This window comes from Lampris incognitus, chromosome 7 (genome assembly GCF_029633865.1).
Source record: "Lampris incognitus isolate fLamInc1 chromosome 7, fLamInc1.hap2, whole genome shotgun sequence".
NCBI classification, from domain to species: domain Eukaryota; kingdom Metazoa; phylum Chordata; class Actinopteri; order Lampriformes; family Lampridae; genus Lampris; species Lampris incognitus.
The window spans coordinates 10,462,241-10,602,703 of NC_079217.1; the positions used below are offsets into that span (position 1 = coordinate 10,462,241).

At 45.7% G+C, this 140,463-nt stretch overlaps 6 protein-coding genes across 6 annotated transcripts; 3 read left to right on the forward strand and 3 right to left on the reverse strand.

Moving 5' to 3' along the window:
* Nucleotides 1-11,599: 11,599 nt before the first annotated feature.
* tbcb (tubulin folding cofactor B) lies at nucleotides 11,600-20,457 on the reverse strand. The gene is made up of 7 exons (XM_056282993.1): nucleotides 20,326-20,457; nucleotides 19,897-20,037; nucleotides 19,549-19,692; nucleotides 14,625-14,721; nucleotides 14,032-14,223; nucleotides 13,265-13,337; nucleotides 11,600-13,160 (listed from the first exon to the last, which is right to left on the reverse strand). The coding sequence occupies exons 2-7, from the start codon at nucleotides 20,014-20,016 to the stop codon at nucleotides 13,046-13,048; spliced, it is 741 nt and encodes a 246-aa protein (XP_056138968.1). The 5' UTR covers nucleotides 20,017-20,037; nucleotides 20,326-20,457; the 3' UTR covers nucleotides 11,600-13,045.
* A 5,482-nt stretch (nucleotides 20,458-25,939) lies between these two features.
* six5 (SIX homeobox 5) lies at nucleotides 25,940-33,898 on the forward strand. The gene is made up of 3 exons (XM_056282992.1): nucleotides 25,940-26,634; nucleotides 31,064-32,661; nucleotides 33,219-33,898. The coding sequence occupies exons 1-3, from the start codon at nucleotides 25,940-25,942 to the stop codon at nucleotides 33,896-33,898; spliced, it is 2,973 nt and encodes a 990-aa protein (XP_056138967.1).
* Nucleotides 33,899-38,139: 4,241 nt separating this feature from the next.
* Nucleotides 38,140-39,748, forward strand: six9 (SIX homeobox 9). The gene is given in 5 exon segments (XM_056283743.1): nucleotides 38,140-38,219; nucleotides 38,221-38,408; nucleotides 38,411-38,499; nucleotides 39,387-39,554; nucleotides 39,665-39,748. Coding segments are annotated over 5 exon segments (609 nt in total).
* qpctla (glutaminyl-peptide cyclotransferase-like a) lies at nucleotides 39,627-47,620 on the reverse strand. Its single transcript, XM_056283479.1, has 8 exons — nucleotides 47,371-47,620; nucleotides 46,232-46,533; nucleotides 45,562-45,708; nucleotides 45,130-45,426; nucleotides 44,392-44,553; nucleotides 43,508-43,607; nucleotides 43,120-43,236; nucleotides 39,627-41,270 (listed from the first exon to the last, which is right to left on the reverse strand). The coding sequence occupies exons 2-8, from the start codon at nucleotides 46,454-46,456 to the stop codon at nucleotides 41,125-41,127; spliced, it is 1,194 nt and encodes a 397-aa protein (XP_056139454.1). The 5' UTR covers nucleotides 46,457-46,533; nucleotides 47,371-47,620; the 3' UTR covers nucleotides 39,627-41,124.
* A 1,131-nt stretch (nucleotides 47,621-48,751) lies between these two features.
* On the forward strand, nucleotides 48,752-52,875 carry LOC130115598 (ribonucleoside-diphosphate reductase large subunit-like). The gene is made up of 4 exons (XM_056283317.1): nucleotides 48,752-48,990; nucleotides 49,978-51,959; nucleotides 52,041-52,229; nucleotides 52,348-52,875. The coding sequence occupies exons 1-4, from the start codon at nucleotides 48,972-48,974 to the stop codon at nucleotides 52,537-52,539; spliced, it is 2,382 nt and encodes a 793-aa protein (XP_056139292.1). The 5' UTR covers nucleotides 48,752-48,971; the 3' UTR covers nucleotides 52,540-52,875.
* Nucleotides 52,876-57,105: 4,230 nt separating this feature from the next.
* sipa1l3 (signal-induced proliferation-associated 1 like 3) lies at nucleotides 57,106-96,651 on the reverse strand. Its single transcript, XM_056283235.1, has 22 exons — nucleotides 96,154-96,651; nucleotides 95,032-96,031; nucleotides 87,918-88,048; nucleotides 85,090-85,278; nucleotides 84,221-84,395; nucleotides 83,803-83,906; nucleotides 79,523-79,680; nucleotides 78,822-79,404; nucleotides 76,151-76,249; nucleotides 75,844-76,019; nucleotides 71,753-72,007; nucleotides 69,453-69,635; nucleotides 68,850-68,974; nucleotides 68,461-68,573; nucleotides 67,859-68,304; nucleotides 62,607-62,837; nucleotides 61,323-61,485; nucleotides 61,019-61,199; nucleotides 60,553-60,702; nucleotides 59,188-59,314; nucleotides 57,847-57,928; nucleotides 57,106-57,687 (listed from the first exon to the last, which is right to left on the reverse strand). The coding sequence occupies exons 1-22, from the start codon at nucleotides 96,649-96,651 to the stop codon at nucleotides 57,541-57,543; spliced, it is 5,316 nt and encodes a 1,771-aa protein (XP_056139210.1). The 3' UTR covers nucleotides 57,106-57,540.
* Between the last annotated feature and the right edge of the window lie 43,812 nt (nucleotides 96,652-140,463).

Below are 140,463 nucleotides of genomic sequence, written 5' to 3' on the forward strand. Positions count from 1 at the left end.
GGGGGCTTCAACCCATGTTACTCACTGCCCCATCTGCCACGACTGGAGAGTTGAACACACCCTGCAGATATGGTTCCAGTACAAGACTCACCAACTCTACCGAACCATGGCAACAAACAAGAGGACATGAGGCCATCCTGCCCCAGTCCCCTCCCTGCCTTTCATGTTCCAACCCCTGGCCAAGCTCAAACACTCCCTCGGTGAAGCTGGGGCGCTACGACGGGAGTTCCAGCTGGGAGGGATTCCTTGCTCAGTTCAACCTGATTGCTAGGGTGATGAGACGGACAGAAAACCAGCCAGTAGTCAGCTAGCAGCAGCCTTGGAGGGAGAAGCAAGGCAGGCACTCCTCGACCTGGCGGCTGGAGAGATATTACTGGGGGTGCTAACCACTGCCCTGGGTCGCCAGTTTGGCAACACCCAATCACTTATCAGCCTCCGAGATCAATTCCATTCAAGACAGAGACATGGCCAGGAGAAGTTGGGTACCCTGGTGGCTGACATTCAACGCCTGGTGAACCACGCGTATCCTGATATGCCCCCATCCGCCATCCAATGCCCGGCCCTGGAGTTCTTCCCATGGGCTCTACAGCCACCTCAGGCAACAGGTGCGGCTTGCCAAGCCACTCACCATTGAAAGGCACTGCATAGGCCAGAGGAGGTGGAGGCCATCATGGCGGAAAAAGGAGCAGCCCCAACACTGCATATCTGTCCAGGTAGCACGAAGAGCAGAGCCATTTCTGTGCTGGGACTGCGGGAAACCAGGGCACCAAAGACGGGAGTGTCAGAAGACAAAAAGACGCTTCTACCAACGAGTACGGGGCCTGTCACCCAAATAACCGCCCCTTCTGACACCAATGTAGTGAATTCGGGGGGGGGGGGCAGCCTGGCCGGCCCATCACAGCTGGGCATGAACTCGGATTTCCCGCACCGCGGGCAACAATGTTAACCAGTCAACTAAAGGGTCTGACCCGTTAGCCAAGGGCTAACGTGTCTACTTATCCTTGCACGTTACAGTATCTTTGTGTATAAAGGATCTTGTAATGTTTTACAATTGCAAAAAAAAAAAAAAAAACTGGGCATGGCACTGCTAGCATTAGCTCATTTAGCTAACTTCTAAATCCGGTTACACAATACATAAAAATAACACCTCATAACGAATCAAACTACAGTCACTCTACACACATACCTGTTCGCCTTCCAGCTAGGTGCTAAATAAAAATGATAAACAATATTCTTCACGAACAGTCCTTGGCTTTCTCATGGCACGCGAACGTCAGCCATTTTAACTTTCCTTCTCGTTTCTGCCGTCAACTTGCGCACGCACAGTAACATACAGAGGATACCATATCAATGTATTTCACAATAAAAGGTATGTAAACAATAAAAGTGCAATTCACTATAAAATCAAATCTGGTACATGGCACTCTATAACAAATTCAATAGCATATAAGTCTAATAAACAAAGCACCATATAATAATCTCAATAACTCGTCTTAATAATATCAAATATAATATAAAGTAATATGGGTCATTTACACTCCCACCAAATCATTGGTGTTTCAAATATAGTAATAACAGTGCATTTAGAAAACACAAATGATTTCTCAACGCAAAATGACCATAGACCAGAAATGTGGCATTAAAGGAGTGCCAAACATTTCAAAACAAAATCAAAACACATCTTAAGAGATGCAAGGCGTGTGTTAGTTAGTAACTAATTAGTCACTATCTAGCAACAAGACCAGTTTCTGAACTGGGCGTTCAAGCACTGACTGCTTAGTAAGACGTTCAGCTTTCTTGCCTAGTTCTCTATCACCTAGACATATCTTTACTCTCCTAACCAGACCATCTCTATCCACCGTAGTTTCTGAAACTCTACCCAACCTCCATTCATTTCTAGGCAGATCATCATCTTTCATCATCACTATAGCCCCTATCTGCAGGTTTCTCTTTGGGGTGTGCCAGCGTTGCCTGATGGTGATGTTGGTTAGATACTCTTTCCGCCGACGGCTCCAGAACTGTTCCACTAAGTATTGTACATGGCGCCACATTTGCCACCTTGGCAATGAAGCAGCGCAGTCCATTTATGAAGGAATCCGTTGACATGTCCTCCAGCATTTCGATATGAATGGCTCTGGAGGAGAAGCAGGTGAAGAGAAGGCCATATCTTTTGCGCACACTCCGTCCTCGTTTGGTGTAGAAGCGTCCAAAGCAGTCCATTCCACAGTATGTAAAGGATGGAGACGGCTCCACATGCTCTGGAGGGAGATCGGCCATTCTTTGCTCTTCTGTGTGTCTCCTGAGCTTTCTGCAAGTAACACATTGGCGAAGATGAGATGCCACGGCCCGACCAATCCCTGATATCCAGCAGCCTTTTGATCTGATCTCGTTGATGGTCATTCCTTTACCTTGATGTTTAGCCTTTTCATGACAGTGTGGGATGATCATCTTTGTGATGTGATGTTCCTTCAGAATGATCACAGGGTGTTTGACTGCATGAGGGAGATTTGAGTCACAGAGTCTTCCTCCCACCTTGATCACACCATCGTTGTCCAGAAAGGCGTTAAGGCGATGCAACTTGTTATGGAGTGGCAGCCGAGAGCCTTTCTTCAGTAACTTCAGTTCCTCTGGATATGTTTGTCTCTGTACGTCTTTGATTATGAGGCGCTCCGCGTCCTCTCGTTCCATCACTGTGGAGAGACCATTTGATTTGTCTGGCTTCTTAGCATGGTAGACGCCATGATGAGGTATGTACCATTTTTCTCCTCCCTTCCCATCATCATGGACTTCCTCTGCATCACCCTTTTCTATCACTTCCTCCATGAACTTGATGTACTGTTCCTTGTACCTTTCATCCTTTAACAGCTTCCTCTTGAGATGGCTGAGACGTACGATGGCGAGCTGTTTGTTGTCAGGTAAGTTGGGTCTCTCCTTAAAGGGTAAGGGCATTTCATAGTGACCTTGACTGTTTTTCTTGATGTCGTTCTTGAGTTTGTCCAGGAACAGGATGTCTTCCTGGGACACAGTTTTTCCATCCTCCTTGGCATCCTTGAAGTCAGACTCCAGAATGCGAATGGCATCTGCAGGGGTGACTGGTGGGAGCTCCTTGACAGCAACCCGGAAACATTGTCTCGCCACACTTGGAGTGTCAAGGCGTGGCGAAGAGCACCCCACAATGCTCCATCCTAAGTCAGTTCGAACCGCGTAAGGCTCTTCATTTCCTCCTGATATTACTTCTCTTGGTGCCATTGCCCTTGCACAGTTGTATCCTATCAAAAGACCAACCTCACAATCCTTCAGTGATGGAATCTTGTCTACGACTGTGGAGAGGTGATTCCATTGTCTGGCCATTTCATTCATTGGAATGTGGGTGCGGTTCACCGGTGTACAATCCTTAGTGTAGGCAGGAGGAAGGTCGATGTGGAGGGAGGAGCTGTAACTTCACACACGAAGCCCCGAGACTCTTTGGCTTTTCACGATTGTGTCACGTCCGATCATAGTGGTTAACTTCAGTTTAACTGGACAGGAGTCTGCCTGTAAAATGTTGCTCACTTCCTGGTCGATGAATGTGGTGTCACTTTGTGTGTCCAGCAGGGCGTAGACTAGTTTTTCTGTTCCTGCATTGTTCTTTGACGACACCCATACGGGCACAATCATCGACGTGTTAGTAGATTGTCCTTCTCCAGCAGTAATGACTGACATTGAAGTCGCGGCAGCTTCTGTTTGAGCTGCATTGCTTTGGGAAGTGTTTTCCCGAGGTGGAGGCTTCTCCCTTTTTACGTAGTTGTCATCGTGAAGACAAGTGGGATGTTTGCCTTTGCAGGTGTTGCATGAATGTCGATGGCGGCAGTCCTTTGCCCTATGGCCAGGTTTGGTGCAGCCATAGCAGAGCTTATTTTCCTTCACAAATTCCCGTCGCTCCTCCAGAGTCTTGGCGATGAACTTGGGACATCCATGTAGCCTGTGTTGATTGTCTTGACAGAACGCACAAGGGGGCTTTGCATTTCCCTTGGCGGGCCTTTGCTTGTCACTGTCGGCTTCCATTTGAGTACTCAGAACACTCGCCTTGTTCCTCTTGGGGTCCCTGTTGTGGCGTTTTGCTGTGCTGGACTCGGAGTTGCGGAAAGCATAAGGTGAGGTGATCAGATTGCAAGCGATCTCTGCCTCCATCGCCATGAAGGTGGCGAAGTCCTTGAAGCTGGGGAATTCTTGACCCTTGTTCAAGGCTTCTGTAGCCTTTCTGTTCCATTGAGATGCTGCCCAGTCTGGCAGCTTTTGGACCAGCCTCCTGTTCTCTTCACAGTTGTTCAGTATTTCAAGACTCTTCACGTATGACATTGCATCTTGACAGGCGTTTAAGAAGTCTGAAAAGTCTCTTAGTCCTTCTGCATCCTTTGGTTGTATTTTTGGCCAATCTGCGAGCCTGTCTCTAAAGGCTCTCTGTATGACGAAGGCCTGGCCATATCTGTGGTCCAGCTTGTTCCACGCGTCCTTGTAAGCCTCGCCATCATTTCTATAGAAAGTTCCTTCCAGGGTCTTACGAGCTGGGCTGCCTACATACTTCCTCAAATAATAAAGCTTATCAGCTGAGGAGATGGCCTTTGTGTCAATGAGTGACATAAATGAGGTTTTTCACTCAATGAACTGGATAGGATCGCCATTAAATACAGATGGCTCTGGCACTGGAAGTCTATTGAGAGCTATACTATCTTGGAAGGCCCGGGCGAGGGTCGACACGTTTACCTCAGGTGACGATGCTGTGACATTTGGGGGTTGTTTGCTGGTAGCTGGGGAGCCATGATTACCTTTGGGACTATTAGAGGAATGGACACTGCCTTCCTGTGATGCTTCCTGGTTGTAGACCTGCAGCCTGGCCCGAGCAGCCTTTACATTTTTCTCTGCCCGTAGGCGTTCAAGAGCGCGCTTCTCAACTTCAAGCTGCTTCCTTTGTTGCTCCTCTAGCATCCTTTGTTGCTCCTCTAAATGTTGTATTTTCTCCTTTTGTTTCGTTTCTTCCAGCAACCCTTCGAACCCAGCTTCCTTTGCGGCTAGCTCTGCCGCAGCGTCCACACGTTTGACTGTTAAAGTGGCGCTTTCATGACTGTTGACACTTTGTCCTTCTTGAGACAGTGGATCCATAGATGGAGCGCGCATAGCTGCTTTTAAGTAGCTCTTTGAGACGACGTTGTGCTTGCTCTGCATCGAAATCTTCATCGATGTCTACAATCCTCTCGTAGGCGATTTTCTTAATCTCTGTTGTAGCTGCCTCACATGCATCGACACGGCTTCTCAATTCGGCTGACGGTGTGATGTGACTGCGTATTTCAAGATAGGTGCTCAACACAGCCTCTTTCTCTTTCTCCAGAGTATCGACCAGAGATGCCAGCTCACCTTCATTAAGGTCCAACTTGAGCTACTTTCTTGACTCACGGACTCGACTCTTCCATTTTTCATACACTGAGATGAGCTTTCTTTCCTTCTTCTTTGCTTCTTCTTGTTGCACTTCAAGCATTTTAGGAGTTGGGATCTTTGGTCGGGCTGAGCGTCTGAGGCTTTCCTCTCTGTGTTCCTGAAGTTGACCTTGGAGGCTATTTAGAATTTCTTCTTTGGTTTGAATTTCCTTCTCTATATGTTCTATCTCGGTAGTCTCGACCGTTTCTATGAGAGCCTCTTTAAGCTTCCTAATTTTAAGCTGCAGGCTATCTATCTGATTCTCTAGCTCTGATTGTGGAGGAGGGTTCTATGCTTCTTTCATATTCAATTCTGCCATAATAAATCTTATCTAATGAACTGTTTGTCCTTACTATAGCCTATAGACTACACCGAGGGAGCAGCAGATAACCATAACTATATAGACTGCTCAGAAAGGGCTAGAGCCTAACATATGATAGGCTGACTGTTATATTACTGACTGAATGTTATAATATCAACCTCTCCTACTAAATACAAAATTCAGTTACCATTTAGACTGCACATGGTTACCCTTTAAAACGAGCTTTTTTTCTTCTTTTTTTTACAGTCAACAGGAAGGATGATCATGTAGGCCTAATGAACAGTAGTAATAATAACAGTACATAAACAAAGATACTTCAATAATCACTTTGTGAGAACGGTACCTTGGTTAGAATTAAATATCAAATTCAGAAAATGTCCTTAGTTGTTGACGTCCGTTTCTTCTTAAACCGTTACAGATGAGCATCAATGTTCTTGGTGAATATGAATTGTTCCTCGTCAATTAATGAAAAGTTCCATACCTTTGTCTGACCGTCGCACCAAACCTTTAGCCAGCTGCCTGATGACCGTAAAGTCCCTTTGTCTAGAAGACCCATAGAATGGCGCCGAGTTGCTCGATGAAGTGTCCGTTGTCAGCAACACCAGACGTAGTAGCAACTTGGCCCCGTGATTCGTCGTCGTAGACCCTCTCGGTGCTGCGTGGCGGCAGGGTTGATGAAGGGGTAAGCTCTTACTGTAGCATTCCCAGCCGGGCGTTATTCAGACGATACACTCAATGATGATAACTGATGGGCTATGGTGCGGTATTTCTACCATTTATTTACACGAACCACCACAGACTCACCGTAAGAGCTGAAAGCAAAATAAAACATACAATCACACACTCATACATGCGACCACGTTTCCACCATAGCTAGCTACCGTAACAACGTGCATAGCACTGCTAGCATTAGCTCATTTAGCTAACTTCTAAATCCGGTTACACAATACATAAAAATAACACCTCATAACGAACTCAGATTACACAGTCACTCTACACACATACCTGTTCGCCTTCCAGCTAGGTGCTAAATAAAAAATGATAAACAATATTCTTCACGAACAGTCCTTGGCTTTCTCATGGTACGCGAACGTCAGCCATTTTAACTTTCCTTCTCGTTTCTGCCGTCAACTTGCGCACGCGCAGTAACATGCAGAGGAGACCGTATCAATGTTTTTCACAATAAAAGCTTTGTAAACAATAAAAGTGCAATTCACTATAAAATCAAATCTGGTACATGGCACTCTATAACAAATTCAATAGCATATACGTCTAATAAACAAAACACCATATAATAATCTCAATAACTCGTCTTAATAATAGCAAATATAATATAAAGTAATATAACCCAGCCACTGAGGATGCACAAGCCAGTGCATCCTTAGTGCCGGTCCCAAGCCCGGACAAATGGGGAGGGTTGCGTCAGGAAGGGCATCCGGCATAAAATCTTTGCCAAATCAAATATGCGGATCATAAATTACGGATGATCCGCTGTGGCGACCCCTAACGGGAGAAGCCGAAAGTAGTAGTAGATAATATAAAGTAATATGGGTCATTTACAATATCATCTTGCTCAGTTTCGTTTACGAATGTACCGGAAGTCAATTTTATTGTGTGAATCGTTACTTTTTTGGTGAAAGCACAAAATGCTTGAACCTCCTTGTAATTCTTCGGAATCCTTTTTTTTTTTTTTTTGCCCATCAAGGTATTTGGATCTCAGAAACTGTAGAAGTTGGCAGATAGGTTCAAAATCGTACCACCTCTTGGCGCAACGAGAGCTGCAGATTAGCCACACGATGGCGCTATAATAAGCAGTGTTACATTTTATGTCGTAGAAAGAAAGCTGTTTTATCCATTGATTCTTTTGAAACATGCAATGTTAATTTGTAAACAAATTCATTGATGCCTGTGTAAACTAGTAATAACACACGTTAGCCCCTAGCTAACGAGCCTGACCCTTTAGCCGAGCGGTTAGTGATGTCGCCTTGTGGCGCAGCACACCGCGTATCGAATCCCGCACCGGGCAAGAAAATAACCAGTTACACCTGTTTCTGTTGTAAAATTAATTGTGGATAACACAATGCTTAATTACTATTTCCGTGATATTTGTGGTCCTCCGTAACCGTAGCTATGACAAGTCACTTTCAACTCAGCTCCTCCATGCTGAACTTTTAGCCATTTCTTACCTTTTAAACAACAACAACAACTTAGTTTTGTATAGCGCCTTTCAAGAAACCCAGCGCTTTACACCAGATAAGAAAAAAAGAGATTAAAACAAAGATCAAAAGACTACAGACCATATAGGCCTTGGTAAAAAGGGTGGTTTTCAGTAGTCTTTTGAAATCGTCGAAAGAAGCTGCGGATCTCTGCTGGAATAGAGTTCCAAAGGGTGGGGGGGGGCTGCCACACCAAAGACTCTATCCCCAGAAGTCCGTGGGCTGGTGTGGTGGATGGAAAGCAGGCCCGTGTCTGCGGACCGCAGATTCCGGGACGGAATACAGGGGTTGAGGAGGTCCGATAGGCGCTGGGGGGGGGGGTATGGGCATGGAGGGATTTATAGTTGAGGAGGAAGATGATTTTATAAGAAATGCAGGATTTGACCGGGAGCCAGCGAAGGTGGACACGGGTGGGAGTGATGTGTTGCCAGGGCTTGGTGCGGGTGAACACCCCGGCAGCTGAATTCTGCACATACTGAAGCCTGCCCAGGGATTCGCTAGGTACCCCAGACAGGACTCCATTGCAATAATCCAGGCGGGACGTGATGAAGGCATGGATGAGGGTCTCTGCGAGTAGTGACCGGAGTCTGGAGATGTTTTTGATGTGAGAGAAAGCAGATCTGGTGACAGATTTGATGTGTGTGTTACAATATTGTAGCGAATTCGGGGGGCAACGCAACCACAGGCACTGCCGCGACCGGGAAGCGAACCCGTATCGCCCGCACCGCAGGAGACACCGCTAAGCGCTAGACTAAAGGGTCAGACCCGCCAGCCAGCGTGTCTTCTTATCCATGCACGTTATAGTATATTGACTAAGCCAAGGTTATGTGTACGTTCGCTTATACTAATGTCACCACTAGAGTGTGCTGTTGTATTGACCTGAGGTCTATAAAATAGCATGCGCAAAATAAAAAATAAAAACAAACCATTCCGGTTACAGCAACGCCAACGAAGTGCACGCGTGATTTTCCCCCGTGAAACGAGTCCAGCTGAGCCGGTATTGCTGCCCTCTAAGATGGCAACGTCCACAGGTTATGGGCCCAGAAGGGAAGGTGGAAGCCGATGGTCCAGACTATGCTTCGACGGAGATGAGAAAAATGACGAGTTCTGGGAAACCAAGTTTTTAGGCCGTCTGCGTTTGCTCGGTCTTAAAGAGACCATATTACTGTATATTAGGTTGCAGTATCACGAGGAGGCAAGATATAAATGTACTGGTTTAACAGAGAACGACTGGTACATGGGTACACTACTGCAACCGGTTATGTTCTTGCCCGGTGCGGGATTCGATACGGAGTGTACTGCACCACAAGGCGACATCATTAACCGCTCGGCTGAAGGGTCAGACCCGTTAGCTAGGGGCTAACGTGTCTTATTAGTAGTTTACACTACAATCAGATGCGCTGTCTCTACACTGAATGCCCTCTAGCGGCAACGTAGCATTTATAGGCCACTGTATTAATGCGAACAATAAAGTAGTCCCACAACACAATTACACGAGCCAGATGACGACGAGAATGAGGACGTGGTCGCCCGAAGATGCAAAGAAAAATGAAGATGCACTTGCTGAATTGATACAATTTTTGGACGACAAAAGTCTCTCCCTGATTATGAGAGAAGCCGCCGACGATGGAGGAAGAGCGTTGGAGACGCTGAGAGACCTACGACGCTGGCAAAGGGAAGCCACGTGTGATTAGCCTCTACACAACATCTGGAGAGATGTTAGCGCTCCAGATGTTAGCTCTCCAGATGTTAGCTCTCCAGATGGTAGCTCTCCAGATGGTAGCTCTCCAGATGTTAGCTCTCCAGATGTTAGCTCTGTGTAGAGGCTTCTCCGTGAAACGAGTCTAGCTGAGCCGCTATTCCTGCCCCCAGAGAGGACAACGTCAACAGTGTGACTGGAATGAGAGGGTGGAGTCCACGATGACCCCAAGGTCGCGGGCTTCTGGGGATGGGCAGATGGAGCAGCCATTCACGTCGACAAGAAGATCTCCAACCTTCCGGATCAGCGCCTTGGAAGCCACGACCATGAGCTAAACATAACTAAACATGACTTTTATCCAGCTCACACGAAACTTGTGCGCGGACGATCCCTGGGACAGTCCTCCATAACAACCCGCTGTCTTGGGAGAGATCCCTCCTCTGTTGCTCCCCCTAATGTTTCTTCCTGTTTTTTCTCCCTGTTAAAGGTTTTTTTAGGGAGCAGTTCCTTGTCCGATGCGAGGGTCTAAGAACAGAATAGTGTATTGCTGTGAAGCCCTCTGAGGCAAATTTGTGATAATGGGCTATACAAATACAATTCCCTTGAGTCTTTTATAGGCTAAACAGTTTAACTACTATCAGCCAGTGAAATTCTAACAGAACAAAAAAAAAAAGCCTAACACAAAATTGGCCACACCTCATTGACCAACGACCATCTCATTGAAACGAAGGTTTCAAACGCACGTTGAGGAGTCTTCACTGAGCATGCGCAGACAGCTCCATTGCCAGCCGCTACACGTTCCAACTTATGACCACATAGCTCTTTACGCATTTTCTTATAGGTCCATTTTTAAGTCTACTTAAGAAAATAATTAACGACTGATGAAAGTGAGCATAGTTCTCGTAATAAACAAATTTCAGCAGATTTTGAAATAAACACTTCAAAAAGGCATCCTATAAAAAAATGATTTTCAGGACACATTCACCGATATGTCAGAAATCTTTCCCACATTGCAGCCTGTAGTCACTTGGGAAGTAAATCACTGCTCGTTTCTCATTCAGTGCAAAATAAACGACAACCACGTTTAGGGGTAAAATACAACAAAAACGTTTGCCCACAGAATCTTTTGTTCCTTGGCATAAAAAGTGAAAGGTTTTTGAAAATTTCAAAAACTGAGCCCACAGAAATGTTGTTGGAGGGTAATGTTATGCAGCCTACACCTGCAACAAATGTCTTGTTGTGAATATTATCCTTTAATCACTCACAAAACTTCTGACAGAATTGATTTTTTTTAAAATGTAGCCTATCCCCAAAGTTGAAATTTTCTTATATTTTCAAACTTTACACATTAAACAGATGTGCACTAATTTCCATATTGTGCCACAATTTGAAAGAGGCCGGCCATACCAAGATTTGATCTCCAAAGGCTTCTCCAAATGTCATGCAAGGTAAAAAGAAATGGGAAGGGGAAAAAATGAAGATTAGCTCAACAGAATATCGCAGATGTGAGTTTGATGGACTGTGCCAATAAAAATCCCTGCCTCTACTGAAAGGCAAAACTTTGCATCCAAGTAAAATATCATGAAGACCATCATCCAGGTTAACTCAGATTAACGATTCGGGTTTTGACTAAATATATCAGCAGGTACAAATGAAGAGATTTACTTTTGACATAATCATTTCACTGCATGCTTTGTTCCAGAACATTCCATGAGAACAGTGGCAAAAGCTCACTAGTCTTTCATCTCCATCTCTGCAAGCTCATAACAGCATTCATACTGCGGTAAACTAATCACATCTCGGCGTTCCCTGTGTTTAAACGAGTATGCTTTGCTCAGACCTCTTTCTCAGCCGCGTGTGGCCACATTTCACATTCGCACTGACACATCTCTCCAGGACTGAGGGCTCGTAGAAACTGTTAGTAGCTTTAATGAGTTAATCAGTTGGAAATGGTTACAGATACAGCATGACACACAAATGAGACATGTAATCCATTGGGAAAAGTGCATTGTGAAAAGCTGTTACGTAACCAAGGCAGAGAGTTTATTGGGTGGCGAGTGGAACGTCTGAACAGTGCTGAGGAATTACAGCTTAACTGAGATCACAGGATTTAACTTTGTCCGCCATTGAAGTGATTTTTGTTATACATGTAAGACGGTCATTTCTACATATAGTTTGTGGTGGAAAGGACATCATGAGTGCATTCTGATAAAAGCGATGCTTCACGTCAGTCAGCTTTACTTCTGTTGCAATAAGGGAAGCAAACATAGATTTCAGGGATACAATTTCCCCTCTCAAAAATCAAGTTCCCAACTATCAAGCTCCAACCGATCACTCGAAAACCAACAAATGCTCACAGAAAGCAGTGAGATTCGTGGTTACACACACCAGTCTGTGGCAGGGGACCAAATCTCTGTCACGAGTTAAAAGGCAGAGTGAATTTCATCAGACGAGGCCACTAGCATCTTACTACTGAATACCTACCAAAAATAGATCTGCACAGGGTTGGTCATTCAACAAACACAACAAAATAAGAAACATTAATGTGAATGTTCTCACATTTTCAAGGCAGTTACTTTTATACTTGTTAAACAGTTGAGTTGTCACAGCCAAAACATACCTTCTAGCCACATTTTAAACACATTTACAGTATCTTTTATTACAAAAACTATACATGTCTAGCTAGCATTATATTTAATGATTATATACAATCGTCTTTGTACAGAGTGACAACAGCTCAGTCGAGTGAAAAGATAAAGCTGGTACCCAAAGTGTCAAAACTGATCGATTGATAAGATGCAAGAAGTAAATCCAAAATAGACAAGATGGCTTTAGTACGGCCATGTGAACTGAGCTTGGCGCACTACTGTAAGTATTTCAAAAGAAAGTGCCAGAAACTGAAAACGAGTGTTAAGAGTTGAATGATCGCTCCGAACCTTAATGATACTGAATTCGCATACAGCAAAGAAAAAATGAACTAACAACCCAAACCTTGGCTTTATCAAACTTTGCTGGTAGAAGCTGGCGTTTGCGATCCTTCTGCGTTCTACTTCTGCCCACACATCCAACACAACAAGTGATGCACCACCCAAACGCTTATTTGATCTTGTTGTGTTGGTATGCCCGAGTTTTATTTAAGGCTAAAATAATTTCTCAACCAGCTCTAGCTGTTGCATTTTGTCTAGCTGGAATCAAGCCCATACCTTTCTGACTAGGACAAACACAAACAATGAAATCGATTGCAATGACTGGCCACTCCCTCTCTGCGGTCAGTAGATGGAGAACAGTGGAGGTCATTGCTGAAATTTAAAGGCCGAAAAAATTCTCGCCCTTCTTGACTCGAGTGACAGCCAAATTTTACATCTCATCTAAGCCATAATCCTCCTCGGGGAAGTCTCCTACAGTCACACACAGGGGCTTCACAAATGCGCCGTAGTTGTTCTCGCATTCAAAGTACTTCTTCCCGTTAACACTGTAGAGAGAAAGAAAAGACAGCAGAGTTAAATTGCAAATCAGGTCTTACCCAGTACACTACCGCAAAATATCCTTAGCCAAAAGAGATGGCAGCTCCATTACCTTCCGTTATTTTTCCCCAGGGGCTCATCATATTTCACACCGACCCAATAGCCTGGTTTGAAATCTGTTGTTCCTGCAACCAAGATACAAAGTGCTCTATTGATCTATCCTCCGCTCATAAGCACACGAATACAATACAGTCCATGTACTCATAAAACGGTAAAATGTTCTATGAAGCTTGCATCTATAACGCCCATACTTTCCTATAATGTGTATTACAATGACTAACAACTATGGCTGAAGACTGAAATAGCACTGAAGTCTCATTATGCATTTCTGCAAAACTTCAGCAAAACAAGTTGGCTGTGATGCATTGACATTTGACAGATAAACAGGCTAATGATGACATATCTATAATGCATAAATGCGTTTTAAATTGACAATGTATCATAAAGGTGGCTATGAGGTGTTGTGAGGGGGTATACATGGCTATAATGAATCTTACAATGACTTATAGCTACACTTATAGGGCGTTATAGATGCTTATAGGGCGTTATAGATGCAAGCTTCATAGAAAGTGTTACCAAAGCGAGTTATGGGCTCAGTTATATAAGACACTGATGTGAAATTCTTTCTTCAAAACTGGTGGATATTTTTCTTTGTAGAAAAGATAACACTTTTCAGTTGGCTGTATCCAATGGCGCTCTTAATATAGAAAATAAAATATGGGCAGATTACAGCAAAGTCTGCTCTGTTAGGATGAAAATCCTCTCCAGCACTGCAGTAACCTGAAGAAGAGAACTCAGCTAAGCTTAAACTACACTTACCAGCATACATAACTGTGCCAACCTTGGTGGGTTGCCCAGAGACTTGAACTTGGCAACGGCTGCCGATAGCCATAGCATCAGCCGCGGCCTTGTCCTCAGCCTCGCGAGCGGCGAGCTCGGCTTCTTTTTTTGCTGTTTCCTCTTCATTGAACCGGCCAACACGCTGCTTCTTCAAAAATGACCTTACTGAGTCTGAGGATTGAGATGTCCATATATGTCAATTTTTGCTTACAGGCAAAGCAAGGTCCCCCCACTAGCTTGATATTTTCATTTAAGATGGTTACTTCAAATATTTAGATAACTTAAAGATGAAGCTAAAACAAATCTATTACATTCATTATAAGTCAAAGTGGAGCCAGTTAATGGCAAGGTGAGAATGTGATGGTTAATGTTATCAAGCCAGTTAGACCCTAATGTCTTTGCTGCTGCAGTGTCCCACCAACTCTTCCATCCTCCAACCTGTATTCCCCATGATACAGTTAAGTTCATCCCCTTTTATTCCTTTAAGTGTATCAAAAAAACAGAAAATAAGCGGGACCTTTACTGTGCTAGAGTGACAATTTGTGAGAAATAGCTAAACATGCCAGATGTACCTGTTCTCTTCTCATATGCATCGTCTGAGATTTCAAACTTCTCCACTTTCGACAGGTCGCTGAACTCCCCTTTCTGAGCTCCACTGCTGTCAATAACCTGCGCAAACAAAAATTCCCCATCATCATTGTTCTCATCAGCAACTGAGTGGAAGGTTGACTGTCACCAGGACATGACATCCATGAAACTGGCTCATCACTGTCAACTTGCCACTATTATTTGGGTATGAAAAGGAAACAATCCTGCCCCATGAGCTTTTTCACTTCAGGAATTACAGTAAATGAGTTTCACTTGCAAGGATGCCAGCATCTTGGAACATTACGTGCCGAGTCTCGACAAATTATAAGAGACGAGCACTTTTTTTTGGAGCAACAATGACTCAGTGTTTTTTTGTTTGTAAAATGTATTTATTTATTTATGATTTTTCCCTTTTTCTCCCAATTTAGTGGCCAATCGCTTCCCTATTTTAATTCAAACACCCACCCTCGTACTGCATGCGTTCGCCAACTGAGTCTCTCCGGCCGGCAGTCTTGAAGGAGACACCTCGCCACTTCCGTGACAAGGCGAATCCAGGCCGAACCACTGCTTTTTCCGACACCCACAGAGACACATTCATGTGACAAACACAAGCCGACTCCGACCCCCTCCCGAAGACAGCGCTGCCAATTATTGCTGCTTCATCGAGTCCGGCCGTAGAATGACTCAGTGTTTTGAGGGAAAAGATGCAAAGTGTTGCAAGTTTAGTATGATTGCCACTTTGTCTGCTTTTCTTTCTATTGCTTAAGGTTTGCCAAATAACATACGCTTGGCATAACACACTGTACAACAATTAATTCTCAAGAGAACTGTAAATAATTGTTGTGATCAGCATTTTTATTGTGGACATAATTATAAACCAGTCAAAGATGCTGAAACAGCAAGGAGAGTACAATTATCCTGAACCTGGGCGTGTCTTTGTATTGTGGCGCTGATGGTGGAAAGGACACACTATATGCCAACAGCAACTACAATGTCAATCAAACTGAGTTGGTTAAAAAAAGTTTAAAAAAAAAGAAAAAGCATGCCCTTGGGTTATACACTCATCTCAAGTTTATACGTCTTTAAACCACATCTTTAAGATGGCCTTTCAACCAAATATGAGGATATTTTTTTGTTGGCCAGGTCCGTCATGATGTCAGTTTAAGCACCTCATGCTGAAGAAACAGTAGAAGGCTCTTCGAAAGCACTTCAGATCCCAAACATAGCAAGGTCTCTCACAGCTTTCTTTGTCTCTCGACTGTTAATGCACTTACCCTTGTTGCTTAGGGAAGTACAGGGTATCACACATTTAATCTAACGGAGATTATCTTGCTGATTCCTGACATATCACTGTTATCAGAATCACAATTCTCAGAAGGTGGCCAATCCAAAACAAAACTGTTGCTAAATAAATAAATAAAGGCAGACTTAGACTGATGCACTGACAACAAAAAAAGATGGAATGGAACAAATTATTAATAGAAAAAATACCCTAAACAATTATGAGTAAATGTTGTTTGTGTATTGCTCATCGTGTGCCATATATCAAACACTGTTAACTACAGTTTCGATTCCCACTCATCACAGGGCTTGTTCAAGACTTGTGAAGATGGTGGGTGGTAGAAGTGATTACCGTACAAACATCTTATCTCTTGCTAATACATATACCCTTTAAACTAAATATTTATTTCCATCAGTTTTATTCAAAACCTCTAAGCATTCAGACAAGGGAGTTTGTCATCTCTGATTGATCAAGTTGAAGTTTTTGATGGTACTTTCATACAGATTCTTATTAATTCCATTCATTCAATTCATTTCTGTTACAAGCACATAGCAAAAGAATAATGCATATTGAAACAAACTGCATTTTCTTTTGCTTTCCCGTTAATGTTATTTGACTTCTCATTCTCTGCTATGTAAAGGAGTTACACGTGATAGTGTCACTTCTCCCCATAAATAAGTATTGTTTATTTTTTTGTGTGCATTTTGAAATTGCAAATCATAAAAAAAGCCGAATGGAAAGACAAATTAAACCAAAAATCCTCTTATCTGCCAAAGATATTTTAACTCACGAGGTGGAAAAGTTGGCACTTCAATAACCTTAAAATTGTGATAAAGTCTGGTTAATCTGACCTGAGCTGCTTGAGTCTACCTTCCCCTGCTGCTACTACCTTGGTTTATCCATCCCGTACTTAAGTAGTAAAATTAACAAATACAAGTTGAAGCGTTTCAAACTCATTAATACTTATTAAACATGTTTTCTTCACTCCTCCCCTTGCACCCTCTCCTTTATCATTACTCTAGCTTAGTTTACCTCTAGGAAGAAAAAGTATTACAATAATCGTATATCCTTCCTACAGAAAAAAAAAATCTTTTACAACACTGCTGTGTTTTGGCAAGTGACAAAAAGAATATAATTTAGGCCCACCTTTTTTGATTTGGATAAAGAACTCTCCCATTTCAATATTTTTATGGCAGACTTTTGTCTGCCATACTTACTGACAAAAGTCAGAATTTTTCCACACTATCTTACCTCACATAGTAGCACTAATGCCTTGTTTCTCAGTTGACATACTTCCCCATGCCTCCCTCTTTCAAGTTTGCCATGTTGGGTAATTAAATGTCTAAAAGAACCCTTAATCCAAAGGGGAGAAAGAGGGGGTGACAACTTTAGGAATGGAACACTTAGTTTTTTCTTTCAAGAGATGGTATCCCTTTGTAGCCATCCCAAATTAATCTTTGACCATATATGCAACTATGTGGTATGCGCTCCAACCATTTTGCTATGGAGGCACACCGATCAATTTCGCCATTTTTTTCTAACTTGGTGCCACCATGACCAATAGGGCTGGGCAATGATTCAATTTTAGGCTATTGTCTATCAACTTTCAATGGTATTATATTGCAATGAAATTCATATCGTGATACACAATTTTGTTGTCTTAAATAATGAGAACCATTCATTATTCTTCAGCCGCTTCTCCGGGGTTGGGTCATGGTGGCAGCAAGCTAAGTATGGCACTCCAGACGTCCCTCTCCCCAGCAACGTCCTCCAGCTCCTTGTGGGGGATCCCAAGGCGTTCCCAGGCCAGATTGGACATAAAGTCCCTCCAGTGAGTTCTGGGTCTACCCCGGGGTCTCCTCCCAGTTGGCCTTGCCCGGTAAACCTCCAAAGAAAGGCGACCATGAGGCATCCTAATCAGATGCCCGAACCACCTCAACTGGCTCCTTTCAACGCGAAGGAGCAGCGGCTCTACTCCGAGCTCCCTCCGGATGTCTGAGCTCCTCACCCTATTTCTAAGGCTGCGCCCAGACACCCTATGGAGGAAACTAATTTCAGCCACTTGTATCCACGATCTCACCCTTTCAGTCACTACCTAAAGCTCATGACCATAGGTGAGGGTTGGAACGAAGATTGACTGATAAATTGAGAGCTTTGCCTTCTGGCTCAGCTCCTTCTTCACCACAACGGTCTGGTACAACGTCCGCATTGCTGCTGATGCTGCACCAATCCACTTGTCAATGTCCCGTTCCATCCTACCCTCACTCGTGAACAACACCCCGAGATACTTGAACTCCTTCACTTGAGGCAACAACTCATCCCCAACCCGGAGGCAGCAATCCACCATTTTCCGGTAGAGAACCATGGTGTCACACTTGGGAGGGGCTGACTCTCATCCCAGCCATTTCACACTCAGCTGCAAACTGTCCCTGTGTGCGCTGGAGGTCGCTTTCTAATGAAGCCAACAAAACCACATCATCTGCACAGAGCACAGATGCAATTCTGAGGTTCCCAAAACGGACACACTCCTCACCTTGGCTGTGCCTTGAGATCCTGTCCATGAATATCACAAACAGAATCGGACACAAGGGACAACCTAGGCGGAGTCTGACACCCACCGAAAACGTGTTTGACTTTGTGTCGAGAATGTGGACACATCTCTCACTTTGGTTATACAAGGATCGGATGGCTTGTAACAACTGCCCTGGTACCCCATACTCCCACAGTACCCCCCACAGAGTGTCCCCGGGGTAAGCGATCGTAAGCCTTTATATTAAGCCATAAGCCTTTATAAGTAATGAGAATCTATTTAGTAAAATGTCTGACTAAATGCCTCAATGTGATGAAACTCAGTTGGTTCTTAAACATGGTATTTTATAAATGTTAACAGATAACATGATATATATCCATATTGGGTAACACTTTCTATGAAGCTTGCATCTATAATGCCCTATAAGCATCTGTAACGCCCTGTAAGTGTAGCTATAAGTCATTGTAAGATTCATTATAACCATGTATACGCCTTCACAACACCTCATAACCACCTTTATGATACATTATGTCTATTTAAAACGGATTTATGCATTATAAATATGTCCTCATTAGCCTGTTTATCTGTCAAATGTCATGATGCATCATAGCCAACCTGTTTTGTTGAAGTTTTGTAGAAATGCATAATGAGACTTCAGTGCTATTTCAGTCTTCAGCCATAGCCGTTAGTCATTGTAATACACATTATAGGAAAGTATGGGCATTATAGATGCAATTGATACTTACAGGAGGTTTATAGATGCTTATAGGGCATTATAGATGCAAGCTTCATAGAAAGTGTTACCCAATATTGAGTAAAATTCCATATGATTTTCGTTATATTTTTCATATCCCCCAGCAATAATGCCAAACTTTAAAAAGAAACAAAATGAAAGCCACTTGATTAGACATTGTATTCTTACAATGAATTTCTTCTCTGCATTTAACCCATCCTATTGTATAGGAGCAGTGGGCAGCTGCAGCGCCCGGGGACCACCTCCAGTTTTTTCCACTGCCTTGGGCAGGGGCACAGGCAGGAGTATTAACCCTAACATGCACGTCTCAAAAAAGTAATTAAGAAGTTGTGAGCTACATACGTGTATTCTGCAGTCATCATCCACGGGATAGGAACCCAGAAGGGCTTCATTGTCATCGAGTTTCTGCAGGAACTGATCGCCGATACTATACAGCTCAAGCTCCATGCAGGAAGCAGGAGTTCCCACAACCATCTCCAATTTACCCTAACATAGGAAGAATTGCAAAAATTGATAAAATGTAACACTCCTTTAACACTTGTTAGATTTCTGGTGCAATCCATTCAAAACGGGCAGATCGAATGTTTACATTATGTCGACAAGGTCTCCGAAAACCACACCTCAATCTCACATTGTACCTATTAAGCACGCTTAAACACACGCAGTCTGGACGAAACTTCAGCAACGCACCTTAAATTCTGCAATGCTGATACCTCTGTTAAACCTGCGGTTCACCTCGAACTCCTGGAGAGGACTCGTCAGTCGCACAGCCACCGTGGGGTTGGTAATGACTCTTACTCCACCGTCCATTTTTTTTTACCGTCTTCGGGACTACGCAGTGTTGAAACATTGGGAAAAAGCACAGTAATAAGCGTTTGCTAGCACGTTGGCCAGTGGAATAGTAAACAGCTAAAAGCCAAAGTGAACTACGTACGGCTGAATCGACACATAACACAGACATAATTAGGCGGGGGTACTTTAAATCTTATCCATCGGCTAGCTCACAGCGCAAAGCGCACAGCTAACGGATGGGGCGGCCGTTAGCTAGCCGCGCCACAGCAACGTTCGATAGTCAAAACACTCGGCTAGCTGGTTATTAAGGTTCCCCTTGTTACTCACGTATATCCTTCTTCTTTTAAACAGCTTTCTGGAAACACAAGCGGCCCTTAATCGTAGTGTCAGCGAACAGATTTCAAAGAAAAACCCAGCGCCGACTAGTCTAACCACCCGCCCCGTTGTGTCCAATGTAAAGTTACGACAACTGCTTTACGGCGCCTTGCCACGCCCAGTTCTGGAACCTTCTACCCACCCTCTTACTGAAATTCACCAATCGTGGCAGGAGAGAGGGACCGGAAACTGGGCCGTGACTGTCACGCTCGCTAACCAATTATCAGGAGGGCGGAAATAAAAGCGTGCGCTACCTCGTGAGGGCCAGCGAAGGGGCTCTAGTTTTGTTTTATTGGGTTTTTTATTATATTGTAAGCTGAATGAATAAGTAGACACGCGCCAGCGGCCCTGACCCTTTAGTCTAGCGGTTAGCGATACCTCCTGCGGTGCGGGCGATACGGGTTCGCGTCCCGGCCGCGGCAGTTCCTGTGGTTGCGGTGTCCCACGAATTCGCTATAATGTGTTTAATGGCATTTCGTTAGCCTCATAGGATAAATGCCTAAGTCATTTTTTACGATTTTCGGATAATAAGAAAAAACGCATTTTCCAGCAAGTTTGTCAGTTTTTAATGCATATTTTAAAAATAGGCTCCTGAAGGAGTATCAACAAGATTTTACAAAAAGATAAACGCGACAATGATTACCTAACAAAGAAAAGTGACTTAGGCAACTTTCAAGAAAATAATGTCGTGACTTAGGCATTTTTAATACATGTCATACAAACGCTAGGCCTACAGTAAATCAAAGAAATAGTAATTAGCTTACCAGATAAGGAAAGAGAGAAAGCCGAGCACCAGGAGCCTTTCTTGTATGCAACTTTTTTTCTTTATTTTTTTCAACGTAAAAATGCTCAAGTCACACGAGTGACTTAGGCAGATTGTCATTTTTGAATGTAAAAAGTGTTCTGATTGGCTTAGGACATAGGCACTAATCCAGGGTGATGCAGCAGCTTGAGGAGAACACGTGTAGGCAGAAATCTCAATTTGGCCAACAAAATGACTTAGGCATTTATCCTATGAGGCTAACGATTTACAATTTTAGTATGTACAAGTCACACACTGACTAATTTAACACAATAAACCCCTCACCTCCCCCCCACCCCCTTCCGACATTCCCAGATCCTAAAGGAGAAATACAGATTAAAGAAATAATGAAATTACACACACCTAAATCGAACACACACACAAAAAAAGTCCAAGAAAAACAAATAATCAGCATGGGTCACCCACACACACAAAGAATCTCTCGGTTTACAATCAATACAATACTAGCTGGGCCGTTCCTGACTTGGGTCAAGAGGCAGGCATCCCAGTCTGTTAAACTGGTTCAAGTGTCAAAGTAAGTCAGAAAAGGCATCCGGACTTTCTTCAACTTGTTTTAAGACCATAAAAGATATAATGATGGAAAGCCTACTTTGGCAACATACACATAGCCCACTATGCTAAAAACGATTGTTTATGATTATTGATTATTGCCATATTGTTTACATACTTGATAATTGTTATTGTAGCGTATCAGAATTTGGTAACCTAGCAACGACCCTAGGTTTTGAGCGGGAGCCGAGAGGAAGTTGGCGTCTTCGTGTGTTGGTCTGCGCGGGGAGCAGCTAGTGGGGGTCGTGGGTGTACTAAAGAAAGGACAGTAAAACTCACAGATTGACCTGAGATCGTGTCTCCGGGCCTCATTATTAATCATGTATCTCCATAGAAAGTATGTTTCCATTAGGTCTGTCAATTAAAATGCCAACACAAAATAATTAAATAAAATAATAAAATAAAATAAAAATGCAATCACAGCATTGTAAGATAGCGACAGATGTAGGTACTCTTGGGCCCCCCCCTCAGTTTGGTGATGGTTTTGGTGGGAAGATGGCAGCACAAACTCACGTTTACAGCGGCCTCACCCAGTACCGGTGTGGGAAGATGGTGGTGCAAATTCATATTTACAGCAGCCTCACCCAGTACCGGTGTGGGAAGATGGTGGTGCAAATTCACGTTTGCGGCGGCCTCACCCAGTACCGTCGATGCAGTGTCTTTGTCCACGTCTGCGTCCAAATATTTGTCTTCATTTGTTGGCTGGGAGAGCTGGCGCTGGATTGGCTGCGAGAGCTTGGCCTGCTGCGCTGTGGGCCCAGGAGCTTAGACACAGACGTGGACAAAGACACTGCATGGATGGTACTGGGTGAGGCCGCTGCAAACGTGAATTTGCACCACCATCTTCCCCACACTGGTACTGGGTGAGGCCGCTGTAAACGTGAGTTTGCGCCGCCATCTTCCCACCACTATGGGGTGCACTGTATTGTTTATAAGAAGGCACTGGGCCCGGATGGCGTGTTACCCTCCTGTCTTAGAAAGGACAATAAAACTGCTGACGAGTTGGCCCTCATTTTCACACTGATCTTCAACAGTTCACTGGAGCTGTGTGGAATCCCCTCCTGCTTCAAGAGCTCCACTATCAGTTGGTCCCCAAGAAACCCCATATCACAGGATTAAATGACTGCAGGGGCATTGCCCTAACGTCTGTGGTCATGAAATCCTTCGAGAGACTGGTGTTGGCCTACCTGAAGGAAATCAAAGGCCCCCTGCTCGACCCCCTGCAGCTTGCCTACTGAGCAAACAGGTCAGTGGATGATGCAGTCAGCATGGGATTGCACTACATCTTCCAACATCTCGACTCCCCAGGGACATACGCAAGAGTCCTGTTTGTGGACTTCAGCTCAGCGTTCAACACCATCATCCCAGATATCCACCCAGTTTGCTATTCCAGCCCCCATCTGCCAGTGGTTTAAAAACTTCCCGACAGTCAGGAGGCAGCTGGTGAGGCTGGGGAAAATCACATCCAGCACCCGGACAATCAGCAGTGTAACGTACAAGAAAGGTCGGACCCTTTAGTCGACTGGTTAAGGTTATCGCCCGCGGTGCGGGAGATACGGGTTCGCGCCCCGGCTGTGGCGACGGTTCCCGGGCTGCCCCCCAAATTCGCTGCAGTATAAAAACAGAGAGTGGTTAATTCTATGCAAAACCCGTAAGCGAGCCTTCTGTGAAATATGCAGATTTTCTGCAGTTAAAAAAAAGAACCCGCTTCCATCTTTATCGCGTTACAGAAGGCAGAAGGGGAGAGGAGACTGTAAATGAATCATGCTTGTTGGAATGTCGGATTAAAGGAAACTCGGTATTTGGCGCTTGTATTGAGAGAGCGCGGGTGAAGTGATACAGTGTTGCAGTTTTTGGAATTCCGCTCTGTATGAGATGGGTTATGCAAATAAACTTGCCTTGCCTTGAATGCAATTCTTGCAACACTTTTAGAAAATAATTTTAGAAAACTTTTTACTGGCACAATAAAAAAAAAAACAAGTGTAATGAATTTTGTGCAAGATCCACGTGTGTTCACGTGAAGGGGAATGGATTCAGGGCAGACAGTGAAATAGGTACAACGAGAAAAACAACGGCTCCCACCAAGTACGACTCGGTTCCCTTCGTTCGTACCAAAGAGCCGTTCAAAAGAACTGGATCGTTCGCGAGCGTCACATCACTAGTTTAGATGATATTTAACGAGCACTGATGAATAAACTCGCTAGCCCCCTTCTAATGAATTCGACTCTTTAGTCCACTGGTTAACGTTGTCGCCCGTGGTGCGGCCGAGCCGGGTTCGCGGCCCGGCCGCGGCGGTTCCCTGCCTGCCCCCAAATTCACTATATTACTTTCACAACAGTAGTTGTCATAATAATTTACCAGTAACTAAATCATTTTGGTGAGGAATGCGACGATGAAGCAGTAAACTAATTTTCTGATTTTTCGTTAAATATGGCTTTGGGATAGATGTGCGCTGCTGAACACATGGCAACGTCACCGTTGCTATTGATTATTGGTACTACAGGGTTACCGTCTTGTAAACTCGTAGTTTAGGCTAACTGAACAAAAAATGTTTGTATTTAATCCCACATGCACTAGCTGGCTTATGTTTGAATTATAGCGCTACCCCGTGGGCAGGCAGCAGAAAGAGTGGGATTTCAAAACTGAATACAATGTATCACTTAGGCGCGCAAGCTCAACGCAGAACGCGAGGTTGCTAACTGCAACAAAGTAAAAAGATGGGGCGGACACGTGTCTTCGATGACGTGCGTTATTGTATCAAAACCACAAATACGGGCATACGGAGCTGCGCTCCGGTGCGCTCTTATAGCACTATACAGTACACCCCGGCACGCGCATATATATCGTTGGCCCCCCAACTTCTGAAATGATTCCGACGCGCCTGGTCTGCATGGGAGGTTGATCAGCTGGCCCTCTGGTGCGGCCATAACAACCTGGAAATGAACGCGCTCAAAACAGTGGATCAAAAAGGCCCAGCAGAGGATGCACTTTCCCTGCCAGCTCAAGAAACTCAACCTGCCTCAGGAACTGCTGATTCAGTTCTACACTGCAATAATCCAGTCTGTCCTGTGCACATCCATCACTATCTGGTTTTGGTTCAGCCACCAAACAGGACAAGGGACAGACTACAATGGACAGTTAGGTCTGCAGAGAAAATCACTGGCGACAACCTGCCCTCCATTCAGGACTTATACACCCCCAGACTCAGGAAACGGGCAGGCAACATCACTGCAGACCCATCACACCCTGGTCACAACCTGTTCCAACTCCTCCCCTCTGGCAGGCGCTGCAGAGCACTGTACCCCAAAACAACCAGATATAAAGAGTTTCTTTCCACGGGCTGTCATTCAAATGAACGCTTAACACTGTCCATAAATCCAACCATACTGTACTGTACATTGTACGTATACTGGTACGCTGTCACGTCCGTCCACCTCACGCATGGATGTTAGTAACCTGCTAACATCTGTTTCAGCATCCCTGGTATATGACCACCTCTTATTTCGCCTGTATCCTTGTGTATATATCTGAAGGCTGTTGCGCTGTCTTGTTATTCTATGTTAAGTACACCGAGAGAGAGAGAGCCACGAAACCGGAGTCAAATTCCGTGTTTGTGCAAACATGGCCAATAAACATGATTCTGGTTCTGATAAGGGTGGGGGATACCTGCAGTCAGCTGAGACCGAATGGGTCACCTAGATGGGCGATGGCCCGGTTCTCTCGGTAAACATTGTATCCAGATGGGCTGATTCCACCTTCTTTGATCTTACCTTGACAGTGATGCAGCAGGTGGTGTTGCCAGGGTCTTTCTGCAGTGAATAGTGATCAGTGTCATGAGAAAGTGGAGGACGATTCGCTCTTATCCGTTCAAAACAAAGGTACCGATTAGGGCAGAATCCAGCGTGTCAGTGGTTTATGAAGGCGAGACCGCGCGTCGGCTCCTGTTTTCATTGGGAATCCGGCGACAGAAGTTTGAGCGACGGGGAAAGGGGCGTGACACTTGTGGTCGTCGCAAACGCTCGTCGCTTGGGTCGCCTGTCGGAGAACGGGAGAGAGAGCGAGAGAGAGAGAGAGAGAACGAGAGCGATAGGGAGAGAGACGGACAGGGAGAGACACAGAGAGAGCGAGAGAGCGAGAGAGCGAGAGGGAGGGGGAGGGGGAGGAACTGGAAGGGGAAAAAAAGTTAAAGAAAAAATGGCTTCCTTGTCTCTGGAGTCTGCAGAACAATCTGAGAATAGCCCGGGGAAGCCCTCTACGACGGAGGCCGCGGATCCAAAAGACGAGACCGATCCCGACGAAGTTTCGGAACAGCTACTGAAAACTTTCCAAAACTCGACTCTAAGCTTCTCCACTGACCAGGTAGCTTGCCTCTGCGAAGCCCTGATGCAGGCGGGCAATGTGGATCGCCTTTGGAGATTCCTATCCACCATACCTTCTTCGGCCGAGCTGCTACGTGGCAACGAGACCCTGCTGAAGGCCCAGGCGCTGGTGGCTTTCCACCGGGAGGAGTTCAAGGAGTTGTACGCCATCCTGGAGAGTCACGATTTCCACCCGACTAACCACGGGTTCCTGCAGGACCTCTACTTGAAAGCGCGCTACAAGGAAGCGGAGAGGTCCCGGGGTCGCAGCCTCGGCGCCGTTGACAAGTATCGGCTGAGGAAGAAGTTCCCCTTGCCGAAGACCATCTGGGACGGAGAGGAGACGGTGTACTGCTTCAAGGAGAAGTCTCGCAACGCGCTGAAAGAGTGCTACAAGAGCAACCGCTACCCCACCCCGGACGAGAAGAAGAACCTGGCCAAAGTGACCGGACTCTCCCTCACGCAAGTCAGCAACTGGTTCAAGAACCGACGGCAACGGGACCGCACTCCGTCCGGGACGCACAGCAAAAGGCAAGGCGCCGTCTCGAGCTCCGACATAACCGCCGCTTATTCCTGCTTTGTAGTAAACGGGGGGACACTTGGTTTTGGCCCGAACGTTGGTCGGGAAACGGAGCGTGTGTACATTTGTTTGTTTACCTCCCACGACACACGGCACTCAGACGCGGGTAAAACCCGTTTCTGAGCAGCGATCCCTTGAGATTTGAAGTGACAACTGTCTGCAGTGGCCAGTGGGACTGCCAGGCAGGCCTGGTTCCTACGTATGCCGAGCTGGCCTTGGCATACGAGGTGCAAAAAGGAGAGCGTGCACAACTCTCAACTTAGCAGTAAATAATTGGACGGGCGAGTGAAACTCCCGCTAAGTGACGAGGCCACACACGTCCCAGAAAGCAGGCCCCCGAGCCCAAGAGCATGTTGCTTTGTTATGAAATGTGAGATCCGGGCACCCGCTCCGGCTCAAGTTTCCTGAAATGAAAAACTGCATCGCGTTAACTTGGGCCCGGTGTTATTGCGCATGCGCGGGTTAAAGCGTCTCGTTACAATTGCCGTACGTTTGCGCTGCGGTTGGTAGGGCGTTTCGTCATAACGCCGACATAACCGGGATGACCGATTGACGTTGGAAAAGAAAATGCATATTCTTTAAAACAGTAGTGACACACATCACAAACTATGCAGGTGGTCGCGTGTTCGGCCGCGCAGAGAGGGGAGGGTGTGGGGGAGAATCGGTGGGAATGCAGACAGTCATGCAGCTTTATCTTATCAGGCGTTGCTGCTTGTGGTAGTCTGGCAGAGGGGGCCGATCTGTGCATTGGACAGGACTCACTACTCTGCACACACTTAACGGCAGTGCTACGGCAAGGACAGTCTTGCTAAGAGTCTGAGGGCTTGCATGACTTTCTATCTGCTCAAAGGTCTGAGTAATACATGTCTGGATGGATGCTCAATAATCCATGTAAGAAAATCAAAGAAGGGTGAATCAGTTCATCTGGATACAACGTTTATGTTGACGGATACGTTTCCTCACTCAACGAAGGGACGTCTTCGCTCTAAATCGACTGCAGGTACCCCCGCCCCTTATAAACAATACAGCTGCATAATGTGAAACCGCTCGTTGGTTTCGGTGTGACCATAAACTAGTTTCAGTGGCCATGTGTACTATTCACAGAGGATTTGGGAATGTTTGCAATCACAGTACAGTAAGATGGCGACGGAGGTACCCTTAACCCCCCCCCCTCGGTTCAGGGATGGTCGTTCCCTTTTAACATAGATGACCTCTTTGACCTCCCGTTAAAACCAGCATTCCTCCCTATCAAGGATGTGCACATGCTCATCCTTGAAAGAGTGGCCTCCTGGCCTGTAGCTGGTGTAGACTGCAGAGTCCTGGCCTGACGTGTCAGCTCTCCTGTGTTGTGCATCCTCTTGGCCAGCATGTGTTTAGTTTCCCCAATGTATAAGTCATGGCAGTCCCCCTGGCACCTAACCACGTACACTATATTGCTCTGTTTGTGCCGGGGGGCCCCGATCCTTGAGGCGGACCAACTTGTGGCGCAGCGTGTTTTGGGGTTTGAAAGCAACTGAGACGCGGTGTTTGGAAAATACACGTCTTATCTTTTCCGACACTCCCACCGCCACATACGGGATCACCACTGGTTTACTTACACTCAGGCAGCTGTTGTCCTTCTCCTCCCTTCGACCGGTTGGTGCACCGTTTGGGCGTCTTCCTGGCTTTGACAGGATAACCACACTTAACCAGGGCCTGATTAATGTGGCTTTCCTCCCCTTCCTCAGCCGCTGTGTTGGTGGGCAGTAGGGCTGCACAATATATCGAAATTTTACCTTCATCGCGATGTCAACATGCGCGATATCGGTATCGCAAAACACCGCTTGAACTGCGATAAATGGGATATGCAGTTTGTGTCGACTTTGGTGCCCCTTTCTGGGGGAAAGGCGGTAGTGTCACTTGGCTGATTCCGCCTCAGTAACAACAAAATATAAGATAAAAAATAAAACGTTAACGTCAGTTACTCACTCGGCAAAACTGGTAAGACATCAGTTTTGAATTGAGCCTGTTGCGTAATCATGTATAATATAAACTCCTAGTCGCTGCTGTATTTAAATAGGCCTAGATGTTCTGTTAAAGTGATGAAGAAACTGTATTGCCGTGCAACCAAGTTGGTGGTATTTGTTCATTCGTTCATTGTCAATATATCGGCTCTAGCCAGGTGCATTTTTCTCAGTAAAACCATGTTGCTGGAATGGAAATAAGGACTTTAACTTTTCTATTCCGTGTGCATAGGCTGTTCATTGTCTGGGGTCTGTGTTAGCAGCAAACCTAAAGCAGAAAAACATTAAAGCTGCATACTTCAATATTTGGTTATTTATCGCCAGTCATATCGTCATCGCAGTATTCAACGTTATCGCATATCGCATGTCTTCCTAATATCGTGCAGCCCTAGTGGGGACGTTGTCAGCCCGGTGGTACAGCGCCCTGGTGACTCCTAGTTTGTGCTCCAGGGGATGATGAGAGTCAAAGTACTGATCAGTATGTGTTGGTTTACATAAACATCAACAATCAAATGCCCCCATCACCAATTGCATTTTCAGTCTAAGAAGGCTAACCTGTCATTTTCCACATCCTCCCTGCTGAACTTGATGTGGTTGTCCACAGAGTTAATGTGGTGGGTGAAATGTGGTACCTCCCGAGATTTAATTTTAACCCAGGTGTCGTCCACAAATCTGAACCAATGGCTAGGTGGTGCCCCTGGATAGGACATCAGAGCCCACTTTTCCACTTCCTCCATATACAAGTTGGCCACTACAGGTGACATTGGGGAACCCATATAGCACACTGACCACATTAACTCTGGATAACCACATCAAGTTCACCAGGGAGGATGTGAAAAATGACAGGTTAGCCTTCGTAGACTGTGAAATTGCAATTGGTGATGGGGGACATTTGATTGTTGATGTTTACCGTAAACCAACACATACTGATCAGTACTTTAGGTTTGAATCACATCATCCACTGGAGCACAAACTAGGAGTTATCAGGATGCTGTACCACCGAGCTGACAATGTCCCCACCGCCACAGCGGCCGGGGAAGGAGAGAAATCCCACATTAAACGGACCCTGGTTAAGTGTGGTTATCCTAACTGGGTGTTTGTCAAAGCCAGGAAGACGCCCAAACAGTGCACCAGCCTATTGAAGAGAGGAGAAGGACGTCTTAAGTGTAAACCAGTGGTGATTCTGTATGTGGTGGAAGTGTCGCAAAAGCTGAGACGCATATCTTTCAAACACCGCATCCCGGTTGCTTTCAAAACCCAAAACGCACTGTGGCAGAAGTTGGTCCACCCCAAGGGTCGGGTCCCCCAGCACAAACAGAGCAATATAGTGTACGCTGTTAAGTGCCAGGGAGATTGCCGTGACTTACACATTGGGGAAACTAAAGAGATGCTGGCTAGGAGAATGGCACAACACAGGAGAGCTAATGTGTCAGGCCAGGACTCTGCAGTCTACACCCATCTACAGGCCAGGAGGCCACTCTTTCAAGGATGAGGATGTGGAGATCCTTGATAGGGAGGAGCACTGGTTTGAACGGGGAGTCAAAGAGGCCATCTATGTCAAGAGGGAATGACCATCCCTGAACTGGGGGGGGGGGGTGTACATCTGTCACCATCTTACAATGCTGTGATTGCAAACATTCCCAAATCCTCTATGAATAGTACACACGGCCTTTGACTCTCTAGTTAATGGTCACACTCATAGTTGCATATGAAACAGGTCGTTGTTTTCGGTCGTTATGCAGCTGTATTGTTTATAAGGGGTGGGGATACCTGCAGTCAGTTTAGACTGAAGAGGTCCCCTAGTTGAGTGATGAAACCTATCTGTCAATAAACATTGTATCCAGATGAACTGATTCAACCTTCTTTGATCTGAGTAGTATAGTTTCACTGTTAAGAGACAAAAGAATAACCTCATCAGTACTCCAACACTGCACTGGAAAATAATTCAATCAGCACATAGTTGGTAATGCTGGATGAATCAACTTCAACTTGTAATTTCGGTGTGTTTGACAATCTTGTAAGATTAACACAATAATTGTTGAGGGTGACGACACCTTTAGATGATGTCTTAAGCAAACAAAAGTGGTCAGATTATCTAGAATTGCAGTGCCCCTCTAATAGTTAGTCAGAATTCACTCTGTTAAGGTAATGATCATCGTTCAAAACCCCGGATGTTATTTCTTGACAATGCGTAATGAATGACCGTTTACATACTTTGCTGAAGCAGAGTTCATACCCTTGGTAAATCTCTCACCAGGATGCAGAAAAAGAACCGATGGTGGGCGGCTTTGGTGGTGAGAGGTGTGCTGTTAAAAGTTGCACAGAGAAAACTGTTGAGAATCACCTTTTGAGTAATTTTTCTTTTCTTCAACTTTAGTGAGTCTGATGGCAACCACAGCACAGAAGATGAGGCAAGCAACATGGAGGACACCTCTGACAAGCCGGAAGAAGTTTCTGGCTCTACAAATCCCATTATCTCTCTCTCTGGTGTACCCTGCAGCACAGGAGGCCAACTTATCCTCAATGGGTCTAGTGGTTTTCTCACTGCTTCTCAACCATTATTGCTTAATGGGAGTTCGTTGATCTCTGGTGCTGGTGCAGGTGTAATAATCAACGGACTAACTCTAAGTGAATGCCAGACTGTAACACTGAGCCCTGTTGCAGCCAACTCTCCCCTGATCCTCAATGGAGCCCAGGTTATAACCAAACCTAGTATTAGTGTGCAGCAACAGCCACAGCAAGGATTATCTGTGGCAGACCAGGGGGTCTCAGCCATGGAGGCCAAGCCAAGCAGTCTCCAAACTGTGGTTTTTAGCACTAAGAACACACCCATCTCTAACCCCACATCAGCCATCTCTCTTCCTCTGACAGTGGAAACAAAGACAGAGAGTGACAATGGCACAACCAGCGCTCTGGATTTCATCAATGTCCCCAATGGAATGGAAATCAAATTAGAGAACAGAGGTCAGGCAGCCTCTCCCCCTTCCTCATCTTTGTCCTCTTCTCCCTCGACTATGTCTTCTCCAACCTCTCTCCCTTCGCTAGTCTTAACACAGAATGGACCACTTCAGGAGCCCCTCACCCTACCAGCCTCCTTATCCTCTGCGGGCATGGTTATCTCCAGTCCTGTAGTTTCTCTTTCCAGCCAGCAAGGAGAATATGTTGTGTTTGCCACTACTGGCTCCCAGTTAACCTCTCCTAGCTCCATCTGCCAGGTGGTGTCCTCCTCCAACCAGTCCAGTCCTCAGGTATTCTCTCTGCCCCAGGTTGTGCCCTCCATCCAAGGTATACCAGTATCCCAGCTGGTCCAGCAATGCTCTGGTGCCCAGGTACCGCAGTGCCCCCAATTGGTCCCCGTATCCCCGCTCACTTCTCCACTGCCCCAAGCCACACTTCCTCAGTTTCAAAGCCCCCAATCTTTGAACATAGGTCAGAGACTGGCCCAATCTATTTCTCAACAGCAGCAACAGAATGTGTCTACAACTCTGAGTGAAGGAGCAGCCTCTATTGTCTCTGTCTCTCAGCTCACCAATGGCCAGCTCCCCCAGGGACTGACACTCCAGTTGGCAGACCAGACCACAGCCCCCACCTCCTCTCTCACACAAATCCAGTCTCCACCAGCCCCACAGGTTATCCCCATTTCTTCACCAACACAGGTTGTGCCAGTCCCCCAATCGAAAGACACACCTCCAGCACAGATGGTACCCCAGTTGGTCCCAGTTTCCTCCATCCCAGCCTCCTCCACCCTCTCTTTCCCCCAGGTCGTGCCTGCCCCTCCTTCGCTAACCACCCCCTCTCCTGGAGTACCCTTCCAGATCCTAACCTCTTCTCCTGGGGCAGCTGGTGGGGTTGCACCGGGTCACTTTAGGATAAACCAGCTGGGGCCCATTCAGAGTGTTGGACCCCCAAGCAGTGTGGCTTCTGGTATGCAGCTCCTCAACTCTGGGGTCATTCAACTCCCCTCTGCTTCTCCAGGTGAATAACTAACAAACTCACCAGTAAATGTGCTATAGTAATGCATAAATATTCAGATAATGATATCTAGAGAGCAAATAATAGGATTTCATAATAATGCCATAATATGGATTGGCAAGGGTTTAGACAAAGAACCAAACAGAAAATTGTAGCACTACCTTAATGCTGGGCAATGTGGAAAATCCTATCACAATAATTATATCGAGTTTTACACGATATCAATATCTATCATGATGTCGGCTTACATGCAAAAAAATACTATATGTAAGAATACAACAGATTCATCACATTGAACTGTTTGGTAATGTGAATTATAATATGTTGCCAAAACTAGTTTACAAATAATATTCTCCCAGATATTTCAGACTTCATTTTGTGAGAAATTTTAAGTAATAAATTCTTGTTGTCTTTAAGCTGGACAGCAAAATTGTGTATCACAATATGACAATACTCAAATTTCATCCTGTTACAATACCATTGAAGGACACATTATTACATTGGATTGCTGCCCAGACCTTCTATGTGTTCTAAATGACTATTATTTCTCTCTACCACAGGTAACCTCCTCCTAGGTGGGAGCCCTTACTTTAGTGTCCAGCAAGGCAAATTGATTCTGACCATCCCAGCAGGCATCCAGTTAACCAGCCTGCCACTCAAACCAGTCCCTGAGACGTCTCCCGTCTCCACCAATGGAGTGGGCCCCATTCTCATCCAGGCCACTCCTCCTACAGCCTCCCAGCCAACAACCACATCCAGCTCAGCCCCTGGCACCCTCTCATCATCTCCCCTCAGCTTCATCAACTCATCCCCTCTATACTGTGCTCCAGAGACTGGGGTTGCACCTATCCAAACCCCCACAGTTCCCTCTCCCCATACACTAGACCAAACAGTCAGCCCCACACCACCCAACACCTTAACCCCAGAAAGCATGCTCTCTCTTAGCCCCATGTGTAGTGGAGTGACTCCCAACACCCAGCTGTCTCAGTCTGCCTGGAGCCCTGTACCTCTGTCCACCTCAAATAGCCTAACTCTGTTTGATCGTGGGAAGGGGGATTTACCTGAAGACCCAACATTGTTAGGCCTACCTGGTGGAGAGTCCCTGCTTCTGGGAAGCCCCTCCCCAGAGCAGGATGTGGAGACGGGGTCACCATTGGGCCATCCAGAGGAGATGGATGGGAACTCTAAGATCCTCACACAGCTACAGTCAGTTCCCGTAGAGGATGACTTGGGCTTGTAATCACCAGCAACTCCTTCATTTTGAGAAGAAAAACAGCGAGGAACACCCCATTCTTTGTCTTCAGCATTTAGGGAGATTTTTCTCCCATTTGTTGATCCTCAGAAACCTAAACGTCTCTCTCAGCAAATAGCATGAAGATATGGACAGGTTTTGGCATGTGTGATAATGGTGCTATCTCAATATGGTCTGATACCATCATGGTCTTAGCTAACACTAAGTCAATACTTGTCAACCCAGTTTTATTTTATATGGTTGGCCAGGGTAAGACGAGCGATCCACTTGCTGATTAAACACCACATGGATTGACCTGGATAGTGTGGAAATGCACAGACTGGCCACTGAGGGTGCTTATTAGATGTGCTCACATCGTATATCATTAGCAACTGACATGGGCATCAGTGCAAAAGTTTTGCACGTTCACATTTTTTGTGCCCTTGACAGTCTTCATTATTTTCTGCCTTTCCAGTCATGTCACCAGAACCAGCCGGTAGAACAGTCACGTAGTTGTGAGCTTGGTTCAGCTCCAAGTGTGGAAAAACAAAACTATATTGTGCGAGGCGTGGTGACCTGGTCTGATCTCTCGCCTCTGCCTTTCAGTTTTGTGCGCTTCAGAGTTCAACCCCATAATGTGTTTCATTAGAGAATGAGAACCTTGGATGTTGAGTGGCAGTAACTTTAAAAGTGTGACTCTCGGTTAGGGATGGGTATCGCTAAGAGTTCAACGGTACTACAACTCTCACCGATAGTGCTTATCGATCCGGTGCTTTAACGGTACTTTTATCGGTTCTTTTTGTTTTTGTTTTTGTAAGAGGAAAAAAACAAAACAAATTAAGAACAGAATTCAAATTTGTTTTATTTTCTCGTGAGCGTTACGTTTAGTCATCAATCCGTGTTTATATAATTTAGTTAGTGAACTCTTGTGTGGGCTCTAGGCTGCTAGCGTACACGACGTACCTCAGGCGGACGGGGCAACGAGAGATGAACTACGAGCCAGGCCGTCGAAAACTGCATTTCTTTGCCTGTGTTTGATGCACTTCCGCTCGGTGTTTCGAAAGCTTGCTTGTGTTACTGCCCTTACATGCAAAAGACTTGTTGCACTTGTGGAAACGAGCATCGTCAGCATCCACTCTAGTGAAGCGTAACCAGACTTCTGACCGCTGAGTTCTTTCTCAGCCATTGTCATTACGAACAGGCTCTGTGGGTCTGTGTGTGTGTGTGTGTGTGTGTGTGTGTCTGTACGCGAATGTGTGTGTGTGTGCGTGCGTTTGCGAGAGCGAGGCAGAGAATTGGCCCCGTCCCTCAGCTCGCACATCCGACTGGCACCGAGAGCGAGAGAGAGAGATCTCTCTTCTGGATTGGGAATAGCCAAAATGCATCATAGACAAACGTCTTCATTTTATTGCAAATCAGAAACAGTTGGTGAGATAAAAGGCACAGTATAACGTTAATGAAGCCTGAATAAATAGGAAATGTATTTTCTTAAATTCTCCCAATACCGATAGCAGAACCGTTAACGTCGGAGCTTATCGATACCACGGTCTTTAATCAGCACTGGTGCCCGTTTAATACCGGGTTTTCGGTACCCATCCCTAAATTCCGTTTAGTTTAACTCGCTGGACTGACATTTTACTTCTCTTTCCCCTGTTTGCGGGCTTCATAGAGAACCTGCAATTGTACAAACACTCTGGGTATAGGATTTAAGGTGTATTCCTCTGCGTGAGCAACCGGGGGAGAAAGGTGCATGTTTGTAGATTTGTGTGAAGCCATTGAGATTAATCGTTTTCCTCAAGCATAAGTTGTATCACAGCTTCAAGGGCTATGCTGCAATATTTTACTGCATACAAGTGCATACAATACTAGCTCTGTCCCATCACGAGTGCAGGCTGAACTGTACAGCCTCGTCGGCAACGATCAGAACGAGGTTAGAAGTTACTTTGTGCACGACCCGAGATAGGATTGTTTTCACTGTGGGTGGAAACAAAGTAACATAGGAATTGAATTGGTTTGTACTCTATGCAATAAAGTTCCATACGGGACACACTACATGGCACAATGGCTGAGTGCAAAAGCCAATAAACTTGGGAGGTATAGGATTTTACACGACGAGCTTTTTAAACGATGCGTGATAGTGCATTACACTAAAACCTTTGCTGTGATCCCGCTGAGGGATATTTACTGTCAAGTGCACTCACAGTCTATGATGTTTTCATTATTCATTATGTTTTTTTTGTTTTTTTTTATAACAATTAAGTGCCTTAATTTTACACTTTGGAAGGGTTATTTTTCCTTTGAAAAATGTTAAGATTTTACAGTATCTCACGATTGCTACCCTCCACGATTGTCATGATAATCCCCATTTCCCCATCTGTAGGATCTTTAATGAAAGACAGCGTGACACTCGCGGTCACCGCTCCATCTCTTCATGTATATTTTGCACATTTCATCCCGCATCGTGTTTACACTGCGCTGCTGTGTTGTTGTGACGGCTGGGCTCCGATTCCGTTCAGAAGCCTCCGATTGTGGTTTTTAAACCCTGTAATCTGTCCCGGCAGAGCGGCGGAGGCGCCAAATCAGTGGACAGGAAGAGGTCTTCTGCGGTGGAATCTAGAAAGACTCGGTGCAGTGTGGCTCCCTCCATTTAAACCCGAAAATGCTCGCCGTCTTATGAGCCGTCCCCATGCCATAACACGGGAAGCAGTTGAAAAAAAGTTTGGCCCATTATGGTACACCAAAAAAAACTACACTTAAAGCATCACACATCTAGCTCCAGTAATGTCTTCTCTGTTTTATTAGTGTATTTGTTTGTCTCTTTTGTACATCTAGTATATTTAAAGCATGTATCCATCAGTTTCTACTTCTAACTGTATGACATAAGAGAGGGCCTTGTGGGAAGAGCTTGGAAGTGTAAGGCGTTGTTACTTGGAATATTGAATAGTTTTCCACAAAGCGGGGTTTTACCAGTGAGATAAAGTCGTTCTCACGTACAGTAAAGGGTCCCCCCCGTAGCGTTTATTGAATATGTTACTTCGATCACCGGTGGCTTTTGGGTATTTTGCAGAAGGGCTCGGACAGATCATCCATTTTAGTCCCGAGTGACGTCAGTAACACCTCACATTGGTGGATGCAAAGAGAATGTTTTTGCATAGCACGGTATCCTGTTTATACAGACCAACTTATTGCCAACATACGGTCGATAGCTTCGCCCGCGTGGAAGAGTTTCACAATGCTGTTACAGTGTTTGTGTGGATTTGCACAGTTACACCCAAAACATTTCTCAAGCCTGGGGTAAAACGCGTTGACTTCCTCCCACTTAATCAAGATTTTCCTCGGGATGTAACCAAAGACCTTGTCGTGTTTTGATTGAATTTTTTGATCGTTTTTGAAAGGGACTGTTGTTGTCTGTCATTCTTGTTTTCTTATTCTTTTTTTTTTTTTTTACTTAAAAGGCATTCTATTTTTTATATTACTGTTCATGATATTGTAATAAACTACATTTACAAACCTCCTGTGCAGTGCATGAATCCATCCATCCATCCATTATCCAAGCCGGTTATCCCAGCTGGGGTCACGGGATGCTGCAGCCTATTCCAGCAGTCATTGGGCGGTAGACGGGGAGACACCCTGGACAGGCCGCCAGGCCATCACAGGACCGACACATGAATTAATGTTTGGATAATGGATATATAGATAGACAGATAGATAATATATAAATCTTATATATATATATATATATAGTATATATAATGAATGCATGAATTAATGGATTGTGTAATTCACTTGTCGTACGTCACTAGTCAGTCCTGCAATTTATCACTCACCTGGTTGCTTTCACTTCTAATTTGTTAAGGAAATCATATTCAAATGCAGCTTTTTGTTTCTTTTGCACAACTATTCTCAATGGGAAACACGAGAGCAAAAATACAAATGTCTTTGAGTGTGTTTGCACATTAAAAGGCGGGAGTGTGTTTTTCCTAAACTCACCCTCTCGGGTCACCTGTAAGTTCAACAACGCCAGGGAAGGCAAAGGAGAACGGGGACCAGCTGAGTAATGATATACACGAGCAAACATTCACTTAGTCTTACTCACCGGCAAAGCAGACAACACGCTCCCGTTGCCCTTACAGCTCTTTCCTGCACTGACTCCTCAGGGCAGTAGGAGGGGTGGTCTGCAGATCCCTCACCCTTGACCTAGGCCTTAAATCTCAGGACTTGTGTGAGCCGATCAGATTGTCTCCACTGCGATGGCCTTCTCAGCAGAGCAGCTGGCCTGCGTGTGTGAGGTCCTTCTCCAGAGTGGGAACGCCTCGCCATTTTTCTGCGCACTCCTCCTCCTCCTGCCCCGGGGAGTTGGAGAGTGTGGTTAAGGCCCAGGCGGCAGTGGCCTTCCACCAGGGGCATTTTCTTGACCTCTACATGCTGCTGGAGGGATTCCCTTTCTCCCCGTGCAGCCACCCGCTCCTCCAGCAGCTGTGGCTCAGGGCCCATTACACAGAGGCTGAGAGACAAAGAGGGTGGCCGCTGTGGCCAAATACCGTGTGAGACAAAAGTTCCCGCTACCTCGAACCATCTGGGACGGAGAGGAGACCAGCTACTGCTATAAGGTGGGGAAAACTGTGCTTTTTAATCTCAGTGTGGGATTTTGCGGCGCGTGGCATCACAGACGGAGAGTTCAGGTTGTGAATTTCCTTTTAAAAGAGAATATGACTTTAGTGTGAACGGTACTGTACATGTTTTAGTGTTGCTCAGAACAGTTTGACACCAAACCTGACCAGGTTGACAAGATCGCCCACAAGTCCAACCACTTAAAACTTCCTGATTCTGCCTGACTAGTGTTACGTCAAGGTTGTCAACTATAGATGGGACAAATTAAAGGAAAAACCTGAATGCTTGACCCCTACAGTGAGGGGGTCCGGGGGCTCTGTTATGCTGTGGAGGGCAGTTTCCTGGCATGGTTTGGTTCCACTTGTCCCCTTAGAGAGAAGGGTCAGTGCAAATCAATACATAGTTATTCTGAGTGATCACCTTTATCCTACGATGAGACGTGTCTATCCTGATGGGAGTGGTCTCATCCAGGAGGACAATGCCCCCATCCACAGGGCACGAGGGGTCACTGAATGGTTTGATGAGGATGAAAATGATGTAAATCATGTGCTGTGGCCTTCACAGTCACCAGATCTCAACCCAGTTGAACACCTATGGGAGATGTTGGACGGACATGTTAGACAGCGCTCTCCACCACCATCACCAAAACACCAAATGAGGGAATATCTTTTGGAAGAATGGTGCTCCATCCCTCCAGTAGAGTTCAGAGACTTGCAGAATCTATGACAAGGAGCACTGAAGCTGTTCTGGAGCCTCGTGGTGGCCCAACGCCTTACTAAGACACTTTATGTTGGTTTTTCCTTTAACTTATCACCGTCTATATGTACTTTAGCTGCTTCCAATTCACCAACACATTACCTATTACTTGATTTGTGATTGACTCTAGGAGAAACCCCGCAACATACTCAGAGAGTGGTACCACTACAAACCTTATCCTTCAAACTGTGAGAAATGTGAGCTTGCAGCCGCCACAGGTCCGACGGTGACACAGGTCAGCAACTGGTTCAAGAACTGAAGGCAACGAGAGCGAGTGACCATCGCACCCAATACGTCGGTACCTGAGAATCATGTCATGTCAGACCTCAGCTGATGCTAAACACTCTCGAGTGCAATTCTTGGTTATCGTTTAAAGGCCTTATGTGTCTTTCGTTTTCGACAAACCAGGCAGAACAGGAAAACATGGGTTGGCCCTCTGGGAACAGCAACCTCTTGTTGCCGTTTGTGGGCGATTATCAGAGAAACACATGATCGAACTCCACCAAGGAGAGACATTTTCATGACAGAGACGATCCAAGGGTCAAAACTAAGACAATAGTTGTTCTAATTTATTATCATTCTCTCCCGCTCGCTCGCTCACACACACAGCCAGTTTTCTAGTGCAAGTAGATGCAACGAATGCAAAGCACAAGTCCATGCTTTTTAATTCCCCTCATTTTCTTCCCGTCTCCAGTTTCCAGACTTCTGGCTCTGGTGGAATCGTGAGAGAAACCGATCCCTCCGCTCACGTTGACCTTTCACCTCCAGGCAGCCCTAGTTCACTCCACGGCTGCCCTCCACTTCAATCTCTTTCACGCCCACCCCCTTTTTTTGAGCCTCATGCAGGAAGGCCTCTCCTGAGTTAGTTCAGTATGTAACATACACAGTGTGTGGTTGTTTCTTGTCAACTGATGTTATTCCTGTGTCAACACAAAATGCTTTGCAAAGAAAATGGTCATCCAACCGTGTAATGTGAATGATCTAATTTCACCCTTTACATGGAGTAAAGTATTAATTCCATTCTTTTTTTTTTTATCAAACAACAGTAGCAAAACAACAAAAAAAGCGCAGCATACAATACATACTGATGAATGACAGTAAGACGTAAAGCTAAAGAGAAGCTTAAGTCGAGGCGATTGTAATCTTACAGGACTCGCTCGAGTCTTTCTCTCGTTCCTCAAATCAGTGTCAACCTGGCTCAGAGCGCTGCTAAAATCCCGAAGGGACGCAGGGTTAAAAGTCACCACAGAATCCCAGTCCCGTTAATAAGGTTGAAGGCGGGGAGAAGGCGGCCATTTTTCACAAGAATAATGCAGCTTGGAAAAAAAAATGAAGACCCTCTTCATAAAAGGGTGTTTAAATTCACAGAGTAGTGTTCCCAGCTGCTTCTTCAGAGAAAAAAGGGTACCATAAAGCTAGCTAGCTGTCCTCGTCCTACCATAAAGCTAGCGTTAAGCTTTAACGTGAGGCTATTTGTGTGTACAGCAACGCGTAGAGGAACTTGGGATAACAGCCTCATGCACAATCCTCATACAAGTCCAGGAAGTCTTTGGTCAAGCTCATCTACATTACTGTGCTTGTATCACTTACGTGGATTTCACAGGGGCCATTTTGGAGGTCCTTCTCTAAAACACTGGGTCAAGTCCACTCCTTTCAATTGCATTAAAACCCGGAAGCTGACATATTGGTCGACTGACCGGCTTGCCAAGTAAAGATTTTCTCCGGATGCCTATTTCATCATCTGCATGATGACCATCAACCACACTCCTGCCGGAGAGTGCAGTCCCTCAGGTAGGTCTGCTGAACGGAGAAAGTCCACTAAGACATTTCAATGTTTGTGATTCGGTATCAACACACGCCATGTTGGTCTAGAAGCCTAAGTATTCTGCTAGAAAGACAGCCAGGATCTTGGTGAGGTTTTCCACTGTGGGTCGATGCATGTTTTCCTCCGTGTCATCCAATGTGTGCCAAAACTGGGGGAAGGGTGTAGCGATGACATGTAGCACAGGAACACCTGCGTTTGATAACAAAGGAAATGGGAGGAAATTATAATGGTGTGTGTTTATACAGGAATATATTATGTAAGACAAATACACCAGGGCATCAAACTGTGACCAAAATAATCAAGTATGTGAAAAGATTTTCCTTGGTTACACAGTGCAAATGGGGTGATGAATGCCAATGATTATTTTAAAATTAGCAGATTATTTCAAAAAAAGCAAAATAGGGGAAAAAATGAATGGCAAAGCAAAATAAAATGTAATTTATTCAAAATGTTTTTTTCCCTCCTCATCATATATATAAATAAATATAATATATATATATAATCCAGTTGAGCGTTTCATTTAACAAAGTTATATATATATATACACTACCGTTCAAAAGTTTGGGATCACCCAAACAATTTCGTGTTTTCCATGAAAAGTCACACTTATTCACCACCATATGTTGTGAAATGAATAGAAAATAGAGTCAAGACATTGACAAGGTTAGAAATAATGATTTGTATTTGAAATAAGATTTTTTTTACATCAAACTTTGCTTTCGTCAAAGAATCCTCCATTTGCAGCAATTACAGCATTGCAGACCTTTGGCATTCTAGCTGTTAATTTGTTGAGGTAATCTGGAGAAATTGCACCCCACGCTTCCAGAAGCAGCTCCCACAAGTTGGATTGGTTGGATGGGCACTTCTTTGAGCAGATTGAGTTTCTGGAGCATCACATTTGTGGGGTCAATTAAACGCTCAAAATGGCCAGAAAAAGAGAACTTTCATCTGAAACTCGACAGTCTATTCTTGTTCTTAGAAATGAAGGCTATTCCATGCGAGAAATTGCTAAGAAATTGAAGATTTCCTACACCGGTGTGTACTACTCCCTTCAGAGGACAGCACAAACAGGCTCTAACAGGTACTATTTAATGAAGATGCCAGTTGGGGACCTGTGAGGCGTCTGTTTCTCAAACTAGAGACTCTAATGTACTTATCTTCTTGCTCAGTTGTGCAACGCGGCCTCCCACTTCTTTTTCTACTCTGGTTAGAGCCTGTTTGTGCTGTCCTCTGAAGGGAGTAGTACACACCGGTGTAGGAAATCTTCAATTTCTTAGCAATTTCTCGCATGGAATAGCCTTCATTTCTAAGAACAAGAATAGACTGTCGAGTTTCAGATGAAAGTTCTCTTTTTCTGGCCATTTTGAGCGTTTAATTGACCCCACAAATGTGATGCTCCAGAAACTCAATCTGCTCAAAGAAGTGCCCATCCAACCAATCCAACTTGTGGGAGCTGCTTCTGGAAGCGTGGGGTGCAATTTCTCCAGATTACCTCAACAAATTAACAGCTAGAATGCCAAAGGTCTGCAATGCTGTAATTGCTGCAAATGGAGGATTCTTTGACGAAAGCAAAGTTTGATGTAAAAAAAATCTTATTTCAAATACAAATCATTATTTCTAACCTTGTCAATGTCTTGACTCTATTTTCTATTCATTTCACAACATATGGTGGTGAATAAGTGTGACTTTTCATGGAAAACACAAAATTGTTTGGGTGATCCCAAACTTTTGAACGGTAGTGTATATATATATATATATATATATATATATATATATATATATATATATATATATATATATATATATATATATATAGACATTTCTAGATATATAGCTATAGATATATATAGATAGATAGAGATAGATATATACAGATAAGACGCAGCTGGATCACATTCTAGTGCCACTGCCTCAGCAAGTAAGTAGCACCTGTTCTACCAGTGGAAAGTTAATTCTGAGCCGGGTACATCTATATATTATGCAGACAGCAGAAACCTAAAGTAGCGGCAAGTGTGCACACATGTCTTTGTCGCTCAACCTTTATGCAGGAAGGGGATGTGATCATCTTGTACAGGTCCGAGGTATACGTCCTTCCTGAAGTAGGTCTGCTCCGAGGGGTGAGAGGCCAGTAAACCCTGTCGATGAAGTCTCTTCTCTGAGAAAGGGCAAGAGTGGCAGAGATAAAGGCTTGAGAGACTACTGCTACTACTTTTGGCTGCTCCCGTTAGGGGTCGCCACAGTGGATCATCCGTTTCCATTTCTTCCTGTCCTCTGCATCTTCCTCAGTCACACCAGCCACCTGCATGTCCTCTCCCACCAGGAGGGAGGACATGCAAGTTAACAGAGTTAACAGACCAAGTTAACAGGCTTGTGAGAAAGAGTTGAAATTGCAAAGTGAAAAATACCACATTTTTGTTGGTGTTTACCTGCAGCAATCAGGCGGTCGAACCAGCGAGCTGTGTTGTCAAAGTGATTCACAATCAACGGGTCAGGACCACCAAGTAAGTCCAGTAGCACAAAGAGATCCTAGTGGAAAAGCCAAGTGAAACAGCTGAATACCCTGAGTATAAAATATCATTAATCCAGCACAACCTTATCGATAGTCAGCACCACAGCCATAACATATAAAGCACACACAAATTGCACAAACTCAGAACACCCACTGCACTGTCAGTTTACCCTCCTCTCCTCTGTCTGCAGTTACAGGACTCCTATGTGCAGGAGGGCTCGCCTCAGCAAGAATTTGGTACCCTCTGCCATAACAACACTCTCTTCTTGTTGTTATTCCTGCTTGAGCACAGCACTATCGCCTGTCTGTCTGTCTGTCTATCTATCTATCTATCTATCTATCTATCTATCTATCTATCTATCTATCTATCTATCTATCTATCTATCTATCTATCTATCTATCTATCTATCTATCTATCTATCTATCTATCTATCTATCTATCTATCTATCTATCTATCTATCTATCTATCTATCTATCTATCGCTAGCATAGACAGACATAACTGCATCGTTACAGACATGGAGTAAGAGATGAGTACATTCACATACAGGTATTACCAATTTGAAAATAACTAGGTTAAATTCAGTAATTCCCTAAAATATTGAATTTCCCAGTTATAGTATAAAGTTACAGACTAGAAATAAGCCCGGCCCCCCAAAAAAGGAAAACTCTTTTTGTTTTAGAATGGCCTCACCCTTGTTTAACTAAGAAAAGGCTTTTTATCATCAATAATTTATGTCATCGACTCTACATTACAATTCCAAAGCAACACCACGGGATGCACGAACGCAGCCGCCTCACCACAGCCTGCAGCATGGTGGTGTGTGTAGAGCCTGGCAGGTGGGGTGTTTTTGCCATGCGTTCAGCCAGGTGACGTGAACCATACAGGGAGTCTGTCGCTGTCCATTCTTCAAATGACTCCTCCCCGTCGAAAAACACCAGCTGAAGAGTCACCGGAGACTTCTGCAGAGAAATGAGAGAGCGAGAGAGAGAAAGGAAGAAAGCCATGTTGAGAAAGGAAATGCACAATTACCTAAAAAGGAGCATCTGAGGGCAGTTTCTCTGCAGTGCAATCTGTGTGTTGTTTGTGCGAGTGTTATTTTTCTAGCTGCCATAGATCACAGTCTCTGGAGAGACACTGCTAAAAACAGAACGCTGTCACACTCACAATGGAGGGCCGTGGTCAGCAATTTTTTACCCTACGCTGCAGCGAAAGGAAAAAAAGATCAAGAGGGGGCAGGTGGGAAGAAATGATAATGTAAGAAACAAAATTAAGAAAGATTAACTGGTTAATATCATTCCTCTTTGTAACTGTCATAGAAAGAAGGAAAGCAGAGGAAAAGAAGGAATGTGTGAGTGCATTTTCAACAGGAAACTGCAATGTGTCAGCGTTTTCTCCCACTAAACTCCTTATTTTTGTCTATCCGTCTTTTCCAAACCAAAACTCAAAACCTAACACAGAAACAATCTAAATTATATTGAGTATTAATAGGCAAGCTGAGGATGCCTGTTTAACTACACCGACAATCAGACACATACCTGCTGCTGTTTAAGTGATCTGAGCTGGACGTCCAGAGCAGTAGCCAATTCTAGGATCATGGCGCAGGGCACAGCTGAGTCACTAGCCCCTAGAAAAACCTTCTCAGGGGCACGGGGGTCTGGAGGCATGGCTTTGGAGTCATAATGGCAGGTCAGGAGCAGTTTACGAGGGGCTGAAGGATCAAGGGTGGCAATAATGTTGGTGAAGGTAACTTGGCCACGAGGAGTTTGAGAGAAGAAGGGGTCTTGGTCTACAGTCCAGCCGGCTGACAGGGAAGACAGTATGGAGGAGATATGCTGAGTTACAGAGGAGAGGGTGGATGAACCAGGGGAGAGAAAGAAAGTTAGACAATGTTACCAGAGTAAGAAAGCATCAGAATAGTATATGTTCAAATATATACATTCGCCATCATTCCACTGGTGCACCTTTACCTGTCGTACAGCCAGGCTGCCTTGTGTTCCGGGCAGCCTCTCTATAAGGATGGGTCTCAGGTGAGTCTCCCACAGACGTGTCCCGTCTACTTGGGAGGCCAAACGACGCATTTGAGCCGGAGAGCACTTGCTGGGTTTGTGGGACAGCTGGGGAGGAAGAAAAGAGCAGCTTGGAGTGACGATCCCTGGAAAAGCTATATCCATGTGATCAGTGCTCTAACTGCACACCAGAGCGGCGGTGACACCCACTGGGGACTGGGACCTTTACAGCACACTTTGCCCCGGGTCAACAGCATTGTTGGCTGAATGACTGAATTTCAATTCCCAGAGTAACCAGAGTGACCCAAATCTGTGCTCCTGATACAGTTAATACGCTAAAATGTGAGATGTATAAATGACATTCCTAATACACCAATTATCTCTGGACACAAGGTCCTCCAAACCTATGATGCAGCTTAAGATAATATAGCTAATGCCTCCTGCTAGAACTACTTAGTATTTCTATGTCAGTGACTACAGTTTGGTTCTCTGGCGCAAATCCACATCCTTGAAAATAAACATGATGACGAACCGTATAATTCTGGCAATGCTTAGACTAGTGCAAATCATCCTATGTAAAACCAATGTAGCCACGCCATTATTTAGCTGTGCATAAAACCATGCCCCTTACCCTGTCTTTGACTAGATCTACAGCAGGCATGCGGTTTATAAGGTCACTACTCGTGTCGATGGACAGGTACATCCCCAGCGTCACTGCCAGGATCAACACAGCGAATAAGCAGAACATCAGGACGCGGACACGGGGCATCCGGACCCGGTCACAGCCAGGGAGAGCAACGCTGCTGCTGCTGCTGACCGCCTGCACAGGCTTGTACCGCCGACTGGATCTAGACATGGCTGTCTGGGGGGGTCTCTCTCACTTCGACTGTTGATTTACAGCTGCCACACTTCACAGCTACCACGTGTCAAAACCTGAGGCACAAGAGAGGACAGAGGAGAGGGAGGTCCCGTACAAAGCCATGGTGAGTTGCGCAAACGACTGCGAAATGTCATGTCCAGCTTGCAATTCTGATGTATTTGTTATAACGTCATGCACTGTAGAACCTGATAATGTAATAAATCCCCGATAATGTAATAAAAAATATATATATCTGCTCTTGAGTCCACTGAAAATGTAATAAAACCTGATAATGTAATAACTTCCTGATAATGTAATAAAGTGCATTTTCATGTCCAACTTTGACCTGTTGGTGGCGCTAGAGCTCTGGAGCTAGAGTTGCCAGCACAGTATCGCCACTTGAACCCATTAATAGGTGGTCTGCTGTTAAATTATTACAATACTGGGGAATTATTACATTATCAGGACCTGCAAAAAGGAAGGCTAACCTGATCATGTAATAACCTCCTGTTAATGCAATACTTTATTACATTATCGGTAAAAAGTTATTGCATTATCAGGGAGTTATTACATTATCAGGTTTTATCGCATTTTCAATGGCATCAAGCGCGTTTTTATTACATTATCAGGGTTATTACATTATCAGGGTGATTACATTATCGGGGATTTATTACATTATCAGGTTCTACATGCACCTGTTTCGCAAACCCGCGGCGGCCGCCTGCTCTCTGAATGTAAAGGCTGCCCCATATGAGGTGACACGCGCTCGCTCGTGAGAGGAACGACTGTGACAGCCCAACTGCGCGGTACCGTTACCACATTTATGTCTGCCTTGATAAAGTAAATAGAAAAACCATCTTCAAGGCCATTATTCTCCCTGGACACAGAGGACTAGACCCATTAGTACTCACCCCGCCGCGTACATCTCAGAAGTCCTCGACCCACGCAAATAAGTGGCACTGAATAAATGGGAGCCGTTACAGGACCGGTACAACGGGGGACTATCGCGCGGACGGCCCGCGCGATACGCTCGCCAAACTTGACGTGACCGTCACGGCCATCGGTGACGCAGCGGTTGTTATAACGCGTTACTACGCTACCTTTTCACGTTCCGACGCGCACGCTATGTGGCATGCAGCGAGACCCCCTGCATATGTCAAATGGCGTGACTCCCCTCCCTCCCTCTCCCCCTCCCAGCAAATGACTTCCGGGTTTCGTTGGCAGCATGTGATGACGAAGCCTTTCGTCATTTAAAGGAGCGGGACCCGTAAAGAGGGGGCGTTTGAATCGCCGTGTTTTGGAAATAATTTAAAGAAAAGCAGACAGGGTGGCAGTTATTTTGCGCGCCCTGAGGTCTCTGCTATTTTTTCCTCTGTTGCTGTTAAAGGTTTTTTTTTTTTAGGGAGTTCATCAAAGAAAATGGAACCAGTTCATCTGGACACATACGAAAGATGAAACGTCTCTCAATACACGTTGTGTCCAGATGAACTGATTTAACTTTCTTTAATTTCCTTACTTGGATTATCGAGCATGCACGGATACATTTTTGGGGGGAGTTGTTTCTCATCCGATGCGAGGGTCTAAGGACAGGATGTTACATTGCTGTGAAACCCACGGGGGCAAATGTATAATGTCTGATAATGGGCTGCACACATATAACCGACTTGACTTGAAAACTGAAAAGAGCCATGCAAGCTGAGATGAGGGGAAGTGTCGATTCTAGTTGACATAAATACAATGGCCGTTACACGAGGGCATGAAAATAACCTGTTCTCACTTGTATGATGCGGACCTGAAATAGTTTTTTAAAAAAAACAGACTAGTAAACATCCAAAAAGACAGCATCAAAAAAGACACGCATGTCCTGAGCAAGGCTGGGAGAGAAGAACCGGAGTTGGTCCCCGGGCGCTGCAGCAGCTGCCCGCTGCTCCTGCACAATAGGGTGGGTTATATGCAGATAACAAGTTCACTGTAAGAACACAATTCGTTGTCACAATACAACGCCAGATAAAGTGGGTCCATTTCATTATACTGAGTGAACGCCTTTGTTCACCGCCGTCTTGTGACTGTATTTAAGTTTTAGTTACACGGCGGTGATTCGTACGCCAGTACAATTACACGGACTTGCGTCAGTCTTCGGAACAAAGTAACATTTTTTTTCCGCAACAAACAAGTTACATGACCTAGTTTCCCTGAAAACGTCCCGCCAGATTTTCAGTGGGTCGAATAAAGGAAGGACGATAACCGCTCTGTGCTTCGTTACGATTGGTCAACTCTCCTTAGCCCCACGCGCTGGCTCCCTCTGGATTGGTCTAAAAACACGTCCGTCAGAAATCGCTCGATGACGCCCGCGATACAAATACAATATTTTGCGGGGTTTCGCGTTATTCGCGCTCGCACATTTTCAGGGGATAAGGCTTGCGGAGCCACGACAACTGTCCTGCCATAAAGGTTTTGCCGGTGGACCTTTCACCACCCCCCCTCTAGTGAGGAGTCACACTACAGCATCAACATGCATGTGATCAAGCGAGGTAAGGTTCTTTATTTACACCACGTCCAACTGGATGTTCGTCAAGCTGCAGAAATCCCAAGTGTTTGCTTCCACAGCTAACTTAGTCAGTGGCGTTTGCAAGTGTGAAGTTGTTCCGATAGTCACTGTAATTGTACACGTTGTGCACGTTATTAGCCCAATGTTAGCCCAGCGCTACATGAAACTACAGCGAGCCTGCGTTTGCTAAGTTAGCCAGTCGAGCCATGCTAGCACAGCTCCACTTCTCTGGCTACCGAAGCCCGAAGAGAGAACTAGCTTGTTGTCAGTTGTTTGTGCAGTGGCATAGTTAGCAGCTGTTTCACTCTTTAGCTAGTCCTCTGTTAACGCGCCCTATAAAATGGTTTTTTTTTCTTAGAAATATCCTCTTAGGCCCCTTAAAGTGTCCATTTTGAGATGTGTACAAGATTGTGTTCTGCCCCTAGCCTTTGTCGTAGTTGGCGCCAGGAGGATAATAATAGCGTTGGTCATTCAACGCAAGCTTCATCTTGGTGCCACTAAGGCGCCATTGACAAGCTAGCTGATAGATTATGTATTACTGGTTATGGCCGGTCACTGAGAGGCAGTTATTCTGGTTAAAATGCATCACAAGTAACACTTTTATGGACGCGACAACTATTTCAGTCACTCGTTATGGGATTATGTTGACTGATAACTCACTTTTGTATTTAAGAAAAATAACATGAAATGACAGAGGGAAAAAAAACCCATAACTTAACTGTAGAGTTTTGTTATGGTTGAGGGTTTCATCTATGCACAACATACCTGCAGTGCATAGATGCTTGCCTTGAAGGTCCTGTTCCATTTATTTCGTTCGTTGTTTTTTCGGGGGGGGGGGGTTGTGTGTTTTTTTTTTGTGAGTTATGTCTGCAAGTGCTAGAAGCTGCAAACAGACTCAAATTCCTCATGTGCATAGGCATACTTGGGCAATAAAGTTGATTCTGATTCTGAAATTGTAATTTTATTTCAGATGGGCGCCAGGAGCGTGTCATGTTTGACAAAATCACCTCTCGTATCCAGAAGCTTTGTTATGGATTGAATTCTGATTTTGTGGACCCAACTCAGATTACGATGAAGGTGATCCAGGGTCTCTACAGTGGAGTCACCACTGTAGAATTGGATACACTGGCAGCAGAGATCACTGCCACCCTTACAACTAAGCATCCTGACTATGCTATTTTGGCTGCACGCATTGCTGTCTCTAACCTGCACAAAGAAACCAAGAAAGTGTTCAGTGATGTGATGGAGGACCTTTACAACTATGTCAACCCCTTAAATCAACGTCACTCCCCCATGATTGCCAAGGAGACCCTTGACATTATCCTCGAGAGCAAAGACCGCCTCAACTCAGCTATCATTTTTGACAGAGACTTCTCTTACAACTTCTTTGGCTTCAAGACCCTTGAGCGGTCTTACCTATTGAAGATCAATGGCAAGGTTGCCGAGAGACCTCAGCACATGCTTATGAGAGTGGCTGTTGGGATCCACAAAAGAGACATTGATGCAGCCATTGAAACTTACAACCTGCTTTCAGAGAAGTGGTTCACTCATGCGTCTCCTACATTGTTCAACGCTGGAACCAACAGGCCACAGTTGTCAAGTTGCTTCTTACTGGCCATGAAGGATGACAGCATTGAAGGCATTTATGACACACTGAAGCAGTGTGCTCTCATCTCTAAATCTGCTGGAGGAATTGGTGTGGCGGTTAGTTGCATTAGATCAACGGGGAGCTACATCGCTGGGACTAACGGCAATTCCAATGGCTTGGTCCCTATGCTTAGAGTATACAACAATACAGCGCGTTATGTTGACCAGGGTGGCAATAAGAGACCCGGGGCCTTTGCTATATACCTGGAGCCCTGGCATTCTGATGTGTTTGAATTCTTGGAGTTGAAGAAGAACACAGGGAAGGAGGAACAGAGGGCCAGAGACCTGTTCTATGCATTATGGATCCCTGACCTCTTCATGAAGAGAGTGGAGAGCAACCAAGACTGGTCTTTGATGTGTCCTAATGACTGCCCTGGGCTGAATGAGTGCTGGGGAGAGGAGTTTGAAGAGCTCTATACCAGATATGAGAGGGAGGGCAGAATCAAGCGTGTGGTGAAGGCTCAGCAGCTGTGGCATGCCATCATTGAATCTCAGACAGAAACAGGCACACCTTACATGCTCTATAAGGATGCCTGCAATAGGAAGAGCAACCAGCAGAACCTAGGCACCATCAAAAGCAGCAATCTATGCACAGAGATCATAGAGTACACTAGCCAAGATGAGGTAGCAGTATGTAACCTGGCTTCCATTGCTCTCAATATGTACGTGACCCCTGAGAGGACCTTTGACTTTAAAAAGCTGGCATACGTCACCAAGGTCATTGTCAAGAACCTTAACAAGATCATTGATATTAATTATTACCCAGTGCCTGAGGCTGAGAACTCCAACAAGCGACACAGGCCAATTGGAATCGGTGTCCAGGGTCTGGCCGATGCCTTCATCCTGATGCGTTTCCCCTTTGAAAGCGCCGAGGCCCAGCTGCTCAACACTCAGATCTTTGAAACCATCTACTACGCTGGTCTTGAATCAAGTTGTGAGCTGGCCGCTCAACAGGGCCATTACCAATCCTACCCTGGCTCTCCAGTCAGCAAGGGAGTCCTTCAGTATGACATGTGGGGAAAGACTCCCACAGACTTGTGGGACTGGAAACTGCTTAAGGAGAAAATTGCTAAGCATGGTGTGAGGAACAGCCTACTACTGGCCCCCATGCCTACAGCCTCCACTGCCCAGATCCTTGGAAACAACGAATCCATTGAGGCATACACCAGCAACATCTACACCCGCAGGGTTCTCTCAGGAGAGTTTCAGATTGTGAATCCTCACCTGCTCAAAGACTTGACAGAAAGAGGGCTCTGGAATGAGGAGATGAAGAATCAGCTGATTGCTCAAAATGGTTCTGTACAGGTAAATGGCCCCAACCCTCTATTTTTGTATCGCTATTGAATACGAAGTCGGTATTTTAACCTTGTCTCTTGATATTTACAGGAGATTGCTGAGATCCCAGATGACCTGAAACAGCTGTATAAAACTGTGTGGGAAATCTCCCAGAAGACTATCATCAAGATGGCTGCAGATCGTGGGGCCTTCATTGACCAGAGCCAGTCCCTAAACATCCACATTGCAGAGCCCAACTATGGAAAACTGACAAGCATGCACTTCTATGGCTGGAAGCAAGTAAGTCAGGGCTGCAAGGATAGTAAATTTAGAGGGGTAAAAGCAATAACTTTTGGGGAAATAATTTATGTGAACGTCCTTTAGATAAAATTTAAATGCCCTCTCCCTTCTTCTACAGGGCTTAAAGACTGGCATGTACTACTTGCGGACAAAGCCTGCAGCCAACCCCATTCAGTTTACCCTGAACAAGGAGAAGTTGAAGGAGGCGCAGCCAGCCATGACCTCAGAGGAGGAGATCAAACAGCTAAACACTGCTGCCATGGTGTGTTCCTTGGAGAACAGGGACGAGTGTCTGATGTGTGGTTCCTAAATATGCTCGCTCAAAACTTCCTTTCAGCCCATTCACTCACTCAGGCTGTTTGTTTTAGTTGGTCTGTGCACATTACTGATGAATAGAACACAAGGCTTATTGCCAATGAAATATTTTAATGTGCTTTTATCATATAGCAATTTTAAACACTTCGCACTGGCATACTCTTGGTGGAGCTACTTGTCTGTTTATTGTATAGAATTCTTTACTTATTAACATAAGGCTATTGTTACCTCATAATTGTGGAGTCAAACAAGTTTACTGAATTTGATACAACTGTGCATTTTATGTTGGGATAAAATTACAGTGTAATAAAGTAAAAGCTTTAATTTGCAATTATGAGTTGTTTTACTGGCAACAAATGTAACCCCATCAGGTAACCTTCTGAGGCTTGTCATCCAAGACAGTTTAGGGAAGCCAGAAGTTGTCTGGAATGAAGAAAATGCCGTTTTCCACTTACACCCATGTATTTTGGAAATGACAAAGGAGCGACTGTTCCTTTGGGCTGACAGTCAGCAAGCTGATCATAGACGAGTCACCTTACACAAAAAACTGAATTAACGAAGTGAGACCAAGCTCAGCCGTGTCGTTTTACTGACCTTATGGATTCAGACTAAAATTCACCTCCCACACATTTCCCTTCAGTAAGTCTTCTTGGGATCCCCCACAAAGTGCTATTCCAAACAATGAAGAATAATTCAGTATTTAGCACTTCCTGTTACGCTCAATGAGGAAATGGTAAGCAGCCAACCTTCAGAAAATTTTAATATATTTTTTTTATAAAATAATGAAAACATAATTTACACTTTTTAAATGTACACTCAATTGATACAACCCCAAGTAAATCAATGTTCAAACAAAAGTTTTCGTCCATGTACCCCTGCCACATGCAGAAAGCACAAACGCAGAGAAAATAGGAAGGGTTAAGCCAGATATAGAAAACGTCGCAGAATAATACAAATCAGCTTTGTACAGAAATCATACGGCATACACACAAACGTACCGCTTCACTATTTTGCCATCAGCTTGCAGAAGTGGCCGACGTGTTTAAAAATAAATTATAAACATTATTAAACATCTAAAAAAAAGAAAAAGAAAAACCTTTTAAGTCATAACATTACCATTTACCTTAATGCATTACTGTGTGATTTGTGCAAGTGCAACATAAATGCACTGAGCAACGCTCAACATATATCACCGTGTATGCCACGTTTAGCTTCAAATTAACTATAAAGAAAACAAACCGTGTCCCCCTCCACATGCGAACAAACTCGTATTAAGACATTGCATTTATTGCGATCACAGCACGTCACGTGAGCTCTGTGGTCCGCTGTTGGAATTTCCATTCAAGGAACAGCAGGAGTCTGAGACCTGTTGGGATATGAAAGTACTTCACAAAACTATTTAGAGCTCAACTTGGATCTAGAGAAAGAAAAAAAACAAAAACTGAGGTCAGCCAGCCCACATAACCCGTCTAACCCCAAGTGGTGGTGGGGGGGGGGGGGGTGTCACAGATATTTGTGGGCCCCAAAGAAGCCTGAAACCGGAATCTGCGAACAAATTTCCCAACATTTAAAAGGCTGTTCGAGTAAAGAAGTTTAGCCTGGCCCCGAAACGGAGATGACCGGATGCTGCTGGACTGAACCATGACCACCAAGCTCCGTCACCGGCATCAACGCAACTCAAGGATGAGGAGGACTGGCACACACACACACACGCTATGTGGAGATGAGCTGTGATTTATAAATATGGAAAATAAGACATACGGATAAGAGGAGCACTGGAGACCGGTGGCAGTTTTTTGTTGAAGTCTGCGGGGTCTTTGTCTAGCTTATAACTGACAAAGGGTTATGCGATTGTGCAGTCTCGTGTCAGTTAGAATCGCTGTATTTCATAGGGACATCCACAGTTTTGCAGGAACCTGAGTGAATAGGTGATGGAAAAAGAGTGAACGTTTTCCAGTTAGGTCAGAGGGAGGCGCCGTGTGGGAGACACACGGTGTTCCTCCACAGGGAAAATGAGTTTTTAATCAGAAATATCCCTATCACAACAACAACGGGGTTAACTGACCTTGTCACACGTGGGATCTGGTGCATCTCCACGGACGCACTACTGGAAGGAGAAGTTTGTTCTGATGATGACTGGCTTTCCAAAACCCCACAGACACACACTCGTGTGTGGAAAAATAGTAGACAACATCTTTCAGCACGCCAGCAGTACAAACAAGAGTCTTTTGTGTGTTCATTTAGGTCATTGTAGGAAAAGAACTCGTGAATCAAATATTTCAAGGACACACACACACACACACACACCTTCATACACACAGACATTTCAAACGCAACACACACTAACAGCAGATTGGTTCTGATATGATACAGGAACTACAGTGTTTTATAGTGAGTTTTGTGTACAGTAAGCGGATATTTTCCATACGCACAAGTTACTGGTGTGTACATAATTTTTTTTTTGTGAGCTTAATTTCAGTTGGAATGCAAACAACACAGTAACGAAACGTGATTTTCATCGTGACCGTTTCACAGACGAACAATCGAGACACTAATAAGATAAAATAATCATCCAGTAATTTTAGATGAGATGACACCACACTGCCAAGAAAAATGTAAATTAAGTCAGGAATGCACTGCATTTCAGACACGACGCCGTTCTCGCTGAGTTTCTTTTCCTCGACACCAACTGTAGGCTGACTCCATAAGCCAGCTGACGGCCTGTTTCACATCTAGCACGCAACGTTTATTCCTGTAAACTAAAAAAAAAAAAACTCTTTGCCCATCTGTTCCATATTAGAGTAAAAGAGTTTACTCGTAATGAAAATGTCCGGTACCACACCATCACATTCGCATTGCTTCTCTCACGCACAACACACACACACACACATGAACTTACGCACACCAAGCGGTAGTAAAATACATCTTGTCCCAAGCGTGCTGTCCGATGTACGAAAATGCAGTTGCCTCTGAGTAGTTGCTGTACCCCACACCTTGATGAGTCATACACATACGCACAAACACACACACACACACACACACACACACTTCTTTATAACAACAGTATAGCAACTGTATACCAGTTATACCAGTACCATACAGATAATGTTGATATGAGAGAAATGTACCACATAATTATATAACTACAGTACCATGTCTTTAAAACTGGAAAAGCCACAATTCCTAGTGTATTCTGGGAGATGCAGTCTTTCAGGAGTGTTTTTTTTTCTTTTTTTGGCTGATTTGCTTCAGGAACAGTATTAGGCCTCTCCAGGTGATGTATTGTTCTTTACAACAGTTATTAAAATATCCTCCTACTCCCAACAGCTTCTCTGGCATAGTAGCACGCACACACACACACACACACACACACACACACACACACACACACATATATATGAGCCAAAACATTATGACCATTTGCCTCATATGCCGTGTGCCGCCCCACTGAGGCATGGACTCTGCAAGACCACTGAAGGTGCCCTGTGGTATCTGGCACCAAAAAATTAGCAGCAGATCCCTCAAGTCCTGTAAGTTGCAAGGGGAAGCCGCCATGGATCAGACTTGTTGGTCCAGTACACCTCATAGATGCTCAATCGGATTGGGATCTGAGGAATTTGGAGGCCAGGGCAATGCCGTGAACACTTCATCATGTTCCTCAAACCGTTCCTGAAACATGTGTTGCAGTGTGGCAGCGTGCATTATCCTGCCATAGCCACGAAAGGGTGTACCTGGTCTGCAACGATGTTTAGGTAGGTGGCATGCGTGAAATTGACATCCATATGAATGGTCGGACCCAGTGTATCCCAGCAGAATATTGCCCAGAGCGTCACGTTCCCATCACCAGCTTGTCTTCTTCCCTCAGAGCATCCTGCTCCCATCACTTCCCCAGGTAAACGGCACACAAACACAGCCATCCACGTGATCCATAAGAAAATGGGTCTCATCGGACCAGGCGACCTTCTTCCACTGCTCCAAGGTCCGGTTCAAGCACTTGCGTGCCCATTGTAGGCGCTTTCAACAGTGGACAGGGGTCATCATGGGCACTCATACTGGTCTGCGGCTACACAGCCCCATACGCAGCAGGGTGCAATGGACTGTGTGTTGTGGCACATTCCTCCCGTAAACATCATTAAAATTTTCTGTGACTTGTGCCAAAGTAGACTTTCTGTTGGTTCAGAACAGACGGGACAGCCTTCGTTGCCCTCGTGCATCGATGAGCTTTGGGCGCCCAACGCCCTGTTGCCGGTTCGTGGTTTGTCCCTCCTCGGATCAGTGGGTAGGTACTCGCCACTGCTGACCGGGAGCACCCCACTAGCCTTGCCATTTCAGAGATACTCTGACCCAGTCGTCCAGCCAGAACAATCTGGCCCTTGCCAAAGTCGCTCAGGTCTTGACTCCTGCTTCCAACACACTGACTAAAAGAAGTGACTGTTCGCTTACCCAGGCTTTGACACGTACCCTTGTTTGGAGATGATAGTTATTCAGTTCACCTGTGAATTGGTCATAATGATTTGGCTCATCATGACACACACACACACACACACACACACACACACACACACACACACACACACACACACACATATATATGTGTGACTTTGAGACTTAAGTTTAGAAAAATAAAACGGCTAGGCTCAGAAAACATGATGGAGAGAGCAAAAAGAGCGAGGGACGAAGCTCTAGGCGGCACACAGGCTGAGTGAAGGGACCTGTGGAAGGCTCATCGTGACTGTTTCCGTAATAAATTGTTGTTTTGCAGCTCTCTCCATTTTAAGGCGGTCCCACCGATGGTTCTGGGGTGCTGAATGGCCCCGCGGACGAGGGGAACTGTATCGAGTGGGTAAGACTAAAAAGGGCTTGCTCCCCTCAGCTTGTTTAAACTTGACAATTTGCACCTCTCCTCCTCTGGCCTGTAGTCCAGCCCCTCCCGCTGGTGCCCACTGCGTTCTCACTGGTGCCACTTCTTCTATTAGTCGAAGAGCGATTGGCGAAGTCACTTCCTCTCCGGCTGAGTGTTGCTGAAAAGGATGTTGAACTTGCGGAGCTGCTCACTGGCCGAGTGACTTTCTTCTTGCAGGCGCTGGTTGTTCTCTCTCAGGTTAGCCATCTCTGCTAGCAAGACAACCTTGTCCTTTTTCTCCTGAGTAAAAGAAGTAACGGTTAAAGTGTATCTTAAGTATAGTATTACTTCACAGTAAGACAAAGAGGAAGTAGGGGGACAGTTTGCTGTGGCCGGTTACAGTGCAACTCAGCGACACACATTTTATATGGGATGTAGTATATAAGATGAGAGTCTCACTTTCTCCAAGTCAGTGTTCAGCTGTTTCAGCATCACCTCCAGGTGGTAGAGTCGCCCTGACAGATCGTTGGGGACCTCATCTCTGCAGGCACACACGAACACACATGCACATGCACATACATACACATACATTAGCTTACATAGAGAAAATGAGTGCAGAAATGTCATGGTAGTTGTAGGGCAGACAGGATTCAACAACTAAGTGGAAGTGTGTATGTTTGTGTGTACACGGTTGCCTGTGTGAGTGAGCGAGGTCTAGCAAAACTATTTCACATGCTCAACAAGCAGTTTCGGTAATACTGTGCTCCAGCTTTCCCTGGTAGAAAAAAAAAGAAAGATTAATCCTGTCTCGGGACTGTAGAAACTGACACAACTCAAACACTCCTGCTGTTAGCTCTAGCAAGAACCCACCAGCGAACGTCAAACCCAGTGGTTTGAACTGAAACCACAGTGGTACTGCGACTAACCACCAGGAGGCCAAGAGGCAACTTGAGAAACATCCATCCATCCATTATCCGAACCGCTTATCCTGCTCTCAGGGTTGCAGGGATGCCGGAGCCTATCCCAGCAGTCACTGGGCGGCAGGCGGGGAGACACCCTGGACAGGCTGCCAGGCCATCACACAGGGCCCACACACACATACCTAGGGACAATTTAGTACGGCCGATTCACCTGACCTCCATGTTTTTGGACTGTGGGAGGAAACTGGAGCCCCCGGAGGAAACCCACGCAGACATGGGGAAAACATGCAAACTCCACACACAGGACGACCCCCAAGGTTGGACTACCCCGAGGCTCGAACCCAGAACGTTCTTGCTGTGAGGCGACCGCGCTAACCACTGCACCACCATGCCGCCAACTTGAGAAACATAATGATGAGAAACATGATGACTGTAGAGATCAATTGATAAATCTGTCCAACCAAAATATAAATATATTCATATATATTCAATATAAAATATATTCCTGCACTACAGATCATATAATCAAGTAAAACTTCAATGTCTGAGTGAAAACATTCAAAATCCCAATTTGCAGTATCAAGTGAAGCGCTACACTAATGCTCTAATGCAGTAATACATGTTTTCAAGGGCCTGCTAATATTGAGTATTAATAAAAAAATAGATTAGTAAGAACTAATTAACTTTTCAGAAACAGATGAAAATGAGTAGATAGTGCAGTGGAACCAGTGTAAAATAAGAACAAAATAGCAAGGATATTAAACACGTGAGAAGTATAAAGATGTTCTGCAAGAATTTGTAGCAAGTTTTGCAGATGCAGTACATGTGCATTGTATATGTATACATATGCATGTTCAGGTGTGTGTGTGTAAAGACTCACCCGCTGAAGGTTGGGGTGGTGCGGGGTGTCTGAGGAGTGTGGAAGTGGACTGGACTGATGACCGGCCTGACGTCTCCACCTCCGACTGGTGGCTCCGCAAGCGAGAAGAGGGATACCGCCCTTTGCACTGTGAGCCAAACAGAGACAGACAAACGTAGAGGGACTTCACTTACGGAGTCTGCTTTACGCTGGTTCACACTGGGAACTTCTTTTTTTCTTTTTCTAGGTGATCCCAGAAGATGTGTGACACAGTAAAACCCAACACTGAGTTCCATGGGTTTTGAACGTGGGCTGTGATTAAGCGTTGGCCTGAGCGTGTGGTGTTTGGGCCAACTTTGAAGAGCTTTGTGATAATAAGGGACACTGGGGGGGGGGGATCCAGGAGAGGATTTTTGTCCACAGAAGTAACCCATATCCCTCTCCCTCTGCCATGAGTGTCATGTGACACAAATAGCTGGAATAAGTCAAAAACTGTTATTAACCCCAAATCCATCCACCCATCCATTATCTGAACTGCTTACCCTGCTCTCAGGGTCGCGGGGATGCTGGAGCCTATCCCAGCAGTCATTGGACGGCAGGCGGGGAGACACCCTGGACAGGCCGCAAGGCCATCACAGGGCCGACACATACGCATTCATACCTAGGGACAATTTAGTCAGGCCAATTCACCTGACCTACATGTCTTTGGACTGTGGGAGGAAACCGGAGCCCCCGGAGAAAACCCACGCAGACACAGGGAGAACGTGCAAACTCCATACAGAGGACAACCCGGGACGACCCACCAGGGTTGGACTACCCCGGGGCTCGAACCCAGGACGTTCTTGCTGTGAGGCGACCGCGCTAACCACTGCGCCACCTAACCCCAAATCCACAGCAAGCATATCAGATCCTCTGGGGTTTTCTGAGCTTACAGTTTTACACAGTAATATCAACAACAACAGCAATACCAACAACAACAAAATAATAATAACACTAATAATAATAATAATGATTGTGAGGCACTTTTTGATGGAAAGAAATGAAAAGCAACAGGGCAGCATCAGAACAAAGACATAGGCATATACAATAAGAATAAGAGTGAGAATGCCAACTCCTCTCAGAGTAAGAGCCAGGCTTGTATGTGTGCATGAACTGATGAATATTGGTGTGGCAGGATATGGACAGAATGTTACAACCACACACTGCGCAATGCAATGTAAAATTTAAGAGAAACTATATATATATATTAGACAGCAACTATACAAAAATCCCAAAATATGCTGGGAGGCAGATTATATTTCTGACAAAATCACATTTATAGCTTTTCTGAATATCAAGTGGAACAGTTTTTGAGAGTCATCGATCACTCACCCAGACCTCCCTCACCTTCGTAGGCTTTAGCAGCATTGACCAAGCTGGACCATTCCAGCCCACAGGCCGTGTCTGGGAGGGGCATCAGCCCGGGGTCCAGCCTCCTCAGGGGGGGAACCTTGTCCCTCACCTCTGTAAGGGACAGTTCAGATGCAGACAGCGGGACTGGGAGACGCAAACAGAAGAATGATAAAGTGAGGCCCCTGCTATTTCAGGTGGCAGTAGTTAGGGCTCTTAAAAAAAAAAACAACTTGCAGTCATATTTAGGTTAAGCTTATGTCAGCGCTACTTAAAAAGCCGACAAAACGTGCACGTGCTCCTTAATGCCTCACAGAATGACTTTTGGCCAAAAATATTCTCAATTCAATTTCCACCTGGGAATCCATCTGGGCTAGAAAATAATCAGGAACAGAATCGCTACACAGGCCTATTGCAGCACATCATGGCCTAACCAGCAGCATCAGCCCACCTTCCAACTCACCTTTCTTGTTCTGCATGTGGTTGGAATGGTTGGCAGAGGCGTGTCTGCGTGTCGGTAGCGTGCAGGTAAAAAGCAGGTCATTGGGCGCACTCTGATTCTCAACATTGGCGAAGCTGGCATCCCTGCGCCCACTGCACAGCGACTCATCTGAGAAGGTGCGCTGCAAGGTGCGCTTGGGAGACTGCGGTTTAAAAGGCAAGAGTTCAGATCTGAGTGTGTGCGTTTATGAACGAAAGACTGAGCCCTTAGTTCAACAGGACTTGTTTTGTGATCTTGTAAGTGTGTGTGTGTGTGTGCTCCTCACCGTATCCATTTGCGACGTTTCTCCGGGGTTATCCATGATGATAAGTTTCTTTAGGTCATCTTCGATGGTGCTCTTGTATGTTCGCCTTGGAGACCGCAGGTCCCTTAAAGATGCTCTGAGTCGGGGCTGTCCAAATACATTTTTAGAATTCATGTCCACCTGCCTGTGTGCGACAAGAAACAAGCATTAGACTCACAAAGACACATGATGTCGTCTGTCTCCCTACACTGAGTACAATCACTTCAGTCTATTGTATTATCAGGTTGTGTTTCTCTCAGTTACTCCCATTGCGACTAGTATGATTCAAAACAGCAACAATACTGAGAGTTTTCAGTTGATGACTGTGTGGCTCATCCACCACTAAAATACTACAACACTTGATAATCATATGCAATGACTTGTGCATTAGCCCTGTGATGGCCTGGCGGCCTGTCCAGGGTGTCTGCCCGCCTGCCGCCCAGTGACTGCTGGAATAGGTTCCAGCATCCCCGCAATCCTGAGAGCAGGATAAGCGGGTCAGATAATGGTTGGATGGATGGGCTTTTTTTTTTGTGGATTTTTCCTCCCTTTTTTCTCCCAATTGTATCCGGCCAATTACCCCACTCTTCCGAGCCGTCCCGGTCACTGCTCCACCTCCTCTGCCAAACCGGGGAGGGCTGCAGACTACCACATGCCTCCTCTGATACATGTGGAGTCGCCAGCCGCTTCTTTTCACCTGACAGTGAAGAGTTTCACCGGGAGGACGTAGCGGCGTGGGAGGATCACACTATTCCCCCCAGTCCCCCCTCCCCCCTGAACAGGTGCGACAATCGACCAAAGGAGACGCTAGTGCAGCGACCAGAACACATACCCACATCCGGCTTCCCACCCGCAGACACGGCCAACTGTGTCTGTAGGGACGCCCGACCAAACCGGAGGTAACACAGGGATTTGAAGCGGCGAGCCCCGTGTTGGTAGGCAACGGAATAGACTGACACGCCACCCGGATGCCCAATGACTTGTGCATTGTGACATCTCAGTGTGTTTGTGGATAAAGCTCTCACAAGGAGAGGGAAAAGCACTTCATAGGTAGAAATGACAAATGGGCCACATGGGCACTGATCACCACAAGTAAAAGGGGCCAGATCCTTTTATAAAAAGATAGATGGAAAAGATAAACATCTGAGCTTTGGTAAAAGAGACATATTATCACAGATCATCATTACAGTGAGGCCTGGACTAGTTAAAAAAAAAAGCAGTTTTACGTCAAAGTTGACGATTTAGAGCTCCTGTTCCTTCACTTACTTCTTGCTGCTGCTGTTAGTGCTGGATGTTGTGGTCGTGTTGGAGGGTGACGGACTCTTGTCTTCTGGTTGCCAAGCAGCCTGTCTGCCCTTTCCATAGAAGGCCTTTGGAGCAGAGCTGGAGAGAGGAGTGGAGTTGAGCTGAGCAGAAGTGGGCGTAGCGGTGGCAGCTCGGACAGGCCGGGCTTTCTCAGCCGTAGGAGTCTTGTAACCCTGGGGTGTGTAGCAGGCCCTGAGTGTAACACAACCAGACACGCGTGAGACTAACACAGCAAAGCAGAGACGGCAGAATGGCAATATGTTCAAGTCAAGTTAAGTCAAGTCAGTTTTATTTGTATAGCCCAATATCACAAATTACAGATTTGCCTCAAGGGCCTTTACAGCAACACATTATCCTGTCCTTAGACCCTCGCAGCGGATAAGGAACAACTCCATAAAAAACCCCCAAAAAAAAAAAACCTTTAACAGGGAGAAAAAATAAGGAGAAACCTCGGGGGGGAGCAATAGAGGAGGGATCTCTCTCCCAAGACGGGCAATGTGCAATGGATGTTGTGTTTACACAATTTACACAATACAAAAGTTCAAAAACCCTCTCAGCCAGAGTTTTCTGTCTAAAACGTGCTGGCGCTGATGGACTAAAACTACTGGGCCATAGATATAAGCAAGCCGTACAGCAGGCGCCACACTGCAGTCACCTGCTTCACCATGGCACGCCGAGCAGTTCTCGTGTGAAGCCGTTTAAACTTGGCTCGCCTCCCTCGGCCGAATGAAAACAGTGATCTTTATCTCTACAAATACTTCACCTGTAAGTAACACACTGCTCCACAAAAAAGTTGGGGTGACTAGGAGAGCTGTTGAAAAAATATTTTTTACACGTGTAGATCATCAGCTGTACTACACTATCCTTGGGTACAGGTGGACAGACTAAGCTCAAGTGCATTAGAAATGGCGATCTTCATTTTTATAAATACCTCATCTACAAGTGGAAAATTTCTTCACAACAATGTTTGTCAAAGGAAGAGACTAGCAGAAAATAAGGAAAAAAATGTCACATGCATAGATGATCAACGGGTTTTGTCAGTTATGACAAGCAAACTCATGCAGGTGCATGAAGCTGGTTTGGGGGGAGGAGCTGGGTGAAGGGATGAGGAAGAGCAGAGATGAGTGGATTTTTTTTTTGGTTGTTTTCTTTCAAAATCTAGCTCGCTCTTGCTCACTTCTTCAGAGTTACACATCGTAGTTAGGAGACTGTGCTTAACATGATGTACGGTGGCTGGTTTCAGAAGAGCCCGTGCTGCAGATGTATTTAATTTCCAACAAACCCTCAAAGTCAACAGAAGACGTGTCCTGTTCTGCCACTATCTGATCCATGTACTTTCACTGCACTGCCATGCTGCAAACAATACACTGCAGCACAGCTCAAATTTCTTTAGTCTGTTGACCCCAAAATCTCTGCCACTGCCAACAGCAAACTGCAGGGGGACCCGCCAGTCAACCCAGCAGTGCGTCCCATCTACTGGTCACCAGGGACATCAGCCAATTAATTAAAGAGAGACTGACATGCCCTTTCTAAACACATTTTTTTAAGATTGGGAGTTTGAATCATAACCGAAAATAGGTGTGGTTTTATGAATTCAAAGCTATTGGCTACTGTCTTCCTGGGTGGGCGGGGCTCGGTACCGCTCGTCACTTGTTATTTACAAAAAATGTTGGCTAGCAAGAGCGAGAGGGAGATCCTCTGCGAGGATTAAAGTTTCGAGGAGGATTCGGTGATACAAATAACTTAGATAGATAGATGATACAGATTTAGATAAATAGATAGATAGACAGATAGATAGCTAGAGACAGATAGATAGATACAGTGTATCCGGAAAGTATTCACACCCCTTCACTTTCCCCACATTTTGTTATACTACAGCCTTATTCCAAAATGGATTAAATTCCTTTTTTTCTCAACAATCTACATACAATACCCCATAATGACAAAGCAAAAAAGGTTTTGTAGAAATTTTTACAAATTTATTAAAAATAAAAAACTGAAATATTGCACGTACATAAGTATTCACACCCTTTACTCAGTACTTGGTTGAGACACCCTTGGCAGCGATTACAGCCTCAAGTCTTCTTGGGTATGAAGCTACAAGCTTGGCACACCTATATTTGGGGTATTTCTCCCATTCTTCTCTGCAGATCCTCTCGAGCTCTGTAAGGTTAGATGGGGAGCGTCGCTGCACAGCTATTTTCAAGTCTTTCCAGAGATGTTCAATTGGGTTCAAGTCTGGGCTCTAGCTGGGCCACTCAAGGACATTCACAGACTTGTCCCGAAGCCACTCCTTCGTTGTCTTGGCTGTGTGCTTAGGGTCGTTGTCGTGTGGAAAGGTAAACCTTCGCCCGTCTGAGGTCCTGAGCGCTCTGGAGCAGGTTTTCATCAAGGATCTCTCTGTACTTTGCTCCATTCATCTTTCCCTCGATCCTGACTAGTCTCCCAGTTCCTGCCGCTGAAGAACATCCCCACAGCATGATGCTGCCACCACCATGCTTCACTGTAGGGATGGTATTAGCAAGGTGATGAGAGGTGCCTGGTTTCTTCCAGATGTGACGTTTGGCATTCAGGCCAAAGAGTTCAATCTTAGTTTCATCAGACCAGAGAATCTTGTTTCTCATGGTCTGAGAGTCCTTTAGGTAATTTCTGGCAAACTCCAAGCGGGCTGTCATGTGCCTTTTACTGAGCAGAGGCTTCTTTCTGGCCACTCTACCATAAAGGCCTGATTGGTGGAGTGCTGCAGATGGTTGTCCTTCTGGAAGGTTCTCCCATCTCCACACAGGAACGCTGGAGCTCTGTCAGAGTGACCATCGGGTTCTTGGTCACCTCCCTGAGCAAGGCCCTTCTCCCCCGATTGCTCAGTTTGGCTGGGCGGCCAGCTCTAGGAAGAGTCCTGGTGGATCCAGACTTCTTCCATTTACGAATGATGGAGACCACTGTGCTCTTCGGGACCTTCAAAGCTGTAGACATTTTTTTGTACCCTTCCCCAGATCTGTGCCTCGATACAATCCTGTCTCGGAGGTCCACAGACAATTCCTTTGACTTCATGGCTTGGTTTCTGCTCTGACATGCACTGTCAACAGTGGGACCTTATATAGACAGGTGTGTGCCTTTCCAAATCATGTCCAATCAATTGAATTTACTACAGGTGGACTCCAATCAAGATGTAGAAACATCTCAAGGATGATCAGTGGAAACAGGATGAACCTGAGCTCAATTCTGAGTGTCATAGCAAAGGGTGTGAATACTTATATACATGCAAATTTCAGTTTTTTATTTTTAATAAATTTGCAAAAATTTCTACAAAACCTTTTTCACTTTGTCATTATGGGGTATTGTGTGTAGATTGATGAAAGAAAAAAAAAGGAACTTAATCCATTTTGGAATAAGGCTGTAACATAAAGTGTGGGGAAAGTGAAGGGGTGTGAATACTTTCCGGATGCACTGTAGACAGTTAGATATACGTCGTAGCAAGATCGATAATAAAGTCTCAGCAAAATAGCACAAACGTGAGCCAAGTAGCTAGCAGGAGGGGGCGAAAGAACGGCTTCTCTGTGGTTTTATATCATCTCGCTACGGACACACCCTATATGCAAATTGACTGGTGTCTACGTATCCACCGGCACAATTTGTCATTGGACACCATCTACAGTCAATCACAGATCTCTCTCGAGTGGCTGCAGACGCGCTGTTTTGGCCACTGAATTTCTCCGTGGTCACATTCCAACTTGGAACATAGCCTGTCAATAGGAATTTTCAGATTTTGATGTCAACATCACTTTAAAGTAACAAAACTAATCTAGTTCATTCATTCATTCATTCATTCATTCATTCATTCATTCATTCATTCATTCATCATCAGCTGCTTCTCCGGGGTCGGGTTGCGGTGGCAGCAAGCTAAGTAGGGCACTCCAGACGTCCCTCTCCCCCAGAAACGCCCTCCAGCTCCTCCTGGGGGATCCCAAGGCGTTCCCAGGCCAGACTGGACATTAGTCCCTCCAGCGAGTTCTGGGTCTACCCCAGGGTCTCCTCCCAGTTGGCCATGCCCGGTAAACCTCCAAAAGGAAGGTGGCCAGGAGGCATCTGATCAGATGCCCGAACCACCTCAACTGGCTCCTTTCGATGCAAAGGAGCAGTGGCTCTACTCCCGAGCTTCCTCCGGATGTCCGAGCTCCTCACCCTGTCTCTTAAGGATGAGCCCAGACACCCTACGGAGGAAACTCATTTCAGCCATTTCTCGGAGGAGAACTAATCTAGTTCCATCCATCCATCCATTATCCAAACGCTTGTCCTGCTCTCAGGGTCATGGGGATGCTGGAGCCTATCCCAGCAGTCATTGGGTGGCAGGCGGAGACTCCCTGGACAGGCCGCCAGGCCATCACAGCAGCCCGTGCTCTTAAATATAACGCATGAATAGATAAAGAGAGTCTACATTAGCAAAGCCTATAAATCAACAAATACGCCTACCGCAAAGCACGATCAAACCTAGTCAACAGACACATTTAGCATACGATGTGTCCAAATTATTAAACAGACCATGAGCTTATCCAACAAAAAAAAGAAAGAAAACATCACGACTACCTCACAGTAGGCGTAAAACATCTAGTAGGCTTGCACATGTGTCAAGTCAAATCAATTTTATTTGTGTAGCCCAATATCACAAATTCTTATTCTCTTTCTGTCCTGCTAGTTCCTATTTAACCCATTCACACATCTTTCAGAACTTTCTAACGGTACAGTACCTGTAAGGCAGCATCTGTGTCCTACAATATCCTTTTGTTTTCTGAGCCTATATTCTGTTATACAAAGACAGCCCGACCCCGGCACGCCACAGGCACAGACTGTAGCGCCAGAGATGATGGCGCTGCGAGTTTAAACACAGAAGCCTTTAATCCAACACAGAAAAGACCAGGGGCCAGCCCGTGTGTGTTTTAAAGAGTGACTATATGCATTTATAAAAAGTGTATGTGTGTGTGGGAGGAGATCAGTCCATGAACACAGCATCTGGTGCAACGGCTTGTATATTTAACAAGGATTTAGAAAGGATGACAAGGACCGCAATCCAACCACAAATCCAGCTTTACACCCTTCCTCATCTTTTTTTTCCTTTTTGTTTTCACGTCACTCATTTCATCTTTTGTTTATGGCGACCAGCTGGGCTGTTGCATGCTGCACGTATTTATACCAACGACAGGGGGTTTGACTGTTACCGGGGTTTGAACACGTCCGTTTTCTCAGTGCTGGAGCCAGGAGGCGGAAATGTCCTGGTCCGGTATCCTTTGTTCTGATTGGCTGAGGCCGGTATGACAGGCGACGACTCCCGTCTCCTGGCTTCCCCTCCGCCGCTCCTCCCTGTCGTCAACTCCTGGAGGCCGCTGTACGTTGCAGAGCAGTGCACGGGCTTGTGTGATTGACCCCCAGACGTGTTGCCATGTCGGCTGTGGTTGTAGTGGGCCGGGGCGTCAATACCGCTGTCATTGGAGCCCCCCTTATTGTGAAGGTCAGGGTCTGGGTCGGCAGGGTCACCGTGGCAACCGCCACCAACCCCTCGTTCCCCTCCGGGCCCGCCATCGAACCAACGCTCGTCGCTGTGGCTGCTGGAGGCGTTACTGGACAAAGTGTTGCTGCTGGAGTGACTGGAGTACTGCGTCTCACCCTGCAGAGAGGAGGTGAAAAGGAGTCAGGCTCAGCATGCGGCTAAGAGAGAGAGGCAATGAAAGTGAAGGAGAAACAAAGGGAAGGGCAGGTAAAGAGGTGGTGCAAAGTGATGTACATAATCAACGAGAATGTCCCTTGTGAAAAACAGTTTCACCTTTGAGTGTCTGTTTGGAGAGTCTTTCCCCGGCACATCCTGTCTGGCTGGTCTTCTCTGCCCCCCTACACCACCCAACCCTCGAGATGATGCCGGCACATGCCAAAGAGGCTCTGGACAGTATTAACATACACACACACAGAGGATTAAATAAAATTACACTGCATCTCTATGGCTTGCAAAGAGGATTAAATACTTACTGCACATTTCAGCCTTGACCTGTCATACACAAAATCATGTTCAACTACCTCTTCTGTATACGTCTAGAGCTAATAGAAAATTCATGGCCAACTCATGTAGTAAACGCAAAGCAATGCAGTGTGTAAATGACCTATCTATCGCACATCTGTTTGTGAAAACGAGCCTCATGGTCTTAAGAGTGTGTGTACCTGTTTTGCAGCGCTCCATAGTGCTGTCCTGGCTGGTGAAGCCAGATGAGGAATCACCGCTGGAGGTGATGTCCAGGCCGAGGTGGGGCTCATATGCCATCAGGGGGCGCTGTCCTGTACCATACCTTTTAGAGAAAGAGACAGACGGGGTGGAAAAGGAGAAGGTTAAACTATTATGGAACGCCCTCTCCAACGCACACGCACTACAAAATACCAAAATAATACGCAGCAGATAAGAGTCAGTACTGATGTCTTCATATATCTGAATTTCTCACAAATGAAAGTTGATTAAGACCTGTTCCTCAGGTTGGACAAGATGTGGTCTCGCTCTACATCCTCAAGGAGAGCCAGACACAAAAAAACAAAAACAAAAACACTTTGTGTGCTTGGATATGCCTAACTAAGAACCTCTGCAGGCTGTACCATTACACTAAGCTCACGAACCAATATAATCCTCCCCAGGGCTACAAAACAGTCATTATGTGCAACATGCTGGACATGTTTAATCACGCTTGAAAGAGGGGAATATCGACAGAGGAGGGTTCAGAGGGATACGAACACAACCCCACCCACATAAACACACAGAGACAGACCCACACATACCTGTCAGGCGAGGGTTTGTAGCGCATGAAGGGGCCGGGTGTGATTCCAGGCGGCCCAATGGTAGAGAGACCCACCAGGCCAGAGGAGGGAGAGGAGAAACTGGCTGATGGATTCCTATAGGGCACAACTCTATCACCCCCTGCAGGGGACAAGCTGTAGTGGTTCTCTGGGTAACTCACTGGCCTGGGGGGGATAGCAATGACGGTAGCGTAAATTCTCAAATCTGGACATGGCCCGATATTTACCTCAATTTGACGGGAGAGTCAGGCCTTTATTTAAGACAGGCTATTATTGGAGATGGGCAAATATTTCCAATTTGTTCTTTTTTTCAGTCATATACTCTATAACATTTTTGTGCTGTAATGTCTAATTTCTAATTTAAACATGTGACATGCAGCAGTTTTGCCCTTTCTTGACTTTTTCCACAGAAAAAAATACTGTGATTTTGTTATTTATTTATTTTCTTGTTATTTCAAAATTTACCGTTCTACAGTAATCTTGATTGTCCATCCGACAGGAGCATTACAACATACACCCATTTCACGCAGCAGCCATCTTGGATTAAAAAAAAACAACCAAGTGGTGGGAACTTAGTCACGCCCCCTTCTTACTCAACGGGAAATCAATGCAGCCGGGGCAGAGACCGAAGAGGACTGTGCAGACACAGGTCATGATGAGAGGAATTGAGTTGGAGCCCGTTGCAGCTATACAGTATGAGGAAGTAACTGGACACTCGGTCTCCACTTGCGGTTTCGCCATCAACCCCAACACCCCACATTTGGGTGCCTCCCCTGACCGAAAGGTGGTGGATGACTCCGGTCAGCTTCAGGGACTGCTGGAAATCAAGTGTCCTGATGTGGACAGCTTTGTGGAGTGCAAGTACCTTTCTCTAAGACCAGATGGATCTTTTGCTCTCAAACACAGCCATGGCTACTACAATCAGATGATGGGACAAATGGGAATCACAGGGATGATGTGGTGTGACTTTTCTGTGAACTGCCGAGATGACTACCACCTGGAGCGAATCTACTTTGATGCGGAGGAAGGGAGAATATGAAAACTAAGCTGGATCTTTTCTTTTTCGAGTACTTTCTGCCTCTCCTGTGCCAGTGAGGAGAGACACACACACAGGGCTGTATTCAAAGAAGCTGTTTAATCACAATAAAATAAAAAATAAGATACATTACATTTTATACTGTACATTCAATATTCATACATTAGATTGTCCCATCTACAATATTTTCATTCTTTGTCCTTTAACTTTAACAAAACTGTTAAAGTTTAAAGGGGGCGTGGCTAAGTTCCCACCGCTCGTTTAAAAAAAAAAAATCCAAGATGGCCGCGACGTGAAATGGGCATATTGGCAACACTTCTGCCGGCACTGCGTTTCAATCTTTTTTTCTTGTTGGAGTTGTTTCTACTGTGCACATATTTTCCTCTGCATTAGTGTTTGTACAACCCGATTGTAAAACTTCTGTGGTGGTATAATGAGACTAGAGAATGTCTTTAACCATGGTAAAGATGCCAGTTAGAATTATGTAACCTGACCCCATGATCCAAAGAGAAAAAGAAATGATTTAATAATGAAGAAAAATGTCAAAGATTTTAGCTATAAAAAGCGAAAGTAAGAGAAAGTGCATGGGGAGTACGGTGATTACAGTGTCACTATGACTGATGTAATTAACACTGTGAAATAGGCTGAATTGACCTCCTTACCAATTCTCTAATTACTATTATTTTTTTCAGTTTTCCCCCTTTTTCTCCCAACTGTATCTGGCCAATTACCCTGCTCTTTTGAGCCGTCCCGCTCACTGCTCCATCCCCTCTGCCGATCTGAGGGGCACCCCAACCAATCAGAGGAGGTGCTATTGCAGCGACCAGGACAAATACCCACATCCGACTTCCCACCCGCAGACGTGCCCAATTGTGTTTGTAGGGACACCCGACCAAGCCGGAGGTAACATGGGTGTATTTTTTTTTTAACTTGGCCTTTAACTGGTACCAGCCTTTACTTGCCCAAAAAAGGTACATCCCCGGCTAATATTTGAGACTCGGTTTTTATTTGAGAATTTGTTAGTTAACATTAAGAAACAGAAAAAAAGGACCACAGAGAGTTGGATATGAGTTAGGTTGTCATTCACTGGTCAGTCATATCACGATTTCTGACCCCAAAAAAACTTGGTAATTTTGCTGGGGGGGAAAAACCCTCAGGAGCATGTTAGCACACAGTGAATGAAACAACAGTCTAGTGTCTGTTATCTACTGTCACCACAATACAGCGTGGTTGCCCTACGTCTTACCTCTTGGTGTTGAGGTGCTGAGGCTCCCTGTAGGGAACTGGTACCAACGTCTTGTGTGAACGGGGCAGTGGGGGAGGTGGGGGGCCCATGGGGGTCCAGCGCTGTGCATTTGGGGCGCTGTGGAGGCCAGGGGGAATGGATGGGCTGTCCCACCGCCAGGCCAGGGGACGCGGAGAGGGCCTATAACCTGCTGCCAATGGCTCCGGATCTGGCTTCTGCTCCATGGTCTTCATCTCGTACTCCTCTGTGCAGCCCCTGCAGAGAGAAAGAGAGAGACAACGTTCTGTCAGTAGAAAAGATGGGGCACAGAAACCTCATTTGGCTGCATGCCGGAAGCAGAAAACTTCCGCTCGGCAAGCAAACCAGACTCAAATCATAATGTCTGACACCTTTACACACCTCCACATTTCTTTAAACTATTTCACACGTCCTCCATACTGTGCTTGCTACTTGTAAAAGTGTTGGTTAAACGCCTTAAAGAGAAGCAGCGGTGTCATCTCTGAAGAGACTGACTGTAGTGAGGCCCACTACAATATACTTGCCACCAAGTTCAACATAAGAAAACTGCCCAGCACGATTTCCCCAAGCCCGCGAAGTATTTACATCCTATGGAAAGGTCTTCGTACACTAGGAATTACAACTCAGCAGATACTTGGGCAAATACATTAATGAGCTCCCCTGACACCTTGGGAAGGAGAAACAAAGAACAGGAAACAGATTACTGGAACATCAGAACTCCAGCTCACCCACTGCGAGGTGAAGGTCACCGGTGTGTGCGCCTGCACATGTGCATGACTACTGGCCATGACCTAGTTATCATTAAGCACAGTACAGAGATAATCCTCTCATCTCATCAAGGAGATCCTCACCGAGTATGCTGAACTCAGTCAATTCACTAAAAATTCAATCAATTCAGGAAGCATTTTCTGTCCGATATTCAACAGTGTTAGCTCCTGCCAAAAAAGTTTGACATACTCGGTCCGCTACATGGACTGAGGGCTAAACTCAGGTTCAAGCCACCACATTGCTAAACAGCCACAAATCCAAGCATCTATGCAGGACACTTCGTTGTGCAAGACCCTGCATCCCTATCAGCTTTAGGCTAACTTTTCTTTAGCAAATGCTGCGCTCTGAGCTTCTCCTGGGGAGAAAGACATGGAAAGAGACTTTCAAGACAAGGATTATGTGTTAGGACATATTACTACTGCTAAATGATTTCACGTGAATGCAACATCCACATTTTGAAATTACTTAGTAGATGGCGAAGTGAATTCGACCTGCAGTGTCAATGAGTTTGTGTGTGCTACACTCCGTTATTGGCAAAGTGGCCTCATCATGGACCATTATAACCTGCACCGTGTCACTGAAAACTAGACAAAAACAAGGAAAAAGCCCACAATTTGAAGAAGTGACCTGCCATCTAAAAAATAGAAAGTCAAAACAGTGTTTTAATAGCTGAGAAAGTTTGCACCGAGGGACTTCAGTTTTGACTTTGGTGGGATACCCACATGAAACACATATAGAACCTAACATGGCATTATCGAGCAGGGCCTATACTATCTAACAGTAAGTAAGAACATCTATTCAAGCGCATCATCACATAACTACAGGAAGTACCAACACAGCATTTTTTTCAAAGGCTTTTCAAATTTTTCATTGACACTGGAATACATTGAACACAAAGCCCTGCAGAGCACACCAGCCAAATACCTCACCATCCTCAATAAGGCATGTCTCTGAACCATTTAGTCAATATAGGCTACCCTATACACATTACTATTTCATGCCGAAAGTCTATTACCACTGGTTATGAGGCATCAAATATGCATGATGTGTGTATCTGAGCGAAGGCAGTCTAGAAAAAAGGGCAACGACTGGGAGGTAGCGATATGAGCTTCGGTATAAGAGGAGGGACAGTGAGATGAAATTTAAAAAAAAGCCAATGAAGTGAGGTAAAGTAGAATATGGAGTAAAAGAGCAGACATGGGACACGACAACAACACTGCAAACAACGTTGTATACAGAAGGAGAGGCAGAGACAGAAATGAGTAGATTGTCCAGCCAGTGTGAGTGAGAGAGAGAGAGAGAGAGAGAGAGAGAGAGAGAGAGAGAGAGAGAGAGAGAGAGAGAGAGAGAGAGAGAGAGAGAGAGATTGGGATTTCTGGCTACACTAAGCCATGCACTCAGCCACGGGGGTGAGGACAGTGCTGCAGCTGACTGTAAAGAAAGGTGGTCAGAAAGAGCAGCAACAAAGCACATGTGCACGCCCACCCAGACATACAAATTCTGTAAAAATGATACATTGTTGCTGCGATCGCTCACAAAGCCCACAGTCACATCCAATATCAAGTAAGTCCTCAACATATGTGTACATACTATATACAGACACACACATTTGGGACACGACTCCGGAGGTCTACTGTAATCCCGCCATAAGCATGTGCTCCATACACACTCGTGCACAAACAAAAGGTACCGACCTTAAGAGAGAGCAGAGACCGTGTTCTCGCGGAGAAGCTCTTCCAGCATAACAGCTGAGGGGGCACAGCTGGAGTGCCCAAAAACACACCCACAACCCCCCCCCCACACACAAACACAGCTAACACGCTCACAACAGTCTCAATCCAGTCTCCATGGTATCCCTGCACTAGTCCACAGAGGAGAAAGAGAGCAGGAGAAAAGAAAGGGAAAGGACATCCAGCTCACTCTCTCTCTCTCTCTCTCCTTCGTCCACCCACTTATCCTTTCACTGTAGGTAGTGTTAAGACACGTCCCCCTCACCAGGCACGTCTGAGCCTTCCCAGCTGTTCATGCACGCACGCACGCACACACACACACACACAATCACACACACACACACACAATCACACAATCACACACACACACACACACACACAATCACACACACACACACACACACACAGACATTAACACCTCTCTTCCTTCTCACTCTCTTGCTCTCCCTCTATTCCTCTGGTTTGCACAGGGCTTCGCTTCCATTAATGTATTTTTCTGCAGATTTGAGGGCTTAATCTTGTGCAATCAGTTTTGGTGGCACACAACACCAATACAGACAGACAGAGAGGTGAGAGGGAAGGAGAGAGAGAGCGAGGGGGGTGGGGGTGGGAGGAGGATGGCTGAGAAGACTCTAATTACCAACTGTTTTAATGCCATAGTAGACTGTGTGTGTGGTGTGTGTGCATGTGTCTGTGTGTGCGTGTCAAAGGGATTTAACTCGGTGTAATTAAACTGCCTCCAACATAAAAAAAAAAAAAAAATCTAACCACTGTGTGATCACACAGCCAACATTTATTGTACTTAGCAACCCTGACGCACACACAGCTGCAGTATAGGCAACGTCTGGGGTTGTGCATTCATCTCTGCAACCCACGAGTAACGCCACACCACACCAGCGCCTCTCAAGGCCTCATTACTTTATTATAGTCCAAGCCTTTCTTGTAGATGAAAGAATGACAGCAGAAGCAGAAATGTAAGGGGGGGGGGGAGCAGAGAGGAGGATTAAAGAGGAATGGAACGCCAAGGGAGCCGACAGGACACGAGGAGAGAGGGACGCAGAATGAGAGATCTCGTGAATTACTGACGGAACAAATACTTCTTTCTCCCCCTCTCTCGTCCGCTCGTAGCTCTCATTTCCTCTCTGCGTGGTGGCCATGGAAATTGCAAATGATCGGACGGCGCATCTCTCCGCCTTTTCACACCCGTCTTCCTCTTTCACACGCTCCCACATAAAATCCTCTCGGGAACATCGGTGACGGGCCGCCGTCTCACCCCCGATTTCGTGCAGAGTGCAGAACGCCAAGAGCAATCTGTACTCGTTCTAGCCTCATTCTGTCTCTCCTGTACTTCACACGCCTCTGCCTTGTACTCCGTACCCCTCAGCACGCTACAGGTGGTGCTACGGAGCTTTGTCATCCACTACTGCACCTCAATCTACTCACCACAGCCTGAAACAGCAGAAACGACAGCTATTTACACAACGAATCACTCGTTCCCAGTGCCCTCTTGTTGTTGCTGGGGTTTTTTTCTTTAAACTAATCTGATTCCCACACGTGTCCATTTACCCAACATACCTGCGGGGCCCTCCCTCCTCATAGGGGGGGATGATGACCACTTTGACCGTGACCGACGTCCTCAGCAGGTCAATCATCTGCTCGTGGGTCAGCGTCACCGCGGCGACCTTGCAGATCTCTACCAGTCGGCTGCCCTGCCTCAGCCCCGCCTGCCAGGCAAAGCCATATTCCTCCACCTGCATTGAGGCACCCACAAAAAAAACAAAAAAACAACAACTTACCCACTGAGCCACAAATAAGCACATCAAATACACACATTTTTTGCAGCATTGTAGTGATGTAATACTGATGGCCAATTAAACGGTACCTCGGCCACGGTGCCATCCAGGCGCACATGGAAACCAAGTTGCCCCAGTCCGTTTCTTCTTAGGGTCATATCCACTGTCTCACAGCCCAACGTCAGTGACTAGACAGGGACAGAAAAATATGATTAACTGGGGCGGCACGGTGGCCTGGTGGTTAGCGCTGTTGCCTCACAGCAAGAAGGTCCTGGGTTCGAACCCCAGGCCGTCCCAGCTCCTTTCCTTGTGGAGTTTGCATGTTCTCCTTGTGTCTGAGTGGGTTTCTTCTGGGCACTCCGGTTTCCTCCCACCATCAAACAAGACATGCATGTTAGGGTTAATACTCTTGTCTGTGCCCCTGAGCAAGGCAATAGGAAGAAATAACTGGAGTTGGTCCCCGGGTACTGCATGGCGGCTGCCCACTGCTCCTAGTTACACAGCTAGGATGGGTTAAATGGAAGGAAACTTTATTTGTATGTATGTACAAGATGACTAATAAAGAGTATTCTATTCTGTTCTTCTTTATATACAAGATGTTAACACAGGGGTATAGTTCAGTGGGTCTCCTAGGTGGAGTTTGGTCTCTCCCTCAGGGGGTTTCAGTACGATTTCTGGAGGTTGTAAAATGGTTTGGGAATTATCATTTTAAAAGAAACTAATATTTTCCCATGTTTTAAATCTGATAAGTGAATTATTCTTTTAAAGTGAAGTGGTGAATAATTTCAGGCTTGGCTTCTCCAGTAATAAACTCCTAAAAAGGAAAATGAAAAACACATCACATGTTAAAGGCTTACCATCCTGTGTGAGAAAGAATAGGATTGAGGGTGGAATGGGGTGTTTTCCTTGGAGGTAATATGTCAATGGGGCTGAGAGCCTTTTGTTGAGGTCAGAAATTGACAACGGTCAGCTTATACAACTTGTTTGTACTGTGCCCGAGAATCTGTTACAGGTACCAGGGTTGATACCGAGGCAACAGATAATAGTTTTCCTGAAAACAGGATGAAAATGAGGCGGCAGGGAAACGTGACTGCCCTTCACAAAACCTTTCCGGATAAATCAAATCTGGCCTTGAGATCACATTCTCATCTCCACGTAAGTTTCTAGGTGATAACAACCAAACAAAGATGTCAACCACACGTGGGGAACGCCATGAACCTCCAATCATGTAATTTTTTATTTTATTTTTTTTGGGATTTCCCCCCCTTTTTCTCCCCCAATTGTATTTGGCCAATTGCCCCACTCCTCCGAGCTTCCCCGGTTGCTGCTCCACCTGCTCTGCCGATCCGGGGAGGGCTGCAGACTACCACATGCCTCCTCCGATACATGTGGAGTCACCAGCCGCTTCTTTTCACCTGACAGTGAGGAGTTTCACCAGGGGGATGAAGCATGTGGGAGGATCACGCTATTCCCCCCCCCCCGAACAGGTGCCCCAACCGACCAGAGGAGGTGCTACTGCCGCGACGATGACACACACCCACATCCGAATTCCCACCCACAGCCAATTGTGTTTGGGGATGCCCGACCAAGCCGAAGGTAACGTAGTAATTCAAACGGTGATCCCTGTGTTGGTAGGCAATGGAATAGACCGCCATGCCATCCGGATGCCCACCTATATAATATTTAAGATCGGTATAACTAACACATTGTTTCCACCTCTATCAATTTGTGCAATATGACCTGCAAGGTTATAGTAAACAAAATTATATTAACTGGCTGTCCTCTAACCCGGTGTTTCCCAACCCAGTCCTCAAGGACCCCCTATCCTGCAGATTTTCGTTACCCTGCATAGGTAGCCCTCATCTCATAGCACTTAATTATGCAAGGTGTGCAAAAATTTGACATAATTCATTGCTGATTGGTTGAATAACTACAAACAGGTACCTATTCAGGGTTGCAAAGAAAATCTGCAGGATAGGGGGTCCTTGAGGACTGGGTTGGGAAACACAGCTCTAACCACTCTCTCCTGAAGGTCTAGACCAGGGGTGGCTAACCATGTGCCATGGAGAGCCGTGTTTATGCAGGTTTTCATTCCAACCTGACTCCACACCAGGTGATCCATGGCACATGGTTAGCCACCCCTGGTCTAGAGAATAGCAGTAAGGATCAATGGAAGGACTAACGTCACATACAATTGACTCCTGATCAATCCGAAATTTGACAGCTGACGTCCAAACTGTTACACTGAAAAGACCAGTGGTAAACATCACTTAAACATAACTCCTACCATTCATGAGCTACACTGACCTTCACGTTACTTTTGCGGTTGTATAAACTTACTAGCTTTAACTGTATATCGTTGATAAACTCCAGAAGTATTTGCAAATGCTGTTTAATCCAGGACTGCAAAAGAAACATGTCCCCTAAAGGCTGGAGTCAGGGTATGAGGTATTTAAATCCCATTTCTGCATTGCCTTCAAGTCTTTCAGGTAGCACATGGACTGCAGGAGAGTCATTCGCTTTATTACGATATCAGTTGATGTGTGGGTTTCACTTTAGTGCAGACTCATACCAAAACCCTTTAGCCCTATGGCTAAAATACTATAGCCCCAAGCAGCATCCAAACTGCCCATCTCAAGTATGTTTCATAGGCAGTTTAAATCAAACTGCAGAAGCCTGATAAGAGAAAATGATGTCATTTTTTTGTCTCCTTGCAGTATTTCCACTCAACCCACCCCCTTACAAGCTCTGCTCTCTCACCTTTAGCCTCTGCACCACCTCCCTGACGTCCTGAGCACAGCCCTCCGGGACACGCACTGCGATGTGGTCTCCCCTCCCATAGAAGATCTTCAGTGACAGTCGCTCAGGCGTCCAGCCGATCACGTCAGCACAGAAACAGTTAAACACCACCTCTTTGGTAGAACAGTCGATTAAGAGGATATATTCGGCCGACACACCAAGTGCGCAGGGGATTTCCGTCCCACCTCCGCTGAAATCCTGGGCCAGCACCCTCCAAGCCACAGCTCCTGCGGCCCCAAGCTCCGCACCCTCCCTTGCCTTTGAGCGCTCCCGTTTCTTCGAGGCCAGCGAGATGAGGTTGTTGAGTTTCCCAGCCGAGTCGAGCGGTGTGCTGCTGACACAGTTCTCGGCCAGGTCGCGCAGATACTCCTGCCGCGTCCGGGTTGCCATGGTGTGGAACTTCTCTGACTTGTGCGCCGACGTCTCTGCATTGATAACCTTGGCCAACAGGAAGTTGCGAAAGGCCTCTGGGTCACGAAAGGTCATGCCGCTCGGGATCGGTGGTCCAAAAGGGGGCACATCCTTCATTCGCGTCACCGCGACACTGTGGATGAAAGTGACACGGGGAAAGGTTGATACAAGGATGGCGTGAGGGGTAGCAGTGATGGCAAACTGTGCTCGTGTGAATGTGTGTAGGGATCTATCATCCGTCACGCACTTACCTGTAGCACGTGTTGTCGGAGCAGGGGTTGTGCACGCGGACAATCACGAAGACGTGCTGGAAGTGTGAGCGTATATTCTGAGGGGTGAAAGGCAGTGCCCCGGGCTCCTGGAAGATTATGGTGACGATGTCGTTCCCTATGTGCCTCTTCCTCAAGAGCTAAGGAGAGGAGAGGAGAAGAGAGAAGAGGAGATGAGGGGAGAATGGTGTGTAGGTTTGTGTTTTTAAACAAGATATGAGGGATTGAGGAAAAAATAGTCATATCATGGACAGGAACAAAAGAAGAACAAGATTAAAAATAAGTGTGGGATGCAGAGCGATAAGAGGCAAAGAGGAACACAATATAAGGGAGGAAATCAGAGTGAGTCCCATGCAGCGAGAGAAACAGGCAAAATAAATGTGAAAAATGAGGCAAGGCGAAGCGCAGGAAAGGGGATGGAGGGAAAACAGGGCGAGGCAAAACAAGTACAAATTAACATGGTCAAATAAGAACTGGCAGCAACATTCTTGACTCATCTAGATAGAGAGTGGGTGAGAGAGAAACAGACAATTATAGACAGAGACACAAAAATGTTAGACAGCAAACTAAACATCGGCACTTTATCCATCCATCCATGATCTTAACCGCTTATCCTGCTCTCAGGGTCGCGGGGATGCTGGAGCCTATCCCAGCAGTCATTGGGCGGCAGGCGGGGAGACACCCTGGACAGGCCCCCCACACACATTTATTCCTAGGGACAATTTAGTACGGCCAATTCACCTGACCTACATGTCTTTGGACTGTGGGAGGAAACCGGGGCCCCCGGAGGAAACCCACAGAGAGGGAGAACATGCAAACTCCACACAGAGGATGACCTGGGATGACCCACCAAGGTTGGACTACCCCGGGGCTCGAAAACCAGGACCTTCTGGCTGTAAGGTGACCGCGCTAACCACTGTGCCACCGTATCAGCACTTTATGTAATTTCTTTTTTTAAGTATTATGTTGATAACTATACTGTGCGCAGCTTTTCGTGTCTATGTTGGTCTATCTGTTCATCTGTGTGTAGGAGATATGACGTGATAGAGATATAAATCCAGGCCCTGTATGTTCTAACTCTTGCCAGTCCTCTTTAACCGCAGGGGAAAGTCAGAATGTCATTTATATATAATCCAGCCCACTCCTTGAACAAACATACACACTGTCTCCTGGCTGTATCACTCAGGCCCTAAAATACAAAGACAAGCCCTGACTGAGCCCTGCCATCCACATGCATGCCAGGTCCTTTTCTTCTTTTTCTGTAACGCACAAAGACTGAGCTATATTCTCACTCTTTTTTTTGATTTTTCTCTCCCCAATTGTACCTGGCCAATTACCCCACTCTTCTGAGCCATCTAGGTCGCTGGTCCACCCCCTCCGCCGATCTGGGGAGGGCTGCAGACTACCATGTGACCACATGATCAAGAACCTCTTGTGGTAGTGGTGATTTACACTTCCGCATTTGCTCCTGTTACTTTCGCATTTTGCCGAGCGAAGCTGAACAGAAACGCCTGTCGCCGGACTCAAATCGTTCCCGTTTTTACAGCCTCGGTTCCTGTAGTATAGCCGGGGGGGGGGCTCGTTTTTAGCCCGGACAATAAAAACGCAACACCAGCAATAATCATCCGGTTCACAAACAGAAAGAAAAAGCAAGCGCTCCTCAAACAAGGAAGCAAGCTTTTTTTTTTTAATATATTTTTTTAAATAAATTTATTTCTAGTTTTCTCCCTTATCCCACCCAATTAACCCAATGGCATATGGCCGGAACTCTTGTCGAATAACTCCCCTGGCTCATGTTTCCACAGGAAGGAGACAGTTGTAACACCAGCTTCCTTCAAACTCGTGTCGGCTGCTCTCGCTATTTTACACGCTGAAGCCTCGCATGGATTGCATTACCTTCAGGCTGCGAAGGAGACGTAGGGAGAATGCTTTCAGTTGCTTGGCTGCAGGCGCCCGTATGGGCCAGAGGGGTCGCTGGAGCCACTCACATCTATGGCTCTGTTAGCGACGGGCGTTGGTAAACATCGGATCACAAAGAGCCACGCATATCAATAGCTCTGACAACGACTCCTAGAGGATGAATTCTGAGTCTCATCACCAGCCAGTCAGACTAGCTTGGTCTAGTCAGAAAGGCACGAACTGAGGAAGCCTCTTGGATGAGAGGCGAAACGTCTTCACGGATATATACCAGTCCAGTTGCACTTGATTCAACTCCTTTGGATAACCATGTCCTGGATGAATGAGAACATTCACAGACAGATTATCATCATGCGAAAGAAGATGTTTTTATTCATCTTCTTTATCTCGTATAAAGATCTTGAGGCGGCACGGTGGCGCAGTGGTTAGCGCGGTCGCGTCACAGCAAGAAGGTCCTGGGTTCAAGCCCTGGGGTAGTCCAACCTTGGTGGGTCATCTCGGGTCGTTCTCTGTGTTGCGTTTGCATGTTCTCCCTGTGTCTGTGTGGGTTTCCTCCGGGGGCTCCGGTTTCCTCCCACAGTCCAAAGACATGTAGGTCAGGTGAATTGGTGGTACTAAATTGTCCCTAGGAATGAATGGGTGTGTGTATGTGTGTGTGTGTGTGTGTGTGGGCCCTGTGATGGCCTGGCGGCCTGTCCAGGGTGTCTCTCCCCGCCTGCCGCCCAATGACTGCTGAAATAGGCTCCAGCATCCCCGCGACCCCGAGAGCAGGATAAGCGGTTAAGACAATGGATGGATGGATGGATGGATGGATAAAGATCTTGAGCATTTTCAACTATAGTAAGCAATCGAAAATTGAATGAAATCTTTCCACTACAACTGATTCCAAAACAGCGAGTTTTCCCCAAGGTGATGATGATGATGATTCCTCTGACCTGATATTTCGATATTCACAGATGATCATGTACAACTAACTGCAAAGCCTTAGCTTAGTATTGCCCCCTTTTTCGCTTATAGACATAAGAGTGCGTATTTATGATGAAGTTCATTTCCACTAAACGTTTTGATTGTTCTCATCAGCTGCAGGGACTGCTTTAAAAGGGCAGGTGCTGCCACCTTGAGGTAGGCTACGACTTCTGCTGCTGCTGTCAAAAGGCCTCTGGGTGGAGTTATTGTTCCGTTTATCAATGTAAACTCTGCTTATAAGAGCCGATGCTGATACTTTGCATTGAGATATGCTATGCTTTTCTGAAATACGCTATATTTTCTATCTCGCCCTTTGCTGTGTACTTCTTATCTGGCTGAAACACATCAGCAATAACTGGATTTCCGCAGGTGCAGTTCTGCAATTCCACTACTCTAGTCTACAGTGTTATCATGTGACATTCTGATTATCAAAAGGAAGGAACAAAAAAACTTCTCCCGCATAACTGGAACTTCTCTACATTGATGGTTGGCACGCTGCAAATACACAATAATGAGAAGCACACGCGAGGCCTGACGTAGCCCGTTTGTTTTCCCGTTCTGAATTTCCCCTCCGAACTACTGAAGACGCACACGCATGCAAAACATCACCTCACACACAGGTCACCCACCCACTCCAACACATGTGCTACTAACACACAATGGCACAGACAAATACATAAAGGGGAAACTTTACCTAAGGAAGAGAGCAAAAGAGCAAAGCGGGCACACCCGGTTTTTATCCAGTTATGAGAACGAGAGTGAGGTGAGCTGTGTGTGTGTGCAATAAAGACAACTGAAAAGCCCAGGCCCAGATAACAAAGGTTTTATAAACACACCAGAGGCAGGGTGAAAGAGGAAGTACATTCTGAAAAGAGAGAGGGCACTTTATGAATATTCGCTTTAGTATATGTCCCCAGGCTTCTACAAACTAACCGAAACCAACCACAACCAACACTCTGCGGCTTTCTTCAGAAGGCTTTGGATGACAGCAACGGGTTGTGAAGGATTGGTCGATGCTTTTCGCCAATAATATGCATTAAAAAAAGCTTGACGTAGGCGCCCGGGTAGCGCAGCGGTCTATTCCGTTGCCTACCAACACAGGGGTCGGCGGTTCGGATCCCCGTGTTACCTCCAGCCTGATTGGGCGTCTCTACAGACACAATTGGCCATGTCTGCAGGTGGGAAGCCGGATGTGAAGAGTAGGGTAATTGGCCAAGTACAATTGGGGAGGAAAGGGGGGGGGCTGACCTGTGTCAAACGCAGTTCTCTCAAGTACATGGCCATCGTGGTCATGAATCTGTGAATACCTGTAAAACGTAAGCGTGTTTGTGTGCAAGAGAGAGTAACCAGGTGTGGCTGTATCAAGTGTCGGCTCTTACCTGCTGTGGGTTGCTGGGCATATATGGCAGCATGGTGGAGACATGGAACATGATCTCATAGCCCTGGTAGGTGGTGTACAGAGAATGGGTGCCTGTAGAGTCCGCTGGAGTGGGGGGACACAAACAGAAAGGCAGCGAGAGAGAGAGAGAGAGAGAGAGAGAGAGATGGATGGACGGACAGACAGACAGACAGAGACAGATTAACAAACAGGACAGGGAAAGTGTAACTTCCATGTGAGAACTCTTTGGCTCATATACAGTAAATAGTGTGAAACACAACTGCGCACTAGTAGTGCTCTGAATGCTTCCTGCTGCAAGCGGCTAGATAGACCTATTTCTAGGGTCTCACGGGAAATCCTGCAGCTAATACCATGACCAGTCATACTTGGGGGCTCGGGCGTTACTCATCATGACTTACTCTTGGTGTCAAGCTGGGCAGCGTACTTAGTGAAGCCTTTGAGGAGCACCTGCTCTCCCAGCAGCTCCAGGAAGGCAGAGAAGGCTGGCGATGCCTCCTCGTTGTTGTACATCTCCTCCTCCGTGCTCTGGCCCGCGCGGCACAGCAGAACGCCCACCTTATGCTTCTGACTCAACTACGAGGCAGCAGAGAGAACATTTACGTTAATATGATCTGGGCACACAGATAAACACACACTCAAACACACACACATACACACACAATCTGATACAGCACGTATCTTGTACTTCTGACTCAACTTAAGGTCAGAATAAACATCGGTGATCGACTTGTAAGCCTCATGCGTATGTGCAAGCTCAGGCAGGCAGGCACACATGTACGTGCACACACACACACACACACACACACACACGCTCTTTAGACATTCAAAGATAAATGAGCATGACTACACGGCTTTATATGTACCTCCTACACAAAAACAAACAAGCTCACTGCTGGCACAGCATCTTCCCCACCTTGTACTTGTCATGCCATCAAAAGTGAGATGAGATAACTTGGCTAATCATTAAAGCGTTTAGGATTAAACACGCACGACTACATCACGCCCTGCTCATACAGCTTGTACTGCCCCTCGGTCCCATTTTGCGCAGGAGCCGACTAAGAACTGGAAACTCAAAATACATTCGTAAACACACCCGAGCGAAGGGGACCATGTGCTCCAATCTTTCTAGTTCTACTGACTAGCTTTGAAAAGGAAAAAAAAAATCTCCGTTTTATTACAGACAGTGCACGTAAATGCCAAACCCACACATACACACACACAGACACACAATCCCTAATATAACACACAAATAGAGCGGTCTGCTCACCCCCTGCTCTTCCAGCTTGAGGAGCTGCTCAGTGACCTTTGGCGTGTTGAGGGCTAGCCTCAAACAGGACACATTGAGCTCAGGTACCACCTGCTCCAGGACCTCCTTGAGAGGCAGGCCCCGTACTGTACCGTGTCTCGCCGTAGAGGCCACTGAATCTTCTAAAATGGAGCCTCGCAGGGTCACCAGCTGTAGGTGGGATGGGTGGGGGGTGGGGTGGGGGGGAAAGGACATGCATTGACAAACTGTACATGTATACATTCACATAAGAAACACTAAATAATGCAAATTCCATCCATCCGTTATCTGAACCGCTTATCTTGCTCTCAGGGTCACAGGGATGCTGGAGCCTATCCCAGCAGTCATTGGACGGCAGGTGGGGAGACACCCTGGACAGGCCACCAGGCCATCACAGGGCCGACACACATTCATACCTAGGGATAATTTAGTATGGCCAATTCACCTGACTTTGGACTGTGGGAGGAAACTGGAGCCGCCGCAGGAAACCCACGCAGACACGGGGAGAACATGCAAACTCCACACAGAGGACAACCAGGGATGACCCACCAAGGTTGGACTACCCCGGGGCCCGCACCCAGGACCTTCTTGCTGTGAGGCGACCGCGCTAACCACTATGCCACCATGCCGCCCTAAATAATGCAAATTAAACTACAAATATAAATGTGAGGGGAAGAGGAATCCATAATCTGCACAAGCAGCGGCCCAAGTGCAGGGAAGTGTACAGCACAGACTTATGTTTTATAACTAATCAGCAATATTAATAAGAAAATTCTTTTTTCATCCCAATTGGGGGAATTGTCTTTTCATTTTCAACCTTTGAGGGAAGATCATTTGCAAAGGGTCAACTACAGAGCAGCACCCCTGGAGCTGGCAGGGATTTTGGGACTGGCTCAAGGGGACAGCAGGGCGGACGACTGCCGTCACGACGCCCAAAAACCCTTGTCCACCAGTTGAAGGAATTTCTCATCACTTATTATGCCACCTTGCTACCTAGAAGTCATGTCTTCCTGTGTCAAATATTCAAACCCAGCACGGTGACTTCTCTCTATAAAAAGGATTCTGTGTCCACTTGTATTGAAAGTTAATACTTTCCACAGTGTTGTGCTTCGACCCAGTGTCACTCCCTGGAAAGGTGAGCCTGACCGGCTTCATCACAGCAGGGCTATGATAAGCTCAGGTACGGATGGAAGGACCGTGCGGGTTCATTAAAAATGCAGCAGTGAGGCTCTGGAAGCTGGACAGGCCCCAGAGATGGTTGAACCTCATAGTCTGGAGGCCGCCACAGTGAAATGAAACCCAAGTGACACCAGAGACGTTACAGAGTGATGGTTTTAACCAGTCAGCTCCTGTGTGACACTGGTGTGAGCGACTGCACAAAGATGTGCCTGAGTGCCAGTGGGGAATGTGAATTCATGTGTGATGAGAGAGAAAGAGAGAGAGAGAGAGAGAGAGAGAGAGAGAGAGAGAGAGAGAGAGAGAGAGAGAGAGAGAGAGAGAGAGAGAGAGAGAGAGAGAGAGAGAGAGAGCAAGAAACAGGGAGAGATAAAGACAGAGAGGGAAAGAAAGCGAAAAGAGAGAAAGAAAGGAGACAGCGATAAGGAGAGAGGAGAGCGATCGAGAATTAAGGAGAAAGAGAGGCATTGAAAGAGTGAGGGGAAATGCGAGGGTGTCTCTTTTCACCTCCCTGTGTCAGCACTACTTCGCAGAATTAAATGACAGACATAAAGTGGGATGGGTCTTTGAGAGTGGCTGCAGCGGGAGTGAAAGAAAATATAGTCTGGATATCTCACTCGCTCTCTCTCCCTCTCTCTGGGAACAGCAGGCCTGGGACGGCTGAATGTGTCTGTGAGCTGAGCTCTGTGTACTTAGATGGTGGAGCGGCTTCATTGTTGTGCCAAAGCTAAGGTGATGAGGCCAGGCAGCCATGTAATCCCGCTAAAAACAACAGCGCCCAGGCAGGGGAAGGAGCAGGCTTGCTTCAAATGGACCAAACAAACACACAAAACAGCCCGAAACTCCGACTTTGCTGTTTGCTTGTGTGTGATAAAACAGAAACTGCTGGACAGGTGCGGATAAACAGAGAAAAACATTATTCTTCAGGGGGTCGATTCCTCTCTAACAGCGACCGCCCTGCCACCGTCCAATTTCAGGCAAAAACCACGTCTGTACGTTCACAGAATAACTTCAAAATGGCTGCTGTAAAAATCTCACTTCTGAGACAAGTCTAACAACATTCTTCTATACAAGAGGGTCGGCGAGGCGCGCCGCCGCCTCCTGACACAATAGTTTGATTGGTGTGTATTGCCACTGATACCGAAGTGAAACATTAGATTAGAGAGTGTGAAAGTGGACCCGCTATGCGATATTCTACATGAACTTCCTAACAAGACGTGGGGCGCTGAATCAAGCGTACTGTGACCATTAAAAATAGCACACTGGAATGTAATCTAGATAAATGGATCTGTAAGCAGAATCTGTAATCGCATTTTTTTTCTTCACTTCACATGTATTTGCCCTTTCAAGGTGGACCAGAGGTCGGATGTGGCATATCAGAACAGCCTGAAGGTTTCAGTCTTGCTGGCCAGTGTTTGACTTGGCTTTGCTGCATGAAGGCCCGGGCAGGTGGAATTTTCCACTTGGAGGAAAGGTAGCGGTGCGGAGTGAGGCGGGGTCATTGATATCTGGCTCACTAAATCACTGCCCACTCACAGTGATTGATACCAACAGTCATACATACAGATCAGCTGGGCAAGCGAAAGGCACGCACATGCCTGAGATGCCTGACTGCAGAACGTGTGTGTGTGTACCTCGCTGGTTCTAATTATGAGGCGGTACTGGTACTGGTCCTTCAGGTCTTTGGTGTCATCCAGTTTCTCCCTGCGGATGCTCACGGCCACTGGACCCAGTTTGTCATCCGTCCCGAAGTAGTTGGAGTGCTCTGGCGAGATACATGGGCGAGGGGAGGGAGAGGGGGGAGAGAGAGACAGAGAGAGAAGACAAGGATGAGGTTCATTTGAGGGACGAATGGGGTGGAGGTGTGGTTTTACTCTCATGTCTGCACATGTTCTTGTGTTCTGGATGGATATGTCAACAAAGGAAAGAAGAGCGGGGGGGGGCGGGGGGAAGAGCATAACAGCAAAAAAGGAAGACACAGACTTGATTATAGGGGTTTGAAACACTAGAAGATGGCTTCTTTTTTAACTGATATCCGAGTGATGTTTGAGGAGGCAGGTAATGATAATCAGCATTAACTCCACAAATAAGTATTATTGTTTTTTGGGGGGTGGGGTGGATGGAAAATCAAAAGAAGGTAAATGTCGACAGGCAGCATTTCTCCCGAGGATTTTTTTCAGGCCTGGTGGTACGCACTGAAAAAACCCTAAACAGATGAGGTGCGGGATGGCATATTGGCACAGTCAGCTTCGGTCAGATGGCGCATCAGGCGGTCTGCAATTTATATTTGCGTTCAAATTTTTGTTTGCTCAGTAAATCTACTACCACTACTTTCGGCTGTTCCCGTCAGGGGTCGCCACAGCGGATCATCCGTTTCCATCTCTTCCTGTCCTCTGCATCTTCCTCTGTCACACCAGCCACCTGCATGTCCTCTTCTCACCACATCCATAAACCTCCTCTTTGGCATTCCTCTTTTCCTCTTCCCTGCCAGCTCCGTATTCAGTGTTTGTTTGCTCGGTATAAACAAGACTTAAAACTAAGTGATCCCAAGGACAGTTTAAGTCAGACCGGCACATCCAGGAACGTAGGCCTGCAACACGTCCCCGCCCCTTTTTGGGGGAAACCAAACGACACCCGGCATAGACTTTAATGTAAAATAGCAGTACAAACCAAAACCACCAGAATTAAACTAGTTTATAAGTGACCCAAAGACACAATGTCAAGTAAATATATGTCCACTCTGCTGGCCATAGAATTTCTAAGATACATCGAAGAGATGAATTTGATCCATCTTCAGCCATGTCCCTTCAGCCTCCCAGCATCAAGCTGGTGCAATAACCCCACTAAATGAATGGCTAGAGGTGTCCTACCTGGACACCCATTTTTACCTTATCTCCAGGTAAGCAAATTACCAGTGAAATATTTCACTTTTCAGTCCTGCTCTGCAAATTGCATGCTAGGTAGCAATAGCAAGCCGACCTAGCTACTTTATAGCCGCTAAAGTAGCTAGGTCGGCTTGTCCGGGCTAACATATAAGCTATAATATACGTTAGCCTGGTAAGTCTAGCCTGAGCCCCAACCAGTAACTGTTAGTAGCCTACAAAGAACCCAGGCTCTACTACAACCTATTCTTTACATAATGTAGGGTAGAGGAGGCTATGAATTTTTATACAATTAGTAGCTACCTTGATTCTGCAAAGTGGATGAGTGCACACAGGCTCGCCGCCACGAGCATCTGTGCTACTGATATTAGGCTACAGCTGTTAATATCAAATTCATGAACGTAAAAATGGTTTATCTTTGCGCCCCTAAAATAGGCGAAGCTAAGCTTACGGGGTCAAGTAACACAGGTGACTCGTTTCACACATACAGATGAGCAGCGCAGCAGCCAACGTAGTTCCTGGTCAGAAGACCTACTACCTACTTCTGCCTTCTTGTCAATAATTCCATCCCAACTGTGTCTAAAGCCATGAGAACGTCCCTTTTATTTTCATCAATGCTCGCTTTCGCGTTCGGATTTAAGGTTAGGGTTAAGAGTGTGAAGATGCAGGGTCCCATAGTTTCCTGTTGTCTCTCCTTCGAATAGCGCAGAGCCATAAAGCCCTTATCCGGATATTTTTTAGGACACAGCAGGGGAACAAATCGGAGGGCAGCATTTTTGGATTTATTGTCAGTGCAACAAACTACAGAGCAACTCTTTGACATAGCGTTATTAATTCAAACCAGTTTGTTTAAAGTGTTTACGCTGTTGCTGTCCACACAGGACTGTTTCCCCCGAAATAGAGGCATGGTGATGATGAGAGCCTACTCTGGATGAGGTATTGCTGGTCTGGTGTATGACTTAATAAGCTGCATTTATGGTGTAAAATGTGGTATATGGTATAAAAAGTTTGAAATAAATAAAAATAATGCAATAATACCGAAATAATACCTTTCAGGCTCTTCTAAGAAAGCTCATGTATGAATTTATTTGCCGGCTCAATGACTCTGATAATGTAATCATCAAGTTTAACTAATATTTCAGTGCCATATGCTACCAATCCTGGCAGTGGGACCACTGGTATAGCTGCCTTCTTATAAGACACTGATTTGTTCCATTTATGTTATTTATTGTGTTTACTCTATGTACTGTCTAGGGTTTGTCTTTTACCTATTTGTCTGTTTTGGACCCTGAGCCTGCAATAAAGTTTTGAATTGAATTGAATTGAATTGAATAATATAAAACTAACAATAAGTGAGCAGCTCCTCCACTCACTTAATAAAATAAAATCAATAAAAATATTGCATAAAAATAAGCTGTGTAACCTTTGCAAAACAATTAGCACATCATGAACACAGTGTGCATGACTCATTGCTGCACTTGAACTTTCTTGGCTTGAAGAACAATTTCACCATGGCATCATGATAGGGAATTTATCTGGAGAAATGTTTTGGAGAAAAACGTCCAATATATTTGGTTGTCCGTCCCCTGCATTAGAGCTTTTTCTCTTTCTAGGCAGCACCATGCTCACGTTAGCTAACCTGCATCACATACACTCGTGCTCTCGCTACACAGTCATTTAAAGGGACTTCTTATTGGCAGTTATAGGGGAAACACTGATAGGCGTTAAACTCAGTTGCAATATTTTGACTTCATGGATTTATAATTATATAACTGATTCTTCACGACAAACTTCTTACAAAAAAATTGCTGTGTGTGATATATAGAATTTGTTCAGAAATTACATTTGCATGACGAATAAGGGACGCTATGGTGAATGCTGTACAGATAAAAAAAGAATTGGGGGTAAAAGACGTGTCAAAAAACAAATAAAATATAGACCAAAGATATGTCATTGAAGAAAAGAAAACAGATCAAATCATCATGAAAATTAATTAAAATAAAAAGGCAATGAGATATAATACATTCATATCTTCTCTTGTTCTTTTTGTTCATGTTCTTAACACTTTTCGCAGATTTAAAAAAGCTGGTAAAGTCATTTAAAAATGAATTAGTAAAATTAGGTGGGATCCCTTTCCATTTGCAAACGTGAATATCATATTTACGCAATAAAATCACCAAGTTGATTGAATCAGAATTGCTTCCTGGCAGGCCGTCCATGTAAAGGATAATATCAGTGAGTTCAAAAGATGGTTTATCAGACATTTTACTTCAACAGAAACTAGTTACAGTGGCATCTAGTTACAGGGGTTTGGTTATGAGTAGATAACGCTGGTGACGCTGTGTTCTTCATGTGACATTTCCCTGGTTACTACTGACGATGTATATGAGTGGCATCCCCTTTCATAGTTGGTTTTAACCCTACGGTACCCTTCAGAGTAGCTTCCTTCTGAAGAGCCCAATCCCAATCGAGGGCACTCCGAAACAACGGCTAGGCTTAAACCTGTAGTGCGGAAGTTTTGTCTCCCCCCTCTGGCAGTGAGAGTATTTACTTCTCTTGGTTCAGCACTCTCCAACGAGGAAAAGCTACACCAATGGGTGTCAGTGTTTGTCCTTGCCGTTGATCACTTTCTTTTTATGACTTTAATCTTTCCTCTGAACGCTGAGTTTCTTTTTTCTTTGAAGCATCAGAAACTTTTCTTGGTCGGGGTATGCGTGTAGTGTGGCGGTCTATTCTGTTGGTTATCAACATGGGGATCATCGGTTCGAATCCCCGTGTTGCCTCTGGCTTGGTCGGGTGTCGCTACAGGAACAACTGGCTGTGTCTGCGGGTGGGAAGCCGGATGTGGGTATGTGTCCTGGTTGCTGCACTAGTGCCTCCTCTGGTCGGTCGGGGCGCTTGTCGGGGGGGGGGGGGGTGATAGCGTGATCCTCCCATGCGCTACGTCCCCCTGGTGTAACTCCTCACTGTCAGGTGAAAAAAAGCGGCTGGTGAATCCACATCTATCGGAGGAGACGTGGTAGTCTGCAACCCTCCCTGGATTGGCAGAGGGGGTGGAGCAGCGACCGGGACAGCTCGGAAGAGTGGGGTAATTGGCCAAGTACAATTTGGCAGGGGGAAAAAAAAAAGGGGGGGGACTTTTCTTGAATGCTTCATAGGTTTTTCTGCCATAGCTTCCTAGCCGGGAAGCTTTCTGGCAGAAATCCCTGAAGGCAAGCCAATCGGAGGCATGCGAACGCTCTGAAGTTCATTTCTGGCAAAGTAATCATCACCGGTTGATGTAAAACGCATCACTCTGCATCACTTCCGGTGCGCCAGCGTGGGAATGCAGCGCGGGAACGTCACCACAGACACCAGATCTAAAACTCCGGTATACTGCAAAATAAAGAGATTTATCTGGTGGCTTTATCCTCATTGTGTGAACTCAGTTGGCAAGGGCTTGAATGTCATGGACACTCACTTAAATGTACAAGTTCTGCATTCTAGCTTTAAAGGGGAAGTAATTGGACAAGGACTATGACATCAAAACAGTTTTAAAACAGTGATGTGTTAAAAACTGTCACCTACATTCCTCTGGTCACTCACACAATTTTCACCAGAGCTTTATTTTTCCATATATTTATAGTTCATCTACAGTTTATCTATTTTCCTGTTGTTATTTGATAGTTTCGATAGTTTGGTGGTGCTATGACATAACATTGCATCTTTTAACATAGCTGAGTGGGCAGAGAGGGACTTGGAACTGACTGTTTTACCAGTCTCTTACCAGAGGATGTTGAGGTGTATGTCAGAGTTAATCTTAGGACACAGTGATGAGGGAGAAGCGAGAGAAACCATACCAAAGGAAGGACAGGTAAGGTAATTTCATTGTTCAGGCACATTACACTATATAAGTGATCAATATTCATAAAAAAATACAATTTAATCAAAATAATGAAAACCTGAGGAAAAAGGCAGTTGCTCCAAAGCTAAGATACAACTGTGTGAGAGCAGGCCTTGCTCTGCACTGATTTCTATTCTTTGGCGTCAGACTTCAGATCAAACGGGGGAGAAGACTTATAGAAATAACCTCCACAGAGCTGTCAGATACATTAAATAACCTTTGAACTTGAAAGAGTAGAACGTGCTAGTCCTCGTGCATGTCTTTACCCTTTATTATTAAAAGAGCTGAAATTATAAAAGGAAATGCATGACAAACAATTTGCCCATACATTAAATAACAATATAGACAAAATCATCAGGGTACCAAATTGTCCCAGCAGCTTTTAGTCCATAAAAAAAAAAAAAAATCTAAACGCATCTTCATCTTCATTCTGACCATCACGATTCTAGTTAGAATGAAGTCTAAGTTCAAATTTGCCTCTGAAATGTAATTGGTGACATGAAAAAACAACTGTAGCCCTAATAGCATAGTCTACTTGACTGGGCCAATTCCTCACTATATAGACGCCACACCAAGAGGGCTTGACATCTTAAGAACTCTACATTTAAAACTTAAAAGGCTGAATTCAGATAAGGTAGAATCCAAACTAAGTCATTACAAGTTGGAAGATTATTAGTAGCATAAACACCCCATCCCTACATTAAGAAGCTGTGATAAATCACACACCCTGTGTACACTTTACAAGCATCTTCCACGTCCTCCTCTTAAGCTCCAGAGCTGAGCCAAGCTAATGCCATGGCCACGGGCTGTGTGGGAGTTCAAACCCAAATTAACAAGATGCTCGGAGAGGAATCTGACACGTATTCCTCCTATATCCCCTTCTCTAACCGGAATGAGCCACAATGCAGTATAATTGAGGAGGCTCAGGCCTTGTTTGGTTTCCCCATTGTGTCTCACAGTGTAGATTTCAGTTTTTTCGGCGAGTCTTTCTGAAGTGCGCACATTGCACATCACAATACACACATGTGCCACAACAGTGTTCGGGGTGGCTGGCCTGGCGAGGACTCAGCAGATGAACATATTTTTGGAACGATAACCTTTATCTGTGTGCCTGGAGGCAAGTCTCCCTCACACATAATGCCGACACACACCCATGCATGCTTCCCTGCGTATGCACACTCTTAACAGCATCTGTCACCAATTAGGGCGAAGGCATCTGATGCTCGCCGGTGGGGAAATTTCATACAGAGGCTCTGAAGGTGATGTAGATGAGAAATGCCAGTGTGCATGTGGAGATAGGCAAACGTGCATGTGTGCACGCAAACGCACTCTTTCAATCTCATCTGCGTACACGATCATGTACATAAACTCACACTCGCACACATGCTTGAGTCTTGAGGGATCAGCTGGATAAGAGATGAGGTGTTCCTATGTCCACTGAAAGCCGGATATAAACTAAAGCCGCACTGACAATGGAGCACACGTGCGAGGTGATAATTCTGAACCAGGAGAAAGACAGCCGGTGTTATCAGCTTGGAGTATGCCAACAGTAAAGTGGCAGGTACATATGTAATAGAGAATCTGGGAGAGTTGCCAGTCTCTTTCCAGAGGCCCAGATGTATGTGTATGGTCACAGGGTGGGAGGGGCAGACATTGATATTGGACTGATGTTGGTAGTAGAAACCAGATATGTGCTGTTATATGGACAGTCTCGCTAACAGTTGGAAGAGAGCGAGAAGAAATTTAGAAATACAAAAGCTGGACTACTCAAATATGTTATTTGAGAAAATGAATGGGGTGAAACAATGATAAATTCTGTGTTAGACAGGGATGAATAGCAGTTTTCAAGGCATCAGCTTGGTTTACGTCTCTGTTCCTATGAATATGTTAGGGCCTCTCTGATAAAGGAAATATGTTGCTGGTATATTTGATGTCCTTAGAGTAATAGGTGAGTTTGTGTGTGTGTATCTGAGTTTGTGTTACCTTTCCCATGGAAGTAGTCTCTGTAGTATCTGGCCCCAAGGTCCACATGTTCAATGCTGTGGAGTTTCAGTCTGTCCAGCCTGGTCACCTGTTGTTCAATAGGCACCTCCAGCACTGACACACTGGCATTACTCCTCCTCAGCCACCCCCTTGTTCCTTCTCCTCCTCCTGCTTCTCCTCCCCTCTCTGCTGAGGAGCTGAGGAAGCTGACATTGCGTTCCCCATGGCCCCCCGTTTCATTGAGGAAGTGGGGACAGCACAGCAGTAGGGGGCTGGAACTATGGCTTCCAGGAGGCCCGTCGAGGCCCGAGTCCATGCCTAGGGAGGCTGCTGTGGAGGTGGGGTCGAGGCTCAGGGTCAGGTCCTCAATGCTGGAGTAAGTTGGGTCAGTTCCACTTGGAGCGGAGGATCTGGAGACAGACAGGGACACGGAGGCAGCTGATGCCCCCGTAGCGGTGTTCCTCCTTTGGGCAACATAGCCGCGCTGAGCCGCCGCCTCGTGGAGGTCAAACAGAATGCTTTGAGCATCGTAGTGGACAAAGTTCTTGGGGCACAGCCATGGTTTAAAGGAAGCATCTGTTGAACCCCGCCCTCCTCCATCTTCACCGAACTCTCCCTTACCCCCATCCAGCTCTCCTCTGCTGGAGCTTCGGAGCTTCCTAAACAGAGACGATGTCCCCAGAGATGACTCCGTTCCTCCACTTTTCTTCCTTACTCTGTTCTCAGCTCCCTCCCTTCTGCCGGTCCCTTTCTCCTCCCCGCTCGGTGTGGGAACAGGGGAGGGGCTGGAAGGGAAGGGCGTGCTTGATGGTGAGTCTGGAGCGCGCAGCAACTCCCCCAGCCGTACGGGGGCCGAGCTGCGCTGGTCGGGCCTCTCCTGGTGGAACTGGCTAAGCATGTCGAAGAAGCTCTGCTCCGGGATGCCCTGGATGTCGATGGAGGAGGTGCTGCCATACTCTCTGAACAGGTTTCCGATCCCACTGCCACCACGACCCTCCACCTTGAAACACAAACCATAGAGGGACATTTAAGCTATTTTGTTAAACAAACAACCTCAGTACTGATGGTACATTACCCAAATAAATAAAGAGTAAATGGAGAAATGGTAAATGCGAGTCTCACCTCGTTCTCATCCTGTTCACTTAAGGTGACCTCGCTGTTGGAGCGTTGCCGTAGAGGGGGGAATGCACGCAGGTGCAACGGTGAACCTCTCTCACCTCCGAACCCTCCGCCACGGAACTCCACGTCTTTGGACCGTCGTCTTGGCAACCTGGCCAACCCTCCGCGCACAAGGCCGATGTCGGATGAGAAAATGGATGAAGAAACAGAAGTGGAGCCATCGTCTCCGAGGTGAATGCTACTGCCCTGCCCATTTTCCAGCAACGACTCCTTGGACTGCACACGACGAGGTGGCCACTCTGCAATACGTGCCCGGACACCCATTTTGGGCACCGAGACACGCGTTTGGGTAGCCGAGTCTGGGGGGGCGGGAGCGGAGTGGCCATTGGGTGTGTGACGGAATGGGGTATGCTGGGAGCCTGAGAGAACCAGCCCTCCTCCTCCCCCATCCAAGAGGTCTGAGGAGATGCAAGTGACCCCTCTGTCTCTGTAGCTGTTCATGGCACCCCCGGAGAGCTCAGGGCAGGGCAGAAGGAAGGCGGGCAAGGGGTTGGCATCACGCGTCAGGTGGGGTGCTAGGGGAGAGGGAGAGGAGGTGCCCCACACACGCTCTGCTGATCCTGCAATGGCCTCCAGCTCCTAAGAGCATTGCTTTTACTCTGTAGAGTCGAAAGGGCTCCGCTGGTCCAGCAGGGCCCAGTAAGTAGTCGAGAGCGGTTCTATTCTTCTTCTATCCACACTGCAACACAAAGAAGGGAACACAGAGAAAGAAAACAAAGATTAGAATAGACTTGAATCTCATTAAATTATGAACTAGTCCAACAGACACAAAAATAACATCCTAACATCCTAAATTATTCAAAAAAAAAAAACAAACCAACTCATATGTGACCCAAATTCACAGCACAGGCCCAAGGACTTAACCGACCGACCGCACCGAACATGAAAAGAGCAAGTCACCCAAGTGTAAAACAGTGTGTGCAGGACTGATAAAGAGAGCGAGATGGAGAGAGGGAGAGATGGAGGAAAGGAAGGGAGAGAGAGCGATAAAGAAAGAGGAAAAGAGGGGGAGAGAGAGAGCGAATAAGGTGAGGGGATATGACAGAGGATTTCTTCTGTTGAGGCTAATCTTCAGGAGGCTGACAAGGGATATTATTATCCCATCGCCACGCACGTGTGTGCATGTGTGTGCACATACAGACAACCCATATAATCACATGACGGTAATTCTCAGGCTGCTTTGCTGCGAATTAGATCCGCTTTGAACACCTAGCCAATACTGCAAATAATAGAGTCAAATATAGGAAATATATACCATGCCCCCCCCCCCACACACACACAGATGCTTTGGTGCTGTGTCATATTCCACCTGAGTAGACAGGCAGCAGCGATGAAGACAGTCATTCATCTCTCATCTGGGAGAGCTCCCTTGGCCATGTCTATTTGTAAGAGTATCTCTGCTGTGCACCTGGCTGAAGGCTGGCTTTTGGGAGCTTGCGGGTGAGTGTGTATACAAGTCAGCAAGAGGTTGTGTGTGGGGAAGTATCTGTGTCGTGTCGTGTGTGTGTGTGTGTGTGTGTGTGTGTGTGTGTGTGTGTGTGTGTGTGTGTGTGTATTATAATGAAACCAATGTCAAGTCCTATTTTTCTTGACCCTGTGACCCCCGAGAGCAGGATAAGCGATTTACATAATGGCTGGGTGGATGGTATAAAAATGTGTGTCAACAACCTAACTTCTGCAAAGATCCAGGGATGACACCGCACACTTGGGTGTTCTGCCCGCCAGGAAGCGCACACAGTTGGCTTCTTTTTAGATCTTTGTGCTGGCTCCTGATTGCTACCCGCATACAATACAAAACCCCGTTACTGGCTTTTTGGGCAGTTCAAGGAACTGCACTGACATTCCTTGCAAGCCCGTATTAACATGTACTCTCCTGCCCACTGCCATGCCCATTTAAAAAGATGGCTGAGCACTGGGTATAGGCTTTTTTCCCATCTAACCCCAAGATGATGGAATGAACTCCCGCCCTCCATTGAGGCTGCAGACTTATTTCAGTCAAGAAAAGCCAAAAAAAAAGAAAGAAAGAAAAAAAAAGGTTCTTTTTCCAGTTCTACCCTGATTAATAAAATGGACTCTCAGCATGACTGTGATTCAAATTTGCGGCATTATCCAACTCATTTGGAATCCCCTGTTACTTGCGTCAACACTGGTGATCTATCCATTGTACACTTACACTAATGGTACAAGCACTGACATGCACTCTTGGCTGATATAATTACTACTGAGTGCTCCAAGTTGCCTGTAGGTTGACAGATAAATACATCTGCTAATTACCGAGTCCTTTTAAGTCACTTTGAATGAAACTGTCTTGTAAAGGAGAAAATGTGTGTGAGAGACAGAGACAGACAGATAGGGGGGGGGGGGTGCAGTGATGTTTAAAGTTTAGCAGCCGAACAGACGTGTCTGGTCTCATGTGACCGACTATGAGGTCTGCATCTCAGTCAGTAGGTCAGTCAGCAAGAGACTTTATGTCAAGTGAGAGAACTTGAGAGACAATGAAAAGAAAAAAAAAAGACAAGAAAAAGACGAAATTAATGCAGCTCCACATTTTTCTATCGCCCCGCCCCCTTCCACTCACATAGCTGTGGAGAATGAAATACTACCGCTACCTCTTCGTTGATCGTCTTTAAAGAAAGGAAGCTGGAGAGAAACTTTGAGACAGAGGTTTGAAAAATACAAAATGACACAACAGCAGAATGCTTGGGGGGTGGGGGGGGAGATAAAGCAAAGAAGTTAAAGGCCAGATTAGAGAGAGAGAGAGAAAGAGAGAGAGAGACCATGCAGGGAAGCAGCAGATTGCTCAGTGAACCACAATGGCTTGCCTTAATATGGCAGTCGTGTAACATCAGCCATCAAACCCACTGGCCTTTCTTCATAAGGACACCCTGGTTTACTTATTTATCTCCACTGCGTTCAGACTCCGCTGCTCGCCTCTTTCTCTCCTACCAACCATGGCTGTTTCAGAGTTTCTGTCTTCCTAATCTCACTTCTCTACTTGATTTAGTCCCTTTTAGTCTCCATTCCTGGATTTAAGCTTCTCTCTAGCTCCGTAAGTCTCTGTCTTTGAACCACCAAAGCTTTTTCCCCCCCAGTATCTAAGCCAAATTCATTCAAAAAAGGAGAGCAAGTCATATTTCTACATCAGCCAAATACATGGTGTCCTCTTTTTATTCCCCTCTTGCCTTTTTAACTCTTCTCTCTTTGTATTCGTGCATCATGCCAAGTCTTTGAACAAGGCTCTCCCTAAATCCAAAAGTTTCTGAGTCCATTTAGCCTACACCATCAATCATCTCCTCATTGCTCATCCCCCCTGGCTGTGATCTATCAGTCCTTCCTCTCATCCCTTCTCTGAGCCCACGTGCCTGCAGCAGGGCTTATGATCCAGCCCATTCATATTGTTTCACTTACTGCTTAATGGAACTGTTTATATCATGTAATCACTGTTTTATAGACTTTATTATTCCTTGTTTATATGTCTGTCCAGAGCACTTAGTAAACCCACTTTTCAATATTGTACTTTAAGCCATGATTAAGTGAAAATATTCAAGCCAGAAATTTCTTCTTTTATTATTATTACCATCATCATTATTATAAGCGAAAAACAGTTTCTGGTTAGACCCAACCCACAAGTTAGTATAGTAAAAAAAAAAAAAACATCCATGATTTTTGGAAGATAACGCGAAGGAACGATTGACAACATTTATCAAATTCAAACATTGACGAATCGACATCGTAAATTGCCAGGCTCATGAAGTCAAACATCGGGGTTTCAAAATAGCTGGGAATGCAGTCACGGGCATCCCTATGCTTGTCTGACAAGAGAAGTCAATTTCCTGTCTCCATCCAGTGAGTCTGATAGCTAGCAGGGAGCCTACACAAGCAATTTTATTGTAAATAGAAACGCTTCACTTGTCTCTCTCCCCGCTGTTATGTGAGCAAGACTTCCATGATTGTGGATTCCTGAGGGGGACTATCTAGTTATGAAGTCCAATTTATATAATGCTGAGCCTTTCGGCATCTCAACGAAGCCCATTTTTGGCTCCAAGACCGCATTATTCATTTACACAGTGAAACATACACACATGGGCCCTAAACCAAACTCATTCACAGCAAGCTAAATCCCAACCGCGGCTTCTTTTGTTTGTCTTTTGACAGCAGCCGTTAAGACAAACAAATGTGTCACCTCTTTGTTTTTTTGATAAACTACAGGCACTTCCAGGCCAAAGCCCCCTGTCTCTGATCATGCTTTCTGACAGAGAGCCACCCCTCTCATGAAGAATCGGCCTGTGATACTTTTATCAGGCCGAATCCCAGATTATCTGGCCCCAGCTGCAAAAGCTGCAGAATGGGCTCATTATATGTATGAGGCGCCTTGTGTAATGGGGAATGCAGGGAGTGTGGTCTACTCTATGCCAGTGGTTTCTGTCATGTCTCCCAGTGTCTGCAGCACTTGGCTAGCCAAACATGGCTAAGTGCTAGAGCTAGCTAGATACATAAGACTGCTACAAAGACACAAACAGCTGGACTGTAAAGGAGAGGAGACAGGAAGGCGTAATCCACACCAGCCACAGCCCACCAAAAAGTGTGTTCTTGTGTGTGTGTGTGTTGGGGGTAACAGAGAAAGAAGGGCTTGAAACCATACTTTACAATAATCATGCCAACAAACAGCATGCTGAAGTAAATTACTTAAGGCAGAAATTTGACCATACAGGAAAAATATCCTTGATCAAACCTTAAAACTTTTCAGCTAAAAGAACAACATAACTTCCAATGTCCTGAGGTAGACATCCAGCTTTGGCCCAAACTTCAGAGGACAAAACCTTTAAGGCTTTTAATGCCTTTTAATTACTTACATACGTAATTAGTCAGCTCTCTGATGTACCTCTCCAGCTCTCCACACCCCTCCTCTCTCTCTCTCTGATTTTCTCTCATTGCCCTCTCCCATTCCCTCTCCGACTAGCTGTGCATGATGCAGCCTGGGCCCATGCACCGCAAACACACACTGAGGCGGGTAATTATACTGGTTAGATGATGCTAATGACAGAGTTAGTAGAGGAGTACAGCTACCAAAGGAATGAGTGTGCTCAAAAACGGAGGTGTTGCCGCCGCCGCTTACTAGTGTGTCGTAACAACAACAAAAGCCCCGAGATCAGCACGGGGCTACCCTGTGTAGTAGGATGGCGAGCTTGACAGAAAACTAATGCATCCGAGATGAGGCAGTGTAGGCCTGCAACATTTTCTCTCTCTCTCTCTCTCTCTCTCTCTCTCTCTCTCTCTCTCTCTCTCTCTCTCTCTCTCTCTCTCTCCTCTTTGAAACAGTTTCAGAGAGAGAGAGAGAAAATGTTGAGAGTTTCAGAGAGAGAGAATCTCTCTCTCTGAAACTCTCTCTCTCTGAGACTGATCCAAGCACCACTTAAAGAAAATGTTCCATCAAATTGTTTCTACTCACAGTTGTAAAACTTGAGTCGCCATCACAGCAACACAAAATCAACTACAAGAGTGCCCTCAGTAGAGTGCAGATCCCCACCAGGCCTATCTCCCCCTTCTCCGGTTCTCTGACTTGGTGATAAACCACCTGTTTTCTTGCCTACTGGGAGAAGGTAAAATACAGAGGCAGTGCCTACGTCCTGTGCTGTGCTCGGACTTGGGCAAAAAGCACACCGAGGAGTTAGCATTCAATTGCAGTGCGAACCAGGTTTTTCAAAGGTTTTGAATCACCACAACCACGAGAGGTCTTTGATCATACAGTCATAACTGTGCACAGCAATTATTAGGCTGATAGCTCCAACAGTATTTGAGATTAGCAGCGAACAGATATATGCACACACGGACAGAAAAACCAATGTTTTTACTGCCATTATAAGACTTCTGTGCCGTGCCCAAGTCGATTGAACAGGAATTGGGGGGGGGGGGTTCTGATATGCAGTGCTCAAGCTAAAAAATCTACCAAACAAAAACATTTTGCCTGTCAATCTGTTGATGTGCAGCCTCCTAAGCGGACCCTCGCATGAATGCGACGAAGTTTAATATGAACTTGTACTTTCCAAAAATAAAAGGTTTGCTATATAGCAATTTTGGTCTAACCTTAACCCTGTCTTTATTTTCATAATATAATAAAGCTGGGTAAACTGTTTATGCTCACGCATGCGTGACTCACATCTACGGTTGACTTAGATGGGGCAATGACGAGAATATGCAACACTTCCTATCTTGAATGCAACCTAGAGGAAGTTGCTCCTTTATAACTTATGCATTTTTGGGATTATCAAAAGTCTTTTACTAACTTTTGATCATGTCACTGCCTGAGCTGAGTCAACCGTGGATGTGAGCTGAACATGCGCACGATTGACTTTGATCAGGCAGCAACAGAGAGCAGCGTTGGTCGAGTGAGCTAGAGAGTGAATGAAGAGAGGGAGCGGCGGTAGCAAGAGCAAAATTTTTTCAAAGGTTTCAAATCACCACAACCATGAGAGGTTCTTGATCATATAGTCATAACTGTGCAAAAAGAATTTTAGGCTGATAGATCCAGTAGTATACGAGATTAGCCTTGGACAGATACGCACGCATGCATGCACATGCACACAAGCATGCATGCACACACGCATGCACACACGCATGCACACACACACACACACAAGATCAAACACAATATCCCCATTCAGGCTACCAAAAATGTGCTGGTTAACTGTTGAAGCTTGGTATTGAGGACCATCATATGTAAGGAAAAAAGCTGCATACAACATAAGGTAACAGCTATGGCTGTTAATTAAGTAGACAACAACAGTGAAGGGTAGATTAGGGGCCGAGTTAAAGAACAGGTGGTGGCAGGCACTTATGAGTGGCAGATGGCTGACGAGAGCATAGCAAGTTACAATAGCATGTCTCCACAAACTTGGCTGAGGGGGCGGGGAACAGTTTCTCAAGCGTTGACACCAACATGAAATGAAATGATGTTGGCATGAGAGAAAAGGGGAGGGGACTGCCTTGTCTGGGATTTATCAGACTCAAATTAATTGCCACCATGGGTGGTCTAGAGAGACTTGTCCTTCAACCGGAGAGCCTAGGTTTAAGTCCTCTGTGGTTTGCAAACAACTGCATCGTGCAAGTGTCTGTTCTGTAGACTAGTGGTTCTCAACCCGATCCTCGGGTACCAACAGTACTGCTGGGTTTCCATTCTGCCAGGTAGTTCACTGAATTCATCTGTTGTGCCTGGTCTACACCCGCCCCTGGTTAGATGACAGGAGTATCCGACACAATAAGCCAGGGGTTTCCGTAAGGAATTTTTGCTGCCGGCCAACGTGACTGGCAACGTTTTCATTTACCAGACATTTGGGAAATTTACTGGACATCTTTAAGCATCTATATGCACAGATTAAGAACAGATTAAGTCTATGTGGTCTTGCATTGCAGTGTTACAACGCAGAACTTACAAAGGCGCCTCTATACTTATAACTTATCAACTGGATTTGTAAAAAACAATGGGGCAATTTAACGGTTTAATAGAAATGGAGATTAGTGGAAAAGTAATAGATAAGCTAAATGTGTTAGGAGTGATCTGTGAAGGTGAGGTGACTAGGGCGTTACTTGCGGGTTCAGTAGCTGGGTGGCTGCCTTAAGATGCAGATAGCACAGATGTATTGTGTTCTTACTATGCCTTTTGTATCAGGATTGCCACCGTGTGTGCCTGTTCTACTGATGAGGCCCCAGAGGCAAACTGCGTTCCCTACACACAAAATATTAAAATAAACAAATCTCATCTCAGTGTCAGTGGCGGTGCAAAATGACCTACCGTGCATTACTCAGTCCTAAACTCAACAGAGGATCTACAGTCTTTGTCAATTACTTGTGTGTGTGTGTGTGTGTGGTGGGGGCTCAAAAATACACATAACTAAAAAATAAAAATATAAAAACCACTTGTTGCCAATCTTGCTCAAAAGGGGGAAAAAATCACAACTGAGAACAAACTGCAGTGTTTCTTATAGTCTCATATTAATATCTAAAATAATGATGAAATATCTGAATTGGGTCACTTCTTTGTGTGCAGCACTTTATGAAAATAATCTTCTAATTGCATGGACTTGGTTCTTAATGAAACTGCATCAAGCTCTAATGTCTATTTTTTTGTTTAGACGACGGAACAACATCAGAATATATGGGCCGTTGGCTGAAAGAAATACTCGTCAAAGCCTTCAGTAGTGATGAGAAAGACACAAAAGTCCACGATGGATGGACGCAGGTCATTATTCGAAAAATGTGTCAGGTCCATGTGTTTCCTTAACTGCAGACGAGCTCTGTCTTGGACGTTTGTCTTGAAGTCTACCTGAAGGCGCCAGCTACTCTCAAACTGGAGCTCTTATGCGCCGTTGCACTCCCTCCGTCTGTCTCTGTTCCTCTATCCCCTTCCTTCCTTCCTTCTCACTTGTTCTTATCTACACCACTGTTTCCCTTGACCCTGTTATCATTGTCTCTGCCGATTCCCCCTGACATTGTTTTGCTGGCCCTCGCCGACGTCACGACTGTCACTTCCATCCATCTTGTCTGTCAGTCAGACTGACTGCCGTCACACAGACACCGCCCATGGGGAGAAGACCCAGAGGTTGGCGAGCAATTGTGAGACGCATTAATTGGTTGGAGATTCAAAATCACACGCAAAAAAGACACGCCCCAGTGCACGCAACCATTCTAATTATTTGCAAACCATAGCCCAGTCACGAATCACAGCCCACCTTTTGCTTCGTCCAGCTCCTCATTGGCTTGTCTGTGGGAGATGAACAAGTGACCAGCGGTGGGAAAACAAAGAGCAGTTGAGGGGATGGGGGTGGAGAGGAGAAACAGAGTGAAGATAAATGTGTAGGTTGGTGATTATGTAAATGTTTGGATAGTGCCATGTTTGTGCGATGTCCTAGGCCGGCTCTAGACTAATGGAGGCCCGAGGCAAAATTCACAACGAAGACATCCAGTAAGAACTTAAAACACTAACTTCTTTATTTTTTCACAATAAAAGATAAATAAAAGGATGTGCGAGGCCCTTGGCAACTGCCCATTCAGCCTATAGAAAGCACCGGCTATGGACGATGTCTCACTCTCCTTTATGTCAAGGATCCCTTGAAATTAATACGATGCTTTTTGTTGATCCATGCATGGGTATTCTTTTCTGCCACCCCCCCCCGGGGTCAGAGCATTAGGTCAAAGCAGAGCATCCTCCCTAGACCCGGTGGGGAGTATTTGATCAAAAGCGTCTGTGCAGGGCAGAAGCTTGCCTGCATGAGAGCTCGAATCCGGATTTTCTGGTTTACACAGAAACTGCATTTAGAAAGTGACAGCACCAGAAAACATGAATCCATTCTCCTTGTGCGTGTGTTTCCACGTGTAGTGTCACCGTGAGGTGAACTTATCCACTCAGCATGTGTTTCTGATGTGAGGGGTTTGTCTGTGTGCATCGTCCAATATAGTGACAAGTATTTCCCCCTCTACACTTCATCAAGCTTTAATGAGGCTTAAAACCAATTTGGCAGTATGACCCCAGGCTGACATGTTATACAGAATTACCCTGAACCCCAATCACAAACTACTTTGCAAATAAAGAATTCATCATTTTCCTTAGACCACCGAACCCGCTGCTATTTATCAGTAATTTAATCCACCGTGTGCTACCGCAGTGTTACTAACAAAGTGGTGTGTGTGTGTGTATCTTTGAATAAGTAAGAGACTCAAACATTACCTCTATCAAGGCCTAGCAAAGACCTAGCAGACGGAAAAGGAGGGGGATGGTTAAGCTAACAATCAATACATTATCATGATAACACTGTTAAATTTGAAAGTCCTGCCCAGAAATAATCTATTGTGTGTGTGTGACTGGATCTGAAAGTGAGTCAGCTAACAACTACCTAATCCTCCAAGATATGCCACTGTTCAAGATTAAGGGCTTTTTTTTTTTAGTTAAATAAAGGTGGGACGTCTATACATACTTTTTACAATTTCACTCTTTTTTCAGCTTTAGAAGAAAGGAAAGGAAGCAAAGTAGGGAGGCTGTGACAGTGTTTAATCATCAGCCAAGCGGGCAAGTAAAGCAGCCATATTTGTAGACACCATTGTTTTGCTTGTTTCAAAATCCACCTTAGCCACAGATGTGACTGATCAATCCCTCGGTATCACCTTTCCCCACACCTCAATGCCAGACCCACAGCGGTTGATGTGTCTGGTAGATCTTGTTTTAGTTTGGCTCTCTTAGATGAATCCAGATGAATCACCAAGATCCTCACACACACGCTTCCATGAAGTACCTCAAATGGTTGCACACGCAAACACAAACAGGCATAACACACATGGCACCCATGCATAAACAAAAACAAATGCTATACGAGTATGTTTATTGGTATTGGCACTGGCAAATACAATAGCTCATAGACACCTTTTCTTGTTTGAATGGGGAATTCCACATTAATGGGAAAAACATACGAGTGGAAAAACAGATTAGACCAGTCCCGGTCCATGGAAAAACAACTGCATATCAAGCCATAAAATTTAAAGTAAGGGTTAGGGTCTAGGGTTGCAAAAAATAGCGTTTCATTGTTTTTATTTGAGATGACTGAGAGCAAAGGGTGGGGCTCAGAGCGGCAGAGAGAAAATGGCATAGAACCAGAGAGTCCACTGACCTCAGTGACTATCAGTGGCTCCTAGCGTCATTCTTCTCCAGCTTAAAAACAGCTAAGACCACTACTATCAGAACAAGATCTGTGGTGTTGCTGACGCTTGAAAAATGTTTTTTACTTTTAACTCACTCCTCAATCCACCTCCTCCTCTGACCTCCACTCTGCTCACTCCTGACATGTTCACCTTGTACACTGCTGATAAGGCTTCTGCCATCAGTAACCAGTTCTCTGAGCCTGACCAACTCTATCTGCCGCTGCCAGTGCCTCACTCACCTCATTCTCTCTCCTGACCGGGGAGGAAGTCTCCAAGCTTCTGCTGGACTCTCATCCCACTACATGTCCGTTGAATCCAACCTCCTACCAACTATTTCCCCTGCACTTAACCCTGCAGTCACACACATCATCAACTCCTCACTTACAATGGGTGTGTTCACCACCGCATTTAAGCAAGCTCAGGTCACCCCGCTGCTCAAAAAACCTACACTCAGCCCAGCCCAGGTCGAAAACTACATAGCGGTTTCACGCCTAACCTTTCTTTCAAAAATACTTGAGCGCATGGTCTTTAACCGAGTCTATGAATTCCTTTCTGAGAGCAATCTGTATGATCCGAATCAGTCTGGCTTTAAGCGGGGTCACTCTACCGAGACCGCACTCCTGTCGGTAATAGAATCACTGCGTTTGGCTAGAGCTGCTGGTCAGTCCTCAGCTTTATTGCTGCTAGATCTGTCAGCTGCATTTGACACAGTTAACCACCAAATCTTTCTCTCCACATTCACTGAACTTGGTATCTCAGGATCTGCCCTCCACTGGTTTAAGTCCTACCTCTCAGGGAGATCTTTTAGAGTATCTTGGAGGGGAGAAGGGTCCAAACCACACGGCTTATCCACAGCGGTACCTCAAGGGTCAGTGCTTGGTCCCCTCCTCTTCTCAATATACAGCTCCTCACTTGGTACAATCATCTGCTTCTATGGTTTCTCATACCATTGCTACGCTGACGATACCCAGCTCTTCCTGTCATTCCCGCCAGATGACCTCATAGTCTCGGCACGGCATGGATGAAAGAACGCCACCTCCAGCTTAACCTATCTAAAACTGAGCTCCTTGTCATCCCAGCCAGTCCATCCTTACAACAACAGCTCAATATCCAGCTCGGATCAACCCAACTCATGCCCACAAAGTCTGCCCGAAACCTGGGTGTCATGATTGATGACCAGCTAAGTTTTAAGGTTCACGTGGCCTCGATTGCTCGGTCATGCCGATTTGCCCTGTACAACATAAGGAAAATTAGACCCTAACTGTCTGAGCATGCAGCAGAACTGCTGGTACAGGCTCTTGTTATATCACGCATTGACTACCGCAACTCCTTACTGGCAGGTCTCCCTGCATGCACATTCAAACCTCTGCAAATGATCCAGAACGTCTGGTCTTCAACCAACCCAAAACAGCACGTCACTCCGCTGTTCATATCCCTCCACTGGCTCCCAGTTGCTGCCCGCATCAAATTCAAAACCTTAATGCTCGCTTATGAAACAGCAACTAAAACGGCTCCCGCCTACCTGAACTCCCTCATTCAGGTCTACATTCAGTCCCACTCACTACGCTCTGCCAATGAAAGACGCCTGGCACTTCTGCCACAACAGGGCCCTAAGTCACTAGCTAGACTCTTCTCTTCTGTAGTTCCGCGGTGGTGGAACGAGTTACCAAACTCCATTCAATCCACTGAGTCCCAATCCATGTTTAAGAAGAAGCTAAAGACCCAGCTCTTTCTCGAACACCTCCACACCTGATGGCATTTAAAAAAAAAAAATCGCTTCTCTGCATTGCCTTTGTGCACTGCCTGTTGACACCTATGTCCTATCGCACTTGAACTTAGTTTTTTTTTTTTGACACTTGCGTTGTTGCCTCCTGACTAGATCCTTGCTTGTGTTGTATTAACTCTCAGATGTACGTCTCTTTGGATAAAAGCATCTGCTAAATGAAATTGTAATGACTGTTAGCTAATCTATCAAGTTTGCATCAACAGGTAATAAATCATGAATTTTGATAAAACCCATTTACAAGCATCTCTTTCTTAATCACACTCATACATATGCATATAAAAACCCCACATAACCTCCTTCAGGGCTTACCTGAGCAGGTAAACCAGGTGTGGTGAGCGTTTAATGACACCAGGCAGTAGTCACAGTTCAGGGTATATAGCTCAGTTCTTCAATCTAATGGAGATAAAAAGAAAGATACTTAAATTAACTTACAATTGATTAGTATTCAATGTTAATGCAGCACAGTCCTGGATTTTCATAATAGTAAACCAAGCTTTACAGCAAGTCCTTGGTGAACAAAGTGATGATTAACTCCCATATTTCTATTGTTTCTACAGTTCCTACCGTTTAAATATCTGACCTATCATATTTCAAGTTAGTACAGTATGTGGTAGTTATAGGCCAGAGTGAGTCATTTTAGGGACGTGTGTGTGTTTCTGGGTGTGGACATGGGAGTGGGTGTCAGTTGGAGCAGCTGTGATCAGTTCCACGCTTGTTGGGTCAGCCATTCAGGCTAGCCCATTGTTTGTGTGAAGTTTGGGCAAACATGGCCAAAGGCAGTCTATTTCAATCATCTGCACTGTGCACGTTTGCATGAGCAGACATTCACCCGAGCATGTGCAAACACATGCACACATTCACTTCCAAACACATCATGTGGTCTACACTGCCATTTTGCTCTTCATAGAGAGGAAAGGACGTTTTTTTCACTTTCACCCCAAACATCTGACCAGAAATGATGCCCAACAAATGGCAGTATTGTCTCTTTCCTGTCCCCATCACCTGAATTCTGCTAAAAGATGCAGACACAAATTTTCTGGGCTTCGTTACCTCTTTCCTCTCCTTTCCTTCATCTTTTCTCCCCATCTGTGCCAGCCCCATCCTTGCAGCTGAACTTGCCATCTATCTTTTGGCTCTATTCCAGCAGTGAAATGATGGGAAAGCTAAAGGGGAAGGGTAAACTAAGTGAGGGAGAACGGTGGTCTTTGATTAGAGGTGGTAGTTTCGAGTGATGGGTGGGGGTGGTGATAGCAGAGTTGCATAAATATGAGTAGGATGTGGTGAGAGAGGGAAGTGGGGATCTGCTCGAAAGGAGCAGGGTTGGTGGAGGGACACTCGGCAGACACTATGTCCTGAGGGGGAGGCCCATTACCGTCGGGCAAATATAGCCCCAATCAATACTGATCAATCTAGGTCCACTTACCCTGCAACAGTAAGTATAATAACATTGCCTTTAGCACAGCGCTAGAGTGGGGGTGGACAAAGGTCAATGATTTTGTGCGTGTGTGTCCATGTGTGTGTTTGCGCATGCGTGCATAGCTTTTGCTACAGCAAAGAGGCAGTCCTGAACAAAGACAGCAGACTCAGCATGGTTTAAAGTACAGGTTTTTCTTCACTACTCTGAAAATGAAATGAAATAATAAGTGAATCGTCCCAATCGTGCCAGACCTTACCCTACAGAGAACATCCTTAGCCTGAAAATAATTGCATTATCCATGTCCACAGCCTCTCTACAAGGCAGCCCATATGCCAAGCAACACACCCACTTGAGGACACTTGTCCAGACAGTAAGGACTCTGCCGGGGACCATAGACATTATATGCATGTCACGATGTAGACAAATACGATCAATGCACAGATTTATCCAATGCGAATGTTGAAGTGCGTAGGTCTCCATGCTCACAACTTGTCCTAAATGCTGTGTATTTATTAAAGCTATCATTTTCTTGGATTCTAAAACTTGTCAGAGAGACTGACCATTTAACAACCAGAATAGTCAGCTCACTCCCCGAGTTTGTGCATGAGGGTGTATGCACATGCGTGCATGCTTTACTTGTAAGCCTGCAAATTTAGCATAAATAATTCATTTTGGCAATGTGAGCGTGGTTTGTTGTGTCTCTTCATATTGAGGCAAGGCATCACCCCCGAACAGGCTTACTACAAATCCCTCTGAACACAATGAGCATCATGTGACTGAGTGGAACCAAATTAGAATCCAGAGGCATCTCAGGAAAGACATGCAAATTATACTTTACATCTCATTAACAGCAACACTGCATTCACCACTGCTGCGCTAGACAGGGCAAGAGACGGTGAATGTTTGTGTATGTGTGTCTGCAGGCATCTCTGAGACTTCACCATCACTGACATTATCTGGTGATTTTAAAAAGGGTATTACTGTCTAAACTCAAATAAAATTAATAATTTAGAAACCTCCCTGTGTCAGTTTTTAACTCTGTGTCAAGAGTTAGACCTCCTTGGAAATTTTTCTTCCTAACCAAAATTGAAAAAAAAGCAAGCTAGTTATTTGGAAAGTATGTCAAAGTATCAGCACATTTCACAGCTGTTTTATACGTTTTACAACAATTCCCCCTGCTGTCAATGCGTTTCCACAGAACACACCAAAGATTAGATATTAATGTGCTCACCAAGTTCAAGTTCTTTTATTTGTCAAATGCACAACAAATAACTGGCATGGCTTGCATTGCTGGCTATGAAATGCTTAAGGATCAGTTCAACCAAAAAACATTTTAAAAAAATAAAAAAATAAAAAAGCTAAAGAATATGACATAACAAATTTAGCGTAAACTAAAAAAATCTAAAAATTAACTGAACAAAAAAAAAGATAAAATTACAGTTTACAGTCCAGCATGAGAAATTAAAAACAAACTAAAATAACTAAAAATAAACTAAAAATGCAGTGTTAACAGGTTGGAGAAAAATACATTTAAACAAAAATCACACACTAAAATCAAAAATTTGGTAATGTAACAGTATATATACAGACTAGCAGAGGTACCCGGCGTTGCCTGGGGAAAATGTTCTCACCAAAACAACCAACACAATCTCATGTTTACGATATAATCAATGATGAGATATGGGATAATTTATGACATGATACATGTGATAAACGAATGTCGAATAAACGAATCTTATTAAGAAAAATTATCAAATGTCATAATTTTCAATCCATTCATCAAGGTTTTTTGCCAATTTATTAATCGCTGCAAATCCATTGCCGCAAATCCATCACCGCAAATTGCCATAAAATACACTAAATTTCGCAAATAAATCAAAATTTTCAATTCGTTTTTGAAATATTTTTTGAACTGTGCAATCCTTGGAAAGTGCTGATTCTAAAGATACCTTTCCTTTTGTTCTACAATGAGTATTTCTCGAGTTTTAAGCGAACATACAAACATACACTCTTGCTTTATATGCATAGAAGTATGTAATTACAATATGTTAAATGTATCTGTAGATACAGAGAGTGGTATGGCAGAAAGTGAACTGTGCAGAACAAAGTGAGGCACGTGCATATCATTTAATAAGAATCAATTTCTGAATAATCTTAAATAGGATTAGATAGCCTACAGCCACGACACACTAATGAGCCAAAACATTAAAACCACTGACAGGTGAAGTTAACAACATTGATCATCTCATTACAACCCACAGAAAAGCTACTCTAGCTCAAATTGCTGAAAAAGTTCATGCTGGCTATGATAGACAGGTGTCAGCACACAGTGCATCGCAGCTTGCTGCCTATGGGGCTGCATAGCTGCAGACTGGTCGGTGCGCCCATGATGACCCGTCCACTGCCGAAAGCACCTGGAATGGGCACGTGAGCATCACAACTTAACCATGGAGCAGTGGAAAAAGGTGGCCTGGTCTGATAAATCAAATTTTTGGGTACCTGTGCATAAATCCCATTTTTGGGGGCATGTGCGTCGTTCACCTGGGGAAGTGATGGCACCAGGATGCACGATGGGAAGAAGGCAAGCCGGCGGAGGCAGTGTGATGCTCTGGGCAATGTCCTGCTGGGAAATCTTGGGCCCTAGCTATCATGTGGATGTCACTCTGACACATACCACCTACCTCAACATCACTGCAGACCAAGTGCACCCCTTCATAGCAATGCTATTGGCCTTTTTTAGCAGGATAATGCACCCTGCCACAGTGCAAAAATTGTTCAGGAATGGTTTGAGGAACATGACAAAGAGTTCAAGGTGTTGCCTTCGCCCAAAAATTCCCCAAATCTCAATCTGATCCAGCATCTGTAGGATGTGCTGAAAAATCAAGTCCCATCCATGGAGGCCCCACCTCGCAACTCGCAGGATCTGCTGCTAACATCTTGGTGCCAGATACTAGAGGACACCTTCAGGGGTCTTGTTCAGTCCATGCTTCGACGGGTCAGAGCTGTTTTGGCGACACGAGGGGGACCTACACAATATTGGGCTGGTGGTTTTAATGTTTTGGCTGATCAGTGTATGTGAAAATACAGAAAGCCCAATTTCAGAGTTTGTTTTGTACAATTTTCTACTCATTATGGACTTTTTACAGAAACACATCACACTATAGCACCACTTGTCGGGTGTTTGTGTTCTGAAGAATGACCTACTATATCATAACAATGCTGCAGGGATACGGCACTGTGGTATGACTGCTACAGTAGGGGACACACAATCATTGTCTCTTGTCCCAGCATTTTTAATACAATGACTTGACTTTTATTCTCTAAATGGCATGCTAAATTGCAGGGGGGGAAAAATAACTTCTAAGGCAACCATAAAAGACACAACAGCAATAAACTGGTACACTTCCAAGAGTCCTAAGTGCTTCAATCCATAGAGGTATTACTCCAGGGGAATACTGTGTGTGTGCGTGTGCTTGTATGTGTGTGCGTGTGCAGCATGCATGTATGTATTACGCTTGCGAGTCTGTGTAATGAGTATTCATGCTGCAGGAGAGGGAGGGACTCCCTGCAGAGGGGGCTGGGCAACCCCATTCATATTCCACACTGGGAAGTGGGGGCTGCCAACACTTCAATCTTTCTCAGTGCTTCTTTCTTCGCTCCATACCCCCCCCCCGTCTTTCCCTCCTTTCTTTTCTCTCTCAAGTTGATCTTTTTTTAATTTTAAATAGGAGGACTGGATCTGTGTGAAGAAACAGCCCTTTCTGTTGCCTTCGTTCCCTGCATGTCTCAAACGGATGACACGTGCCCCCGTGGCTCAGGAAGGTTACCGGCAATGATTGTCTCTATTAAGACGACGACAGAGGCGTGTCAGAGAGCCATTACTCATAGAGTGAGGGGTGTTAACAGGTCAGCTTGGCTCCACTGTAAATATTACATCAAAAAGACCAGAATAGATGTTGTGTGTTTATCTTGATGGGCTATCGGTGCAGGTGATAAATAATTGCATGAAACTGTTCCGATCGATCACCTGCTGATCAGTATGGGCAGAGGTCGTATACTCTAAATGTAAAACAGGTCATCTGCAAATACAAAAACAGTCTGAATTTGCACAAACACGTTGTAAATGGCCGCATTATTGTCTGTATGGGACTAAATTTCAAGCTATTTTTTTTCAGCACCGATCTAACACTAAGAAATTGGTGGTCTAACTGATTGATTTAAAAATAAATCACAATCAGAGGTTCCTGAATGGTGAACTGCAAGCACAACGTTCAACAATCTGTGTAAGCAAAGAATCTGCAAACTACAAGCCCTAGCTCTGGCAAACTTGAGAGGACAATGCGGCGATGTGGCTGCATGCAATGCACGGTGTCGCTTTTCTGAAGAACCAATGCCAATGGTGCTGTTGCAGCTCGGTCGCTATGCCAGCACTGGTTGCCATAGGAACAGCAGGGCGCACGGACAGGAAGACTTATGATGTAGGCGGTGGGCCACAGGCTTTCTGGACCTACCACCTTAAAGCTGAGCGGTAAATAACAAGACCGCCCCCCCCCCCACACACACACTCTCTCTCTCTTACCCTGTCCTGTCTGTTCATCTCATTCTCTCTGACTGTGTTTTTCGGTGTAGCTAGTGTATACATGTATACATACACAATCAAGTGTGATAGGATTACAATGACAGTTGTGATAGTTTTTCATGACAACCTCTCTTCTCTCCCTCCCTCCCTCCCTCTCCAACATGCGTGCATACACTCACCACATGGCCAGCAGCCACTTGACTGGTGTGTCCTTGTCACTGCAGCAGATGTGCCTTCTAAGGCACAACAGCGAATGAAAAAAAACCACAATTCCAACACCAGGGAAACAGCACATGCATGTACACTGTGTAGGGGAGTGGATATTTCTCTAGCTCGTAAAAGGGGATCATCTTTTCCTAAAATCTCCGAAGAACGAGACAGCATAAAAAGAAGAGTGTCGGTAAAGCAGAAATAAACCACAGGGAGGGGTAAAAAAAAAAAAGAAGCTAGGAAATTGAAGAAGACTTGCAATTAAAGCAAGGAAAAATGAGACAACTGTAGAACAGAGTGTAAAAACAGATGAATGGGGAGTCATCATCATCATCAGTTCTGTAACCTATGGAGATCGTAGGAGCACAGCTGATGCCTCAACCAGTCTCTTCCACCGTTCCCTATCCATTGCAGCTCTCCCTGCCTCCACTACACTCATCTGTAGCCATTCTCCGATGTCGTTTACCCAGGTTTTTCTCAGCCTCCCTCTCCTCCTAGTCCCTTCTACCAGGCCTTGCAAGATGTCCTTTGCAAGTGTCCTTTCCATTTGGCAAATGTGCCCAAACCAGTTTAATTTCCTTTTTTTTTTTTTTTACCATTGTCAGTGAACTATCATGGTGACCAATAGCTTCCTTAACTGTATTCAGCACTTCAGTGTTGGTGATGTGCGCTGTGTATGGGATGTGCAGCATTCTTCTGTATGCTCTAAGCTCACAGGCTTGTGTTTTTTTTCTCCATAGCTTTTGTTAGGGTCCAGGATTCTGCACCATATAGAAGAATCGTGTTGAGCTTGGTCATTGCGCCTGCTGCGATGGCGATTCTGCCCCTAATTTCTTTTTCCAATTTTCCGTCTTGGTTAATCACAGATCCGAGATATTTGAAAGACGTTGACTTCCTCAAGTTTTTCGCTGCCAACAATGATTTCCGTGTTCTGCTCTTCAGTCTCCCTCCTCGGGTGATCTTTCGCTGTCGTGATTTTGTTTGGGGACACGGGGAGTAGCAGGGCCCTATTCATTCTGTGATGTGGAAACCGCAGGCAAAAATCACAAATTGGAGACAACAGATTCAGGCACAGACACGCAAGTGCTAAGAATTTGGGGATTTGGGGTAGTTTTTTTGTTTGTTTTTTTTTTTATACAAAATTTGTGTCTATATGAGGAACTTAAAGTAATTTGTCTTTATACCACCAGTCGCTCCCTGTTGCAGTATGAGCTTCACCCGCCTCAGTTTGTGGGTTTGTTGTATGGGACAGAGAAAATGTTGAAGCAAAAAGCATAACAGAAAATGTCCATGAAAAAAAAGTTCAATTTTGCTTCTCTTTTTATTACTGCATTTGATAACACAACTTTCTTACCGTAAAGAGGACCCTGGAGTAGAAATGTGAAAATACATGAAATAAAGATTCTGATGGGGGATTGAAAACATATGGGATGTGGAAGAAACCCAAACAAGGTAAATGAATGAAAGGTTACACGGGAATAACAATAACAGAGGTGAGAAAGTTAAAGGGAGGACAAAGGTCTCTGTGATTTGAAGCTCACCTTAACTTTAGCTCCGTTTTCCCCCCCTTCATTTTCTCCCCAATTGTATCTGACCAATAACCCCACTCTTCTGAGCCGTCCCGGGTTGCTGCTCCACCCCCTCTGCCGTTCTGAGGAGGGCTGCAGACTACCACATGCCTCCTCCGATACACGTGGAGTCGCCAGCCGCTTCTTATCACCTGACGGTGAGGAGTTTCACCAGGGGGACGCAGTGCGTGGGAGGGAGGATCACGTTATTCCCCCCCAGTTCCCCCTCCCCCCTGAACAGGCGCCCCGACCGACCAGAGGAGGCGCTAATGCAGCGACCAGGACACATACCCACATCCGGCTTCCCATCGGCAGACACAGCCAATTGTGTCTGTAGGGACGCCAGACCAAGCCGGAGGCAATACGGGGATTCGAACCGCCGAGCCCCGTGTTGGTAGGCAACGGAATAGACTGCTATGCCGCCCAATTTTAGCTCCATTTTGCCCTCTCTGATCTCAGAAAAATGTTGCAGGACGGCCACAAGTTTAAATCTCTCTTACATCTCAGCCATTTTTCTCATTTCTAACTTACAGCGTTGTGTTTTTCAGCGAAGTTGGTGAACATACATGTCCTACAAAGCGTTAGTGAACATACATGTCCTACAAACCGTTAGTGAACATACATGTCCTACAAACTGACAATTATGTGACATGGGATGACAACAATGACTGTTGTGACAGCTTTTCTTCACCAGTCTCTCATCTGTCCGGGATAAGTTAACCTTCCACTGCTGGTTTCTTTGGCCATATTCTCCCGTTGTTTCGTATCTCTGTCCATCTCTCGCTGTAAGAGTGGGGAGTGGGGGGGCTTCAGCAGCTAACAGACACATGCCGGGCAGCTTTAAAGTGTGTGCAGATTTAAATGGACTCTGGATTCTTCAAAGGCGTGGTAATGCTCGTGACTGTTGAGAGTGCGTTTATCAGCAGAGTTCAAACAAGCGCTATTTGTGTTTCTTTCACATATTCTGGTCGGGCGCATTCATCCTCCTCTTAACAGCTCATGCATTCCTTTCATTTTCTATTGATACTCGTCTCAGATAAGAAATTACAAGGCCGTTCGAAGCCTCAGATCTGGGGTCTGAACCCATCGACAAAGCAGACCACCAGCAGCTGACACGTTAGGGGGTAGGCTTACTGTGAGACCTGTGTTAGTGGGTTGAACCCGTGGGATCCTGAGGGACAGGAGGAGGGAAGTGAACGAGGATCCCTCCTCCCTCCTTTTAAACCTACTCCTGCGGTGCCCATGAGCAAGGCACTTCACCTTCAACTCCAGTAAAGCTGCTCATTGTCCGACAGTAAAACACTAATCAGCTACCAAGTGTGTGTGTGTGTGTGAGAGAGAAAGTAAAACCTGACACATAACAGTATGAAACCCAGCAGTCCATCAAAGCAGCAAGGTTTTGAGTCATTTGTGGTGTTTTGCGAACCTCAGCTCGATTGGGTGCTGATCCAAGAGGTTTTTGTATTAATGGACAAATACGTTGTGCAACATAGATATTCTCCATATGGACAGACAAAGCTGACACGACAAAAAACAATCTTAAGTTACTGAGAAATCAATCGGGGGGGGGGGGGGGAAAGAAAGAAAGAAAGGAAAAAGAAAGAAAGAAAGAAAAAAGAAAAAGAAAGAAAAGGAAAATGAAAGAAAGATGCGAGGGTCTAAGGACAGGGTGTTGTGTTGCTGTAAAGCCCCTTGAGGCAAATTTGTAATTTGTGACATTGGGCTATACAAATAAAACTGACTTGACTTGACAGACAGACACAGACGGACAGACAGACAGAAAGAAAGAGAGAAAGAAAGAAAGAGAGAAAGATACTTGTCATTGTAAGCAAGAATGCAACAGAACTTATCCTCTGCATGTAACCCATCCTATTGTACAGCAGCAGTGGGCAATCGCAGCACAGCGTCCGGGGACCAACTCCAGTTCTTCTTCCCATTGCCTTGGTCCGGGACACAGACTGGAGTATCAACCCTAACAGGCATGTCTTTTTGGTGGTGGGAGGAAACCGGAGCACCCGGAGCAAACCCACGCAGGCACGGGGAGAACACGCAAACCCCACGCAGAAAGGACCTGGGACGGCCCAGGACCTTCTTGCTGTGAGGCAACAGTGCTGCCCCCCCAAAGTCAACTGCCAAATTTGAACGGCGGACTTTGTGGTTATAAGGCATGCGTCTTAACCAGTATGCTACTGGAGCACGCCGTAAGACAAATCTGTCTTTGCAGTCTTTTTTTCTGGGGAAACAGAATTTCTGACTCAGGGAAGATGATGTGATATATTCATCCAGCCATCCATCCATCCACCCATTATCCAAACTGCTTACCCCACTCTCAGGGTTGCGGGGATGCTGGAGCCTATCCCAGCAGTGTCTTTGTAGTAGATAATTTGGTGGGTAATATACACAAATGTATTCCCACGCTCCGCCGATGCACCGTGGTCGAGGAAAATAGGCTTGGAGTGGTAAGCGATTGGACCAGCAAAAAAATGCCGCACGTTTTGCCCACCTCCGCTTGTCAGCCATGCCCAGTGGACTCAGCAACACTGAATGACATGGCTGATGAGGGTAGGAAACTTCAATCTACAGCCCAGGCTTGCATTTGGTAACATCTCAGGTGGACATATCACATCATGTATGAAAGCAGGGGACACACAACCCCACAGAGATGTAGGAAACACAGAGCTACTCTCCTGAACCACCATGGCACGCCACATAATGTCAAGTGGTTGTGAACACAGAGGGTTGATTAACCATCTAGATTTTTCTATCTACCTAACTGCTGCCTATTCCTGGAGACCAGACCTGCATTCTGATGCTCCAACTAACTGACTGCTGGACAGAAATGCATTCTTGTATGTTGACTTGTAGGTCAGACACAAGGCATGTTAGTCTCATTTCAAAAAGGTTGCTGTCAAAATGGGCTGCTGCTGTCACATCAACCAGGAAGAGTCTTGATCTTGCTACGGGGCAGGAGCACATTCCTGACATGAGCTGTTCCTTTGCAATAAAGGCGATGGTACGCTGGAGCTACGGTGCCATTAAACACTTGAACTCAAAGTAATCAGGCTAGGGGAGGTCAATGCTGCAATAACGGCATCCTGATAATTGAGACTTGGTTTCCATCAGCTGTCCATAGAAACAGCTTACTAAGATGAGGGAAACAGAATGATAATAATACTCATTCTTATAATCATAATGCAATATATCAATTATTCTTGAAGGGATATTCTCATCTCTCTGGCTCCAAGCAAGTCAAGCCAATTTTATCTGTATAGCCCAATATCACAAATTACAAATTCAACAACAGAAAAGACAGAGAGCAGGATCGGTCACAGAACAGTGACCCTGAAGCTCCCAGTGCCTTGCTCCAAGGCAATTGACCAAGAGGCAACGCCTACTGACATGGGGGGGGTTGAAGTCAGGGCTTCCAGTTCAAGGATGGTTTACATACTTGGTACGCCAACCTGGGGCCCCCTGCTGGCATAATAACAGCTGGTGAAGACATCCTTCTTTGCTTGGTCCCAATGCCTTGGATGCCATTGCTCATAGGCACAACAATGTAAATATCAGTTAGAACCAACAGCAGCTTAAGGTTAGGGCTTTATCACTCGACACCTCGCAGCTCACAGCGACACTTGTTATTTATACTGACCTCCATGGTATAACATATGAGCCAATGTGGTGACCATTTTAGTACTCTAAGTTTTCTATCCAATTGGCTACCAGTCTCAGTCAAATCTATTACTCAGTCCCTCGACAAAGCAAAGGTTGGATGTGTGCAAGTGTTGAGCAACCCTTTGTTCTACATATCACGTTGCCAATGGGTAGGGCTGGGCAATATATCGATATTATATCAATATTGTGATATGAGACTACATATCTGGAATTTTGGATATCGTAATTTGTGACATGGCATAGGTGCTGTCTTTTCCTGGTTTAAAGGGTACATTACAGTAAAGTGACGTAATTTTTTTTTAACTTACCAGACTGTTCCTAGCTGTTCTATTATTTGCCTTTACCCACTTAGTTATTATATAGCCATTACTGATGATTATTTATAAAAAATCTGATTGTGTATCGTCACAACATCGATATCGAGGAATTTGGTCCAAAAATATTACGATATTTGATTTTGTCCATATCGGCTAGCCCTACCTATGGGAATAAACAAAGTTCCTCTTCAATTAACCTTTACTAGGCTACGTAGCTGAAGGGAACAAACCAGGAAACCGCGCAAAATAATCTTCCCTCCTGACCTCAGGTTGGCCACCGACACCCCCACCGCTCCTGAATGTGCAGTTAGACTGGGTGTGCTTGTGCGTGCATGTGTAAGTGCATGCAGATAAGACAGGTCCTAGGGGTGACATACACCCCCACAGCTGTTAAGGCTCCCATCAAGGCATCCCAGGGGACAGCAGTGAGCTACTGCTGTTCCAAACAGATTAACCCTTGGCCCCAGCACATGGACTATGAAAGCCTCATGCACACACATACATGCATTCACAGACATAGCCACAAGTATAGCTACATGTGCAACCAAATATCCAAATATAGGCCCTTCACCTACACCAAATGAATGTAACCCTGTATCTTTCAAACTGAAGATCAGAAAAGAGGGGGAAAAGCCCAGCATAGCTAACGTATTGCTATTTGAAGGAATAATAAGTTTTCTGTCATCACAGAATCTACAATACCCAGCAGATTTATGGGCATTAAGGATGGTGTGGGAATTGTTTAAAGAAATCAAATTTCAACATGCAAAGAGGGAGACGCTTGATAAAACAAGCAGACCACAAAACTGGAATGGTTTGGTATGCATCCATAAACAGGGATAATTGTTGGTTCATTTTTGATACCTGTCAGAATGACAGACGCGCTGAGGGTAGATCAGGAAAGCGGTGGGTGTAAAAAGCCGAGCCATCTGCCGAAAATATCTACTTCAAAACAGTGACGAGCTGCCAAAGTGCTTTCGTGCTCAGTAAGTGCAACTTGGCAGGGCGGCAGCAGGCACAGAGAATTATTTGATAATGGCAAGAGATTGGCCAAAGTGTGCCGTTGTTCGGTCTTTCTTTCACTGTTCTGTTAAGAGAACTGGATATGGAGTATACCTTTTTTTACAAATCAACAGGCAGCATCTTGCCTGTTCACTTAGTGTTAAACTATAATTTGATCAGACTCTGGGATCAGGTTCTTCCCGAGTACTTCCAGACTCAGCCGGTTGACTATGTCAAATGTTGATAATCACGGGTCGATTGGCATAAACAAGGTCAAAACTCACTAAAACACATACCCCCCCCCCCAACACACACACACAAACACACAGATAAAAATTACTCGCCAGAGCAGTACCGGCTTGACCTAATCTACACCCCTACAGGTGCCTGCAGGTAACAATTTGTGGTCTCTACTCAAGCCAAGGCCAAGTGGTTTCTTCAGAGGACAGACAAATGGCCTCAGTGCCTTTCAGTGGGAAACAGTAAAACACCTTCAAGGGGACTGTCTCTCTGATGTCACTCAGCATGCTGGCTGGGTCATTTCCATTAGAGCTCAGGCCAGAGGAAATGGGGGCAGGGCTGTGTGTGTGTGTGTGTGTGTGTGTCATTTGCTGGTTCTCTCGAGGCTCTTCCTGTAACCATATCACTCCAGTGACAGGCTAATGATGATTCTTTGGGTGGTGGACGTGGGGGAAGGGCCTACAGCAGGGAGAAGGGATTATGTGAAAAGGGCTTGGGAAGAAGGGTCAAGGGTCACCCATTAGATTCTCAAACGTTTTTAGGCAAACTATGTTTAGCACAGGGAAGTTGGCTTCTCAGCTTCAGTGTCGCCACTATCTGCCGGGACCTGCAGTTAGGGTCACTGCGAGATTTAAATAACACCTGAAATTTCAGTCAAACTGACAAAAAGGGCAGCATTAATGTCATAATAAAATCATACTGTTGATTGTCTGGAGGAAACTCCCTTTTAGCTTCTCCCCCTTTCACAGGGAGGTCAAGGTGCAGAGCTAAATTATGCAGCAGTGTGTGGGATGCAGCATCTCACTCAGGGACACTTTAGCTCAGGTTCTTGCTGACACAGTGCTTTAATCCCGGACGGTTGGAGTGTGGTCTCTTCACGTCACCCTTCTGCCCCAAATTTCTACTTCTACACTGGCATGAAGCTGCACGCTACTGCTTTAAGTATTCACATAATCTTAAATTCAGACAGCCCCACTGAGCCGACCCCTTGCCAAATAACTGACTTAAAAGTCCATCTTGCAGTTTCTCCAGACCAGCGGAGATCAGTGGAGGTCAATCAGAGATTAAGCCTTAATCAAAAAATTGCTAAAAAGCATCCCTCCTTCCACTATGCTGAAAACAGATTACCCATAATCAGCTCTGGCATAGAAATGAGCCAAAGACTGTATTTAAGGCTAAAAATCGGATCCGGAAACCACAAGCACTCTGCCTTTGAGAAAAAATATTTATTGCCCCTTCACAGGAAAAAAATAACATTACAGTTAAAGCAGATTACTGTGTATTTATATATCGGCATAATGTAAATGTGCCAGAATTACAAGCACCCCTAAAGTGCAAAACCTACTTGACCTGATCCTGAAATACAACATAAACAGATCCAGGATTGTAGAAAGACATATTATCCTCCCCTACCACATCTACAGGGTCTATACAAAGACTCTAGAGATATAGACCATGAATACAGAAATGGTCAGAAACTGTCAGGGATCCAGCTGTAATGTTACAATTCCTCAAAGTGATGTCCAAGTGTACATCATTAGTCCATCTGATGGAAAACAGAAGCATTTTCCACAAGTAGGAGAGCATTGGGGTCAACCATGAGACTATCCAACGGTGAGCTTACCAGCTGAGAACATGTTTACAACCTGAGAGTATAACCTTGACGTCAAGGAGCCAGAAGCTGAGAGTAGCTTTAGCTAGGCTACATGGTCACTCATGTTGCTCTTGAATGACTGACTAATGAGGACAGACAACGTTGCTCTTTTTTTCCAACTGACTCAGAATGACGCAATAATAATGGCAACACAGCAAAGGATTAACAGGGTCAAGAAGAGCGTGTATATGTGTGTGTGTGTTTGCGTGTGTGTGTGTCAGACAACACTGTAACCCACCCACAAAGAGGGCCTCAGACACAATCTGAGGCAGTCTCTAACTCTACCATTCTTTTTTTCTCCGTCTCTCTTGTTTCCTCAATAGGGCCATTGAAAGTTGAGGCAGTTAGGGCCCTTTTCTGTCAGGACTATGTGATCTCCCAGAGGGATGAGCGAGCTCTCAGACAAACCGGTCTGTTGTGGCTCACTTTCCCCCCAGTCAGTGTTTCCTTTAGAAAGATCTCGTCACAATGTGGAGACCCAAGCTGAAGGTCAGTTGGCTTAGGCCTCTTTTCAGTGAGGCAACTTAATGAATTAAGGCCTTTGCACGCCAAGTCCGAATTCTTCATATGTACTCTTTTTTTTTAAAATCCATTATCCGAAAAAGAAATCTTATGCATAAAAACCTTGCACATGGTGGCCGATGCATTTTTCTTAAACCATTTGTTGTGAAAATTTGCAATACCAAAGTCCAACATCCGAGTCTTCGAGCAGTGAGGATGACTTTGTGGTTCTCTCTGCTGAGGAGAAATAACACTAAAAATAAAATAGGGCCTATTAGGTAGACTACATCATTCTGAGAAGGTATCAAGAGCAGGAAGACATGGGAGCTGCAAAACCATTCTGATCACTCCAAACTTTACTTTACGATGTCAGTGGCCCAGACTGATGCATTAGCAATACGCAAACCACACATTACAAACAAGAGGGCTAATTATTATAATCCAATCGATGCTGAACATTGTCTAGCTGTATGTCTATAGTAGGGATGTGAATGCACACTTGCTGGTTGTCCATCATGTCCAATGATGACCATCTTCTCCTATTTGTGAGTCCTTTGGTGGCTGAATAGTCCGATCCTGGATGCACAGTTGCGGTTGCAGACCGGTAAAAGTGGTGCTGGGGATGGAGGGGGGGGGGCAGCAGTAGCTTTGCGAGGGACGTGCATGCACACGCGCGCGCACGCACGCACACACACACACACACACACACACAGGCCAGAAACAGAACTGAGATTCCTTTGATGGAAGTGAAAAAAAAAAAAAAAAAAACACACACACACACACAAAAAAACCAAACTGCTCCAAAAACATTTTTGACGGACTTTACATTGTTATGCCATTTGAAATCTAGGCAATAAACAATAACGTAACTTGAAAAAGATGGGAACAAGGAGTTATTCCTCTTCCCATCGCTCTACGGTCTTTGAAAAATGCCGCAGCAGTTGTCTCCACCCAGCATTTGTATAGCTACGCAGCCAAGATAAGCTCTGTCAGTAGAGAGTAGCCCGGCGAGGAGATAACGGTCAGAAATAGAGATAATGGCGTCCGCTTGCTCCTCTCATGCCTGTGAAATGATGGCCTCCCGTGGGGTTTTCTCTGAAAGCCAACGTAGACAGTAAATGTACTGTAACTGGATTTGTATCACAGGCTGTGGTCTGGCCCAAGCAAACATGGGAAAGGCTTGGCCTGTTGCGGGATGACACAAAGTAAGGTCGCATGAATCACCGGGGTTACCGAGAGACAAAGGAGGTTAACCACTAAACGCTGAATCACCGTAGTTCTCTCTCTTAAACACGGAGACGGGAAGAAAAGACAAAGAGTTTCATGGGTTTTATTTTGCTTCTTTACAAATGGAGCAACACCGGGAGTTGACCTGCCCGAGCTTCCTGTGAGTAAAGAGACAAGTTCACTGGGCCAGATGATTCAGTCATGGGCCCAGGATCCAGCTCATGCACTGTAGGGTAGACGGCGTAGCAGGAACGCGCAGTCAGCCAGGCTATTCAGGAGCCCAACGACAACAGAAGACATGACACGGGGGATGATCGGCCTAACTCTGTCCATATAATGTTCTCCTCACAGCACACGGCGACTCAAGAACAGCAAAGGGTGACGAATCTCAAATAATCAGCCAGAGGTAAACACCGCGCTGCTGAACTTTTGAAATATTAAAAACAAAACTGTTTGACAATAACAGATAACATCTTAGTGCCTGTAAAACAAGGCGCACACCACGGCTGGCTTTGTTTAGTTGCTTTTTGGAGGTCTTCCAGTGCCGGTTGTTAAACTGGTTTGGCTCCCCCCCCCCCCCCAGCTTAAGCTTGGTAGGTTTGCTGCTATGGGTAATAACTCTGTTAAACTCCAACATACAACACATATACACCAAGTAGAGCTGCTGCGTACAATTATTAAATTAACAGATTCGTCTAATGATTGTTTCATCCATTAATGGATGCATTAAAACACATTTTCCTCCCCAGCAATAAACCCCGCCATCTGAACCTTTAAATTGACTTATGTTTTATCTTTCCCAAGCAAACGAGTGAATATTAGCTATAACTACAGGGTAAACACTACCTGCCATAGAAGTTTTTTCCAAGGTTGATACAAAAAGGGTAACAAACAGCCATTTCATGATTCATCAAAAGGCTAACGACGTCATTAATAATAATATGGTGGTTAAACATGTAACGCTATAGCCTCCTCCTGTGCATATTCATGAACAGTTCAGGGGATGTTTTCTTTCAGGATGCTGCTGCATGCCTGACGTACGATTGAACATTGTCATTTCATTTTTGCACAGGCAACAAAACAACGGTTTTGTTGTTTTATATTTGAAGAAATCTGAGACTTCAGATGCTTGGGGTCTAGGGTCACCAACTCGATGCGACTCCAATCCGGGAGATATTTTCAGGGTGTGGGCATACAGCACATCTTATACCATAGGTGAGCCACATGGAATCACAAACAAAACACGGGGTTAGGGGGCATCTGGGCAGCGTAGTGGTCTAGTCCGTTGCCTACTAACACGGGGCTCGCCGGTTCGAATCCCCGTGTTACCTCTGGCTTGGTCGGGTGTCCCTACAGACAAAATTGGCCGTGTCTGCAGGTGGGAAGCTGGATGTGGGAATGTGGCCTGGTCACTGCACTAGCGCCTCCTCTGGTCGGTCGGTCGGGGCGCCTGTTCAGGGGAGAGGGGGAACTGGGGGTAATGGCATGATCCTCTCATGCGCTACGTCCTCCTGGCGAAACTCCTCACTGTCAGGTGAAAAGAAGCGGCTGGCGACTCCACATGTATCGGAGGAGGAATGTGGTAGTCTGCAGCCCTCCCCGGATCAACAGAGGGATTGGAGCAGTGACTGGGATGGCTCAGAAGAGTGGAGTAATTGGACGAGTACAATTACGGACAAAAAGGGGGGGGGGACCCCCTCCAAAAAAAAAATCCACGGGGTTATGATTTCATTACAGTGCTTTAACCACTGCCACACACATTATTGAGAGCCAGAGTTGTGTGCACTTGTGCATGCAACTATATAGCCCAATTTATAAACAGCCAGCTGAATAACTATGACCAACAAAAACCAACCACTATTAAATTCAATAATGTTAATATGCTAATACATGATACATATGCTGTTAATGAAAAGCCCTCGACCATGTCATTGCTGCTTCAATGAGTGGCAATCTAACATGCCCTACGAAAGCGTAGCACGAATTCACCACTGACCATAACATTCACCATTCAATTTTAGATCACAAAACCAAAAAAAAAACAGAATTCCCAGTGATTTGGGTTTGGAATTTCTGAACCGGCATTCATTTTCACTTTCAGAGTTTGAAGATGCTGCGACTATGATTTTTCCACAACTGCACATGCGTTTAAGAACAAATGGTTATGCTCGATGTCACTGCCAGCAATGTAGAAATTACACAGATGGGGCGTCCAGGTAGCATAGCAGTCTATTCCGTTGCCTACCAACATGGCGATCGCCAGTTCGAGTCCCCGTGCTACCTCCGGCTCGGTCGGGCTTCCCTACAGACACAATTGGCTGTGTCTGTGGGTGGGAAGCCGAACGTGGGTATGTGTCCTGGTCGCTGCACTAGCGCCTCCTCTGGTCGGTCAGGGCGCCTATTCGGGGGGAGGGGGAACTGGGGGGATAGCGTGATCCTCCCACGCACTATGTCCCCCCTGGTGAAACTCCTCACTGTCAGGTGAAAAGAAGCGGCTGGCGACTCCACATGTATCGGAGGAGGCATGTGGTAGTCTGCAGCCCTCCCTGGATCAGCAGAGGGGGTGGAGCAGCGACTAGTATGGCTCAGAAGAGTGGGGTAATTGGCCAAATACAATTGGGGAGAAAAAGGGGGGAACCCCCCCCTCCAAAAAAAGTAAATGTGCTCAATGCAAATGTTTATTGCATTTTATTTCTACTTGACAGAAAAGTCCTTACAAAATAATAATTAAAAAAAAAAACATTGATTTGCAAGTCGAGGCCTTTACATAATCAACATAGTAGCCCTAAACTCTAACCAGTCCATATCCTTTCCCTTATGACTATGAGGGTAAGAATTCACTTAAGATGCTAGCTTACCAAGTGCTCTAAGAACAGAGATTCAAAAATATCTAAGCATGACCTCAAGAACCACGGCTGACCTAATGTGCTGTGGTATGAGCCTGCTTTTATCCGTTGATGGGCTGTCTCCTGTGGCCACGCCTTTCCTGTGGTGTAAGCATTGCCCGAACACATGGAGTTGAGAGCTCAGGTGGAGGCAGTCGAGGGTGTCTAAACTGTCATGCCAGTGTGATGTAATCAAGTGAATCATCACAGTCACCGGGGGGCTTGAAGTTTAAACCTCAGGCATTTAGGCAAGGCAGGCAGCTCCAGCGAGGGTGAGGGGTGGGGGTTGTTGTCTTATTTTACAAGTGTTGGTGTTGATGTGAGGAATCCTAACCCCCACCCCCCACCCCACATCTAATCAGCTCATCATCAAGCAAGCTGTATTAAATGTGAGGTAAATCTTGGCTGACAGATCACGAGCGTTTCCAGACTTCTAAGCGGAGAAGAGCTGAAATCAACAAGAGTGGAGATTTTTACCCCCCACCCAATCAACCCCAGTTATCTCCCTCAGGGAGCAAGCAACAGCCTGGGAGAGTCCTGGCTGCAGAGTGGAAGAAAAGGTGACCTGACTTCCAGAAAACAGCCTCCAAAAAAGGGTTGTAGCATGTGGGCTGAAAAGCTAAACAGTCCTCCGGGAGACACGGCGACCCTGTCATGTTTGAACTGTCCGTTTCATTCATTCAATAAATGCCTCTCCTCACCAAACCTCTATCTCTCCACCACATCTTGGCATATCCGAGAACATTACAATGACCTCCTCATACTCCGACCCTGTCCTAAGGTGATCCTGGCCCATACCATTTCATACTAGAGAGGCAGCACAGCGGGCAACAGCAGGGAGGCCGAGAACTGCGGGAGGAAATTAAAAACACATCCAACCACTCCCTTCTTCCTTCTCCCTCCTCCTCCTCTCTCTCCTGCTGTGCAGGGCCAACTACTGCTGCTGCCTTGTAAAATCTGCCTGCTGGGCTCCATCTACTTCTAATCTTCGTTCCCAAAACCCCAGATTCCCAGACAGGAGGGGGAATGAGCTGGGTCCATGTCTCCTGGGCACCTGGCTATTCAGGAATCCCCTGACCACAACCCACGTTTGCCTCTGAACACTCCAATCCATGGGCTGCAGGACAGGAAGGGGCGTTCAGGTCCCCTCCTTGCTGGGCAATGCAGAAAAATCCAATGATAACCAGTTGTTATAGAGGTGATTTGGAGATGAACTCCTTTCTCCCAAAACTCATATTTAAAAAGGCTGAAGTCACTCTCTCTGTTAAGATTCTTTCCCTACCAACTGCGGTTGTGTTGGCATGTGGTTTCTGGGATCAACTAGTCTTCAGCCAGGGGAAGATGAAAGAAGAAGGTGGAGAAGAAGCAGCTCATGGGGCTGAGAGAGAGAGAGAGAGAGAGAGAGAGAGAGAGAGAGAGAGAGAGAGAGAGAGAACTGAGAAGAAAATCTTGATCAGCAAAGACAGGCAAGGAACTTGAAAAAATTGCAGGAGCAGCAGGGGAACCCTAAAAATACGAGCCTCTCGGTTTTCATAGTCAGGAAAAGTTGGAATGACTGACTGAAAATTCCCACTTACTGGACACTGACTGGTTCTAACCACCTAGTCACAAAGCTGTAATGTTGGCCTAATTTAAAAAAACAACAAAACAAAACAAAATAAAAACACATTTCAATTAGGCCTGCAAACCTAGAGGGAATTTGCAGGTGACAACTAGGAGATGAAATGCACAACACAACAGTGTTATGCGGTGATGTCACTGTTATTCATTATTCACCGTATTTCTCATTTCTATTTCGATGCCTGTTGCTCTGGGCCTGCCTTGACATAAACACGCTGAAATGGCCCAAACACACGACCCAAAACAAAGCTGGCGGTTGCTGGAACCCCTGGCAGAACAGGAAATACTACTCCATTACAGCAGTAAACACGGGAGAGCGGGGACAGTTCTGAGGGAACCAGGCAATCCAGTTTCACTACGCCATGACTCAGTCTACACCTCTATCTGCGAGAAATCTCTGTCTCTGTGACAGATGTACTCTCGCGCACACACACACACACACACACACAGACACACACACACACACAAATACACAAAAACACCCACACATGCACACACAAATATCAACCATCTAGCTCTTTAGCCAGATGCTATAAGGAAGTGTTGGTTTTAGAGGGGTCATCTCCGCCTTTCAGAGGTCGAATGCCGATGAATTCTTCAGACACAACCTGGACAATACAGGACCTGAAATTCATTTTTCAAAATGAGGGGGATTCCCCCCCTTAAATGCTTCACATGGGGGGGGGATTTATCCACTTTTTTTGGGGGGGGCATACTACTTGTGGACGTAATGACAGATCTTATGTCCTATTCTTACCTCAAATGGCCTTTTCATCGCTCTCCTCCGACTTTAAGTGATTCTCTGAAATATATACATAGCTGTCATTTGTTGTCTCTCTCTCTCTCGTTTTTTGTAACGTTGGCAGGTAAAAGGCGCCGCACCGGACATTTTACAGATCGAGCGGCTCATTTCTCCACCGTTAAGTTCGAGCCAGGGATATACGCTAAGCCAGTTAGCTTGAAACTTGTCTTTGGACGGCTGCTTCACCTTAGTAACCTCACCGTTAACTGTCTGAGCATCCCGAGGATTAATGTTGTTAACGCTGACATCACTGCCACTGCTGTTTGCGCGAGTCTGTTCAGGGCCCGGTGGGTTTTTTTTCTGAGCAGGTTCTACTTCAGATGAAGTAGATTTACACACACACACACACACACACACACACACACACACACACACACACACACATATATATCTCCATCCATCCATCCATAACCGAACCGCTTATCCTACACAGGGTCGCGGGGATGCTGGAGCCTATCCCAGCAGTCATTGGGCGGCAGGCGGGGAGACACCCTGGACAGGCCGCCAGGCCATCACAGGGCCCACACAAGAACAGCGTGGAAACAAATTTCAAATGACATTAAGTAAGACGAAAAGCACCGTATGCCCTTAATGCGAACTGGCAGAACTGTTTAAGTTAACAATGTATTTCTTAAACTGATTTATTATCTTAAAAAATGTCCTTGTCATGGACATTACTGTTTATTTCCTTGTGTAAGGTCCATGTTAGCAGACGTCTCTCCATCTTGGTTTTCCCTGGGGTTTTTTTTATCCCCCCCTCCTTTTCTCCGCAATTGTATCCGGCCAATTACCCCTCTCTTCCGAGCCGTCCCGGTCGCTGCTCCACCCCCTCTGCTGATCTGGGGAGGGCTGCAGACTGCCGCATGCCTCCTCCGATACACGTGGAGTCACCAGCCGCTTCTTTTCACCCGACAGTGAGGAGTTTCGCCAGGGGGACGTAGTGCGTGGGAGGATCACGCTATTCCCCTCAGTTCCCCCTCCCCCCCGAACCGGCGCCCTGACTGACCAGAGGAGGCGCTATTGCAGTAACCAGGACATATACCCACATCTGGCTTCCCACCCGCTGACATGGCCGACCAAGCCGGAGGTAACATAGGGACTCGATCCGGCAATCCCCGTGTTGGTAGGCAACGGAATAGACCACTACGCTATCCAGACGCCCTCCATCTCGGTTTTTGAGAGCCCAACGGAGCAGAACGGGTCAGATTTGTGGAGTGACGCGACATGAAACGACAGGTATGCTCTTATTGGTTGCTGCATGAACCTCGTTGAATCAAGTTGAAACGGTTCCAACAACCAAGTTTCTCGCAACTTTTCCGTTAACTGAATGGGCTGACACACAACGCAACTCTGACGAAACTCAGCTGCATGCGACTACGCTGCATGTAAAAGTTTCATGTGTAACGTCGGCCTACTGTCTACATGCCAGCAAGTGATGCTGCGACAGCAGAAGGGGCTTGTAACCTTGCAGGGAGAGGGAGAGAGCGCGCAAGAGAGCAAGTCAGTCCATCTGATGCGTCACTTCCAGCCAGTCCGTCCTGCACCGGTGCAAATGTTGGCTGAACGCTCTACATCGCTGTAAACGTGTGCACATTATAAGTGCTAGACTTGTGGGACTCAATGAAATAATGTGCAATACCCGCAGTGAAATGCCGGCGCTGCATTATGTTAAAGAATTGGAAACAAACCTGAACTCCTGTTGTGTTTCCAAGACTAGATTCCTCCACAGTCTCCTACAGTAACTATGGTGAGAGCCAGGGCTGTGGCTTAATAGTACTCGGGCTGAGTGCACGCTGGTTGGGGGTGGGAGGGCTTCCCTTCAAAGCATCTGTGGCAGGTCTAGTTAATGAGACTAGTGTGTCTCTTTATGTGGCACATGTGTTGCGGAAACAAGAGTAATGATTTCACCGTCGACCACACCTTCGTTCTAGTAACCGGGCTCTAAGAACAGTTACCCTCTCTGACTTCTACATTGGTCTTTTACTGCCTTACCTCTTCTCTATGGCCCTTTCACTGCTGCCAGCCTCCACGCTTACACATCATGCCTGTCTGCATACATCTTGGTCAAGCCTCGCTCTCTCTCTCCCTGTCTGTCTTTTCTTGTCCAGATGGACAGAGCAGAGGGGGAGAGTATGTATGCGAGAGCGAAACCAACAGCAGAGTGCCCAGGGCTCGCTGGGTGGCCTGCGTCCAAGCTGTTAGCCGTTTGCTGACGGCGTGTCACAGTTAAGAGGCAGCATTCAGCTACGTCAATAAACACAAACAAAAACACCAGCGCTGTACCTGGTAGCCATCTAATGAACCTTCTCCTCAAGCCACCCACCAACCATTAAGAACTGTGGTTTTCTCTGTTGCCTTTTATAAACAGACCTGAAGAATATTAGGAACAGGTGTCTCTCTCTCTCTCTCTGACAGACACACACACACACACACACACACACACACTATCAACCAGAGAAACTAAGTAGTCAATATAAGAGCTTAGGCCTCAAATCTGTATGCAACCAGAGAGAACCTCTCCCTCTATATAGGTCATCCTCTTGCTCGCCCTGTCTCCAATAAATTTTCCTGAGCATTTTAGTTTGTTCTCCTGCCAGAAGCCAGGCACTCACAAAAGCAAATATTGACTGTGGGCTGGCAGAGCACAGCCTCTGTGCTCCACCACATCACCTTGGACTCCAGCTCAAAAAGCTGGAGCGAATATTTCAAGCAAAGAGAAGCACTCCACTCTTACTGACTGTGTTAGTGGGTAAAAAGGAAAAAAAATCTTCACAAGTAAACTTGGACGCTTTTATGGTGAAACTGTCAGTTCCCCATTTCTTCGGGGCGGAAAAAAAAGTGTTTCAACCCGAAGTTATGGGGAAGGTCCCAAGCGGTGATTAAGACAGTAGCTATCCATCCATTATCCGAACCGCTTATCCTGCTCTCAGGGTCGCGGGGATGCTGGAGCCTAACCCAGCAGTCATTGGGTGGCAGGTGGGGAGACACCCTGGACAGGCTGCCAGGCCATCACACAGGGCTCACACGCAAGGCTCACACGCAGGGCACACACACACACACACACACACACACACCTAGGGGCAATTTAGTATGTCTGATTCACCTGACCCCTACATGTCTTTGGACTGTGGGAGGAAACCGGAGGCCCTGGAGGAAACCCACGCAGACACAGGGAGAACACGCAAACTCCACACAGAGGACGACCCGGGATGACCCCCAAGGTTGAACTACCCCGGGGCTCGAACCCAGAACCTTCTTGCTGTGAGGCGACCGCGCTAACCACTGCGCCAGCGTGTCGCCCTAAGACAGTAACTAATTTAATAAATTTCCCGAGTTTGTGGCTCAATGTCAATGTTCAGTTATATTGATTTTCAAGCATGCTCTACAGGGAAGAAACAAATCACAGACATATTTAACTATGTTTCATATAGTAAAAGGATTATCCATCACTATCCTCTCCTGGGGCTTCTCCTTATGATTTAGTGGCATGCAAGACCATCTGTCAACAGCAGGGCCAACAGACCCAGGTCAAGGCCACGCATGTTGGCAAGCACCTGCCAGGCTGGAAGTGTCCTTGACACTGAACCCTTACAGCTATATAAAAATAAAAAAAAAAACACACACACACACACTCCCCCCACTATTTTTTCATTGTACAGTTGCTCAGTTACAATGAAATTTGTCTTCTGGATTTAACCCATCCTATTGTATAGGAGCAGTGGGCAGCTGCAGCACCCGGGGACCAACTCCAGTTCTCCTTTCCACTGCCTTAGTCAGGGGCACAGACAGGCGTCATTAACCCTAACATGTATGTCCTTTTGATGGTGGGAGGAAACCGGAGCGCCCGGAGGAAACCCACACAGACACAGGGAGAACATGCAAACTCCACACAGAAAGGACCTGGGACGGCCTGGGGTTCGAACCCAGGACCTTCTTGCTGTGAGGCAACAGTGCTAACCACTGGGCCACCATGCGACACAGTACTGTAACTGTACAATAACCTAGCATACCCTGTGGTCTACCTACAGGAGGGCCAACGAAAAGACTGTTTTCTTCGGTTTCAAATTACATTCAACATGAATGTTCTGTATATAGGCTGGACAGACTAAAATGTTGGACATGAGGGGAGGTACAAGTAGATATCAGTTGTTCCAGGTGTGGTGAGAGGGACAGTCACTCTGGTGTGAGAAGCCCAGATGGTGCTCTGTCTGGATCGCCCCTTCTCAGGCTACCCAAGTCTGCACTTGGCCATCTGTTGGACCAACATGGGCTGTGCCAGGCCAAACCGGTCCCAGTCTCCAAACCTACTTCCTCTGAAATGTGCAGAGTTAATTTTGAATCGCTGCCGACATTTCCCCGTCCCTGCCTGCCTTTCATGAAGAACCCATTAAACTGGCATGTGTGAATTAGTCATAGACAGAGTACACTTCTAATGCTGTGTCAGCCCAGAAATTATACAAGAGCGAGGATGTGGGTTTCCAGTGAGGCGGACCTCCAGTGTTAATTCAGTGTCAGATAGTGGAGTCTCAGAAGGACAAGGGTCTTCTATGAAACTGTAACCAGCTTTTATGGCTGCCCAAGCTCATCATGTCTCGGTGGAGCATCTATGCGGCACTGGGTTGGGTTGTGTACCACTGTACTACACTCTCCCTGCTCTAGGCTGTTTTCAAAGAAGAGTTCTGCCATGACTAAGCGGCTTGGACTGGGAAGAGACTTGCATTCAAAAGCAGGACAACCTCTTTCAGCTCGTGTCACTCATTGTCGCTCGTTTTCTTTGTCTTTTCAGCGCCTGTCTTATATAACCCTTGTCAAAGGCCTAAATTGTTCACCCTCTGTACACTGTACTGTGCTAGCTCACTCAACCCCCCATCCAACTCACACTCACTCTCCTCAGACAGCACTCTCTTTCAGCTCTCTCTTGCGGGAATCAGCCTTTGTTAATTATAAATCTCAGCCAATCTTGTTCCCCTGATTAGCATGGGTGTGGGTGGGGGCCCGAGCAAAGTAAAGACATGAAATGGAACAGCAGATGGGATAAGGACCTGTAACGACTTGACAGTATTGCAGACGGAATCAGTTAAGGGAGGACAGCAAGAGGAACAAATGATAGAGATGTGAAGGGAAATGGCGGGTAGAGTGTATCAGAGAAGATCTATGAAAGGGAATTATCGGGGAGAAACTAAAGAAGCATGGCTGACCCCGATTCTGCCATGACTCGGCTCGGCAAAGGAGGGGGGTGGGGAGTCAAGCTGAGTTTAGACATAAACCTACAGTGACAGGGCTGCTGTTCTTACCCCCTCCCTCACTGAATCAGCCCTCACTTGTCCATGCTCCCTCCTTCCCCCTGTCACAGCTGCAAGCTCTGTGGTTCCAATAGCTGGCACGCACAACAGCAGAGACATCTTACAACGTCACCAGAAAGGTATTGAATTCCGCTGTTCCAAAACTGCACTTTAAAATGGACAACAAACAGATCAAAATACTAAGGGACAACAACCGGCCACTCTGAGAGCGCTACATGTATTTTGCTTTCATCGGTGGTGTAGTCTGCCCAGCCATGCCCTCTGGTACCCATTGATGCATGTGACAAAAAGACAAGGCCCTACACACAGGAATGCGAGGAATGTGGCTTTATGAGCCCAATTTAATAATGGAGGGGAGCCCAGCGTACTGAGGACAAAAAGCATGCGGTGGCAGCAGCAAGCTGTGGACGGAGCCCAGCCAGAGACCAGCCCAGCAGGGCCCACTCTAGTGGGGATAAATAAACACGCCTCCCTGGCTGTGAAAGCTGGAGGGGCCAACGGAGACACTCACTTCAAAACACACCAGGGACTCTTGACTATTGTTTATTAACTGGAAACTGTCTGATGCCCAGCATGTCCCCCCCCCCCCACACACACACACACAAATGGACACGGACATAATAAACAAGCTGCTTAATGCAAAAATGCATCCACTCATGAGTGAAATAGCTAGGCCAATCCAAACACAGATATTGAAACAAGCAAACACACACTTCCGCAAACAAACACTCAAGAACTGGAACAAAAGGAAAGCACCCTTGTTCACAAAGAATTTCTGGGCAGTAAGACAAAACAACAGTAAGCAGCAAACTTTTGGCTCACTTGGGGAAGAGGATTAAATGCACTAAGCTCACCGTTTTGGCAGGAGACCCTGAAATGGTGAGCTAAGTGGGTTAAAGTACACCCCAAGTCTCATAATCGCTCTAACCTCCTACTCCACCCCCTCCTTCTCTCTCTGTATGCCAGCAGAAACCTCGGAGAACAAGTCCAAGAGAGTCCCACAGAAAACTTGGGCAGGGGTAAGACAGATAAATGGGAAAAGCCATGCGCCACAGTATGACCACCCATCCTCCTATAGACAGACATTCACACGAGTCACACACTTTGTATGACTCCAATAAGATTCCATAGGCCTGGTATTCCGGACCCAAAGGTCTGCTGCTCTTCCGCCCTAAAACCAACACCGTTGTCCTCTATAGTACTTCCTCTTCTCATCCCCTAGCTCCCCTTACAACGGCTTGTGCTTACAATGTGTGCAGTCATAACCTTGTGTGTGTGTGTACATTGTCATTGCTCTCTGTGCACATAGTCTGCTCAGCTCTAGCAAGACAAAGCTTGCATCTGGAGTGTACACAGACGTTACTAGCCAGTATGTATAACCACCCCCACCCCCCACCCCAACACACACACACACACACTTCCCTCACGGCATCTCTAGCCAGACACATTGGTAACATGAGGCTGTGGTGTAACTGTAATACTGTTGAATGGCGGGCCTGGCTCCACTGAATAACAGTCCCAGGCCCCATCAAGGCTGGGCTGCGTTTGCCTGCTATACTCCAGCTAGCTAGAGCAAACAGAGTACAGTAGGTCCATTGAGGCTGAGCTGAAACACAGGGCTACAGAGACACTGTACAAACTGAGATTGTATAAAAAGGAGAAGGATATGGTGGGACAGCATGGGCACTACACCCAAACAAATAGCACCAGAGGCAGTCCCAAAGGCACGACATTAGTTTTTCATGTATACTGCTCTAGTATATAGTTACAACAAATGCACAAGTGCACAATCCTCTTGCAGGTTTAGGTAGGCAGACGATGAGCCGTGATGAATGGCCATAGTCTTTTGCGAGGCCAATATAAAGAAGGGCTTGTCTCTGCTGACAGAAGCTTACCAGGAGCAAGGTGTGGCTCCGTTCAGTGTGCAGTGGCATTGTGTGTGTCCTTGACTAGCCCAGCTGAACTTATAAAGCCCTATTCGGGAAAGTTAAACAGAGACAAAGGATCCAACTAGAGTTCTGTCAACACCTTGCCTTCAGAATCCAGAGCAAACCACAGCCTGTTTCAAATCCATAGCACCCCCCCACCCCACCCCACCCCACACACACACAAAACCAACATATGGTTTTAATTAAGAGGTAGCAGTGAATATTTATGTGTGCTTGTTGGTTTTCAGGTCACAGCATCATTCAAAAGAGGTGGAGAAATCTGTGAGTGTGTGTGTGTGTGTGTGTGTGTGTGGGGGGTTCTAAGGCCTAAAAGAGATAGACCCTCTGAACTATCTCAGGCATCTGCACTGACAGAAACCTCAAGATTGGTTTTCAGCCAGTAATAAAGCACGTGTTCCAACCACCCACCTCTTCTGCCCTGAACTCGGGTTTTTCTGTGAGAGAAATTGTGCTTCCACATCACTCTGCGCTCTCAAACTCCAAACCAGAACATGACTGCCGCATGCCCCCCTGCTACAGGAGCGGAGAAAATGTGGCACACTTTGCCTTGCTGTCGCTTTGCGAACTCATCCGAGCACCATCCGCAGTCATTAAAGTCTCGGCCTAAACCAGCACAGAGCGTTGTCACAACAACCTAAAGCCATCCGGAATTTGTCTCTACTCCTCCGACTTTGGACTGAAGCATGGTGCGAGTCCAGGGTGTGGTTCCATACTTGTGCATATATTCTCACACACACGCATTAAAATGCATGACCACGCTGACACATACAAAGGTCTGCTTGGTATCTAAACGTAGATAGCAGCCATGTGGAGAGCCGTGAAAACATTTGACGATAAGACAGAGGAAAGACAGAGAGAGAGAGAGAAAGAGAGAGAAGGAAAAAGACACAGCCTAGAGGCTCCCCATGGGGCTGCCAACATTCCTGTCAAATCCAGACGTGGGAACCGCTGGAAAAAAAAAACCCCCATTGCAGGCAAGCATAAATGTGCATGTGCATTAGTGCATGTCAAGGAAAAAGAGCATTTTTGCAATCCAGCAATGCAAATTCACACAGCCATATGAGTCCATGCAGTGTAGAGGCAGCAGAGAACAGTTGCCTAAGTGAAAGGGTGGTGGTGGTGATGGTGGGGGGGGGGGTTTAAAGTGCCTGCTTGCCTTGAGAAACAAAGTGGGTTGAGAGTTTTACCTAGGGTTTTATCTAGTGACCTTCAACACAAACACATACACAAACACATGCACACACACAGTCACCTGGTAACTGCAGCAGAGACAATGCATCCACTATACAAGGCTCTTGTTCTTGGCCTTTTCACACAGCTCCTCCTGACTGCATTCATTGCAATGGGGGGGAAGGGGCAGAGCACTGAGCTGATCTGCTAAAGCAAGCACACGCACCCGCAACCTCCCCAGAGATAGCAAAATAACAAGCAGCACATCTCCACAGATTCAACCCCCTCCCAGAGGTCTGCAGGCCCGTCAGGTCCTGCTGGGTCCCGATACACTGAGTCAATTCGGGCCTTTTTCTTTTTTTAGTTTGGGCTCAGGTCGGACCCGGGCTCATGTAACTTCCCATATAAGTGCAGCGCAAACATAGGCCACAGTATGACATGTCGTTATATTGATTATATTGTAAATATAATCAATATTATACATATGAATGTATGAGTGCATTACACGTGACAGTTGACCATGCTGTGTGTGTGTGTGTGTGTGTGTGTGTGTGTGTGTGTGTTTGCATGTATCAATGAGAACACACATGAGAGAGAGAGCGCGCCATCATAGAGAGCATGTGTCAGAGAGAGCTTAAAGTGATACTGATGTCGGTCTCGGGCTGAAAAATTGCAGACTGTCGGGCTGTGGCTGGAGTTTTTGGCCCATGCAGGGCTTTAATCCCCCTCCCCCCGGGGGCATTCAGTCCTGTTCACACTCCTTCACACCATCACTCACTCATTAGTTTTTCCTTCAACAGGTGGATTAGGCCGTGAACACGCACAGGTAAAGCCCCGCTCGGCTGAAACGCTGCACTTGCCAACAGTTTAGTTATCTTTTTCAGAACTGGACCGCTACAGTCACTGAGGGGGGAGGACACGAGAAGGGAGGACGAATCATTGCTGAAGGGTAAAAGGAGAGAAAAACTATGGGGGGGGGGGGGTCTCTGTTCAACCCCATGTCTTTTCCCTCCATATTTACTCAACTTTTTTACTCCAATTCTTTTCCCTCCTCAGTCACTCCGTCTGAGTTATCCGCTCGTCCATCTCCTCGTCTCACATGGTGACAGCAGATCTCTGTTATGGAGCAGAGAAAACACCCTAACTTCTGTCGCTTCCCTGTCCCTTTCGTCTCCTTATGGCCCACTCCTAGGGGACAGGAACAGAACGCCACTGCACACTTGCAAGACAGGAAAAACACACACAGACGCTGTGGAGAGAAGCTACCAAGGTACATGTAGGCTTATATGTGTAAACACACGTTGAATGAACACCTTGGATTGTGTATGGGGTCAGATCTGTCTTTTTAACAAAGAAAAATCAGTTACTGATGTTCCTCAGAAATCCCCTTGCCCGTCCCTCACAGAGCAGCCGACGCACAACATCCACACAGCTCCAACGCAACAATGGGGACACATTAGCATACCACGGCATTCCTCTGTGTTGAGTGGACCCATCGAACCCCGCTTGTAAAACAGCCTGCCAAATAGCCTCCAGCCCAATGCCAAATGAGAAGGGGGGGAAAAACGCACTTTGAGATACAGTACCCAAAAAGAAAAATGGCCTGACTGGTATTTGTGGAATGACCACATGCTACACTCAATTAGCATTAAAACAATGACTCTA

Coding starts and splice junctions, on each gene's coding strand:
- tbcb (XM_056282993.1), bottom strand. CDS start 20,016: ATGGACGGTGGAGTAAGAGTCATTACCAACCCCACGGTGGCTGTGCGA. Junction 14,722..19,548: donor ATGATGACTGCAGAATACAC/GTATGTAGCTCA, acceptor TTGTTTGCGCAG/GTTATTGACAGCAGTGGAGC. Junction 13,338..14,031: donor TGGCACAGTTATGTATGCTG/GTAAGTGTAGTT, acceptor TCTTGGTTGCAG/GAACAACAGATTTCAAACCA.
- six5 (XM_056282992.1), top strand. CDS start 25,940: ATGGCTTCCTTGTCTCTGGAGTCTGCAGAACAATCTGAGAATAGCCCG. Junction 26,635..31,063: donor TCCGGGACGCACAGCAAAAG/GCAAGGCGCCGT, acceptor CTTCAACTTTAG/TGAGTCTGATGGCAACCACA. Junction 32,662..33,218: donor ACTCCCCTCTGCTTCTCCAG/GTGAATAACTAA, acceptor TCTCTACCACAG/GTAACCTCCTCCTAGGTGGG.
- qpctla (XM_056283479.1), bottom strand. CDS start 46,456: ATGTCTAGATCCAGTCGGCGGTACAAGCCTGTGCAGGCGGTCAGCAGC. Junction 45,709..46,231: donor TAGATCTAGTCAAAGACAGG/GTAAGGGGCATG, acceptor CTTCCTCCCCAG/CTGTCCCACAAACCCAGCAA. Junction 45,427..45,561: donor GCAGCCTGGCTGTACGACAG/GTAAAGGTGCAC, acceptor TCTGTAACTCAG/CATATCTCCTCCATACTGTC.
- LOC130115598 (XM_056283317.1), top strand. Junction 51,960..52,040: donor CTCAAAATGGTTCTGTACAG/GTAAATGGCCCC, acceptor TGATATTTACAG/GAGATTGCTGAGATCCCAGA. Junction 52,230..52,347: donor ACTTCTATGGCTGGAAGCAA/GTAAGTCAGGGC, acceptor CTTCTTCTACAG/GGCTTAAAGACTGGCATGTA.
- sipa1l3 (XM_056283235.1), bottom strand. CDS start 96,651: ATGAACAGCTACAGAGACAGAGGGGTCACTTGCATCTCCTCAGACCTC. Junction 68,305..68,460: donor CTCCAAACAGACACTCAAAG/GTGAAACTGTTT, acceptor TCCTCTCTGCAG/GGTGAGACGCAGTACTCCAG. Junction 57,929..59,187: donor ACCACCCCAACCTTCAGCGG/GTGAGTCTTTAC, acceptor GTGTGCCTGCAG/AGATGAGGTCCCCAACGATC.